The following is a 121896-nucleotide window of genomic DNA, read 5'->3' as shown; positions in this document are numbered from 1 at the left end:
GGCTGTAATTTTAGCTGATTTTTTTTTTAAAACATGAATTTTAAAAAATACTTATTTACTTTCTTATGTATGTGTTCATTTATTTTATTTTATTTTTTAATTTTAGTTTTTTATTTTTTATTATCATTTTTTAAATTTAATTTGATTTAATTTAATTTTATTATTTTATTACACAATAAAGATGCTGCATTTTTTTCAAACGAGGGGCCTTAGTCTTTAGGGAATTGGCTTCAACTGTTTTGCCACCTGTCCAAGTCCTGATCTGGACCAAGTTTGAAAGCTTGTAGAGATGCTTATCTACCCTCTGGACTTCCTTCAGCAAAGCACCAAACCACCAACGGCTCAGAGCGTCTGAGTGTGTGCAGCTTTCTCACTATGACGTCTTTCCATTAGTGCATGTCCACACTGAAACTGTTTCTGCATGTTTGTGTATTTCCAGCCTAGTGTAAAACTCAGCCTGTCAGAGATGAGTGAATAAACGATTTCTTCTTCTTCTTCTTTAATGCAGGAATCAACAGTTACTGTTTCTCTTTTACACTGAACCGTTAAAGGTTTGAAGACTTGAGCTTGAGAGTTTGGAGTGATACCTGTCAGAAACAAGTTTATCTCCTCAAAATGAAAAAAAGAGCATGAATGACTTGCACAGATTAGGGATTACCTATCAGAAAATTCAAATTCAAACAACCTCATTTGCTGTTTTTCCGTTAGCCAATAAAAACACCACCGTAAGATTTCTGGATGCCAACAGCCTCTGCACGAACAGGCCGTCACACTCCTCGATATTCAAAACCCATTAAATGTGCAAGTCTTATCCTGTTTCCAGCATCAGGAATGAAAGAAGATGGGAAAGGGTGGGAACTCTGCGACGACGCCTCACACACACACACGCCCTGAAATTATACAGCCCATTCAAGCAAGAGACAAAGAAGACGTTCGTGTTGGTGCAGCAGATGTCATGGATTCAGTGATAAATTAGTATTTAACGTTCTGTATGAGGTCAGGACGAGCTCAGCCTCAGTTTGATGTTTCTTGTGTGTTTTTGAAGCATGTTTTACTGTGAAACATGCTCACGCAGAGCTCAAGTTAAAGTTGAAGTTCAACGCTTTATCATTTTGTGACATCGGAGCTGTCAGAGCTGCAAACTGGGACACAAAGTGTAGCTTTCAAAACGAGACGAGCGGCGCTGGAATGCAGTTTTGGCCATAGGTGTGTTATCCTGAGTTTATGTGCAGGCAAAGGCGTGTTCGTGAATGTCAATCGCCACGGGGAATAACACCACGGCAAGGAGGGACTTTTTTTTCCCTGAGAAAAATCTTCAAGCTGTTTATTATCATTATGAATCACTCAGTGAAAGCTAAAAGATGAACTAAGATATTCAAATCATAGCCGAGGAGCTGCTGGGTCTCCTCTTCGTATCCCAAAATATGGATAAAAATTCTTCTGCACCCACTCATCCTCACCCAGTCAGCAATTACACTCTCACTAAATGGAAAACAGCTGTTGTGATGCTGTCATAAATCACACACAGAAAGCAAACACTGATTCAGACGCTCATCCTTCGAGTCCTCCGCGTCTTACGTGCTCGTACACATACATCATAACCTGACGAGTGAACGTTACATTCCTCAGGAGCTGCCGAGCTCTGTGCGGTGACGGAGAGGCCGAGAGTGACCTGACAGAGCCGGGTTAGAGTTTGCAGCGTGTTATTACTGTTAATTTATCAGCACTGTTATGGTATCAGCATCTGTGTGAATACGGGCGGTCTACCCTGAACCAAGCTGAGACAAATCTGCTTGTAAAGCAAAGACAAGATCAGTCTTGACTCAAACACAGACATTTCAATGTTTCTCCTAACTTTTATTGCCTCTCATATTTACTCCTGGCTCTTCTTGGTGAGACGATCAAAGTTAAAAAAGAAAAAAGAAAACACAACACAACAGGAGTCTTTGGTTACATAAGCAGCTCTGCAAAGCAGAACAGCAACACAGCGAGCTAAATGCTAACATTAGCCTGGAATCATCTATACTTTCAAACACAGAAATGCTGATTCCAAACTGTAAAAGACTTTGTTTTAATCCCCAAAACTTCAAGGCTTCTTGCCTGAAAAACCTGCCTCTCAAAAGGCCCATACTCTGAAAACTTTTACTACATGGCCTCTGTTCAAAGTAGTGATGTTGAATGCATGGGAAATGTTAAAGAGGGAGTGTTGGGCTTTTTTAAGTTTTTATTCTGTCCCTCAACAATAACAAAAAAAAAAACAATATTTCTTTTCCTGGTGTTTAAAAAAACCCTCATTTCAGCCTCTGTCTGAAAAATTCATTGTAGTTTCTGTCTCTTTAAAGCTCCCAGTTCCACTAACCCCTCTCCTCTGATTGGCCAGACCTTGATGATTAAGGCCCGCCTCTTGTGTGATGACCTCATCATTTCAGCAAGTCTTGTAAAGATCTTGAGAAGACTTCTCTTGATGATTTTGCCATCTCTCGTGTTGGTATCTCCTGACAAAATCTCGATCCCTTGGCCACATCTCAAGACGATAGCGGTATCAATCTGGAGAGACAATCACAATCTTTATCTTGTAACAATATCTTGATCTTGTGACAATATTTCATGAAGATCTCCCAAAGTTCTTGAGAAGATCTCTTGTGAAGTAATTTCGTGACTATCTAATGATGTTAGCTCAATCTTGTGATCATGTCTAAATCTTGTGGCAGTATCATGTGTCGATAACTTGCAAAAATTTATATTAAAAATATATAAATCTAAGATATTAAATTCTATCTTCAAAAATATTGTCTATTGACATCTTGATATTGTGACAATATCTTGCAATTTAAATTCAAAACTCAAACAATGAGTGACAATATACTGATCTGATATCATGAAGAACTCCTGAAGTTCTCAAGGTCCTAACTTTGCGGCCGTGTCTCAAGACAACAGCTCGTGATGATGTCCATCTAGAGAGGTTATCAACATCTTGTGACCTTTATCTTGTAACAATATCTTGATCCTGTGACTATATGCCATGATGATATCCCATGAAGATCTCATGAAGATCTCTTGAGAAGTTCTCATGTGTAGTAATCTTGTGATGATATTTCAAAAAATCTTGATCTTGTCAGGATATCTTGAGACGATATCCCGTGATGGTATCTCATGATAGTATCTTGATCTTGTGACGATATCTTAATATTTTGATGATATCTTGTGACGATCCGGTGCTATTTTTAAAACAGAGTGTTTTGATCAGTTAACAAACTCCATGTTAGGGATGGGCAAGTACCGGTATTGGTATGGGGTATCAGGCTGATACCAGCATTTTTTTAAAGGTATCTGTACGAGCAAACCAGCAGCCAGTACTCAAGGCAAGAAATCGTACGTCAAGTAAGTCCTCCTCACCAGTAGTTGGTGCTATATTGCTGCAGTTTGACACCACGGCAAATGTGCATCAGGTCCTGTTCTGACCATAGACTGTAAAATCAATGGACGACATCTTGCTCATCTCAAAGTGAGGTCGTCACAAAAACTGCTCCCCCTGGTGGCTGGCTGCAGTATAGGTCAAAAAATTCGTCCCTCCAGTCATTCCAGATGGGCTGTGGTCAAACTTTTAAAAATTAATATACCTCATAGAAATGTTTCTCATGTCCGATTGTTGTGGTGATTTGAAGTTATCATTAGGCTGCCTTGTATTCAAGTCCTCTTTTTTTCTGAAATTTTCGTTTTCATCAGTTATAAGAGGTTAAAAACGAGGCTTTACATCATGTTTAACGATGATTGACAGCTGCTGTTCTTGTGTATTTTTTCAGGGATCGTAAAATATGTCAGGAGGTAGAGTCAGGAAGTGATTAGACTCTCGAAAGAAAAAATAAAATCATTATTTTTGTCACCAAGCTCCACTCAGATTCTCCCAGAATCCCTCACAGTCTCTACTGCGCGGACTCTGGCTACACCACTGCTTCAATGGCTGCACCAGTGACGGAGGAATTTTGGCTTCAAAACCGTACAATGGTAAATGGCGGAGCCACACTGTCCACTTTATTTTGCACCTCAGTTTATTTAAAAAAATCTTTCTTTTTAATTTCAGAGCGTTTTTTTTCTGGCCTCCTCTTACATGCGTTGAATAAAGTCTCAAAGCGACTTCTCTTTGTTGGCTTCAGACCTGTCACAGTGTGTCAGGATGATAACCACATGTAGAATAATGTTTGTCAGATCTTTATCCAGAAAAGTGACAGTGAACAGTTTGACATGCTACAAAGAACAACCCTGTTACTTCTGTGTAAACATAAACTAACTACAGAGCAGAGGAAAACATTATAGGTGCAAACAACACTGGGGTGTGTCTGCATCAAACACCCTTCAGTTATCAGTCAGTGCTGTTTTTATAAGTCCATTTTTCCTTTGATCCCGTCTGAAGTGTCTTCAAACTGTGATCGTCAAATTCAAAGATCCTGTCACTGAAGAAGTGAAGCAGACAAACCTGATTTTCCTGTGGGTCACACCTTTTAGCCAGAGGCGAGTGTTTAAGGAGCGTGTGTGTGTGTGTGTGTGTCTGTGTGTTATTTTCTCTAAGTAGAAGAGGCAGTGAATGGGAAGGGCAAGTTGGGTCAGTGTTAAAATTTAAAAAGATGCATCTCCGTTGTTTCTTCTGTTGTAATTCTTCCACTGGATGCGTCCACCTGAGCAGGTGATGCATCATGTATCACTATCAGCCGTTTGCCTCCCAGCTCTTTGGACGTTTAAGCCAACGCTTGTCAACACTGTTAGCTGATGCCGATTAAAAGAGTTACACAATAATCTGAATGTGTATCAGTAAAAATCTTGCAGATGCAAAAATGACTATTATGATTAGAAAACTCTTTGGAGAGTTTGTTCATTTTTATGTAATTTCAGTTTGATCTGTGCTAATCTGCTTTAATTTTTGAGCTTAAAAACAGCTTTAAACCCTCAAACAACACTTAAAAGAAGTAAATATGACACAAAATGTGCTCCTTTTAAAGTATTCAACTTTGAAAAACTTCTCTTTTTGAGTATTTTTTCAGTATTCTAACATTTTCTCATGCCTCTTTGACGTTTTAATTTAAAGAAATGCAACCCTGATGTCCTCAAACTGCACCCTGTCCTGACTTTTCTGAACTGTTGTCACTTTTAACCCAGTGGTATTAAACATCCTCATATTGCATGATGTCCTCAGTCACCTGCACTCATCTGCAAGTCAGATTGGGCCTCATAAAAGTAGAAAAAACAGCATGAACACACTCACAAACTGCCTCCAGCTGAGTTGGGAGGGCGTGTCACTGAGGGAAAAAACTTTTTGGCTCAGCAGGTTGAGGGAGAGTCAGAGAGGTGTGGTCTCCAGCCTCCAAAACCGATCCTCCCCTGCCGTTTGGTTGCAGTCTGCAGCGGAGGGTTGGAGGGTCCGGGGCGTCCAGGTGGAGACAGGAACGTGTTGCATGTCGCTGCGCCTCTCTGCCGCGCCGCTGAGTTTTCTCGGGTAGTTTCCCACGGTGTGGCTGTAGCTGCCGGGTCAGGATGAGCTATTACGGGTCGCAGAAGGCCCTCAACCAGGGCGGCTACAGATCCGGCTCCAGAGGCGACCTGAGCGGGGGGATGACCCAGCAGTACGCGCAGAGCGAGGTCGTACGCGGAAGCGGTAATGGATACGAGCCCTACATGGACGGATACAACTCCTACTCCTTCTCCAGGTCGTCCGGAGGGGCTTTGGCAAACAGAGGGATGAGCGAAAGAGTGGTGATGAGCAGCAGCGGTGGCGGAGGGATGGTGATGATGGGCGGCGGAGGCGGCGGACATGGAATGACGATGATGAGCGGCGGAGGCGGCGGAGGCGGCGGAATGACCATGATGAGCGGCGGGGGCGGCGGAGGCGGCGGCGGCGGAATGACCATGATGAGCGGCGGAGGCGGCGGAGGCGGAATGACCATGATGAGCGGCGGCGGAGGCGGCGGAGGCGGAATGGTGATGGGAGGCGGAATGAGGTAGGATTTCACCTATTTGACCTGTGACCTTTGCGCTACCACCTGTTACCTGTCGCTGCAGAGAGTCCTGAGATCTTCCTGCCATTAAATATTAATCCTGTCAGCTGATCATATCCCTGTATTCATTTCACCCATGCACACCTTCAGCACACAAAGTTTGAGCCACAGAGATCTGCTGCCAAAACAAATGCATCAATCTCCTCCTGCAGACTCTAAAGCAGGGGTCTGCAACCTTTATTTTTCAAAGAGCCGTTTTGCCTCAGCTCACCTGGATGAAAGTCATTCAGGAGCCACAAAATCTACTTTATCTTCACATTGAGACAAAAAAAAATATTTATCTAAATGAGAAGTTTTTGTGTGTGTTTTGTGATTTCTTAGTTTTTTCTTTTTAATAAATCTGCAAATTTGAGAAGTTTCAATAAGTTGAAAATAATTTTAAAACAAAATTCAAAAATTTGTTAAATAAAAAAGGAATTAAAGAATGGGAAAAATTGTTTTGCTTTTGCTGAAATGTTGTAATTTCGCAAAAAAAACCCAACTAAATAATGAAATTTCAAAATTTTGCTTAACTTCCAAATATTGAAAAATTTTCTAAAAATTGCAAAAATAAATAAATAAATAAATAAAAAATAAAAATGGGGATTTAAATAAAGAATTCAAAAATTTGCTAAATCTTAAAAATATGGATATTTTTTCTTAATTTGAAAAAATATTACAAAATTTAAATTATAAAAAAAATCCAAAAAATTGCAACAAATTAAAAGCTTTATCTCAAGAGGTGTATCATAAATACCATCTGTAAGAAAAATCTAAAACACCCCTTGCTTTAACAATATTATTAAAGCTACAAGGAGCCACTGCAAAGGAGTCAAAGTGCCGCATGAGGCTCCAGAGCCACAGGTTGAAGACCCCTGCTCTAAAGCTTTGGAGTTCGACATAACCCTGACTCTCACATCTGTTTCTCACAGGATTGTTCCCTCCAGTCTCCATGCATTGTGTTAAAATATGCTCTGCAACAAAGAAAAGAGTGTATTTGTGCTGTTTGCCAAAAGAGTAACAACATTAATCGACTCTAATGTTGCATAATGGAGGATCTGCACTGTATTAAACTCAGTAAAGTTGAATTAAAGCTGCAGCCGTGCACATTTCTGGAATCATAACTCAGCTTCTGCACAGCAGCTGCCCTCCCCTGAGAGAAAAGCTGGGTGTGATTTATAGCTCACACTGAGCTGCTAAGTTCCCTCTGCTGCAACAGTTTAACACACACTCATCCCAGAAACATGTGACCACTTTTAGACCTTCCTCGTCGTCGCTTACAGATTTGGCATGTCAGTGCGATGGTTTCAGGACAGGGCAGAGAGGGCGTGTGCACGACTTGATCTGAAGATGTTTGACACATGAAAATTAGTCTCTGGGGCCAAATAAGTCCTAAAAAGTTGAAATCAGGGGGAGTTTTGTGTGGGCTTGCAGTTTGGAGCTTCTGCACTTTGATTCAAAACATCTGAAAAGTGGAAGTTGTTCAAGAAAATGTCACTATTAGATGTTCAAATCAGCTGATGCAAGCATATTTACTGCGTACAAACATATTATAGCTGATTAATGTGACCTCTCTCAGGTAAATCAGTTTGTTATGGAAGAAGCTTAGGGCCACTGAAAAAAAAAAGTCCACATTTTTCTTTATTTCTTTTTTTTCTGAGAAAAAAAATAAAGTAAAATTCTGACTTTAATCTCTGAAAAATTAATAATATTTTTTTAGCTTTAGACATTTATTTATTTTTGGTCAGTAGGCCTAATCCTCTACCGTAGGTTTTTTCTGCTTTGAGGTCTTTTTTAGGGTAAGAAAAGCTGTCATATTGAGTATGTCCAGCAGAGGGCGCTTCAAATAAGCAGTTTACAGTATTTTTAGCATCATCTTCTGCATTTGACGCTCAAAGACAAAAGTCTTGATTGACAAATTGTGTCAACTTTAATTTCTTGTCAGTAAAATTTTTGCTTTAGGTCTATTTTATCTGCATGCATTACCAGGAATTTGCAATCTTTCTATCCAATAGCTTTAATATCAATCGTAGAAGTCCCACGCCTGCAGAGCTCTATTTTTGGTGCACATATTTTTATCCGTCAACCTTGGATTGTGGCGTCTGTGGTCAGAAAGTTGGATGATAAACTTCTCCTAGAAGAGAAATGCGTTCATGTTTTCTCCCCCTGCATCCAGCACCTTGCTGCTCCATGCTGAGGCGTGTCTGCTAGGAGAAAGTTGTTGCTGCAGACATTCTGTACATACTGTATGTGATTAGTGACATCAGATTTGACACCTGTATTGTGCAGGCGTCAGGCAGAAACCATTTATCAGAAATGTGATGTGAGTTTAAAGAAATCATCATGATGAGCTGGCAGGTCGAGATTATCGCTGTGATCCTGGGACGTGTCTCCAAAAATCAGACGTTTCACAGCATGCTGGGTTAAAATGGGCTCTTTATGAACTGGGACAAAACAGATCTCTGACCTGCTGAACCTCAGAGTCCTGTTCTCACGTTCTGGGTGGTTCAAGATGAAAAAAACGGCTCTTCAATGCTCTCTTTGTTCGAGCTGTTTTAGGGCTTTCACTGTAACCGCTGCACATGATGATGAAGGCTTTTGTTGTTTGGGTATAAACTCTACTCACAGCCTCTATTTGACTAAAAAGAGATGCACAGGAATCAGTTTAACTCTCAAATTCAGATGGGAAAGAATCATATCACCAACTGAAGCATAAATTCTTTCCGGTTTCTGGAACAATTTTTTTCTATTACTCAAAAAAATATATAATGCATGATAGTTTTTTCAGTATCATTCATCAATTCCAATATTTTTAAAATTGATATACATATTGAAAAAATACAGGAAAAAAAAATGTAACAAAATCTTGCAAGAAAAAATTTATAAATGTATGTATGTATGAATAAATTTATATGTATATATATGACAGAATTAGAGAAATGCATGATTGATATATATATATATATATATATATATATATATATATATATATATATATATATAGATAGATAGATAGATGATTAGATTGAAAAAAAGATAAATCCAATCATGTGATTCTTTAATTCTTTTTTTAAATTGATTGATCTTTTAAATCCTAAATTAATCTTAAAAAAATTACATTCCATATTTACATATTATTATTATTATTATTATTTTTTTTTTTACCAATTTTGTGTTTTTAATTTTTTTTTATAAAAAATATATGTTTTTTTCAAATTATGTTTTTTCTTTTAATTTTTTGTGAAAGAAGGGGCAGACATAATAAGAGTTTTTCTTCTTTTCTGCTTCTTTTCATTTATTTGATTTTTTATATATATTGCACAAATATTTTATTTTTATTTCAAAAAGATAAATAAAATGTATAATAATAATAATAATAATAATAATAATAATAATAATAATAATAATAATAAAATCATTATTATACTTATTTTTATTAATGAACAAAAAACAACTAACTTCACTTAACTAATTTTACAAAAGATATCAAAGAAAAGACTAATTCAAGTATTTGGAAGTTAAGTTTCAAAGTGAAAAAAAAAACATTTTAAATGATAAATAAGTTCAATATTAAATCTTTTTTTTCTTTGTTTAGAAATAAAGTCAGCTTTTCCATCTTCATTTTTTGTTGGTTTTGCAGTCCCTCCCTTTTTGCATTCACACAGCCAAGAACATGTTTGATTCGCAAAACAAAATGTGTGACCCAGGATTAACAGAGAAAACCCTCATTTTAGTTTTGGTGAGACTTTGGCTGCAAACTATTTAAATTAATGATCCCTGATGATGACTTCCTGTTGAAACTGCAAATCAAGAATAAAGATTTGATACTTAAAAGAAATTTTGCATGTGCAAAAAGTTTGAAAATAGTTGACAAAGTTGACAAACATCACCATATCTGTCTTTTTCAGCCAGCTTTGCAGTAGAAAATGCTGCAGCTGAAGTTTATTGTTGAATCAAAGAGCTCAAAAGCTGATGACTTTGTTTGCTGCCCCCTGCAGTGCTTCCAACCTCGGTGGCATCCACCAGAGAGCCATGATCCTGCAGAGCCAGTGCCAGGAATACCTGAAGAGAGCCGAGTTCGCCATCCATGTGAGTACTCAGGATCTGTTTGGTTTCTCTGCTTACGAGCTCTTCTTCTTTCAGGAGTGTAAATAAAGGCTGATCTGCCTCTGGGCTCAGTGTGCAAAACAAGAACTCTGCAGAAAGAAAGACGCAGGGTGAATTAGAGGCACTGAGCAGCTGGATGCGTTTTTTTCTGTGGTTGTTGGAGAATTTAATTAAAACCAAACTCACATTGACAGTATTTCATTTATCCCTCTGTTTTTGGAGACATGTTGGTTTTACATTGTCGCCAGAGTCAGTTCTGCAGACATTTAGGTTTCAGCACATCTTCTCTGCTTCATGTTGAGCAACTTCGAGTCTCTTGTGCATTTTTCTCTAAAGTTCAACACGAGCTCAGGAGCTGTAATTCCACTGCTGGAGAGACGTTTGGGAGTTATTTATCACTTTGTTTACCAGTAACCCTCCGGTCTATTTGGCTCCAGCTGAATGAAAATTGCTAAATGCTAAATCAGTCCTGTCACTTCCTTTTCTCTGGGACTTGGACGTTTGCTGCGTGTCGACACAAATCTTCTCCAAACTCTGAGCTGCATTTGTGCAACCAGAGCAAAGCAGAAGTCTGTGTTTAGAAAAAAATATATACATGAGCATATTTTTATTTTTGCACGACAAAAAGTTTAGACTGATTCATGCATATGACAAAAAATGAGACAGGATGTAAGTTAGAAATCATATACTAGGATTGGTTTCAAAGCGGGTAAAACTTTTTATGGAGCTGTACCTTTTGTTCTGCACGTTCTGCCCGGTGTGTTTTGTGAACCTCTGTGAATGTTTGTGCTCAGCAGGGCGGTAACGCGGGGGATGCAGAGCGCAACATGGCGATGGCCAAAGAGACCATTGAGCAGCTGAAGGGCTGCGCCATGGACCTGAGACAGATGGGACAACCCAACGACAACGTGGTCAAGACGTAAGACACTCCTCAGGGTCACTTTGCATGACAGGAATTATCGTTGGTGAAAGGAAAACGGGTCAGTCAAGACAGGATTGTAAAGTGTCGTCCATCTCTCTCTGCACCTGTAGCGTGGAGATGTGCAAAGACCAGCTGAAGGGGGTCCACATGGCCATCTCAGGCACCATGACCAGGAGGAGGAGCAACAGAGGGAGCTCTGGAGGCTGGGAGGAGCCTCCAAGGAGCTTCCAGGACGCCATGGGCTGGATTGCACAACAGAAGGTTTGTGCACACACTCACAAATACACACACACACACACACACACACAACGCTGCATCCTAAAATCAGGAGGACACACCCACAGGCTGAGGGAGATGACGCCCTGCGCAGAACAGTGGGGACGGTGTAAAAATATGATGGTGCTGTTTTCTTAGTTCAAGAATCTTGTCCAAAGAAAATCTGTAAAGGTTTATAAAAGTCATCTATAAAAACTTTTTCTTCAGTTTGATTTAAATCCACATCTTTTACCTCAAACCGATCCTGTTTTTAAACTCTGCTGACTTGAAACTTTAGCTAAAAACAGAGAAAACACTTTGTCCCTGCACTTTTGGCCTTAAAATGACCTCAAACAGTATTAAAACGCTACACTGAAAGCGTTAGCACTCACGCTAACACCACAGATGCAAACACCAATTAAAACATCATTAAACTGGATTTATTTTTGTCTTTTTATGGAGGGCGTTGTCAGTTTCACTCCTTCAGATTTTTAACCTTTTTGATCAGTGTTTGCATCTTCATTTCACTCTTAAATATCGTCCAGAGCCTCCTGAAAATCTCCAAACATGACTTTTTAGATCAGATGAAACTTTATTCTGCAGACCTCCTGCAGAGAATTCAAGCACAGGTTTGATTACTGCAGCTCGATGTATGAAACCCCAATTAAAATCCCTTTGTCCGGGTCATTAAAGCCCTGAAGCTAAGTTATTAGCGGCCTATCATAGAAGGATTAAACAGGGTAAGTGAAGTGACTGACAGATCTCATTAAAGCAGAACACTTGGCCCTCGATCTTCGGTTCAGACATGAAAGCATTCCTCTGCCGTGAGCTGTCAGAGTCTGCATGAAGTGGCCGCAAACACGCTAATTATCTCTGACATTAACAACAATGAGCTCCGAGGAATTAAAAAGAGAACACACAAAGAGACACAGAGAAGTTTTAAGGGAAAGTTCTGCAGAGAAGTAAAAGAAGGTTTTGTGTTTGTGTCTGTGGTAGATTCCAGAGATGTTTTTGGGGAACAAAGTTGCAGGAAGTTTCCAACTTGTTGCTCTGACTCCCCCTGCTGGTGCAAAAAAAGGCAAATGTGGAGAAAGGAATAAAGCTCTGCTTCCTTTTTCATCATGGTGCATGTGATGCAAACTCACCTCCCTGTGTCTGTTTGATGTTTCAGCGTCTGATTGAAACCGCGTCCTGGGGGGACGATCCTGCAGCCATCGACCAGCAGATGATCAGCCACCAGAGGTTCCACAGCTCCCTCCAGAGGAGCCCGGAGGTGGAGCGGGCCAGAGACGAGCTGGTGGGCTTACGACACAATGTGTAGACATGTAGCTCTGATAGAAAAGCCAGATATCTATGGCAAGCCGTTTGAACATTCAAAAGCCAGACAGACAAAAATAACATTTCAGATACCCGCACATAAATTCTGCCCATACACAATTGTCATTTCAGATATCTACGTCATTTTGACTTGGTAAAACAATGTCACTTTTCGCCATTCATTCATTCATTTGCAGATATACAAAATGGGAATTACGGATATCTGCACACGAATTGAAGATATCTGTTATTCCAATTCAAGATATCTCTTAAAAACATTTCAACGCGATAGAATTAGAATTACAAATAACTTTAATTTACTTCAATTTAAGGTATCTACATTTAAAATCCAAAATTAAATTTAAACTCCACAAAATGAACCGTAGATATCTGTAAATAGAATTTTGATGTGTCAAAATGGAAATGTAGCAGTGGCGATTGCTCAAAGACTGCAAGTGAAGCTCAGCTTCCCCTAAAATGTCCCTAAATAGTGTTGATATGTTCTGCTGTGTGAACATTTCATTGATAAAATCTGGTCTAGAATTCCTTCATCTTTTGTTCAGAATCAGCTCCTATCACAGGTAACTGGCTCCACCTCCTTCTCATTCATCCCCGCAGCGTCTCAGCGCTCTAACACAGTTGGACGCTGAGCGTCTTCTGACTTCAGTGGGGAAGCGTAGAGTGGGTTGTTCCACTGTGGAAACTGGATGGTCATTGGATAAACACTGGGCTTTGTCCCGCCCATCGGACGCTCAGCGTCTCTGGGGGTCTATGAGGCAGTGGGCTGGCCTGGACGCTGGGCTTCTGCATGATGATTGGATGATCTGTCTGAGGCTGAATCCCTTTTTGATTGACAGTGAAATGAGCCAGTCAGCAATCTTGAAGTATAACCCTCCACCGGAGCATCTTCTCAGTTTTACATTTACTTGTTCTGGAGGTTTTATCGATCTGCAGCGAGTTTACTTTCTTAAACACGACGAGCGTTGTGTTTAAAGATTCTCTCTCTTTTCACCAATAAGCAGCTACAGCTACAGCTGTGGAGCTTCTCCCCCTGTCACTCACACTTACAGCCTGTCGTAGTCTCATGTAGCACCTCCAGCTGCTAACAAGCTGACACAGAGGGTAGAATTTACATTTAAATAAATAAACAAATTTATTATGTAGGCCGGAAAAAAATGAGCTTCCCCTCCTTGACTGACCAGCAGCCGCCACTGCTACTACGTCATTCTGTATATCAAAAATGTGAGTTAAGGTTTTCTGCAAACAAATTGTAGATATCTGTTATTCAAATACAAGGTATTTTTAAAAACATTTTGACTAGACGATTCCAATTAGAGAGAACTTAAATTCACTTCAATTGAAGATATCGAAAGTTTCTTTTTTTGGATATCCAAAATTAAATTTCAACTAGGTAAATGTCTATCTGTAAATAGAATTTTGACAAGTCAAAATGGAAATGTGGATATCTAACATAGGAATTAGGGATAGTCGTAATTCAAATGAAGATATCTAAAATCAATTTATAGATATTTGAAATACATTTTAATGACAGATATTTGAAATTTGAGATATCTGCAATTCAATTTCGCCTAGTTAAAATTGAATTACCAATATCTTGAATTACAATTCCGACAATCCAAAATGTAATTACGTCTAGTCAGAAATACGTTTTTGATTTCTAAAGTGTTATTTGGGATAGTCAAGCTTAGCTTTTAAACGGCTTGCCATAGATATCAGGCTCTCTGTTGTATCTGTTGCTTTACTTTGATTTAACTTTCTACTAGATCTGTCTGCAAGTTCCAGACATCACCATCAACTAAGAGCCCAAATTTCCAAATATATAAACAAAACTCAGGAATGAAGTCTGTATTTATGTGTATTTTGTTTCATTTTAGAAAAGAAACCTGGGCACTTTGCGAATTAAAGAAAAATTGTGAACAGCTTTACATCAACATATGTTACATAAGATGCATTTAAGGTTGTTTGCAGCTCATAAATTTCATAAATACGAAAAATTCATTTATTAAAAACAAGGATCTGTGTGATATTGACGGTAAAAAATTGTAATCTTTACTTTTTTGAGAGAGATTTTTGGGTTTAGTCCTCTTAAATTCAGGGACACCAGCTCAAGCAAACACTCAAGTAATGAATCAATGATCTTGATTCAGATTGCCTTCTTCTATTCTTGAATCTCTCATCACATCTGCTTTACTTTCTGTCCCACAGCTGAAGAAAGGAGACAAAGGCAATCTTCACGCTCTGGATCAAGAGTGGGACAGTTTACAGGTAAAAGGAAGAAGAGATAAACTCCACATCACCTCATCCCTGATGAACTTTTCACAAACTTAATTCACTTTTTCTTTCCTGTGCCAGAAACTGTCGTTTGGACGGACCCAGCAGCTGCAGGAGCTGCAGCAGATCATCCAGGAAATGTCCAAAGAGATCATGTGGGTGAACGACAGAGAGGAGGAGGAGCTGGTGTTTGACTGGGGAGACAAAAACATCGACCAGTACATCCCCAGGAAACAGGAGAGCTACTCGGTCAGTGGACAAGACGTTCAGAGACCTCCATGCTTTGGGGACCTGAGCTAATCACGGTGTTTTGGAGCTTGATTAACATTCTTGGCAAACCTGTGCGCCTAAATTACTGGAATACCTCTTTATGTAGTTACTCTTTATCTCATGAGGGAGTAATCTGTAGTAGACTAGATTTTGGCAGATGCAGTCAGTCATCCACTGATCGGAGCTGCAGTGCTGCCCCAGCTACATCCTGATGTTTTTTTGTTTGTGTGTGTCATCCCGTTGGACAGAAACTGATGAGCTCTCTGGAGGACAAAGAGAAAGACCTGAACAAGCTGAAGGGCAAAGTGGACACACTCCTGAAGAACAACCACCCAGCTGCAGACAAGATCGAGGTGTGGACCCATCCAGTCAAAGTGTCTTTATGCATTTTATGAGGGTGAAAGTGGGACCTTTGTGTTTAAATTTTGTGCGTTTGTGTCATTTTAGGCCTATAAGGACACTCTGCAGACTCAGTGGAGCTGGCTCCTTCAAATCACCAAATGCATCGACACTCACCTGAAGGAGAACTCAGCTTACAGCCAGGTAACAGGATGAAGGGTTGTACTTCAAAGCTCCTGTGAGGGAATTTTAGTTTGTGTAGATTGTGCCCCCTGTGGACAAATTCTGCAATCTTTTTCCAGTCAAAACATCACTGACTGGGAGACCAATCAACAGTCTGCAGTGTTGTAGCTCCAGCTTCCGCGAACGGTTTGGTTCAGTCTGGCACCCATACGAAAGGGTCCCAAAAAGTGGGATGGCTCGTCTCAGTTATTTGGGGATGTGTTCCAGGATCAGTCAGTGGAAAGGCCACAAAATGCGTGCTGTACGGACATGAGCTGAACGCAGCTTTTGTCAAAGTCCCACCAGCTTAAAAGAGACAAAGCAGCTTTTTCTTGGTACCATTTAGGAGGAAGAAGAAGAACTTCAACTGCATGCAACTTTAGAGACATGAGTTCATGTCAAGTCCCTTTCTGTTAGCAGATGAACCGTAACGCCAAATGTTTCTTGGGAGAATTGGTGAAAAAATCTCAAATTTTCATTTTTTTTAAAATGTAAATCCAGGGATTTTTTGCTTATTCATTCACATGTCCTTTACCTGTACAATATAAATGAAATGTCCAACTTCCTGTTGATTTGACAACACAGGTCTGAATTATATTCTTAAAGCTTTAAGCATGTTGTACAAGCCCATGAAGGCGCATCTGCCTAGGTGAAACAAGCTACACAGGCTGAAGTTTTTACACTTTTTGACAATTTGGGGCATAGATCAGTCAGCTGTAGGCCACGCCCCCGGACCAAACCTTCAAAATTTTTTTAACAGTTTTAAGGATAATCTATACTTTGGCGCCTCTAGTGGTAGTGTTAGAAAAGACAGTTTGGCAAGCTCCAAGTCAAGATTCATTGGTCATTAAATAACTGTGGGATAAGTCCTGATGTTATGTCGATGACCTCTTCTCAATCCACCAGTGAAATAACCAGTGTACAGACCTAATTTCACCGTTTTCTTTTTAGAAAAGCAAAGAACTATTTCAAGCTTATGCAACATTTTTTATATTTCCATCAATAGTTCTTCAAAGAGGCCAATGAGACTTACAGCGCCCTGCAGAAGGAGCATGAGAGGGTTCGTAAGGTGTTCACCTGTGACAAGAACACGTCTCTGGAGGACCTGCTGAGGCTCCTCAAAGAACTTGAGGTACATCAGCTTCCTACGAATAGTTGCCTTTAAAGAAAAGCTTTGTTTGTATTACTAATGTCATTGTTTGTTTGATTTAAAACCAGAAAGAGAAGGAGAAAATCATGGAACACAAGAGGCAGGTGCAGCACCTGGTCAACAGGTCAAAGAACATTGTGAGGCTGAAACCCAGAAACCCAGAGGACAAAAGCAGCAGCCAGGTCATCGTGAAGGCGCTGTGTGACTTCAAACAAGACCAGGTCGGGTTTCTAATGATGCATGTTCATACGACTGGCTCTTACAATAACTCAATCAATGCAAGGCCTGAATGGATGTGTTGATTTCTTATCCTCCTCTGCAAAATAGCTAATTGTCTAGTTCTCTTGACACTTTATAGAAAATCATCTGTAAGAATGATGAGGCGATCCTCAAGGACAACAGTCAGCGCAGTAAGTGGAACGTTACCGGCCCCGGAGGACTGGACATGACCATCCCCTCTGTGTGCCTCATCGTGCCCCCACCTAATCCAATCGGCATCAGTCTGGCCAACAAGTAAGATTTTTTTATTCAATTACATCTTTGCGACATGTCTGATGGTGCTTGGACACCCCCACAAAAATACTACCGGCTCCTGCCACAGGTGTCACTGTTATCAATACCTTTAAGATAATTTTTAACCTTTGATTTACAGGAATGAGCAGTACTATGAGGCCATCCTGTCCATCTGGAACCAGCTCTACATCAACGTGAAGAGTCTGGTCGCCTGGCAGTACTGTCTCCTTGATATCAAACGCATCAACTCCCTCACCATCTCCATGGTAGGTCATAAACAAACCCCCAAGTGATATCTTCAGATTTTTAAATTCACAGCTAAGGAACTGTTTAACACTTCCATAAAATCTGTGTATGTGTGTATGTTCAGCTGGCTAATATGCGCCCTGAGGAGTACCGCCAAATCATCAAGAGTCTGGAGACTCACTTTGAGGAGTTCAAGGTGAGCTGCGTGGGCTCGGAGATGTTTGGAGACGAGGACAAGAGGAGCATAGAGAACCAGTTCAACGAAGCCCAGGGCCACTATGAGACGCTGGTGGTGCAACTGCCGACATATGGTCAGTATTAGACATTCATCGATCCACCTTTACCCCTGATTCCCTGATTTTATACATCAGGGATGAACAACAATCATAGAAATCATAGTAAAAGGATATATCTCGTGTCCTCTCACAGTCGTTCAGGGGGAGACAGATATACAGCAGGAAGAGCTGAGGCGCCAACAGGAGCTACTTTTAATACAACAGCAACAAGCTGCTGCTGCTGAAGAGGAGGCCAGGAGGTTAGCAGAAGAGGAGGCCAGGAGGTTAGCAGAGGAAGAGGCCTGGAGGCGGGCAGAGGAGGCCAGGTTGGAAGAAGAAAGAAGGAGAGCGGCGGAGCTGAGACGGCAGGAGGAGAAGAAAGCAGAGGCAGCGAGGAAGGCGGCTGCAAAGAAGGAGGTGGCAAAGAACCAGGAAGTGGTGAAGGTATCTTCGTCGGTGACGTTGAGGTCTGAGGCAGCCCCTGCTAAGAAGAAGGTGGTGGTGTCAACATCCCGCAGCTTAACAGAGCTGCACGCGCTCAGACTGAGGCTGGATGGCGCTGAGGACACCCTGAGTCAGCATGTTCATATCTGTCTTGGAGACGATGGGGTGAACGACTGTGGCCTGAAGATCTCCCAGTTAGAGGTAGACACACGGAAACTCACGAAACACACAGAACTGTAAAATACTCCACCCCTTTATGAGGTGCAACAACTGTTTAAATGTGTTTTCTTGTAGTTGATGCAGAAAGACGTGGACATGATGCGTGAGGAGTACCTACGCTTGAAGGATCGTATCATGAAGGAGCTGGAGGGTATGAAGGATTCAGATAAAGCCCAGTTCCTCCGCAGCGAGATCGGAGTCATCAACCAAAGGCTGAACAGTCTGGAGGGCAGCTCATCGGCATATCTGCAACGGTCAGTCCAAAGTGAAACTCTTCGTCCGTCCCACAGAGACGGAGTTTAAGTATCTAAGATTAAAAATGTCTGTAAACTTTGATGCACCAAAGCAAAGGTGCAAGGACATCACTGGTCTGCTGTTGTTTTGCAGAAATTTGAGGGAATCGCTTGAGCTGCCGTCCTTATTATCAACAGAATAATGATTTCCTCTTCTTCTGAACCTCTTCTTCCTCTCTGTTAGGCTGCGGGCTCTAAGGGACATGCTGGAGAGTGTGGCTCGAGCTGAAGACATAGTGAAAGTTTATGAGGCGAGGCTGACGGAGAAAGAGACCACCTCTCTGACTCCCAGTGAAGTGGAGGAGTATATTCTGGTCCTGAAGGTATCTCATGACATTGTCCAGTGATATGTTTGTGATATTCTTAAGGTTTCATGTTTCAGTTTAACCCATCCTGACGTCCCGTCCTGGATGTCACATTTAAATAATTTTTCGTTGTATTTCTGATGCACAGAAAATGAAATCAGACCTGGATCTGAAGAAAGACGTTCTTTCCTCCATGGAAGCTGAGCTGGCCAAGGCGAGCCACTGGAATGGCCAGGTGGGGGCGCCCTTCCACAGGTGTGACATGATGCTGTCCAAATACACCGAGCAGGTGAACCTGCTGTCAGACCGCTGGAAACGAATCCTGGGACAGATCGACACCAGGTTGGTTTCTTTCTCTTCGACTGCTTGTGATTGACTTTTGTTAAAGATCGTTAGTTGCTCTCTCTGCTTTTGAATTCCGACAATTCTTTCTCACCTTTTCTTGATGAAAGCAAAGTCTGTGTACTCTCAGAAAATAGTGATTACGCATTTGAGAGCTTCTCTTTAAGTGTGGTGTGACATCGTTCATTAGGATCAGGATTGGGGTTGGGGTTAGGATTGGCTTGCTAGCTTGTTTTCTAATTTAAGGTTTATTAGAAAGAAAAAAAAACTTGTATTATCTTGTGTGTTTCCTGTTTTACACAAAGTGATAATACAAAACACTGCACTAATCACAGCTCTGTCTTTCTCATCGTCTCTGTGGTCAAACTAAAAAAATCATTACACTTTGATCTTTAGAAGGTTTCGAAACTTGCACATCATGTCAGTGCTGTGTCTCTGTTTCTCTGTATCCCATGTTGATCCAAAGTTTTCAGACCATCCCCCAAAAAGAGATGCTGAAGAAAGATGCTACATGATAGCATTATTTTGTCTCTTTTCTCAGAGTTCAAGATCTGGAGACGTACGAACCTCAGCTGCAGCAGTACAAGCAAACCAGCAGCTCGCTGAGTGACTGGATTGATGCAACAAGAAAGACCCAAAACACCCTCCAGACCACCAAGATAGAGAGCATCGAGGCCCTGCAGGACCACATTAACAGCCAGAAGGTCTCATCATGGCCCCTCAGTCCAACTCTCTGTGTGAGTCGAGTCAGCAGAAATCTGAACTCTTGTGTTTGTGTTTTTTAGGCCCTGAACGCAGAAATCAAAGCCAAGCGAGGGACACTGGACAGTGTGCTGAAGGACAATGATGTCTGTGTGGTTTCTGTAAAGGTAAAGAGGCTGACACTGATTTATCAGACTTGAACTGAAGAAAACAAGTGATTAATTGTCGGGATATTCTGATTTTATTGTGTAAAAGGATTACGAAACAGACCTGAACTCTTACACCTCTGGTCTGGAGACTTTGCTCAACATCCCGATCAAGAGGACAATGCTTAAGTCGCCATCAATGGATCTGAACCTGGAGGTTAAAAAAACTGATTTAAAAATGGATTGGTTAGAGAAATATCTATGAATCTGTGAAGTTAAGTAAAGTGATTTCTGCTGTTTTCCTCTCAGGCGACACAACTGCAGACTCGTTACATGGAGCTGCTCACTCAGTCCAGCGACTACTACAAATACCTGGGAGAGCTTCTCAAAAACATGGAGGAGCTCAAGGTAATCATGTTGTAGATTAGGTCCTCTGACCCGGTGCCCTTGCTGATGAATTTGTTCGTAAAGCTCTCTGATCTTTTCCTTCTCTTCTTCACAGATTCGTAACACCAGAATCGATATGTTAGAAGAACAACTCCGCCAACTGGGAGAAGACATCCAAGATCGAAACAGCAAGAACAAATCTCTGGAGGACGCCGTTGCTCGCATTCAGCTGGAGCTGTCCAGCTCCAAAGACCAGCTGGTGGTCATGGAAGAGGTGTCGCAAACCAAGGCAGCTGAGGTCAGCGCTGCCAGGGGCAACCTGGACAGCACCAAGGGCAAGCTGGCGGACCTCAACGAAGAAGTAGCCCGTCTCACGTACCTGCTAGAGGAAGAAAAGAGGAAGAAGAGGCTGGCAGAGGAGCGCTACACCCAGCAGCAAGAGGAGTACGAGTCAGTCCTGAGGAAGAGGCAGAAAGAGCTGGAGACGGTTAGCTGGTCCAAGTTGGAGTTAGAGAAGGATGTTGCAAATAAGCAGCAGGAGATTGAGCTGCTGCGGCGGCAGCTGGCTGATGAGGCCGCGAGGGTGAAGGACCTGCAGAGGGAGATTTCAAAGGTAAGGAGCCAATGCAGTACGGAGATCAATAACTTAAAACTCAACTTCGAATCCCAGATCCAAGTCAGCCGCACAGACGTGCAGAGGCTGTCAGCCCAGAAGAACGAGGACACTGCGGAGCTCCAGCTGCAGTACGACAGGATAGTGTCAGAGAGGAGGGATCTGGAGGATGAGCTCAGGAGGATCAGGTTGTCCTTAAAGCAGGCTGAGGACCAAAGGAAGAGGGTGGAGGAAGAAGCTCAAAGCCAGAGAGCTGTTATCACCGAGGAAGGGCGCAGGAGGAGAGAGCTGGAGAGTAAGGTGGAGGACCTGGCAAGGCAGAGGGACGACGAGGGCAGCCAGTTTGAGAACGAGCTGGCTGAAGCTATGAAACAGCTGCAAGAGAAGAGTGAGGAGCTAGTTTATGTCACACACAGTCTAGAGGAGGAGAAACGCAGGAGGAAGACTTTGGAGGAAGGGCAAAGTGTTCTGGAACAGTCCTTGTCCCAGATGCAGTCAAAGCTGAGCAGTGCATCAATGACGATGTCCCAGCTCCGTGAGAGCAAGGACGAGCTTGAGAAGCTGCGTCTGGAGTTAGAGAGGGAAAGCAAAGAGAGGAGCAGGGTGGAGCAGAACATGAGCAGGTTACAGGGGCGCATGAAGGACCTTCAGGCTGTGAGGGATGGGCTCGAGAGCCAAGTAGAGAACCTGAGGGAGGCAAAGCAAGATGAAGTAGCAAGACGACAGCAGTTAGAGACAGAGCTGGAGAAGAGCGCCACCGCATTGACAGACTACAACCGCACCATCACTTCGCTGCTTCATAGCCAGGAGAACGCAAGCTTGTCGGAGAAGAGAGGGGAAGATGAGCGTCTGAGGCTGCAGGGGGACCTGGAGGAAAGCTTGAGACGAAACAAGACCTCTGAAGAGCGCATGGCTCAGCTCAGTGCCGAGCTGAGGGCCCTGCAGCAACAACTCCTCCAGGAGCAGGCCAGAGTCAAAGAGGCCAACCTGAAGAATGAGAGTCTTTACAAGACTATAGAGGAGAGGAATAAGGCCCTGAACGAGAGTTCTGTTGAGCTCCTGAGGTTGAAGGAGATGACAGAGACCCAGACCAAAGAGCGGCTGAGGCTGGAGGAGGAGCTGAGGACAGCCCGACACGATAAAGAAGAAGCCTTGAGATCCCAACAGGGGCACAGTGAAGAGCTCTCCTCCCAGATCACAGCCCTCCAGCTGCAGCTTCAGACCAGTGAGCGCAGCAATGTAGATTACAGCAACCTGGTCTCAGAGCTCTCCTCGGAGAGGGAGAAACTCAAGCTGGAGGCTGAGAAAATACAAAAGCAGGCCACAGAGGTACAAGTTTGGCTCTTAGTCCTGGAATGATCTCGTCTTTCCAAATCAGAGTCCTAATGTGGATCAATCAAGTAGCTATCACTGTCTGTAGGCAAACACATGCTTGCATGCTGGACCACTTGGTAACTCTGATTTGAACACATACCTCTGTATGTGTTTGAATAGTCTTGCATGCAAATGCCTTTCTGCTTGCTTTCTGCTGTTGATTTGCTTTTTATGCTGTTTTCTAAAGTGATTAAAAATGTCACTGATGTCATCATCCTCTGCTCAAATACTGTTTGATTGTTGCCATATTCTAGTTCTCTCTCTTGTTTTATAGAAATTATTTTGCAAACTTGTTAAAACAGCATGAATGTACTCTTCAGAGGAACAAATGAATCTCATATGTGGAGCAGTAAAAGACCTGTCCATCAAGATTTGCCTTCGTCAATTGGCATGAAATATTTGTGCTGTTTAGCAAATTTGCAGAACGTCTCAAAAATCAATAGGTGCAATGATTGTGTATAATTTTGTAGTGGTAGCTCCTATAGATAATGTAACATCTGTACGTTTTGTCTCCAGGATTGGGAAGTTTGAGTTCAGATCTTTATGATTGGTTTTCACAAAATTTCTTGTACTCCGGATAGATTTTGTTACCCTGAGGCTAAAACCGACTGATCTTTGGAACAAAATGTGAAGTATCTATAACCTATTCACTTCCCAATCTTGTAAGACCTGTCCTAGAGGGAAAAGTAGTTTGTGTAGATTGTTAACTTATCAAAGCAAAGGGTATTTCAAAAGAATGACCAAAGACTTGCTATTTTCTATGTTTCAGTTACTGTTTTAAAAAAATAACTTGCGTCTAATCAAGTGTTGGACAGAAATTTGCCTCAAGAATGTTAGAGTCCACTCGCCAAGACGCAGTATTTAAGATAAGAATCCTGAGAGTAATTGTCTCAGGTCCAACTTCTTCCAGTTTGGTTATCCAGTAGTTTTATACTATGATGTGCAGAAATGTGTAGTTCTTATCCAGATATTTTGACTTTGTTTTTTGGTTTACTGACTTTTTTTCTCTGTGTTCTCTCTATTTTCCTCCCCGTTTTTCTGCAGATAACAGCCAACATGCAGTCAATCCAATCCAAGTACAACGACGTTGTGTCCGAGAGAGATGATCTGTTGCTGAAACTGAAAATGTCTGATAAGGACACAGATCGCCTCAAAAGGCTAGAGGATGAACTCAACCGTATTAAACTCTCCCTGGAGTCTGAGCTCCGCAATAAGCAGCGCCTACAGGAAGAGAGTGACAGGTTGAAGAGAGATGTAGCTCACTGGAAAGATCAGTATGAAAGTAAGCAGGACCTGATCAAGCAGTATGACTCAGATAAGGACCGTCTGGAGAGAGACAAGAATTCACTGAAAAGCGAGATAGACAGGCTGATGAGAGAGCTAAGGGAGCTTGAGGATTCATATAAGAATAAGATGTCAGCCATCCAGAAAGAGCTTAGAGACACAACTGTTCTCAGACAAAGCATGGAAGCTGAACTGAAAAAAACGAAAGAAACCCCAGCCCTAGATGCATCCAGTGTGATTTTTGATGGAGTCCGCAAGAAAGTCACAGCAGACAAGCTGCTTGACCTTGGTATTTTGGATGAACCAACATTTAACCAGCTTGCAAAGGGGCATAAAACTGTCCCTGAGGTGTCTGCTGACAAAAAGATAAACCTAAAAGGCACAGGCCCAATTGCTGGGGTAATGATTGAAGGTCAGAAAGGTCCAGGGAGTGGAGATGGACCCCTCCTCAAGATGACATTTACAGAAGCCAAGAAGGATGGTCTCCTTCCACCAGATAGCGTTGACCTGCTGCTGGATGCTCAGGCTGCCACTGGTCACATCATTGACCCCAGGACCAATCAGAAGTATACAGTTGATGAGGCATGTGATCTTGGTGTGGTTGATGACAAGGACAGAAGGAGGCTGTTAGCAGCAGAAGCAGCAGCGGTCGGATTTAGTTCACCAACATCAAACAAACCCCTGTCCATATTTGATGCCATGAAGAAAGGAAACGTTGACAAGAAAACAGCCCTGCGTTTGCTACAGGCTCAGGAGGCTACAGGAGGCATCTTAGATCCAGCTAACAGTGTGTTTCTTCCCAAAGACACAGCCATTGAGCGCAACCTGATTGATGATAGCACAAACCGTTCTCTAAATCAAAAACCTGAGCTATACATGGATCCAGAAACTGAGGAGGGCATAACTTACAGGGACTTGAAAAAGAAATGCAAGGTTGAGCTAAACACTGGCCTCCTGCTCCTTCCTGTCCCTAAGAGGTTGGATTCCTCCAAACTTGTCTTTGAGGGTGTTCGTAAACCTGTCACAGCTAAGGAGCTGCTTGACTGTGGTGTTTTGGACAAACAAACACTCAAAGATCTGGAGGATGGGAAGAAAACTGTTCCTCAGGTGTCTGCTGACAAAAAGAGTAACCTTAAAGGCACAGGCCCAATTGCTGGGGTAATGATCGAAGGTCAGAAGGGTCCAGGGACTGGACCCCTCCTCAAGATGACATTTACAGAAGCCAAGAAGGATGGTCTCCTTTCACCAGATATAGTTGACCTGCTGCTGGATGCTCAGGCTGCCACTGGTCACATCATTGACCCCAAGACCAATCAGAAGTTTACAGTTGATGAGGCATGTGATCGAGGTGTGGTTGATGACAAGGACAGAAGGAGGCTGTTAGTAGCAGAATCAGCAGTGGTCGGATTTGGTTCACCAACAACAGACAAACCCATCTCTGTATTTGATGCAATGAAGAAAGGGACCGTTGACAAGAAAACAGCCCTGCGTTTGCTACAGGCTCAGGAGGCAACAGGGGGCATCCTTGATCCATCTATTAGTGTGTTCCTTCCAGTAGACATGGCGATTGAGCGCAACCTGATTGATGATAGCACAAACCGAGCTATTAAAGAGACCTCTAAGCAGTACATAGACCCAGAAACTGAGGAGAGTGTATCTTACAGGGACTTGAAAAAGAAATGCAAGGTTGAGCTAAACACAGGCCTCCTGCTCCTTCCTGTCCCTAAGAGGGTGGATTCCTCCAAACTTGTCTTTGAGGGTGTTCGTAAACCTGTAACAGCTAAGGAGCTGCTTGACTGTGGTGTTTTGGACAAACAAACTCTCAAAGATCTAGAAGATGGGAAGAAAACTGTTCCTGAGGTGTCTGCTGACAAAAAGAGTAACCTTAAAGGCACAGGCCCAATTGCAGGGGTAATGATCGAAGGTCAGAAGGGTCCAGGGACTGGACCCCTCTTCAAGATGACATTGACAGAAGCCAAGAAGGATGGTCTCCTTTCACCAGATATAGTTGACCTGCTGCTGGATGCCCAGGCTGCCACTGGTCACATCATTGACCCCAAGACCAATCAGAAGTTTACAGTTGATGAGGCCTGTGATCGAGGTGTGGTCGATGAAAAGGATAGAAGGAGACTGCTGGTAGCAGAATCAGCAGTGGTCGGATTTGGTTCACCAACAACAGACAAGCGCATCTCTGTATTTGAGGCCATGAGGAAAGGAACCGTTGACAAGAAAACTGCCCTGCGTTTGCTACAGGCTCAGGAGGCAACAGGGGGCATCCTTGATCCATCTGTTAGTGTGTTCCTTCCAGTAGACATGGCCATTGAGCGCAACCTGATTGATGATAGCACAAACCGGGCTATTAAAGAGAACTCTAAGCAGTACATAGACCCAGAAACTGATGAGGAGGTCACTTACAGGGACTTGAAAAAGAAATGCAAGGTTGAGCTAAACACAGGCCTCCTGCTCCTTCCTGTCCCTAAGAGGGTGGATTCCTCCAAACTTGTCTTTGAGGGTGTTCGTAAACCTGTAACAGCTAAGGAGCTGCTTGACTGTGGTGTTTTAGACAAACAAACTCTCAAAGATCTAGAAGATGGGAAGAAAACTGTTCCTGAGGTGTCTGCTGACAAAAAGAGTAACCTTAAAGGCACAGGCCCAATTGCTGGGTTTGTGATAGAAGGTCAAAGGGATCCAGGGTCTGGAAACGAACTTCTTTTCAAGATGACATTTACAGAAGCCAAGAAGGATGGTCTCCTTTCACCAGATATAGTTGACCTGCTGCTGGATGCCCAGGCTGCCACTGGTCACATATTTGACCCCAAGACCAATCAGAAGTATACAGTTGATGAGGCCTGTGATCGAGGTGTGGTCGATGAAAAGGATAGAAGGAGACTGCTGGTAGCAGAATCAGCAGCGGTCGGATTTGGTTCACCAACAACAGACAAGCGCATCTCTATATTTGAGGCCATGAGGAAAGGAACCGTTGACAAGAAAACTGCCCTGCGTTTGCTACAGGCTCAGGAGGCTACAGGAGGCATCTTAGATCCATCTATTAGCGTGTTCCTTCCAGTAGACATGGCGATTGAGCGCAACCTGATTGATGATAGCACAAACCGAGCTATTAAAGAGAACTCTAAGCATTACATAGACCCAGAAACTGATGAGGAGGTCACTTACAGGGACTTGAAAAAGAAATGCAAGGTTGAGCTAAACACTGGCCTCCTGCTTCTTCCTGTCCCTAAGAGGTTGGATTCCTCCAAACTTGTCTTTGAGGGTGTTCGTAAACCTGTCACAGCTAAGGAGCTGCTTGACTGTGGTGTTTTGGACAAACTCACATTTAAAGATCTAGAAGATGGGAAGAAAACTGTCCCTGAGGTGTCTTTGGACAAGAAGGTCTTCCTCAAAGGCACAGGATCCATTGCTGGTGTGGCAGCTGGACCTTCAGGCAAAATGTCCTTTTCAGAGGCAAAGAGACAGAAAATCATACCTTCTGAAATAGCAGATTTGCTTCTCGATGCCCAAGCAGCCACAGGTCACATCATTGACCCAGTGACCAATCAAAAACTCACAGTAGATGAAGCATGTGCCAGAGGGATGGTGGACAGCAAGGATCGAGACAGACTCTTGACAGCAGAGGCTGCTGCTGTGGGCTACAAGGATTCACGCACAGCTAAGTCTCTGTCAGTGGCTGAGGCAATGAAGAAGGGATTGGTTGATAAGAAAACCGCGCTACGTCTGCTGCAGGCCCAGGAGTGCGCGGGTGGCATCCTAGATCCGAACCTTAGTGTGTTCCTCTCCAAAGACATGGCTATACAGCGCAACATCTTGGATAGCGACCTCTCCCATGCTCTAAACAAGCAGCCTGAGTATTACCTCGACCTGGACACCCAAGAACCAACTTCCTATGTATCTCTGAAGAAAAAATGCAAAGTGGATCCAAGAACAGGACTTTTGCTTCTTCCTGAGCCTGTCAAGCCTGTCACTGTCCAGGGGCTTCGAGACCAGGTGTCTGTCATGGATCTAGTGGATGCAAATTTGCTGAAACGTTCAGATGTGGATCAACTAAGGACGGGCAGATTGACCAGCCAGGACATTGAAAAGCTCCTGAGCCCCTACCTTAGAGGCTCTACCTGTATAGCAGGAATTTACGTTGAGTCAGAGGAAAAGGTGTTGCCCATCTATCAGGCCATGAAAGAAGATCTTCTACGACCTGGAACCACTCTGGAGCTGCTTGAAGCCCAAGCTGCCTCAGGCTTTATCGTAGATCCCGTTAACAACCTTTACCTGAGTGTAACTGATGCCTACAACAGGAATCTGGTTGGGCCAGAGCAAAAGGACATCTTGCTGTCAGCAGAAAGGGCTGTGACTGGTTATAAACTTCCTGGCACAGACAAGAAGATCTCCCTCTTCCAGGCCATAGAGAGAGGTCTCGTGGAGAGAGGTCATGGTATTCGTCTGCTTGAGGCCCAGGTCGCCAGTGGCGGTATCATCGACCCTGAGCACAGCCATCGTATTGACGTGGATGTAGCTTACAAGAAGGGTTACTTTGATGAGAAAACAAACAGGATTCTGTCAAGTCAGAATGCTGATACCAAGGGCTTCTTTGACCCTAACACAGAGGAAAACCTCACCTACAAGGAACTTAAGAAACGCTGTATCACGGACAAGAAAACTGGCCTCATCCTTCTGCCGGTTAAGTCTAAAGAGTCGATGCAAAACACCCTGAGAAAGAGGAGAGTGATAATCGTTGACCCAGAGACAAACAAAGAGATGTCAGTACGTGAAGCGTATGACAAAGGGTTAATTGATTATGACACCTTCATCGAGCTGTCAGAACAGGAGTGTGAGTGGGAGGAGATCACCATCACGGCTTCAGATGGATCCATGCGCTTTCAGATTGTTGACAGGAAGACAGGAAGAGAGTATGACCTCACAGAGATGATAGAAAAGGGCGTGATCACCCAGTCTGAGCTTGATAGCTACAAGTCTCGTGCGATAAACCTTACACAGTTTGCAGATATTTTAACAAGCAGGACCAAAAAAGGATCAGCAGCAGCCTCAGGTAAATCCTCAGTGACATCCACGTCCTCATCTTCCTCTAGAACTTCAGCTTCTCCGGGTTCATCTTCAGTGACATTTACATCATCTGCTTCTTCTAGAACTTCAGCTTCCCCGGGTTCTTCGTCATTGACAGCAACCTCATCAACTTTGAAAACATCAGGGACTTCAGCTCCATCAGCTAAGTCCTCATCATCAACAACAACATCATCATCATCATCATCGTCATCATCAGTCCAGTCCAGACCCATGTCACCAACACTTGCCAAGATGACCACAACAAGAACTACGACTGTCACAGAGCGGAGCTCTTACTCAGAGCGGAGCTCTTACACAGAACAAAGCTCCTCATCAAGCGGTGTTTCTCGAGACTCCCCTGACTCCTTTAGAAATATATCCAGTGTCTCCATCTCTCTGGCCTCCCCCCTTGCAACAGTAAGTGAACAGGAACCTATAGGTGCAGTTTTTGACACAGAAACTTTGGAAAAGATTTCCATCGTAGAGGCTCTAGATCGTGGTCTCGTGGATACCATCACTGCTCAAAGACTACTTGAGGCCCAGGCCTGCACTGGTGGTATCGTTAACCCTGTCAACGGTCGCAGGCTGGGCATCCAAGAAGCTACACGTCAGGGCATAATAGACGAGGACATGGCCTCTAAGCTCAAGCCTGCACAGAAAGCTTTCATGGGATTTGAGGATTTAAAAGTCAAGAAGAAGATGTCTGCTGCTGAGGCCATGAAGGAGAAGTGGCTGCCATATGAGGCAGGGCACAGGTTCTTGGAGTACCAGTTTATAACAGGAGGGTTTCAAGACCCAGAAAACAACTGCAGAAGAAGCATACAAGATGCTCTGAAATTAGGCTGGCTGAATGAAAGATCTGCCCAAAAGCTCCAAGACCTCAAAAGTCACACAAAGAACCTGACATGCCCCAAGACCAAATTGAAAATCTCATACAAAGAAGCTCTGGATAACTGCATGTGTGAGGAAAGCACCGGAGTCCGAATGCTTCCAGCATCGTCCATGTCTTCCAGTGGAATCAGCAGTCCCTACAACGTCTCCTCTGCACCTGGATCCACCAGCGGTTCAAGGAGCGGTTCTCGAAGAGGCTCTCGCAGGGGCAGTCTGGACTTAGGCTCTCCTGTCACAACAACTAGTCGCTACAGCTTCACCTCTGTAAGCTCCTCCACTTCCAAAAAATGAGTATTATCTTTTCTCAGATAAAGAAGATGAAAAGTATGTTGTAAACTAAGAAAAGTTCACATTTGACTTTCTGCAACAATAATCTTTTAAACTTTGCATAGTTGTAGTTTGATGCTTTGGTGTTGCTATGCTTTTAAAAATGTCATGCTGCAATGATTACAGGTAACACTGCCAAGAGTGTTTTGATGAAACTGGACCAATGTAACATCATCTTTTAAGTATTTGGATCAAAGATTAAGTGTTTTTTTTTTTTTTTTTTGTAAAAATCTTGGTTCCCCTAAGAGGCTTGGAAATGCCACGTTCTTGCATGCACTAGTAACATCCTACCTTTGAATGTAATTTCTGTTGAAGCTTTGCGTTAGTATTATAATAATTTCATTTGACATCTCAAATGTCTGTTTTTTGAAATGGGGAATGCAGGGTGGGGTTACAAATACTGTCATACTCATATTTTTTATGTAATCTGTCATAATCAACGGTTTCTACTGATAAATGCTTCAGGTTTTGTAACTCAGTATATTCAAATAAAAGAGTCTTTTACTCACACTGATTCATGTCTGTTCTTGTATTTGGTTTCATGAAGAATGAAGATACTTTGAGAGATAACCCAGGTGATGTAAGAGATCATGTGGAGCTTAACTTTTCCACTGTGTTAAACGGTAATAATTTATAACCACAAAGCCAGAATATTGACTGCTAAGAACACACGTCATCAGTTTGGTCCAGTTTATTCAAAAGAAAAAAAAACCGCTAAGAATAATAGGGGAATTGCAGGGTAGCACCACAATGCAGAAAGATGATTTTAAGAAGAAATATTACTGTATTTGATTTCCTGGCGAATAGAAAATGCTTCCACAAGGTAAAGTGTAAAATAAATGTCATCATTAGAAGTCATGAAGGGGGGATTTAGACAGTCCAACTGGATGGGGTATCTGTTCTTACTATATTATATTTAATTAAACATTGATTCCATATACATTATAAGTATACAAATATATTTTTAAAAAGTCTGCTTTTTGCTTCATATTCTATTTGGTTTGAAGTATATACCTGGAATGCACTAAATTCATTAATTGGCAAGCTTAAGCTCTGATGAATTCTTAAATTTTTAAGTAGTAAAAAAAATAAAATGGTACATTATTTTGTCAACTGTGTTACAGACAAAAATTGCGATTATTTTTTTTATCATAAATCCAGTCCACATTATACTAAATTTAGAGTTATTCAACATTTCTATATAAGACCACGCTCCCTAAAAGACGCCCCTCATCATTAACTTCAAAGTTTAGCCAAAATTTAAAAGAATTATGGCACTAAAATCATTAGTAATACAGCTGACATGACAATAAGAGATGAACCTGTCTCTACAACACTTCATTTTGTGGTGGTAACGCAGTTGGAATTTTCTGTATTTTTTGGTCCTTGTGCTAACTGCAGACCTTGAACATGCCACCACCTGACCTCCATCACCTCATATTTCTGCACATTTTCTTCACAGTTTGGTCTTTATATCATAAATAGTAAGTATACCAGAAAATGTCGGTAACAGAGTTGATGAACAACGAAAGCGCCCCATGTACAGACAATCATTCTGATAAAATATTGATGAGGAGGAGTTTAAATGTGGAACACTTTCTTCATTGTTCCCACCAAAAAGGAAGTAAGCTCAACTGACTTGGGTCATGTGACTTTGGAGCAAACTATCACTGGTTCATAGAGATTTTTTCAATGGCTACAACGGTTGGCACAGATTTCTTGGACACAGAAAAAAAAAATTATTTTATTCATATAAATCATTAAAATAGTTTTTAAAACACCTTTATCATGTTTAAATGATTATTTCAACAAATAATGCTGAAATTGATATTCACAAACATGTATTTCAGCTTTAATTCTGAAGGGCAAACTTGATATTTTAGAAATCAGACAGCACAAAAACTGCAAATCCCAATGAATGATTTGCATTTTTTCTGAATAAATGATGGAACCTTTTTACTTTCTGTATTGAATTAAATTGAAATATGGAAGAGGATTGGGCCACTAAAAACAACAACAAAAAGTCAAATTTTTTAAAACTACTGTTTTTCTGAGGGAAAAAAGGAGAATTCTGAGACTCTAACTTTAATCTCAAAATTCTGAGTCAGCATGCTGACATTAAAGTCAGAATTCTGACTTATCCTTTTTCATAGAAATATCACCCAAATAACCCACTGTAAAACTGGTTATTATTTAAAACTAATATTTAGTAAAACTGATAAGTTTGGACTGAACATGAAGTTCAGTGGGTGCAGGTTTTCAGGCTAAGCTAACTCTCAAATCAAACTGTTTTTACTAAGCGCTCTTTGATTGTGTTCACATGATAAAATACCAAATTAGACTCCACTACTTAATTCCACAAAGGTTGTGGTGATTATTTTTTCACATTCTAACTTTTTTTCACTCCTAAAACGGGGTATCTTAGATATCTACCGACAGAAATGTTCACCTTACCTTAGCATGCAAATTTAATAAACCGACAGCTAGCATACTGACTTTCTGTTTGGTAAATATTTTTGATTTGGGCGTTTCCCGCCAAAGATTCAGCTTGAGGAATCTTCTGTAAGGTATTTTAAGTGTAAAGAAAACAAAAAAAAACAATACCACTCTTAAACTCTGTTTCTCGATAAAAAACTTAAATTAATATTAACCAAATACTCATACCCCTGTGTGAAAAGCAAAAGCGCCACAGGCGGGCCTCCACAGTGACAGGACACCGGAAAATGTGCTTGCTCGGCTTTAAATGTAATTTCAAAATAAAAGCTCATGTCAGCCAACCGTCTTATGGTAGAATAAATTAGTTTTTTTTTTTTTTTAATTTCACACCCTGAGTCTCATACTGTAATTTTACTGGTATTTATGGATTCGTACATTTGGCTGCCTTTTATTGGTTTCATCGTTTGTGGTGCATTTGACCCGTTTCTACCACCCACTGTATAGCATTTTGCTACTTGTATTGAAAAGAGCTACATAAATGAAAATTTATTACTAAGATGAAATTCAAGATTGAAAGTATCTATATTAGTTGGTTTTATGCTCTAACTTAAAACAGGGGTATAACAAACCAGTTGTTGACGTAAATAACGCATTCTTCCGTTTGTGGCCAAGAATATATGACTGATGTGATCTACAAACAAAGAATAAACACAATGATACGAATATTTTTTTGTTTTTGATCCTTATGAAGCTCATTTTCCCGCATTTTAATCGTTTTTTCATCTTTTATTCTAAGAACTGGGTCTTTTATTTTGGCAACCCGGAAACCGTTACCGAACAGCAACAGCCGTTAGCATGTAGTGTGCTGGGATAGCAGGCAGTTTGGCTTAATAAATGTGTTTTTGCGAAACTGTTGTACATTTATATTACTAAAACTGACGCTAATACAAGAGTCAGACATGTTTTTTACATTAATTACTCTTTATTCAGGTTACGTCAATGCTATGGCTCATTTAGCTGACTAGCTTGTGGCTGTGGATGTCTACGTCCCTGGATGAGGTAAGAGTCTCAGGTTGTTTACTTCACATTTCTTGATATTCTCTGCCTCCTCACACTTACTGAAGTTCAACATATATCTAAACTCTGTAAACATGATACTGTCAAGTTATTGCTAGCATTAATTACGGGCTAAACGTTGTGTTCTTGCTTCGTGGATGCATGTCTGCACAGGGCTTCCCACCCAGGTCTTTGACAGGTTAAGTAGCTAGTTAAACGTCATACTAAAAGGTTTAGTTGGTTGTGTTTTTGTCCCAGCATGGCTGACGACCCACAGAGAAATTTCCGCTCTGCATACTATGAGAAAGTGGGCTTCAGGGGAGTGGAGGAGAAGAAATCTCTGGAGATACTGCTCAAAGATAATCCTCTGGGTAGGTGACAATTCATATTTACCTGAAACACACAGGTGGGCCATTTCTGTCTGAAAATGCTGAAAGAGTTGATTATAGTTTGTTAGAGACGTCTTCACTCTTCCAACAGACCTGGAGAAGCTGAGCACCTTCAGTCAGAGGTTTCCTCTCCCCTCCATGTACAGGATCCATGTGTGGAAGGTGTTGTTGGGTGAGCTGCAATTATATATAGTTTTGTGTCACTTCAAAAAATGAAGCCCACAATTATTTCCCAGACATTGAAATGAAATCTTTAACCCTTTTTGTTGTTTTTGTCATGAAATATGTTGTTATCAAAAAGTAGATGAATTCAATTTTGCAGCAAATCACACACTTACGTGCATTAGTATTTTTCTCCCTCCCCATATTTCACCCTAGCTTTACTCTCAAGGCTCATGGGTAAAAGAAAAATAAATGTATTTGTGATATGATTTAACAAATGAACTAAATAAAGAATCAAATAAATAGGCAGAAAAGATGAAAAATAAAACTGGCACATCACAATCATCAGCCAAACCACCTCTCTCCTTGTTCCCTGCAGGTATCCTACCTCCCCACAGTGATTCTCACGCTCTAGTTGGAGGTTACAGGAAGGAGCAGTACCAGGACATTCTGGAGGCTCTGGAGGTGATGCGATACATCAACTCCTCTACACCCTCCACCCACGTCTACCTGCGCATGTTCCAGCTGGAGAGCCAGGTGCTCCCACGGTGCTCGGAGACCTCTGCCCCGGTGAGATGCACAAGCATGTGTTGTGCAAAAGACTCGGAGAGCATCACAGCAACAGTCTGTGCAGTGTATCAACAAGAGTTTAGGATGTGTTTACAGACTTTATCTCACGAAAATCCACCAGTTCTTTATCAAATTGGCCTTTGTTGTGTAAAATAACATCAGGTCATTGTTTATTGCTTGTTTTCAGGCTTTGTTCTGTCCCTAATGAGAAACAAACACTGCCCACACCATCGTTTTCAGCTTTCCAATTCTTCAGTTTGACTTGTCCTCTGGTATTCTTCAGCGCTGATCACAGTCTTCTGTTTCAGGATGAAGAGAATGAGGACTTTCTCTCCATCAGTCGAGCCATGGAGGAGATCGTAGATGACCCTATTGATTGCTATTGGCTGATCAAATGTTTTGTCAATCAGTACCACACAAAGTTCGGAGACTCAGTGCCTCACCTGGTGAGTAAGACGTTTAGCCTCAAGGAAAAAAAACAAATGAGTATCGGATAAGTTGTTTATTTTTAAGAGTCTCAAATTTCTTGAAGTCAATCTTTCAAAATTTCAGTTAACTTGAGAGTTATTTTCTGAATTAAAGACCTCGTGTCTTGTCCTTCTATGGTGATGCAGCCAAAGAGTTTGGAGCATTACCTGAGTCAGGAGGAGCCTCGGCTGCTGAACCACCTGAAGAACAGCGGAGCGCTCGCTCAGCTGCCGTACAGCCTCTGGTTCAGACGCTGCTTCGCCGGCTGTCTGCCTGAGTCCAGCCTGCAGAGGTCGGTTTAACAGATAATAATCACACGCTCGTTGAGACAACACAAAACACAGACTCCTGCAACGATTTCTTTACATCAACCTGAGATTTATTATCATTCCTCATGAAGATAATCATGAAACATTTCTTAGACCTTTAAATCTCCAGGATCAGATGGTTACGATTGTGACTCCTAAACTTCTCTTTCTTAATTATCATTTATTTAATCTTTTTATTTGGTAGTTTGTGATCTAAGTGACCCACAGGTAAATAGTGGTATTTTTCTGGTAGTTTGGTAGAAGCTTGTAATATTGCAGAAGGATCTCTACAGAATTTTATCCAGAAATCCTAAGACATGTTTACATATTAGCTTTGATAAGTGCTCTGTTTATTTCTTTGATTGTGTCTGTAGCGACACCAAAAAGTGAAAATAGTATCTGTTAGGCTTCAGGGATGGGTATTTGTTGGCTTCTACTTTGATCCACTGCAAAGTACATTAGTGTTTTTGTCTTATTTTAAGTAAAAATGATCTCATTACACTTGCTCGAAAATTTGCTTGAAACTATAATAATTTCTCAATACGAGTAATTTTCCTCCTGTTCCATTGGCAGATTTTTAACTTTTTACAAGCAATTCAGACCTCATTTTTGTCTTGAAATAACTTGAAACAAGACATTTTTCTGGACTGGTCAGGCGAATGTGACTCATATTAAGTCTAAAAAGACATTTTCTACTGAAAATCAGACAAAAACACTTGATAAGATTTCAGTTTTTGTAGTGTCCATATTGGCAGGGACTAAATGTTCACAACGTAATGTAAAAAGTGGTGATTAAATATGAATAAGCACAGATGATGAGATGTAGTTCAGCTGATATTTTTCTAAAATCAACCAGACGTTGTTAACGTCTCACATGTTTCTGTTTGCTGACTTTCATTCTGCAAGTTCTCCACTAAAACTTTGCTCTGATTCTCATTTTTTTGTGCTGAATGCTGGATGATTCATGAAGCATTCAGGAGCCTGTACTATACATAAACCAAGCCCTGTGGTTTTTATTTTTTAGGGTGTGGGACAAGGTGATCAGCGGCTCCTGTAAGATCCTGGTGTTTGTGGCTTTGGAGATCCTGCTCAGCTACAAGATCATGTTGATGGGCATCAACCGACCTGAAGGCATCGTAAAGTTTCTGTGCAATGTGAGTGAAAATGATAAAACAAACACTGTCATTTTTGTTAGTGAGTGTGTTTGCATGCAGTCAGTAACCCTTTCATATTCGGAATACTAGCGAAAACCTGAAAATCCCCCCTGGATTCTTCCTTTTCTAAATTGAATAGATCAGGGGTGGCCAACCAGTCAGAGACCGAGAGCCACAAAATTACTGTGGTACTACAAAGAGCCACATAACACACGAGGTCTTACACACACACTTCCTCTCACACATAAACAAAATGACATAAAATAAAAAAACAATATATTTCGATCTATCTATCCATCTAGATAGCTAGGAGCACATGTAGAGAAGAGAAACCGAAACTTAAGTATCAATCTCATCAATCTCATCACCCAAGTAATGCTCAATACTGATCCCAAAGCTGACATCAATATATCAATATTCTAGACTGATCAGCACACCACTACTCATAACAATATATATATTAGGGCTGTCATTTGAACACGTTAATTAGATTAATTAATTACACCGCAAATTAACGCGCTATAAAAATTAACGCACATTAATCTGGATCCCAAACCCGCGGGGCGTTCAAAGACGCACTTATTTTCAAGTGTCTGGCATTTACAAACCGTGTGTCCCACTTGGAAAAAAAGTGGTGTTCTTGTCAGATTTTCAAATTTCTGACGGTCCCTGAATGTATCAAACATGACATCAGCAACATGCTTTTAACCGGGGGGAAGTGAGAGTGATTTTTGGGGGATTGCTGTCCACGTCTCTTTTATTCACACGTTCTTTTTGAAAATCTGCAGAAAATCAACCGTTTGCTCTAGCTCAATTCTGTAAAAAACAGGTAATTTTACACTCTTTACTGCTTTAAACAAGCCCTGAATGATCGATATTTGTCCTGTTTTTAAATCTAAAGAATTCTTTGAAAAGTTCCTTCCGTCTTCCTGGTGTCATGTTTCAGCTTGGGGCTGCTCTGCACCAATCAGCAACAGTTTGTGTGTTCAGAGCATGTAAAACTGAAAATACTTCACTTTTCTTTGATGCAAGACTTGAATTAAGTGTTTTGTACATAGTTCCTCACAGTTTTTAGCCTTTAGCCCTGGTTCTCCTGACCTCATAGAAGTATAGAAGTTCATATTGCAGTGAAAATTGAGTCCACATCGAGTAAAATGTGACAGAAGCAAAAACCGTCCTAAAAATCAAATCAACTTATCTTAGGTGCAGGACTGTGTAGATTTTGTAAAGATAGAACCATAAAACTTTTTTAATGTGTTCCTTATGCCTCAGGGTACCTACAAATGTGTTGTATATATTCCCACCTTATTTCTAAATGTTTTTTAATGTCTTTTAATGTAATTTAATGTCCTGGAATTCAAATTCTTTATTCTGGGACCTTAAGCAGATATGAGATTAAAATGCGATTAATTAGATTAATTAATTACAAATCCTGTAATTAATTAGATTAATTTTTTTAATCGCCTGACAGCACTAATATATATATAGAATCTATTCCACCCCTGGAATAGATGATATTTGAGTGCAGGAAGTCTGCCGTGCTGCTGCTGTTGTTGTTGTTTGTATTGCTATGGATACAGCCAGACAAAGTGGAGATGATGTGCATTGCATCATGATGTTCTCCGTACCTCGAGATGTTGCCCATGCGTCGCTGATTTGATCGTGTACCACGTATTAAGGAATTACTTCTGATCACGCATGGGGAGGATTATTCAGAGTGTTTCATAAACCAGAATATTGACCTGAACCTGAACATTGACTGTATGTAAATGTAGTGATTGATCACCAAACTAGAGAGTCTAACAGAATCTGTCTCTCCTCTCTCAGATACCGCAGGAAAACACAGACGCCATCGTAACCAAAGCCATCGACCTGTGGCACAAATACTGTGGCACCCCGATGCACGCTGTGTAGCAGCCCTGCAAAGATCTGAGCTGATTTCCCAGGATGCACCAGAACCTGCTCTTAACTCCATCAAGAGACTCACAAACTGGTCTGCAGGGATCTCTCTCTGCATGAACGGACAGAAAACTCATCACAGACTTCTTTTAATGAGCCGGAGGAGCTGGAAGTGGTTCCCAACTCTTCCCAAAAGGAGATAAACTGAACGTGGACGAACTGCGGATGCATGAATGAACTCCAAACACAAAGAAGCCGATGAATGCGAATGCTGCGAAAAAGACAGGATTGATAAACTTATTTTTTAATAAGTTTCTTTCATTAAGAAACGGCATACATCATAGAAGACTCACAATAAATTAATACTCACATGCAGTTTTTCTGCTTTACAAAAACATTTGAAAAGTCTCACTTTCTTTCTTTCTTTGTTATGTACAAGTTTTCATAAGTCTGAGAATCTCTTGAAACATTTTCAGCACACAAGAGACAGACGTGGTACTGACTCTTGTACACACACACACACACACACACACACACACAAACACACACACACACACACACACACACACACACACACACACACACACACACACACACACACACACAGTCATCACTCACCCAACCAGTCATATGGTCAAGACTTCCATTTCATGAGCCTAAAGTGGACTGTAAACAATAAAAAGATGAAAAGTAAAATGGCAGAGTTCTCAGGTTTGTATCAAGAAAGTTCAGAATAAAAAAATGAATCGTTAAAAAAAAAGTTTCTGAGTTCGGCAACATTTTACTGTGTCCACAGATTCAGATTCTGTGAAATGAGACGATGAATTTGGCAATTTGAAATCCCTGTAAACGATAATGTAGGCACAGCGACACAGTGGGTTACTGAACTCTGAGATGCATTCAAGACCACAACTTCCACAGCGAGTCGAGCTGCTTTGGTTTAAAACACCTGAAGTCTGAGAGCTCGTGAATGCAGCTCGTAAGCAGGTGAAGCAGGATGGAGAGATCTGAAGTTATTGCTGTTGGGTGGTGTGTTTGTGTCAGGAGAGCTAACCTTGTACCGTTTCTGGTTTGCAGAGAAAGTTTCGGGGAATTTGATTCAGATTTATGGAGATTTTGGCTTGAGAGAAAGAGTGAGCTGCCTACAACAAGAATAACCTGCTGTGAATGTTTGTGTCATCTGTGCCAACACAAGCAAACCCCTCAGAGAAAGATGGTGATAAAGGAGTGAGAACAAGGAGAAAGGCAACAAAATCATCCCTTTGTACAAAAAAAGGAAAGAAATGAAGTCCCATCTTCAGCATTTCATTCCTCCACATTGGCACAGATTCTGTTCGATGTCCCAAAAAAGTGCTGCAAAGTAAAATCACCGTCTGTTCGTCGTAAAAAAAATGAAAAGCTTTTGAATATCAAGGAGTCTGTGAGTTCTCCATCGTTCCTGTGACGGCTGCAGCAGCTCGCAGGTTGTCTTTAAATCCAGAAAGTCAACGCTGGAGAGAGGAGCCGTCAGCGCGAGGGCAGCGGGTAGCGGTCTGAACGCTCCAGGCTCAGTGTGGGAGGAGAGAGGCTCCAATGAGGTCTGATGGGACCGCTTTATGGCCGGTGGAATCTGTTGACAAGAAAGCACGATGGAAAAAAGAAGGTTAATGCCTTTTTTAGACTTGGGAACTGGAAAAAACAACTTCTTATCAAATGTTTTTGTCTTATTTTCAGTAGAAAATGTCTTATCTACACTTCTATTTATATTTATGTTAAAACTCTTTAAAGAAAAAATGAGGTCCTTAAATGCCAAGCAAACTTGGCATTTAAATGAGGAAATGCTGCTGCAGTAACTGCATGTCACCACAGGGGGAGCTACTGGAGGGACAACAGTTGTGTTTGTACTCATAATTTTATTTAATCTGTATAATTAAAATGGCTCAGTGCTTAGTAAGCAGACGTGGGTGTCTTTGTTCCTCACCTGGTCAGATGCCGACTCGACTCGTGCACCTCCATCTCTGTGCTTTTAAACTCGTTCAGCTCCTTCCTGATGGCAGCCTGAACAACACATGATCAACGTTTATTTACATACACGATAAACCTGCAGTTATCTTCTGTCAGTAAAGAAACCAGTGAGATCAGCTGACCTTATCAGCAGCCGTTAGCCTCGTCCACGGCTTGTCCGCTCGCCGGTCGTAGTCCTGAGCCTCGGCCACCTCCACGTAGTCGCTGAAGCGGATCAGGATCTTGGCCTCCCTCAGCTCCTCCACTGTGGGCCTCTGGCTCAGCTGCAGAAATCAGACGTACAGTAAATGTTAGAGGTTCATTTTTGAACACTCGTGAGTATGATCTCTGACCACTAACAAGACGTTTTACTTTGAACATTTTACAGAGCAGGCAGCAGACTAATTAAATTATAAGGCCTCCTACCTTTAATAAGTTTAAACAATAATTCATATGGGGACACTCTCAGGGCTTATATAAAAATATTCTAGGTGGAAATAAACCCTTGAAGTACACCTTTTGGTGTTATAAAAAAAATCAGAAAAATCTAGATAAAACAAAGGCTAACACCTAAGATTTTTGTCAGGCTGAATTAATAAAAAAATGGTACATTCCTATAGTTTCTAGGCAAATATTCCAAGGGTAAATAACACCTGAGGGTACACCTTTTGGAGATTTTCAAAATTTTGCAAATAAAAAAAAAAAAAAAGAAACAAAGGCTAACCCCTTTCAATTCTGTGAGATTTTTGAAAAATAAAGTGAAAAAACAGTGGGAACACTCCTAGGGCTTCTATGAAGATATCCTGGGGATGTTTGACCCCTGATGGTACACCTTTTGGAAAAAAAGGAAAAAAACAAAGGCTAACCTTTTGAATCAAAAAAAAAAAAAAAGATAAAAAAGCATAAGGGGGAAAATCTCTGGGCTTCTATAAAGATATCCTGGGGCTATTTAACCTGTGAGCGTTCACTTTTTGGAAAAAAAATGAAAAAACTACAGGCTTACCTCTTGAATTTAAAAAAAGAAAAAAGAAAGAGAGAAAGGAAAAGTTAGAAAAGCATGATGGGGAATCCTAGGTCTTCTATAAAGATATCCTTGAGGTAAAGAAACCCTCAGATTAAACCTTTCTGTGTTTTATTTACATAAAAAAAATCCTGTACCAAACAAAGGCTTACTACTTGGGTTTTTGAAAAAGAAAATTGTGGAAATAAGCAAAATGGGGATAATCCGAGGGCTTCTCCAAAACACTCCAGGGATAAATACCTTAAAGATCACCTTCAGGGGGTTTTAAAATTTGCAAAAAAAAAAAAGAAAAAAAAATGAGATAAACAAAAGCTAACCACCTTTGCATCCACCGCTGAATTTTTGAAAAAATAAAATTCTCCGAAAACACAATAGAGTTTTTTAAAATTTGTAAAAAAGATATAGGAAACAATGTAGAGTAACCCTTAGATTTTTGTGAAAAAAAAGTGTGAAAGAAATCTGGTGTGATCTTGTCCTGTACTTTCTGTCTCACTCACTTTAAACCACAAATCCACTGCTTAAAATTAAATTAAATTAAATAAATTAAAGTAACTCTTTCACCTTTATCATGCTGTCTAAGTGATTGTGAGACAAGAGGCAAATGTAAATTAACTATCACTGATTTTTTTTAAATCTTCATATTAAGTGACTGAAATAGTGGCTCAATGAACTTTGGGAAACAACAACTCTTCTTCCCTTTCCCTTTTTCTGCCAACTTTAGTCAACAAGTTGTTTAACATTAAAGATACTAATACACAATAAACACAATTTCCAATGTTCCTGTCTAAACCAGAGCAAAACAAGACAGCCAATATATTACATTACCCTTAAACATAGAATAAAAGTTTCTTTGTTTTCTTTCTTACTTTTTTTTTCTGAAAACACTTCTCAGCATCCAAAGATCTACCAACTTTTTAGGAATTTAAGTTAGTGGTTTTATCAATTTTTAAGTCATTTTTAGTCATGGAATTTGAGCATTTTTTATATTCATTTCCTTCGTATTGACGGTGAACTGAATATCAGTGAGTTGTGGTTAAATTTAGACAGTTGTGTAAATGATCTCAGATCACAAAAAAAATACTTTTCTCTACTAACAAAGCTAATTTTTCCAAACAATTACAAGACAACCAGAACAATGTTTTTGGAGGTTAGACATTTTTTTTACTCACTTCTCTAAAATCAAACTCTAACTCAAAAATCTGGATGTTGAGAAAAAAAGAATTAAGATATTAGAGTCCGAGCAAAAATAAAAACCTTTCAGATTTTTTTTTCTCGTCTTGGTTTTATTTTTAATTTTTTTTTCAGTGGCTCTCATCCTCTCCCATAGCTGAAGCTGAAGCTAAAGTGTCAAAAATGTTGAAGTAAACAGAGAATATAAACAAAAACTGCAGCTATATGAAATCAGTAACATTACATTGTTGCGTGATTTTTTACGTATATTGGTTTTATACATATTTTTCTCAGCTCACACCTACCCTAATTTATTTTTTATATCTTTATTGTAATGTTTGCAGTGCACACCTTGCTGCTGAAACTGTAAAAGTCACGGTTGTGTGATGAATAAAGGATATTTCTCTTATCTCAGCAGCAGTGATGGAGGTTTTCACTCACACCGAACAGAATAAGAGGATGACGTAACAGATGATCCTGTCAGCCTTTATGGAGGGAGGCAGTTTAATCATCACGGTAACCGTGCTACATGTGCAGCTCCTGAGGTTATGAAAAACCATCAAAGCTCCACCTGGGAGTCTCACCTTTTTGGATAAATGTCTCTTTATTTCTCTCTTCTCCTCCTGCTCCTCCAGATCGTTCCGAGCTGACGGAGAAACAGAGTCACACAGCGTTAACTCGTATTTCTTTCTCAATAATATTATGATTGTTTTTATCACGGTGCTTTGCTTACGTTTGAGTATGTTCCTCTGCTCCAGCTCCTCCGCTGTTGGCCGCTGACTCAACCGCCTGGAAAATAGTGACACCTCTATTTCAGGAAACGGTTTCTGGGATTTGTTTTTGTGTGTTTTCTTTCAGGGAATCAACACTTTGTTATATTCATGCAGAATCTCATGCAGACAAAAACTGAGGTGATGTAAATGTGTGGTGAAATCATGAGGCTGAGGATAAAAACAGACTCCATGTGAAGCCCTTCTCCCCTCACTGTAACGTCTTCTTTATATTAGGAGTTATTATAATAAAAACTGACCTTTCTGCACATGCTGCACCTTCTTCTCCTACACACTGTACTCAGCTCTCTATGCTCCCCACGTCCCCTCTCCTCCTCAGCTTTAATCCCTCTCCTCCTCACTCCATTATGACTCATCATCCATCATCTCCTCCTGCTAGCAGCCGGGTCAAATCAATCACAGCTAACACGGGAGCCCGAGCACGCTGCTGGTGACCCGTCTGCCCGTGAGGATGATTTGTGGCTCTGTGCTCTGTGTGAATCTCTGGTCGTGTGTTTTTGTTGCTCACCTGGTCAGTTTGGTGGCTGTTTGCTGCCGGGACTCGAGTCGCTCCTGGTCCGACTGCAGCTGCAGGATGTTTTTTTCCTCCAGCTCCCTCTTGGATGGACGGTTGCTCAGCTTGATGGCCAGAGAGTCTTTTCGTAAAACCTTCATGGCCAGTGTGCCTACGACGAGCAAAAGAAGCAACAATACAAACAGATTAAAACTAACTGCACCAAATTTAGCCAAAGAAACTGACTGCAGGGATTTTTTAGATGTGAAAACATCAACAGTGAGGGAGTCGTACGCTGTCTCTAAAAAAAACAACTGATATGTTTTTTGTTGTGTTGTCAGATATTGCGAGAGCTTGTAACTGAGTTTAATTCATTCATAAAATTCATTTTAAAAAAAAGGTCTTAAAACCTTTTTATTTCACATTGCCTTTCCTGACTGATTTTATTGTTGATTGTCTTTTACTGTTTTTACTGTTTTCTTTTTTTCACTTTGCTGTGCACTTTGAGATTTGAACACAAGTGTAAAGTGCGTTAAACATAAAATTAATTATTATTATTATTATCATTATTATTATTATTATTATTATTATACTGTTTTAGGTTTAAATGTTAAATGTTAAGATGGCATATTCAGGGAATGCTACATAAATTCTATTTTTTTTTCAAAGTAAATGGAATAATTAATAATAATAAATAATAAATTAAAGGTAATAAATTATTATTATTATCATAAAAATATAATAATAATAATAATAATAATAATAATAATAATAATAATAATAATAATAATAATAATAATAATAATAAATAAATAAATAAATAAACTAATTAATTAATAAATAACGAATAAAAGTCCACTTTGAAAAAATGAGCTTCCCTTCCTTGACTGACCAGTAGCCGTCACTGGCTTCCATAAATCTCTGATGAGACATTTGAGCATCTCTTTAATTCTCGCCTGGATGCAGGTAAGCATCTGTTTTGATGTTGGTGCAGCTGTGCCACAACTTATCGTCTCTCTGGGGAAACCAGTTGTGTCTCACTGTACCGTTTTACTCATCTCAGTATTTCCAAGTTGTAAATAAATTACAGAATGTTTCCACATGCCTCCTGCAACGTGTTCATGTACGCCTGGTTGGAAATCACTGCCTTGAAAGCTCAGTGAGAATTATCTGTTTGGTGTTGATTGCAGGTGACGCCTGTCAGTAAACAGGACTCCGTTTCCCATGAGCACCTGCACCCAAAATTGTAAAGATGTGACTCTTGCTGAGTTGTGCATTTGTTTTGGAGAGCAGCTCTTCTTTTTAACTCTACTTTTCTTTGTTCAAGACAACATTTCCCAGGATGCAAAGAAAAGAAGTCATGTATTTATCTGTAGTTACGTTGAGGTATTGTTTGAAAGGTGACAACAATCAACCTGTTTAACCCGTGTTTTAACCCATGCTCTATCGCCCTTTTGCTTTCTTCTGCTCTTTTACAGCCATAAAAAATTACAATTTAGTCTCTTTAGCTCTCTAACAGCTATCAAAGTCTGAATTTTAACCTTAAAGTTTCTTTGGTTTACTGTTGAGCGTTCTCTTCCGTGTCTGATGTCTTTAGGAGCCTGTTGGTTTATTTATTGTCCCTTTGCCTTCTCTCATACATAATGTATGGTGTTTACAGTAAACTGTATGCACAATAAATAAACTATAAACAAACTGTGGTTAATATTTCATGTCTGATAAACTGCTGCTTCAAGAGCGGCATCGCTATGGAAACGTATGTTACTGCATGTATGAGGACACACGTGTGCACATTACAAAGAGAAACACCCACTTGTAAAAAACGAATCATCATCTTCTTCTTCATCCTCCTCTTCCTCATCGTCATCTTCCTCCTCCTCCTCTTCGTCATCTTCCTCCTCCTCCTCCTCCTCCTCGTCTTTGTACATGCCGGGCAGGTCCTCGTAGTCCGCCTCGTTGGGGAGGTTTTCTTTGTTGTCGTCACACTCGATCATCACGGTGGGGACGGCGTGCATCATGGAGCTGCAGGACGGAGGGGACGGGTCAGAGTTTAGAGACGCGTGAGCTCAACGTCACATGAAAAAACAGCAGAAGAGAAGCTGTGAGGAAGATTAAAACCTGCAGACCAACAAAGCTCCAAACAGAGTGATCCAGAGAGAAAAGAACAATTAGACCAAAAACTGCACCGAGAGATCTGTTTAGAAGACAAACAGGTACACGTCCAAGAAGCACATCAGTGAGCAGAGGCAGGCTTTTAGAAAATCTCTGTGAGGACAGGAAACCAATCACACTGATGGATGTGGAGGAGCAGGGATGGAGTGTGTATGATGCAGTTAATAAAAGAGCAGAGCGATAAAAACACTTTTCCATTTGTTATGTTCCCGCAGAGACAGGATTCATCTCTTCATGCAGTCGATTCAGCTGAAATCTGAAGAGGTTTGATTCAGATTCACTAAAGAAATAAGAGAAGAAATGACTTTTTCAGTCCAATAACTTGATAAGTTTGTTTATCTGAGTGAATATCATGAATAAAAAAAACTTTGTTGTGTTCTTTGGTTGAGATTTCATGCTGTGAAGATTTTTGTGACTCCTTTGGATAAAATCAACAGTTTCCTACATTTCCCATGAGCACCGTCACCCACTGTGGTAAGGAAGTGTCCAACTTGTTGAGGAAGCAAACAAAGGATTACAGATCTTCATTTTAATCCTACTTTTTTTTGTCCAAGCCAACTTTAATCTGGAGACTTTTTAAAGGAACTATGTGCTTTTTCAACAGGTCTAAATTTAGTTCTGGGAATAAATTTACCCCTGGAAACTGGACTTTTGGAGGGCAGGGCCTGCCAGCTGAATGTTTCTGATTGATGTTTTTATTTCCCCCTCTTTCAGTCCACAATAGCATGACCCTTAGCTACGATGGACTTGGTTTGATAGTTGTTAAGTATAATACTTTTCGACCTTTTGTGCCGGTAGTTTAAGTTGAGAAAAAGCACAGAACTTACTACTCTTACTACTGACTTTCCCCAGGTGAAACCCTTGCTGGCACCCCAGAAAAAAAATCTCAGAAAAACAAAAGTTCCACTAAAAAACCATCACACAAAAGTCACTACAAAAGCTTAACGAAAAAAGGCCAAACAGGATTTAGAATTTCATGATGCAGGATGCAGAATCTCATGCAGACAAAAACTGAGATGATGTAAATGTGTGGTGAAATCATGAGGCTGAGGATAAAAACAGACTCCATGTGAAGCCCTTCTCCCCTCACTGTAACGTCTTCTTTATATTATATATATTATATATATTATTAGGATTTAGACTAAGTGGACGGCTGAGTATCTGAAATCTTATAAACCAGATTTCATGACTTACTTATGTAAATAAGTTCATGAGAATATGTGACTTGGTTGCTCTTTATTAGAGAAAAATATTGGCCATTTTGAGGAATATCAGCATTGGCCTTTCTTTTATAAATACAACGGCTTATAAGAATTAAATTTCAAACTATATTAGATATTTTTGGGCTCAGACACAGCCATGCTTCTCTGTTTATAGTCACTACTGTGTCCAGCATTAACAGTCACCCACCTTCTGATTGGATACACACAGAGCTATTTCTTGGAGAACTTTATTTTCTAATTCATTTTTTGTAAGTGTTCATTTAACTTTATAAGACAGCTGCTGAGCCTGGGAACTGTTAAACAAGGCGAAGTGTTGGAGTTTGTATTATTCAAAATTGTCACACCATTATTTTCTCTTTTACTGTTAATAAATATCGAATCTAAATAACGGTTATCTGCCTCTCTGACTGATAATAACAAACATATCAGCCTTGAAAAAAACATATTGGCCCATCTCTACTTTTTTAATGATTGCATCTTTGCATTATCTAAAGGTTAGTTCTCACAGTGCTTATTTAAAAATTATTGGAGTTAAAGTCACTCTAAAAGAAGGTGAGCACTGCAAAAAAATTCAAACTTTATCAAGTGTTTCAGTCTTATTTACAGGAGAAAATTTCATTTTAGACTTAAAATCAGCCACATTCACCTGACCAGTCCAGAAAAATGTCTTGTTTCAAGTTGTTTAAAGACAAAAATGAGGTCTAAATTGCTTGAAACAAACAACCCAAAAGGAACAAGCATCACTACAAGTAACTTTTCTCTTGTTCTTGTTGTTGCCATTTTTCTGGATGAGCCAGGTGAATTTGGCTTATTTTAAGGCTAAAATGACTTTTTCTACTGAAAATAAGACAAAAACACTTAACAAGATTTACGTTTTTTCCAGTGTGATGTTACGTGAGGCACTGGATGTAAAGTTGGAGCTTCTCCTGTTTCCTCCTCACCTCTCAAACCTCTGCATGGTGAGCGCCAGCGTCTTGTTGAGCTCCTCTATGATCCGGCTGGGAGGGTGCATGGAGACGGGCATGGTCCCGTACTGCAGGGAGTGGCCGCCCATCGGAGCGTGGCCGGAGGGGGCGGGGCACTTCTGGAAGGCGAGCGGAGACGGCTCCAAGCTCCCTGCGGGTACGGCGATCAGGATCTTCTTTGGAGGTAGAGGAGGAGACAACTTCACCGACATGCACGGCAGCTTCACCGGGGCGCCGTCTGCAGGGATGAGAGAGTGTGTGTGAGGATTAGACACACACACACACACACACAGAGTCACAGGAATGAGCGTGTGGGGAAACACACCTGTGATGTGGTTAGGTAGCCTGTTGAAGGGTTTGGGTGGCAGCGCTGGAGGTTGTTTGTGTAGCGTGGGAGGTCTGTGCGGTGACTCAGCGCCGTCAGGGGGGTAAACTGTTGACTTCTTCGTGGGCGGAGCCTGGATGGGTTTCTGGGAATGGTCCGGCTGACCCTCACTGGACATCTGAAACTCCAGAGAGCCTGAGGAGAAGGAGGAGACACATTAAACACTCAGAAGACAGGAGATGACGGGACATTAAAGCTGAGGATCTGCTGCTCACTTCCAGCTGCAGCCGCTCCCTCCATCAGCTCCGTGCTCTCACACTCTGACAGGCTGGAGCCCAGCACTGGGGAGCGCCCGTTCTCCATCTTCACCTCCTCTCGAACAGACGAGCAGGAGCCGTCTGCAGATAGAAAACAAGATGAGAGAAAAGAAGAAGCCATTGTCACCAATCCAGGTATTTTAACATCCCCTCTGTAATAAAGCAACAAAAGTGTTAAATTCATTTACATCTTCACTTTACATTTCCTCACAACATCTTAAAAAGACAATGGGGAAGAAAGGTGATTTAAGTGACTTTGAATGTGGCAACTGGAAACTGCTGATCTACTGGGATTTTAACCAACAACCATCTCTAGGTTTTACAGAGAATGGTCCCAAAAAGAGAAAATATCCAGTGAGCAGCAGTTCTGTGGGACAAAATGTCTTGTTGATGCCAGAGGTCAGAGGAGAATGGACAGACTGGTTGGAGCTGATAGAAAGGCAACAGTAACTCAAATAACCACTGGTTACAACCGAGGTCTCCAGAAGAGCATCTCTGAACACACAACACGTCCAACCTTGAGGCAGATGGGCTACAGCAGCAGAAGACCACACCGGGTGACCCTCCTGTCAGCTAAGAACAGGAAACTGAGGCTACAATTCACACAGCAACACCAAAACTGGACAATAGAAGATTGGAGAAACGTTGCCTGGTCTGATGAGTCTGGATTTCTGCTCCACATTCAGATGGTAGGGTCAGAATTTGGCCTCAACAACATGAAAGCATGGATCCATCCTGCCTTGTATCAACGGTTCAGGCTGCTGCTGCTGGTGTAATGGTGTGGGGGATATTTTCTTGGCTCACTTTGGGCCCCTTAGTACCAACTGAGCATGGTTTAAAGTCCACAGGAAAAGAATGAAAAAAAAAAAAAAGAAAAAAAAGAGAAAAAAATAAAAACACGGGGGGACAAAAGAAAAAAAGACAGAAAAAAAGAGGAAAAAAGAAAAAAAAGGGAAAAAGAAGAAAAAAGGGAAAAAAAGAGAGACAGAAACAAGAAAAAAGAAAGGAAAAAGAAAAAAAAGAGAAAAAAAGGGAAAAGAAAAAAGGAAAAAGAAAAAAAGAAAAAAGAAGGAAAAAAATGAGAAAAAGAGAAAAAAGAAAAAGGATAAAAAAAGAGTAGTCAGCCTACTGTGTATTGATGCTGACTTTGTCCATCCCTTTATGAGCACAGTGTACCCATCTTCTGATGGCTACTTCCAGCAGGATAACGCTCCATGTCATAAAGCTGGAATCATCTCAGACTGCTTTCTTCAACATGACAATGAGTTCCCTGTACTCAAATGTCCTCCACAGTCCCCAGATCTCAATCCAATAGAGCACCTTTGGGATGTGGTGGAACGGGAGATTCTCATCATGGATGTTCAGACCACAAATCTGCAGCAACTGTGTGATGCTATCATGTCAATATGGACCAAACTCTCTGAGGAATGTTTCCAGGACCTTGTTGAATCTATGCCGCCAAGGATTAAGGCAGTTCTGAAGGAAAAAGGGGTCCAACTCGGTACTAACAAGGTCTACCTAATAAAGTGTCTGATGAGTGTATGTGAGTAATTTGATCTTTTATACATCCTGATGTAAGAGTATGTTAATTAGGTGTCATCACCAAACAAGCTACTATTTGCATATTTGAGCTAATTAGTAAGAAATTTCATTTTATTTGCATATATTTTGTGTGAATTGTGTGCCAGCTAACCTGTTAGCTTAGCAAGTCTAAAACTTAACCAATTTTCTGCAAAAAGTGAAATCTGTCATAACTGCCACACAGGTGATGAGCCCAAAACAGTAAACAGTGAGACACAGTTACTTTTTCTTGATAACTTCTTCAACCTAACCCTTAAAGGTCCCATATTATGCAAAAATCACTTTCTTAAGTATTTTAGTGAATTTTGTGGGTCTTTGTCTTTCCTCCCAGCCCACAAAATGTGATATTTAATGACAAACCTGTACTTAGTAGAGCTTGTGTTTGTAAAATCCTGACCTGAAACAAGCTGTTTGGAATTTGGGGATTTGCCGACATCAGCGACACCCTTTTTGACCAACCAAAGTCACCAAACCTGATTGGTCCACTGGAGCAGATACCCCCGAACCCCGTCCCCGCCCACTCCACAGGAGGAGAATGCCAAAGTTGAAGAGCCATCACTGCTCTGTTGTTGGCTGTAAACAGCCACATAGATCCACAAGCTTCCCATCTCAGAAGAAGACAGACTAAGTGTCTAGAGTTCATTTATGAGGAAATGTTCCAGCTACACTCAGTAAAACTGTGCATGTGTGTGCTAGTCACTTCACGGCCGACTGCTTTTCCAACTTTGGACAGTCCAACAGAGGGCTAGCCAATAGACTGGTCCTGAATCCAGGTGCATTACCAACCATCCTCCAACAAACCTGGAACCCTGGAAATGTGAGTATTTTAAATGCTGTGTGCCTCAGTGTCCCCCCTGTCTCTGTGTTAGCTTCAGGATGCTAACTTTAGCTGCAGTTAGCCTGTTGTTTTAGCCTATAACGTTACGGTAAATGAGCTTCTCTGTTTTCTAAACATTGTGCACTCGGAGCTCGTGGCGCCGCTCTCAGTGACGCTGAAGAGCGGGGTGGTATCAGCGGTGGCTCATTTACATATGAAGGTCACGCCCACTAAATCAGAGCGTTCTGAACAGAGGGGCTATGAGAGCCTGGAAACAATGCTGCTGTGCTTGATTTATTGGCTTTTTGGACCAAAACATGTTACTACCATTTCATGAAGACATCAATGATCCAGATTAAACTGCAGAAAAGGAGCAGGATATGGGACCTTTAAAAATTTGTTTTTTGTAAAAAACATTTTTCTTCTTGGAAACTTTCCCTGCGGACAGAAAACTCCCTTAATTGAACAATCACCCAAAAACACTCTTAGTTGAAGCATCTTCTGAGTCACAAGCTGCTGATTTTCTCTGTTTTACGTCGGTTTAGGTTTAGTTTTTTGAAGAGATGAAGCCCATAACCAACAACACTGAGGTCTAACTCAGTGATATGACACAGAATGAAATCAGCAGTGACTCATCTGCTGTTGAAGCTGAAAAAAGAAAACTCTTCAGATCACCTTTGTTTCCTCCAGCCTCACCTTTCTCGTACACCTCCTTCAGGACCCCCTTCTTGATCAGCTCCTCTCGGCTCTGACGAGTCGACATCTTCCTCTCCAGCACTGAGGGAGCAGAGACGACGTGACGTCAAACGAACAACAGAAGAAACTCAGAGAAATGGTTATCAGGGGAGGATGAGGGTCAGATGGTTCAGACTGAACTTAAGAGCTCCAAGGGGAATCTAATACCGGCCAGCAGAGATTTGTTATTTAATAACAGAAGAAATATTAGAAAATGTGGTGATAAATAACCTTTTATCTGCTTTTTCCATCTCCTCCTCTCTACATCTGCTGTATCTTATATTCTAAGGGTGGAAACTTGAGCGCAGGCAAGTACACTGCAGGTTTGGGAGCTAAATACAGACGTCACCTACATTACATGACTGCAGATCATTCAGATTTGACCACAATGTCCTGACACTTTATGTGGTATGACAAAGTATCTTAATAAATATGACATCATATACTGATTTCTATACTTCCTGGATCAGATTTGCTCCAAAAATCTGCATTTTATAACCATTGTTTCTCATTCCTCTTTTACTTTCTTTATTTCACAGTTTGAATTAAAGTTTAATTTTTCGTTTAAAACCATGCCTGATACAATAACGGTGTGTAAGGCAGCTATGATTGCCTGCTTGGATATATTCTTCACATATTAGTCCACAATTTCCCGTTTTTAAACCAAATACTTCAATTTTCAAAACCTAATTTTCTGTGATTTGATTCCCTGACTTTAGGTGTTTCATTAGGGGTTGCCCTGTTGTGGCTTTCATCTCTTTTTCATCATTTTTGCATTTGGAGTGGATCACAATTTTGTATGGTTCATTTGTTGGTCATGGACACCAAACTGGTTTTGTCTTCAGTGATATTTTTACTACTTTTGCTCCTGTGTTTGTCTGGAGATCCTACATGTAACCATGGCTGCATTGTTTACATGTGAAATCAGCTGTTAGCAGCCTGTAGCATGTCAATGCTAACTGGTGCTAGGCCTGATGTTTCCCAACAAGGTGAAGAGAAGGAGGTGAGGATGACATGCTGGTTCTCAGGTGTGAGCTAAGAAGTGACGACATGGACCTGTCCTTCCATCCATTGTTATTGGGAACGTAAGATCTATCTCCAACAAGATAGACGAGCTAGCCATGCTAACCCAGCAACAGAGGGAATACCAGAAGGTAGAGTAGCATCATGCTATTTATAGACATGGCTAACAGAGCTAACACCAGACACCAACGCCACATTGGAGGAGCTTCATAACTTCAGAAGAACTTTGGCATTTCAGATATCAGCAAAAAAATACAATATTTCTAATCACCTTTACAAAACATTTGATGGCAGTAGGGTGGGTGAAAATCAAAAATACAGAGGAAGAAGTCATCACTAAAGAGCTCTGCTAATGTAGCAGGTGAGAGAACAATATGAGGCATCATGGGAAAAAAACTCTAAGTTCCTGTTACTGTGAATCAACAATGAGGGGAAGAAATGAAGCAGTTCAGCACAAAAACAATGGAATAAACTGAACTTCCACAAGAGACCAGAAGTGTAAACCCTGCTGCAGAGGGAGCTCTAAATCCTGAATGAAATCAAGAATATTCTGAATGAGCAGAGATAATCTCACGGTATCAGACCTCGATGGGTTTAATCCACGCGTACAGGCGGATGGCAGGAGTCCAGCAGTAACACATGGTGCTCCCAGCGTGTCTCTACCTGAGAGCAGGAGCGTACTGTACACTGTATTCTGTGTTTTATTAGCATACAGGGGAGAGGAAGCAGGTTTCAGTGACCCGCTGTGACAGCTTGAGGAACAGCTTGGCTGTAGGAAGCCTCCTGACGCCCCTCTGCTGCGTCTCTCACTGAGAACAGGATGTCAGAGCCAGCTGAGCAACAACCACGAAGGCTCACGGATCAGACGCTTCCCTCCATCTCTCGGCTTTCAGCACGGAGCAGATTGGAGCTGAGAGACGGACATATGTGGTTAAATCAGAGGTTCCTCTGATACAGAGGCTAATGTCGCTCTGGAGGAAGACGCTAATGCTAATTTGTTGCTACAGTTCACCTTTAGTATCACCTTTAACTCAGCTGCTGTGTTTACATCTCTGATTGACGCTGTGGATAACAGCTTTTAAGCTTTGAATGTGTGGACCAAGAGCAATAATGTAAATGTTATGTTTTCCCCACACACTCTGCATCTCTGCTTCGATAAATTAAATTTCTTAAGCTTATTTTTTATCTTATTATTTTGTACTTCTTAAAATTTTCCAACATTAGATTTTCCAACACTCTTTAATGTAACAGACCTAAAGCTGAATCAGGGGTTATTTTAAATACACAACAGGAGAAAATGGCGTCAATACTCGAAGGTGAAACCAAGTTAATAGAATCAAACATAATATTAGAATTCGGCTAGTAGGGATGTGTACCTTTCACTTTTGAAACAATACGGTAACAATGCCTGGTACCTGGGAATCGGTATCGGTACTCAACAGTACCAATTTTCAGTACTTTTGTGTGTGTTGATGCGGTGATAAATATGATTTTCTCAATTTAACATATGTATTTCTCAATAAATAAACTTGCAATGTTGTGTTCATGTCCAGCATGGAAAATCGCCTACTCTTCCACTCCCTCACAGTCACACGGGTGTGTTTAGGTACCTCAACACAGTATCCTATATTTTTACCTGAACTGGTACTTCTACAGGTGGAATTTGGTCGGTACCTATAAAAGAAACAAATTTGGTACCCAACCTTATCGACTAGCCAGATTTACAAAGTCTTGGATATTATCTGATATTATATGGATATTAAAATGTTCGTCTCATTTAGAAACACAAATCATACACTGACACCTCTGACATATCTCGAACAGGAAGCTAAGAATTTGCCTTTCTAAATAACATTTCGCCACATTTTTGGCCCTTTTTCAAAAACTATCTCCTCCACCACCATAAATGGTATCGGCTTGAAATTCGCTCAGATGGCAGAGTGGGCCCTGTTTTCCAAAAACTCTGAGGGAATTTGTTGTTTCTCAATTGTTTTTTTAATGATGAGTCCTCAAAGTCAGTGAAGGTCAGTGAATGAATGGGAGATGAGTCTCCAGCTCCACAAAAGCTGCGGCATTCGAGACAAAAAAGGAAAAGTTGTAAAACTTTAATAATGACATGGATGGATTTCTGACAAAATTTACTACAAAAATATCACATTTTTACAGAGATTTGGTTAAAATTGTGGCATCTATGAGGAGTTGTTTCTAAAACTTCAGTCAATTCCACTCCTTACTCTGAAGCAGTTGGTGATGATGTCACACTGTACGAGAGTTCCGTGCAGCTGGTCATGTGACTCACTGAAGGCGGGAAAATGCTTTACAAAGGGATGAAACCTTTAGAGTGGAGGTGAAACCAGCATAAAAGGTGGCTGACTCTGAAAAATTAAACTTTTGAGAGAAAAAATATACCGGTGCATCAGCGTGAATCTGTGTATCAGTGCCCCTTAAAGCTGGATCAGTACAGTATCAGTGGGAAGGGGCTGATTCATGGTGCCGATCCAGACAGATTGAAATGTCACCTCTGATGCACTTTCTTTGTTTTCTGCTGCATTATCAGTCTACAGGGTATCAGGGATGGGTACTGAATTAGGTACTTTTATAGGTACCGAAGAAATTCTGTCAAAAGTACCAGGTACCAATTCATGTAAAATCAAAAGATACCACGTTTAGGTACCTAAATGCATCCTTGTGACTGTGAGGGAGTGGAAGAGTAGGAGATTTTCCATACTGGCCATGAACACAGCATTACAAGGTTATATATTGAAGTTTTACCACATCAACACACAAAAGTACCGAAAATTGGTACTGTGATTACCGATACTGATTGCCAGGTACCTGGAATCCGTACCGTATCATTTCAAATGTGAAAGGTACCCATCCCTACAGGGTATAAAAGTTTAAAAACAAATGGACCTTGTGGACATTTTGGATTTTTTTTTGTTGGTAAACATTTTAATATTTTAGAGTTTTTATAAATTTCAACTTAAGTTATTCCATCTATTCATTTTTTGCCTTTTACCCAAAACATTACCATCAGATCAGTATCAGTTGATACCAAAAGCCGTATTGGTATCAGAACCAGAAAAGTTGGATTGGTACATCCCTAATTTAAACACGTTCGGTTGTATTAACCCCTGCTACACCTGAGCTCCTCACACTCCGCTCCTGCTGGTTAAACTTTGCCTCCTTCTATTAAGTCTGTATGTATTCACCCATGGGAGGAGCTGTAATGCACTCCCTGGGGAGCCAAAGCAGGCTGCTCGGCTAACCAGGGATGCACTCTGAAAAGCAGAGTCTATGTCATCAGCTATCTGTTTCATCTTTCAAATCTGCTCCAGATGCAGAAAATGAGTTGATTCTATCATAGGATGCAAGAATTAAAGTAATGATGTAAGAGACTGACTACCAAAAAAGATTTTCAGGGTTTTTTTTTCACGCAACTTTTGCAAGGTACTCATGTCAGACAAACATCTCCCACTACTCCTGATCTGAGCCACTGTTGCCCTGCATCCACCTGCAGGCTTCAGCCAGGGATTGCAGATATAATCTCATTACTCCTTCAGTTTGTGCATGTAAAATAAACCCACCTCTTTCCCTGCTACAGCATCTAAGTTTTCACCAATACAGCATCGCTAACAGACTGAGATAAATCACAATATCAGAGTTGGTATCTGAGGTATATTTCAACATTTTTTCCTGCAACAGTTTGTTTTGTATGTTTTTGAAAATGAGTGTTAAATGTCACTCATAAACTCTTGTTGAATGTCAAGTTTATTTACACTAATCATGTTTTTTTTGCAGCTGAAGGACTGGGTTGAAGGAAACTATCGAAAAATAAATGATGAGTTGCTACAGTTTCATCCTCAGACATTAGCATTTTCCATTTATCTGTTTCAAACTGACTCTTTCTTCCTACAGTGGCTGGCTCAGACTAATTTTAAGCTGATAAAGTAACCAAACGGTGCAGTAAGGAGCAGACCCAGCAGTTTTCAGCCCTGTTGATGGAGCTGCAGCAGGAGCAGCTGACCCTCAGCCTCCTGATGCTTCAGCCGCCTTTCATAATCATAATCACACGCTGTAGATCTGCTCTGCAGTCGTACATCAAGCTCCTGCTCTGCAGCTCCGAGCCGCCGTTCATCAACACTCCTGCTGCTGCTGCCTGATTCAACACAGAGAGACGTTTATCTCTCGTCTGTCAGCGAGGTGAGTGGAGCAGATTACTGCACAGGGCCAGAGGAGGAGGAGGAGGATAATGGATGTGTTTTTTTCTCTGTTCTTACCAGCTGAGGTCTGTTTGAACTTCTCACTCTTCTTCTTCCTCCACTTCCAGGGTTTAAACAGACGTCCCAGGGTGGCGAATTTGCTCCGCCGCCGTATGGGAGGCGTGTGTGTGCCTGGGACCAGCGAATCAGAGCGCATCGCTGCCAACCTCTCCACTTCCTCAGCTGGAAAACAGAAGAGGAACAACAAGATCATTAACAGGCAGATAAACAAGTCTGACGCACACGATGCATTTCTTCTTTTACCTCCAACAGGACAGAAAAGTACACTTTCTAAAGGAGGCATTTTTTACTTTACACTGCATCACACTACATTTTATTGTACCATGACTTTCCTGCAACTGCCACTCCTAAAATCAGCTAAACACCTTTGGCTTTTTAATGGCAGTTGGACAAAAGACATCTCACTTTAAGCAGCTTCTTTTTATTGTCTTAATTGGGGGGAGGACACTATTGTTTGCCACTAAAACCTTTTTTTCACCCCCTAAACGTGCTAAAAAACTCAACAAAATTAGCACACACCTCATGTTGGGTAAAAAAAAATGATATAACACCAAATTTGACCCCCAATATCCCATAATTTGCTCTCTAGCGCCACCTAGGCACACTAAAACAGCTCTAATGGGCAGCAGAAATGTTGCACAGATATTAAACTAAGGTAAAAATGTTTATCTCACTGAGACACACAAATCATACACTGACACCTCTGACCTAGCTCGAACAGGAAGCTGGCAATTTGCCTTTCAAATTACAATTGGCAACATTTTTGCCCCTTTTTCAAAAAGTATCTTCTCCCACACCATAAATGGTATCGGCTTGAAATTTACTCAGATGACAGAGTGGACCCTGCTTTACAAAAGCTCTGTAGGAATTTGTTGTTTCTCAATCGGCTTTTTAATGACGAGCCCTCAAAGTCGGTGAACCCCAAAGAAGCCCTCTCAGCTCTCACCATTGGAATGAATGGGAGAGGGGCCTCCTGCTCCGCATAAGTTGCCGCATTTTGGTGTCTGGGCAACAAAGAAAAAGTTGTACAGCTTAATGCCGCGGCCACACCAAACGCGAACACGCGAATTTACTCGCGCGAATGGCCTGTCACGCGCCGCATGAACGCCCGAGTCTCGCCGCTGGACTTTTTTGACAAGCTGAGGCGCGAACACGCGAACACGCGAATGTGCGGTACTGCGCATGCGGAGTAGAGAGCTCGTTCATTTAAAGACCGAAAGTCCAAAAGAGCATCTGAAAAACAATGAGCTGTGGTTTCCAAAGCATGACAGGAGAGTGTGTGAAAGCTTTGAAGATCACAATCAATGCCTCTGCCTCTCCCTGGTAATCCACCAGCCCTGCTTGGCTGTTCCCTGCGATCTCATCCCCGATCCCCCGAACCTCCGACCCCCCGTACCCCCGACCACCCGAACCCCCGACCCATGTTTCCGGAGGTCTCCCTGGGGATAATGAAGGGGTGGAGGAAAGAGAGGAGCACAGAGAACTTCCATCTTTTCCCTGGCTCTGCCCCTGCCCCACTCTTTCCTCCTCTCTATCAGGCTTAAAACTCCGCTGAGGAAAACACAGTCGGACTCAGTGATAGCCCGTGCAGGCAGATCCAGCTGGGAACGAATGTTTTCAGAACTTACATTCAAAACCTGTCTCCTCAGAGACTTTCAACCAAGCCTGCTCCTGTTTTTCCGGTCTCTGTAGAGTACACACGGTGTATCGTATAACTCTGGATGATGACACACCACACAGATTGTTTTCTCCTCCATCCTCCGGCGGAGTTGGAGCCGGAGCAGGCAGCAGTTGCCCCCCGACGTCGTCAAAACAATGACGTCGTGGGGGAATATTTTGAACTCGAGCGAATTCGCGTCTACCGCCCAAACGCGTGAACGCTCCAAACTCGCCGCGCCAAACGCGCGAATCGCGCCGCCCGAGGCGAATCGGCGGCTAAACGCGTCTTTGCATAGACTTTGTATGTAATCGCGCCGCAAATTCGCGTTTGGTGTGGCCGCACTATTAAAGGTGCTGTAGGCAGGATTTAGCCAGTCAATGCTAATTTTTTTGTGTTTTCTTTGGATCAAATGTTAGAGTATCCATTGATAACCCTTTATGAGTGTAGTATAATTGCACTACCGCGCAGTGGCAGCATTTCCATCTGTCTCTGTTATGAGCTGACAAAGATTCTCGACCGCTCCAGGTATCTTTGACCAATCAGAAGAGCCCCTGAGGCTCTATCATGATTGGTCGAGGGGTGGCGCTTCGTCCTTCATCGTGATTGGTTGTAAAGTTCTTTGTCCTCGTGAACCATAGACTGTATAAAACATGGACGTAGTCTCCCCGACGTCACCCATCTGTTTCTGAAACAGAAAATGAAGCACATTGGCTATAGCGGCCATATTGGTGGTGGCAAGGGCTTCGCCTACAGCCATAGGGCACCGGCCGTCACGTAACCCTCAGCTGTGCCTCTTATTGTGGGAGCTTGTGATCTTAATATCTGAACGGCCGCATTATAAAAAAATTCACCCCTCGTACAGTGGGAGCTGGTAGTAAACTTAGCGACTCAGACAGGAGACGTTTTTTGAACCAGGCTGTAAATAGCTTAATTTCTGTTTTGAAAATGGCTTTTTTTGGCCTGGTGTGTATGCGACTTCCACTACTTCCGGAGCCAGCCTCAAGTGGACACTCGTGAAACAGCAGATTTTAGCACAGCATTGTCTCATATTCTCAAACCGGAGGTTGCCACTTGTCGTGAATGCGCATGAGGAAGTCTTGGCTCGCACATTTACCTGGCTTGTCAGACTTCCAACCCCCCAAACACCAAGGAGTTAAACGAGGACAGCATGAAGAAGAAGAGGGAGAAGAAGAAGAGCAAAAAGAAGAACCATAAACTGGTGTGTAAACTTCTTGTGGGAGGGGCTAAACTTGCGTATGGGCGTGATGTCAGAGAACACAGGACTGGAGGGGCTGTGCTGGTTTTCAAATCGCCATCTTACTTGGGTCAAATCGCCATCTTACCTGGGTAATCCTGCCTACAGCACCTTTAAGAACGACATGGATGGATTTCTGACAAAATTTACTACAAAAATATCACATTTTTACAGAGATTTGGTTAAAATTGTGGCATCTATGAGGAGTTGTTTCTATAACTCCAGTCAATTCCACTCCTCACTCTGCAGCAGTTGGTAATGATGTCACACTGCTTGAGAGTTCCGTGCAGCTGGTCATGTGACTCACTGAAGGCGGGAAAATGCTATTTTTCACACACACACACACACACATTACAAAGGAATGGAACCAACCAGCGTTAAGGACCCGCGACAGCGCGAGGATCCGGTGAACGCTGCTCGCAGCTTTAATGTTCTTTTTAATCACTTTGTTTTAATAGAAGCAGCTCGGACAGGTCAAGAGTTCAAGCTGCCCTCCTCCTGTATGACATCCTTCCTCCCTGACCTCACATTAATCACAGGAAATCAATCCAGCACACCTATAAATTCCACCTGTGACAGACCTGCTTAGAAAAATCAATCCTGACTTTCATTTTCAGGCCTTCATGTGAACTCTTTCTAAATATAGCCTCATGTTAAAGGTGAAACAACGACAAGCATGTTGAAAAAGGCTGAAACACATCTTTTTGGTGTCTTTGTGAGCTCATTTCTGAGTCTCTAATGCGTGTTTACTTCTCCATCCTACACTCTAGGAAAACAGATGATCACTGGTGTGTGACTCAAATGTCAGAGGACACAGTTTCCCAGGGGGCCGTGCATAATCAAGTCAGGTAGGCTTGTTTGGATCGCATTTAATCATGGTTACGCAAAACGAAAGGAAATTTAAAGAGAGAAGGAAAAACCTGAACACAGACCGAGGTTTACTTTTCTTTACTTTTCCGTCTGGAGGCTGTTTCTATACATGAGCTCTGGTTTTCCATTTGGATTTACACCTGTCCCATTACACACAACATCAACTCCTCACAACCGGGGCTGCATCCCGAGCCGGAGGGGATGAGTAAGAAACCGGAGGAGGCAGAACTTTCAGCAGGTAGGAGGAGGTGTAAACACAAAAACTCACAGAGAGACGACAAAGAAAGAGAGATGACTTCCTCTTTTATCTACTTCTAATACGTCCAAAAAAGAGCAGCCCTGAACCCTGACGCACACTAGAAAAGACTACTTTGGGTCACAGAACAAACTGTATTTAAAGACAAATACTTCCTCTGTAGTGGGTGTGTAGAGAGACAAAGTACAGACGAGGAACCACACAGTTTACAAGCTACCGGTTTGCTGAGAACTTAAATGTAGGTTGCACCAAATTTACAGATGCAGTGCTACAGGACTGTGATCTTAGAATCCAGTATGAGTTGTTTCATAACCAAGGAACGAGTATTACACACTATACAACACTTATACCTGACAGTTTAAAGAATAAATATTCAAAATAAAATGAGACAATCACCAGTGTTGATGTTTTCTGATGCAAACCACATCAAAAGCAGTCTATTGTTCACTCTCTTACATGTTTCTTTGTGGTGTCTTTATTTTTTTTTCTTCCCTTTGTTCCCGAAAAACAAACTGTTTTGCTAACAAGCAAAGTTTGGAAGTACTTTATAGTTGTTTTCGAGACGTGCTGCAGACCGACAGAACATAAAAAGATGACAATCAGGAAAGAGGATCTAAAACATGAAGCTCGCTACAGCACATCTGACAATAAAGTTTTGATTTCCAGGAACAGGAGGACCCTGTTTCAAAGCAGGAAGCAGTGCTGAGATGTCAGATTAGATGTAGACCAGCTCAGAGGCTCCCCTTTAACAACATCTAACCCCCTTCACCCAGCATGTCCAGAACCAGGCCTGAGGTCCATTTTCATACCAGCCCCCAGCGTTCTCCTTACAAATCAATCATGCTCTAAGTTATATGTATGTTTACATTTTCTTTTAAGTGCACATGAAAAACAAAGTCTATCTAATAAGGTCTCATTAAACTACATGTGGACTGTGCACGGGCTACTTGTATAAAACTTAAGCTCTGTTCATTCTGCAGAAACTCAACAACTCTCACAGCTGACGTTTTCAAATAAATGGATTTATCAGGATGTGAAAATGTGAGAGTTCAGGAAACACATCAGAGGACACACGACTAGATTAAAGTGATGAAATGGCTTGGAAATGCTGACTTAGACAATGTATTGAAAGCATGATGAAGACATGGACATTACAAGGGTGAACTGTTACGAGTTCATGGAATTTGTGTTTAATGTGAATGTTTGTAATTAATATTTCAATTACTCTTTTTAACCTCATTTCTTCTTTATTCAGTGATTTTGTTAATCTTTCATTTGAACACATGAAAAAATGCTTTAATTAATATTTTATTAATGATATACTTCACATTTTTATTACATCTATGTAAAACTGTTGTACCTGATGAAATAAATGTTAAATTTTAATAAAAATATTTTTATAAAAAAAGTTTCAAATAGCACAGAAAAAACAAAACCTGTGGCAGAAAAATGGTCCAGAATGCAGGATAAGAAATATTGTGGGATAAAAATGTTGTTTTTGGGTCAAAATTGTCTGAATACGAAACACTATGAAGCTATTATTGTAACAAAACTATTTGTGTGTGTAAGTGCATCCACAAATGTGTGAACTGATCCACAATGATTTGCAAATGTGTTCATAAATCCTGCAAGCCTGATCTCAGGGCAAACTAACGCTACTCTTATAGGTTAGTTTTCTTGCGTTTGCAGATCATTCTCACGGCAGGACTGTAGCAAAATTATGTGAACGCAGACAGCCAATCAGGGGGTCCGCCTCAGTTGTGACTGATGATTTCTGTGTATTTTCAGGTTGTGTAGAAAAAACTCTTAGACTTTGAGCCATGTAAGGCTGTATACATTTGCAAATCAGTCTACACATTTGTGGATTTGTGCGTGCAATTGTGAATTTGCACACACATTTGTGAAAATTCGCACTTATTTTGAAAACCTTTTTACACATCGTGGATCAGTTTACATATTTTTGGATGCATTTACACCAAGTGGAAACCTCTGGTCTGAGAATATGAGACAACTTGGAAGTGCTAAAATCTGCTGTTTCTCCAGTGTCCACTTGAGGCTGTCTCTGGAAGCGGAAGTCACAAACACACCAAGCCAAAAAAAAGCTGTTTTCAAAGCAGAAATTAACCTATTTACAGCCTGGTTCAAAAAACGTCTCCCGTCTGAATCACTAATTTTACTATCGGCACCCACTGTACGGGGGGGGGAATCTAGTTCCAATCAGTAGTTCAGAGGATATTAAGATCACAAGCTCGTCCAAACCAGAGGCACAGCCCAGGGTCACGTGACCGACAGGCGCCCTATAGCTGTACACGAAGCCCTTGCCACTACTAATATGGCTGCTATAGCCAATCTGCTTCGTTTTCTTTTTCAGAAACAGACGGGTGATGTCAGGGAGACTACGTCCATGTTTTATACAGCCTATGATTTACACACACACAAATAATTTTGCTACAATAATAGCTCCATTAAAACAATCCTCCCCTTATGGAGAACATTTTCCTTGAGAAGAAGCAAACAAGTGAGGTTTGACATGTATGTTCAACCACACAGAAATACTTATATTTAAGCTTAACTAACATACCCATAAGAGCTGCTGGCCCTTTATCATTTTCACAGAATTACATGTGGCTAACTGAAAAAGTTTGGACCCCCCTGACCTAAACCATCCTGCTCTGGTCCTCTGTGAACAGCTTCAGTCTGTGGTTTCTCTGAGTAACACCTCAGTGTGAGCGACCAGACACCATCCCTGGACAAATAAAGGAGGAGCTGCTCCCCAAACTTTCAAAAATCTTCATATGTTGCAGTCTTTTAGGTTTGCTACACTATCAACTCACTATACAGTTGGTTTTCTGGTTGTTTGGACTCATTAAGACATACGGGAACATCTTTCCTAACTTGAGTTTGAATGTTTTCCTCTGTTTGATGACTTGTCTTCTCTCCTGACTCGGCCTTGTCCTTGTAAACAGAATCCAGGTGTGCAGGGCCTGCAGAGTGAGTCAGAGGAATCAGACTCACACTGCTCAGAGACATTCTTTCAGTCAGACCCCGGGTGTGTTTACCTCCACTGACTCACTCAACAACAAGCTCTAAACAGCAGGAGATGAGAGGCTGCAAACATCTCACTCCATCAGCTGACCCACTCGCCTTCTCTGTGCTCTGTTTGGATTTGTTGTTTCTGTGGTTTTGGTTTCACAGGGAATGAGCTGTAAGTAACACTGACAGAGGTCTCTGCATCAGATTTATGTGTCTGTGGTTTGACCGGGTTGAGCATTAATCCTCTTTCTGCATGACCGTATTGATCTGTGGTTGGAAACTGTTTGACTGAGTTTTTAATGAGATCAATCAAACAAATGCTCTGCTTATAGATTAACACTCAACACGGCTCAACAGAAACCAAGACCAGGCCTCCAATCAGACACTACTTTCAGAGTATGAAAACACACACATCCCCTTTGGTTACAATCAGAGGCAACTTATGCTCACCCAACCACCCCTTCACTATACACTGTAAAAAAATAGAGATGCACAATATTAGATTTGATATTTATTTCTGATATTTTTGAATTTTTAAATACTCAATATATTATTTTGCCAGTTTTGAAATAAAATAATCAATATAAAATAAGAGAAATCAATTTTCCAATTTTTAATTTTCTAATGATTTATAGTTTATATATATATTTTTTATATTTTTATATTTTTAATAAATGTTTTAATCTATCGGTATCGTTAGCCTTTTTGCTTAACGATTCCCTTATCAATCCTTTACATTGTGCCAGAGCCGCCGGGCCTTACGTCGGCTAGTCTGCTGCAACTTTCTTAGCTTAGCAGTTAGATAAAATTTCCCAAGAAAACTCTGATTCAGGATTTTCAGCTTGAAGTTTTACTGAAGAACTGACTTTATAAAGAAATGTACATCACTCTCTCTCAGGAGATTCATATTCAGTACATTTGAAATGGCATATATCACCTTATTTACCAAAATAACAAAATAGCACAAGCTTGATGCTAACGTATATAGGAAACTGCATTGATATGCTAGCAGCTAGCATACATCAGTATAACTTCAGCTACAGAATAGAATTTCAACTTCCATCACATCACCTCTTTTTAAAAAAATACTGGGATTTCAAATGTCAAAAGCTAACAGGCTAATGAAAGGCTCGTGGCTGACTTCCCAACGTCAGAAAGCTTCCAAACAACTTAAAGCATTGCTTTAACCACTTTGAGACACTAGGTGGCCTACTTGAATCATTAATATATTACAATACAGTACATCAACGTCACATTGTGTGCAATTTTTACATGTTTCTGTTTAATTTTGCCCAGAAATATCCAGACTCAGGGACCAATTACATTTTATTAATGTAAACTAACTCGATTAAATGTTGTTGACACAGAAAACCTGTAAAGCTACTTTTTGTACCAAGAAAATTCACAACAGGAATCGATAAGGGCATCGGTATTGACAAAATCGTATCAATTCCCATCCCTAATGAAGACACAATTAAACTTCATCTGCCTATAAACCATGGTTGTTCTGAATCTTTAAAGGAGCAAAACTTCACTTTGCCGAGAAAAATGAGACCACAGAAGCAAAAAACAAAAAGAAACTGCTCGGGACAACACTTTAAAATACTCCCGTACAGCTCCCTTATGTTTAAGCTTGTGTGTATAATTGATGCATTACATAATCAGCACTCACCGCAAAATATTTGTTGATTATTTGAATAGTTTCCAGCCTACCCTTTAGACATAAAGACAGATGCCTTGACGAGTGTATAAATATTTTGTTGACATAAGTCTGCGTTACTAACCACGAGCACCTGTGCTTTCTAATGTTATTAGGGAAGTTTTTTGTTATTTAAATGCAAAAAAACAGCTTCATAAGATGCCCTGTAGACACCATCTGGTGGTTGTTTCACATCACAACCAGAGGCAACAGAAAACAATTGAACCAAAACATTTTAAAGATGAGATAATGGTCACAAGAACTCTAGGACAACACATAACCTAATCAGCATATCAGCGGAAATGCTCCTATCAGTTCATATGTATACAAAAATTTGCATTATGTAAAGTTAGACTTTACAGTCTGAGAAAAAATATCAAAACAGACCAAAAATAAAATAAAATAAACCACATTAGTGATGATAAATTTGGTCAGCCAGGCTGCTTGGATGTCCTGTTTTCCTGCTGCATTTATAAATTATTAGAGAAACAGGAACAGACTGAAAACTCAAAAACAGATGACTCAATCGTTGGCAGACGACTCCTCAAACTACAAGCTTAAATGGGTCATTAGTTATAATATTTCATTCCAATGTTTGTTTCTGAAACCTAGTGCCCATTTAATATTAATTATTTTTCCTAAACTTCTTTAACCAGCAACTAAAACTATTTTGACTGCTTAATGTTCAAATTACAAAGCAAAACACCAAAACTTGGTGGCTGTTTTCCCATGTGTTACACCACATTGATGTCCAACTGATAGCAAAAACAAAACTTGTTGTTTTAACATTATTTTACATGTTAAAACAGTAAAAAAAAAAATTTGTCTGATTCCTGAAAAAATTGGAAATCAGTGAAGAAATTGAGAGATTTCCAGCTCAAAAATGTAGCCATCTGCTTGACTGCAGATTTTCTCTGGTTCACTGTTTTTTAAAGCTGACAGGGAGTAAAATTCAAGCAGGGAAGCAGAACTAATCCATGCTTCCTGATAATGCCCTGAACCAGCAGGCTGCAGATGAACCATGTCAGTGTTTTAAAGGTGGTTAAATAAGACCACAGCTGATGCTGATGGGGACCGGTCTAAGGACTGATCTGGGCGCAGTGGAGCAGAGTCCCTCAGGCAGACATGCAGGGAGCGGTCACCGACACATGACAATAATCGTTTAAACCAGAGGAGTAAAACACCTCCTCCTCCTCCTCCTCCTCCTCCTCCTCCTCCCTGACCCTGCTGTAGTAAACCGAACCGGGTCTCCTCACCGTCCGGCTCCTCGGCTCCTCGGCAGTTGCTGCAGATGTGTTTGATCTCCTTCCCGATCGGGCAGTGGATCATGAACGGCATGTTGTTGTTGTTGGCGGCGGGCAGATGCTGCTGCTGTCCGCTGGAGCTGCTGCGGGTCTTGATCCTGGTCAGGCAGAAAGCCCTCCTCCTCTTCCTCGGTTTCTGCTCCTCGGACACGGGCACAGCTACAGATAGAGACCCGGTGGTTCCACAGGATCCGGATCCGCTCCATGAGTGCATCAGGTCGCCTCCACAGCCCGCCATATTTGAGCCTCTGGACCGCGGGTCTGGAGCCTCTGAACCTCTGAACCAGTGGAGGGATTTTAACTGGTTTACAGACCGCTTAGTCCACTACTGACAAGACGGACAAAGTGGCGTGTAACTTCCGGTCTGGTTCTACAAAATAAGAGTACTTTGCTCGCGCGACCACAACGAACTAGTTTCAAAAGTGGTCCCAACATTATTAGACAAATTAAAAATTTACCAAATGTAACAAAAAATAAAATAAAATAAAATAAAATAATAATAATAATAATAATAATAATAATAATAATAATAATAATAATAATAACATTACATACATTTAGTGGCCTCACCTATATGTATCAATGAGTTATTTTTTTCTTCCTTTTTTTTGTTATTTCCATGTATAAGAGCCTCAGTCCTGTTAACTTGGAAAAAGAAGTAAATATAAAATATTAAACTAATAAAATTACTGTTTGAAATGAAAAAATATGCACCTTGGTCAATCAAAATAACCCTTGTAAATTGCAACCATTTAATCCACTCTCCAAAAAAAAAGAAGAAGTTTATAATAGTGCTTTTAAAATGAATTTGTCAATAATAGCAGTGCGGATCAACATTTTCGAAAATAGACTAATATCTTTTAAATGCAGGTCTAAAAAAGTTGGGATTACAATATGTTTTGTTTTCAACAGATCAGGATAGATGAGCAGGAACTATCAGCATGAATCAATCATAATCGTGGTTGGATTAACAGCAAGGTACACACGAGGATCTTGTATGGTCTGTGCAGCTTTTGACAAAAAGGAAAAAAAAAAACATCATGCCACTCGTTTGAGAACTTATTCAAAAAGTTAAAGTTACTTCATCTCAAATCTGGATCAAGAAAAACTACTCCAAAACAAAAAACATACATGAAAAAACTGAATTATAACAGAACAAAAACTAGTTGGAGCTCAGTTTGTGAATTTTATTTTATAAGACCGTTTAAACTTCCGGTTTACGTCCCGCTCATCTGCCGGACTTGACGCAATTTAACGCCTTCGTGGATTCAACCAATCCTGGCCTACTATTGCCCATTGGGCTCGTGATAGGAGCCAATGAGGTTGCAGAACCGGGAGATTAAGAATTTAAATGTATTTTAATGAACAGAGTGCTGAATTCTTTTCAAGATTAATTAAGAAAAGACAACTTATACACGTTTTACATCTTAAATTGGCCATGTGGTTTCGATACGGTTTGTTCATGTCAATAAACTAATTAAAACTTACAGAAGGAATATTAAAGGCTGGTAATTAAAAACAGACTGAAATTCTGCTGTCGCTTTATGAGCCATAGAAGCAAAGACACCATCAATAACAGGATTTATTGTTTTGTTTTTTTTTACTATAAATTTTAATTCTTCTAACCTCTGCAGCAGTAGGTAGGAGACAAACAAAGCGAGCTAAAGCCACAGATGTTTAAAATACAGCTCACTGCAGAAACCACTTTTGTTAAATGATAAAGTGTGAAAACTTAGTAAAACATGATAAAACTGACTGTTGAAAGGAAGGAGGTTGACATTGTTTTGACACTAAAACATTACCCACAAACATGCATGATAATTATTTTAGTTTTGTCCACATGAGGGCGCCAAAATCAATATAAACCAAAAGTTCCTAACAGGAGCCTCAATTATTTTATATTTTAGAGTTTTTTTGAACATTTTTTTGAAGGGGTTTATTTATCACACATTTTATTTATTTATACATTTATTTATTTATTTATTTATTTATTTATTATTATTATTTTTATTATTATTATTATTATTATTATTATTATTATTATTATTATAGTTTTTTTTTTTTTTTTTTAGTTTTTTTTTTTATTTTTATTTTTTTAGTTTTTGAGTATTTTTGGTTTTCTTTTAATTTGTAAAATATTTTTTCATTAATAATGATAACCATAACAACAAAACATGGCCTGTTTATGCTTTATGGTGGGCTACGTTTGTGAATCATGTTTACAACATGCATATATCCCTTATTATTTTGTTGTAAATGCTAGGTGTCAGAGCATGTTATGGAATGTAGTTTGATGTCTTTTAGGCGTCGTTTTTCTTTTTCTCTCCTTTGTGTCAAGGGTATTAATAAAAAAGATAGTGATAAAAAATTGTCCTGTCTCATTGATTGAGAGGTGTTAAAGCATATATATCATGACAGATTTATCACCAGGAAAAGATGACACAAGTTAGAGGAAATTAACAATAAACCTTCATCATGCTTAAATGTGACCTTTCTTACTCGGGCTCTGTAAAAACCAGGTGCAAGGATGAAGCAAGTCATGACAGTAATCAGTAAATCAATGTAGGCTCAGGAGCCAACGCAGAAAACAGCAGACAAAGGTAACACTGTAAGCAGTCTGATATCTAACTGTCAAAATATGCTCCAGAAAAAACACGACTTACAGTCTAACATAAAAGATACTGAATGAAAGAAGCTTTTAAATCTCAGGAGACACAAACTAATGTGTTTTTCTTCTTCCCTCTTTTTTTAGTGCCTCATTTTGTCAGCTACACTCTGGAGCATCAGTGCTTGAATCCCATGCAGAGCAACATTTGAACGCTGCATCTCATCATCTGTGCTAAATTTAGACACGCTACAACAATGAAAGAAAAAAAAACAGGAACAGGCACAGATAACAAACGTCAGCATCCTGGAGGGATGAAAGTGAGTCAACATGCTTGTGAGGGTAACAGTAGGTTTTGATCTGAGGAGGCCAATGAAGGGTCACAGTGTGTAGTTTCACACCTCTGCCAGCAGGTGGAGCTCACTCACAACAAACAGGGATGAAATTAATTTGTCAGTGTGAAAAAAACAGTGACAGACTCTGAGCTACAGGGTGCAGACTGGTGAGGAGGAGTCGGCGTCTGCGTGGAATCAGAACCGACTCTTATCTCCCTCCTGAGCTGCAAAACAAACCCTCGGATGTGTGCTTAAGCCTTATTCTCTAATAAATACTGCTTCTCTTTATGTTCTCTTCTTTTATGCAACATTACGATCAAAAGAGCTCTCTACATTTTCCCTGAATGATACGACGACTTATGCAGGCTTTCATTTTTCAAAGGCCGTGCTTATGCGGCACAAGATGAAAGGGATGAGCAGACCTTATGTCAGGATTTAGCTCTTCTTTTGATGACACTACAGCAAATTACATCCAGTAAAGACCAAAGGACAGACCTCATGAGGCCAAGAAGCACCAAAATCTGCAGTTCCTTGATTGGCCACAGGAGGCTGCTGTGAGTCAATCCCCAGGATCCTTTATGGCTCCAAACGCAGAACAACCAAGATGATAAAAGTAAGAATTAAAGTAAGCAATAAACCAACAGGTGGCGTATTTGTAGCTTTGTACACTCATCACACCATCTATGGCTAAAAAATAATGAGACTTTCTTCTTGAAGCTAAACAAACAATCCTCGTTCTTATCTCGAGTACCTCACAGGTTTCCGTCCTCGCTGAGTCGACACGGTCTGATTCTGATGACTAACCTGATCCGTACTCTCAGACCGGTTCTGCTTTCTCTAACGAGGAGGACATGTGAGATTAAAGCACTGCTGGTGTGAGTTTAATCAATAAATCCATCGCCTCACTCCCTTACACTCACAGGCGCAGACTCACAGTTTGTCTTGTGTGACTGGAAGCCAGAGCTGGAGAGACTGCAGGTGTGGTTTATGTTACCTGCTGAAGGGACGAAGCACGAGGGCATTGATTGGTATCAAGATATGTAAGTGTGTGCTGATGATAATATTCATGTATACCAACCATCTAAAATAACAACCCTTCAAACTCACTGACACAAACAAGCCTGCTTGGGTTTGGCACAGTCTTTTTGACGGTCAGGCACGAGGCCAGCATCACTTGTCTCTCAACTGCTTTTGCACCTTGGTGTTATTTATAAAATCCTCTCCTTTGATTGACTCCTGACAACTTGGCAACGTGGAGCAAATCTGATCTTCTAATGAAAGGAGACTTATTTAAAATTTCAAAAAAAAGAAAAAACAGCACAAATTTTAAAAACCCAAATATTCCATGATGGTTTTCTGTATTCATGAACTAAAACACTAATTTTGCTGGTTTAAAGTCAGAGACTGAGGCCTCTTGGAGGGGAATTATGTAGAGTTTAAGAAAGAGTCTTGTAAACTTTGTACGAGTTGCACACGGTCAACTACTCTAACATCATTCCCATCAGCCTCAGCTTTGCTCTTTCTCCAGAATAAGAAACTGTTAGCATGTTAACATTCAAGGGAAAAGTACTTCACACACCTTCTAAGTGATCTTGAAAAAGTCTCCCTTCTAGATATCTGCCTGATCGTAATCCACACTTTAAAATGAGATAATCAGCACCAATATAACAGGTTACATATTATTTCATAATGCTACTTCTTAGCCTCCCGATCGAGTTGAGCAGGACTGTAATGATTTATGGCACGTCTCTGTCTCCATGACAACACCACGTCAGCTGACAAAGTTTGGCAGTGAGAAGAGAGGTCTGTGTTTTTCTCTGCTGAAAACAATTTCTGTGATTAATTTTGTAGTGATGGTGGACACTGGAGCCTAACTGTCAGACAGAAAAAGGACAGAAGAGCAGAAGAAAGATAAACAGATGAGAGATAGAGCACGAGCTAAAGGTTAAGAGGGCTAAACTGTTTGTGCTAATGTTGACTCCAACCCACAGTCAGCAGTTATTCTGCAGTGGTCTGTTCAAACTTGAGAGTCTATCAATAAAATGAAGAGTGAGGTTATGTTAGCTCTGATTGGTAGATGACTGGCAGGACATAACCAGGATTTACTAACGTTACACATTACAGACACGTCTTAGAGCACTGGGCTGCTAGCTGAGCTAAATATAGACAGCTACTAAACTACTTACAAACTGACAGTGTTTACCTCTTGTCATGTTAGCCTACAGAAATTGGAGCACCAGGCTGCCGATAACGCCACATGTAGCTGGCTACTACAACGTTTCCTTGATGTCAGGTTTTAAACCGTAGAGCTATATACCTGTTCTGATCAATACCTTTGTTTCGATTTGATCTCTATTTAATTCCAAAACAAACACACGCCTCATTATCAGTAATTTACGACAGTGTGCAGAGACTCCGGGCCACAAGGTGGCGAGGCAGTCCAATTAAAACAGATCCTCCTCATAGCATCTTTAAATATAATTGACCTGTTAAAAGACATTGTGCAATCAGGGCATTTTCTTGACAACAATTGCCTTTTGGGTTGCAGGACACCTGGACAGGAGGCCTGCCTATCACACCCACACCTACAGGTAATTCACATTGACCAATCCACCTGATGAGTATGTTTTGGACAATGGGAGGAATACGGACAAACAAGCAACCTTCTTTCTTTGAGGATACAGCAGTAACCACAGCACCCTTAACATTTTGCCCTTTGGATGAAAAGAAAAGAAGAAACAATCTCATTTTTTCAAACACAACAATCAGGATTCACTGTTCAGTTTTTCAGTCTGACTTTGACATTAAGATAAGAGGATGCTCAGGATCAAGCTAGGCTGAGTCAATGGTGGACTACTTCACAAACTAACTGTAGGAGCCAGATTGCACATACCAGTAATGACCATTGTAATTCTAGTGCACCAGTGGTCAAGGAGGGGAAGCTCTTTTTTTTCAGCCTACATCATAAATTTGTTGGTTTACTTGAACGTAAATTCTACCCTCCGTGTCAGCTTGTTAGCAGCTGGAGCTGCTACGTGAGACTACGACAGGCTGTAAGTGTGAGTGACAGGGGGAGAAGCTCCACAGCTGTAGCTGTAGCTGCTTACTGGTGAAAAGAGAGAGAATCTTTAAACACAACACTCGTCGTTTTTAAGAAAGGTACACTCGCTGGGGATCGATGAAGCCTCCGGATCAGTCCAGAACAACTGAATGTAAAACTCAGAAGATGCTCTGGTGGAGGGTTATACTTCAAGATCGCTGACTGGCTCATTTCACTGTCGATCAAAAAGGGATTCAGCCTCAGACAGATCATCCAATCATCATGCAGAAGCCCAGCGTTCAGGCCAGCCCACTGCCTCATAGACCCCCAGAGACGCTGAGCGTCCGATGGGCGGGACAAAGCCCAGCGTTTATCCAATGACCGTCCAGTTTCCACAGTGGAACAACCCACTCTACGCTTCCCCGCTGAAGTCAGAAGACGCTCAGCGTCCGACTGTGTTAAAGCGCTGAGACGCTGCGGGGATGAATGAGAAGGAGGTGGAGCCAGTTACCTGTGATAGGAGCTGATTCTGAACTAAAGATGAAGGAATTCTAAAATGTTATGTCCTCCATGTCTTAGGTTTAGGTACCAGGAGACAAACCATGCATGCACAGGGACATGCACACTCCATACAGACACACAGGGGTCAGGGATTCAAACCAGGAACCTCCTTCCTGTAGTACTCCACAAACTCAGGGGCCAGTGACTGCTACAAACCACACAATCATTGCAGTGCATTGCTTCAGCTGGCTGCGTGGGCAATAAGTAGATAAAACCTGCATTATTTCTTCTGACCAGCAGGAGGCGATTGCACAGGTTTCAAAACAAACAAAAAACATTTTTTTAAGACTTGTGCAGCGTTAACGATCTCATTTACTAGTTTTAAGTTCCTCTAAGATTAGATGAAGCTCAGGAGGATGCTAGGATCAAACTGTAACATGCCATCAGCCTGCTCACTGGACTCTGGAGCTACAGTCGTGCCTATTTCACCCCATAATGCTGTATCCACTTCTTAAAATCTGCATTGCATGCTGCAGTTTATCCTCAGATGCCTCCTGAAGTAATAAAACGTTATGTCCTTCATGTCTTTGGTTTGTACTGGCTGTGGATTTGTTTTTAAGTAGCACACAATATAACTCATTGAAATGCTGGAGCTGCACTCGGTGCAGTTCTCATTGAGGTCTGTTTGGAAATCAATACACCAGTTCTTCAAAACACAACCTCCTGCAGTACACCAGTAACAATACTCATACTTATTTATGCTCCACATTATAATTCTGCTCATTTCTTTTTGCCTTGTCCTCGTTTTTACCTTTCAGTCTATTTCTATCTTCATGTAAATTTTCCAGGAACTTTGTGGGAAAACATTCAGGTTTCTTGTTTGCGTGTACAAACTGCTGATTCAGATTATTCCCATAATACATGCTAATTAGAAGAAGAGTTTTTATTTAACTCTGCTGTATTTTTACCCTTTCAGAACCCAAGAACAACATATCATTTTACTCCATCCTCGACCCGGTAAATCTGGATTTAGATTCTCATAACGGCCTGAAAAGAAGCCCTGGATCCAGAGCAGCAGAGCAGCGACGTTGTGGGTTTGTGGGTGGATGTCATTTTGTTTCAGTCACAGAAAGCTCCCTGCTCCCTGCACAGATGAGAGGCTCAGTGGGAGCACAAAGGTTTTGGCAGGTTACATCTCAATGTGCTCCTGACAGTAATGGACCTGGTGCCTCCCTGTGTCTGACACGCCGGAGCAATCCCCTGAAACATACCAGCACACAGGAGTGTGAATAAAACACACACACCTGATATCCCGTGCAGCTTCCAGGAAGAGCACAGGTGTGCATGTCACATCAGGTATGACAGCATATCATGGGTGAGACAGCCTGTGGTGTGTTGAGCTGTCAGAGGATTGTTGATCTGTGACACTGAGCTCTTCACATCTGCCTCTCTGTAAACCTCTCTGTCCAGCAGCAGCAGCAGGTATCATTATGTGCAGGTATCTATCTCTCAGTCTACACCAGCACAAAGCAACACAACACAACCAGCTCAATTAGCACCATCACTACCTTCTAAACACTGTGATTAAGGCTGTATTCAGACCAGAAAAGTCCTTTGGTCCACTTGTTTGGTCCGGACCAAAAGCGGACTTTATTTTTTTTCGTTTGGTGCGGTTCGTATTCAGATTGTACTTTTTGCAAGTGGACTATATTCTGTAAACACATCCAGGTGTGTGACGATCGGTGCTCTCATTGGACAGCACTGACAAAGGCGACACACAGAGTACAGACCCAGAAATGGAGGTTAACGTGTGTTTGTGCTCTTATTAGAGCTGCTAAATCATTTTCAGTTTCAAGAGCAGCTCCTTCAAAGCAGCTTAACAACACCGTTTAAAATTTAGGAACAGGAAGACGAATGTGCAGCAAGGAGGCGCTATGCTCTGCGTGTCCTGACCCACAACATGCTAGCTACAGCGTGGCTAAACAGAAGACGGAGGATCAGGTATGAACCAAAGACGGTTAGGTTACGGTGGCTCTATAGGCCCAAAAGGTGTATGTATCCTGTAGTTAGTTCGGATGGACCTTGGTTTGTATTCAGACCTGCACCGGAGAACCACGAACCGCACCAGAGTTTGTTTGGAAGCGGACTGAGACCAACTCAAGAAGTGGGTCTCGGTCCGGTTGTTTGGTCCGCACCAGGGTTCGTTTGTGTCTATTCACACCTGCATGAAAAGTCCGCACCAGCGTGGGAAACCAACCCTGGTCCGTTTAAAGTGGACCAAACAGTCCAGGTCTGAATACGCCCTAAGACCCTCATCAGCCATGACTCGATCCACCCCACCTCCACCTGTCTGTGCTGTGATTCACCTCTGTGTGGAGGAGTCGAACGAGAGCAGCTCCAACCAGATTCAAACTTGGAAAAGACACATCTCACGACTGACACATGTTAAAGGAGACCATGATCACTGACACAATATAAAAAGACATAACAAAAATTGTACTTAGTAAATAATCAAATGTGTACCTTTAAGGTAGTAACCATACTGTGTGAAATGAAACTATGTAATAATACCACACTATACAATACCACAAATTATGATGTGTTATGAGAAAATATGATGTGATATAACACCAGAAAAATCCATAAGATAGCATACAGAGTTTGGGACCGACCACAGAGAAGGCCCTGTCCCCTGATGTTATTGTGTGACGGGCAATGGTGACACGAAATTTCCTCCTGGGATTAATAACATTTTTCTGATTGTGGTTCTGCTTATAGGACACTGTTTGGCAATGTCTTGTTGAAACTTCAGCAATATGCTTATACTGAAAACAAAGACTAATTTTGGTACAATTTATAGTATACTCTGTCAAATTAATAAATTAAAAAAAGTCCCAGAAACTGTTGCTATCATTCACTTCCACACACTTACAAAGCATCAGGAATTTAACTTAACTTCCAGCATTTAGGTTCAGTTTTCAGTCTGACTTGGACTGATGGGATTAAACTATAACGTCTTAGTGGTAGACAATTTGTTGATCTCTGGAGCCACAGTTGCAAAAATTTGTAACAATCACAAACAACAAATGAATGGCTCATAAGTTTTGAATTCTCATTGCTTCAGCAAGCTGCACAGACTGTTAGACTTACTTATAAATACCTATTTGGTTGAAAACATAAAGATGGAGAAAGCCATAATGCAGATCTGGAGGTTTCTCTTGTAAGTCTTTGAACCCGTGTGGGAAGTCAGGATGGCTACTACTATCAGTGATTCAAAGTGTGTGAAAACATTACAGAAAGGATTCCTCCACAGACAGATCTTAGTGATAAAAGTTTGCTGCTTCTTCTGAAGCTAAGAACAGACGTCAGACTCCATTAAGAAAGAATTTCACCTTCAGATAACAGGAGAAGCCGGCCTTATGATGCTTCTTGTGCTTTGTTGGTTTGTATTGTTTTGTGACTTGAAGGATCTTAACAGTAAAACCAGCAGGTCGAGGCAGAAAATAAACTGTTTCTGTCAATAGAGTGATGGGACTTTGGAGTAACCATGCTGGTGTTTATATATTTTTCTGAAAAGCATCTTTCTCTCAGACAGAAAGCTGGATCTCTGCAGGGAATCCTAATGTGGAGCTTGTAAGTGGAAAAACAGGCACTTTAAGTGGTCGGGCTGTATTTGGGTTCAGTTCCCCCAAAGGATTCCCTCACATCCTGCTCCTCAACTCCTGCCTGGCAGCTTTTCCAAAACCGTTCGGACCCACAAACCCATAAAAATGTCTCTTTTCTGCTCGTTTTGAACTTTTTGTCATCCTGTTGATCCATGCGCTTGTTTCTCTCAAAAAGAAGTTTGACACATCATTCCTGATGTGATGAAAATACTAAATACACATTCAGTCACACTGTGCATCGATCAGCTGACATTGGTCCTGTGTTCATGCCTCCCCTGCTCTGCATTAGCAGCTGAATGATCAATAACTGAGCCCAGAGAGACGCGTACCAACCGTTAAGAGGTCAAACGTGCTTTTAAACCTTTACCTGTGATCCAAATGCTGCTAAACTGGACCGCTGTTTTTAATGAGTCAGTCAGTATGTGCTCAGGATTTAGACTCTTTCACACTCGTATTTACTTCAATGGTTGCTTTTAAGTCCTGCCAAAGTAAACCGTTCATGCTGAGAATACTAAATAACATTCACCTCGGCTGTTTCATACAAGGTGCTGATTGTAAATTTTCAAGTCTTGTCCTGATGTCCTGATCCTAAAAATTTGGCTAAGACCAAATATTTATCTAAGATTTCTAAATCTTAAGCAAAGATTTCTAAATATGAAGTCAAGATTTCTAAATCTAGAGGTATAATTTCTAAATATCGGTATATATATGATGCAATTTCACACTCTTGCCTGCCGGAAGTACCAAAATAAAAGTTGGAGGAAGTGATCCAGACAAGCAGGTTTTCAGAAAATTGAACACAGTCGGCTAAATCAGTTGTTAGAAAAGAAACATACCAAGTGCTGTGACGGCGCTGTTAAAGATCCTGTGGCCGACACTGAAGAAGTAGAGCTTGACGTTCTTAAAATCCCACTTGGCTGGATCACTTTCTCCTACTTTTATATTGGTGCGTCTGGCGGGCAGGACAGTGAGTTTGCATATGAGCTAAATATTAAGAGGCCTTTGCTTAAGATGAGAAAATCTTGACTGGATATTTTGGAATCTCTGCTCAAGATTTAAAAACTTAGATAAATATTTAGTCTAAGCAAAATATTTAGACATGTTTGCCAAATACTTAAAAATCTTGACTAAATATTTAATTGACTAAATACTAATAAGGAATCTAAGCTAAATGCTTGCTTTAGATTTAAAAAAAAACTTAGAAGAATATTTAGACTATAATGAATATTTTTTTTTAGTGAAATCTTTACTTCAGATTAAAAAAAAAAAAGATAAATATTAGCCTTAGCTTTATATTAAGAAATATAAGCTAAATATTTAGAAATCTTTGCTAAGGATTTTTTTCATTAAAAAAAAGAAGATAAACAATAAGATTATATTAAATATTTATTTATTTCTAAATCTTTGCTTTAAGATTAAATAAGTTAGATAAATATTAACGTAATAATTTACATTTATTAATATTTAAATCTTTACATAAGAATTCAAAAACTTAGATTTATATTTAGTCTAAGCTATTTATTTAGAAACATAAGCAAAATATTTTAGAAAATCTTGACCAAATATTAAGGAATGTGAGCTAAATATTAAGAAGTCCTCGCTCAAGATTTACACAAAAAAACAAAACAATAAAGTATTTAGATTATATTAGATATTTGTCTTTAATCAATTCTTTGCTTAAGATTTCAGAAACTTAGATGAATATTAAGATTAAAATCATAATTATTTATATTTAAATTTCCACTTAAGATTTAAAAACTCAGATACATATTCAGGTTGTAATTAATATCTATATTTTCATCTTTGTTGAGTTTTCAAAACTGAGATAAATGTCAGTCTTAGCTATGTATATAGAAATAATAGCCTATTATTTAAAAATCTTGACTAAATATTTAGATGTCTGCGAAATTTTAAATAAAAAAATCTAATTATTATTTTTTTTAGAAAAACCTTTCAAATGACATATAGTATGTGACATATATATTTCACAGATATTTCTCTAAATCTGCATAAAACATGATGTTTTAGAGCTAAATGTAGAGAAATGTTGTAATTTGTAGTGTGTGCAACTTTACAAATGGGCACCCCATAGTTTTTAGTTATATGAAGTTATGTAAACTTCTTCATCAGAAACATCCTAAAAGGTGTAATTCAGGGTCTCATTGTGATTAATGTAAAGCTGGACAGCCCCCCTCCCCTCTTCTTTTCTATTTCTGATGACTCTCCATTACCCCACGTATCACCTCCCATCTGGGCCTCTCCATGCATCAGTCAAAAAATATTAATCATCCTCCGGCCTTTGATGCTGCTGCTGCTAATTTAGGCGCCCTGCGATCCTGACGGAGATTTAGTGTGCAAAATTAATGTGGCACTCTGGCGCCGAGACAGAGAGGTGGAGACCGGCTGTTAGGAGTCTAAAAGTGACTCTCACATATTTAATCTTCATCACTCTGCGTCCTTTTCTCACATTTTCCCACCTGGTCACCTGTCCAGCCATGAAACGTCTTACTCAGACAGCAGGAGCGTCAAACCTGAGCAAGGACGAAAGCTCTGGGTGCTCCTGGGTGACAGGAGGTGATTGTTTGGCCACAGGAGGATCCAGAGCGGAGAGAGAGGATGGAAGAGGACGAAGATGTGTTTGTGTGTGATGAGCTGCTCTGCGGGGATGCCGCTCAACTCCATCAGGAGACAAAGAGTCAGACAGGTGAGGACGAACCAAGCTTGTGTAGCAGTTTTGTTTGTATTCAACATGCTAATACTTTCCAGCTAGCCAACAAGAGGCTGCCAGTGTAAGAGCAGAAAGAGTCGAGTTTCCTGTGGAGTAGAAGAAGTATCCAGCCCAAACCAGACACATGCAACACTACAAATGACCCTCAGCTTAGGTCACATGCAAAACTGCTCTTATTTGTTGTCTGTTACAGCGTCCTGAAAAGAATCAGACTGAAGTCATAATCAATGTCTCTTGCATTTAACATGTTACTGAAATATTCACCACGAATAAAAGTTCAGATATTTTTGTTCATCCATTATCCTCTCTACTCCTCTAGGGTCTCAGGAGGCTGTAGACAAACCCTTCTGTTTCTAACTATGAGGTGGGTTTTGCCAGACAATCAGAGTGACTTTGTTGCCATAAGGGAACAGAACGAACCTCTGCACGGCCGTGCGGACCAAATTTAGATACTCAAAAACGATATTTAGCGAATTCAAGATGTGACATTTTTGACGCTGGTAATGTCTAATAACAACAGTTCTCTGGTGTTTTTGAGTGTAATAGATCAAAATAACAGGTTATATATCATATTCGTCCAACAAAAACAAGACCATTCAGAACATTTCCCTTCAAAATTATGTAGCTTTCCTATTTCTTTTTATAAATTAATTTTAACATTTTTCTTTATAAAACTTTTTACTCAAGAATGCAACTAATTTAACCCCTTGATGCCTGTCATCACGAATTTGAGCCATACCTTGTCAGGTCTCAAAGCAGCTGAGATGGCCTTTGTATTCCACTGATGCCTAATGATTCATATACTACCAAGAGGCAACCTCCGGTCTAAGAACATGAGACAGTGCTGAAATGCTAAAATCTGCTGTTACTGGAGTGTTTGCTTGAGGCTGGCTCCGTAAGTACTGGAAGTCACATACACACCAAGCCAAGAAAAGACGTTTTCAAAGCTGGTTCAAAAAACGACTCCTGTCTGAGTTGCTAATTTTACTACCGGCACCCACTGTACAGGGGGTGAATTTTTTTCTAACTCGGCTGTTCAGAGGATATTAAGATCATGAGCTTCCCCAATAAGAGGCACAGCTGAGGGTCACGTGACCAACAGGCGCCCTATGGCTGTACACAAAGCCTTTGCCACTACCAATATGGCCGCTATAGCCAGTGTGCTTCAATTTCCATTTCAGAAACAGATGGGTGACGTTGGCGAGACTACGTCCATGTTTTTTACAGTCTATGTACTACATATCCCAAAGATCATATAAAATGCACTACACTCCAATGTCTTGGTCAGAGGGTGGGCTTATTATATCTATAATATAACTTTTTTTTATATCTATTGTATGTGCTATTTTCAAATTTACAATCTCCAATCAAATAAGCACAAACACACACAAAAATAAATGTGTTATATGATTGTAAATTAAATCAGCCAGTAAGGGGTTAAGGAGCTGGTTCCCTGGTTCCTGGTTCCATATCTGGCCACAAAAGAATTTTCTCAGTGAGCGCCATATTGTGATTGTCACCAACACTTTAGTCCTACTTTAATGTTATACTCCCTTTCAGCAGACTGTCTGCTACAATTTGGTGTTAGTTGCAGGTTTGTACGATAATTTGTTTCCTGACAGTGTTGAAAATGATGATGACCCAGTACATATTTCATATTCAGGATCTTAGTATCCAGAATATTGCCAGGATCTGGATCCTACTTTTACATCCATCAGAAATGATGGTGACCTTGTCTTGTATTGTTTTGCAAAGAAATCCAACCATTAATTGTAGAGTTATATACATATATGGTGAAAACGGCCCTATCTCACAATGATAAAGAATCCTTTAAAAAAGTCCTGGATCCAGACAGTGATCTGAATCACCTCCAAAATTTAATCACTTCTTCCTTATCACTTTTTGAACATTTCCTGAAAATTTCATCAAGATCCTTCGGCTACTTTTTGAGTTATGTTGTTCACAGACAAACAAACAAACTCTCCTATAAACATAACCTCCTCAGAGGAGTAGGGGCGCTTAAGATAATGAATGAATGGATTTTTAATTATGTCTTTGCATCAAAATGTCATTCAGATGTGCACTGACTGCAGTGTATCTTTGAATAACAATAAAAGTCTACCAACCTGTCTAAATAACTTGTATGAGACACAATAAGTCTTCAAAAGATGTTGATCGTCTTGAACTTTTAGTTTAATCAAAACAACAAAAAAGTTTGGGGTTTGCTTTCATATACTTTTAATTTGAAAAGAATGAAGATATCTTTACCTGTTTGGGACTGTCATATAAGAGACTGATTTACTGAATTAAAATCCAAAAACAGACAGATATAATTTAATATCCTGAAAACAGAGTGGTAGGGGGATCCCTGCTCTCTACATTAAGGCTCTCAGCTTCCTGTTTGTCATGATTTGTACTGATCGACTGCTTTACGTCCAATGTAAACTTGTGGTTTAGGCTGTGGAAACAGAAGAGAGTGTAAGGTATCAGAGAAAACCAGCAGCAGCTCTGGTTCTTCAGTGTTTTCTTAAGTCAACATGAGCTTCTGTGTCTGGGCTCTTTGTCTTTCTCCATCTGTCGAGAAATGTGTTGGCATCATCGCCGCCGCGGCGAACACATGGGAACTGTGTCAGACGACGTGTGATGAGAGGAGGAAGGACAAAAGAAGTCTGTGAGTTCAAACGCAAAACTTCTTCCTTCAGCTTCTTCCTCTCTTCTGCTGCCATTCACTGTTCAAAAGCCCCAGCTCCTCTTCCTCCTCCTCCTCCCTCCCCCCACCTCTCTGACTGGACCTGCTGTGTGCTGAATTAATACAAAGTGACAGAACAGCAGAGCCTGTAGGAGCTTGTGTGTGTGTGTGTGTGTGTGTGTGTGTGTACATGCCTGTAAATGTGTGAATGTGAGACTTGGCATATCACAGAGATATGAGTCACCCTCTCTTCTGTAGCTCCTGAGCACAGCTCGTCATTCTGAAAGGTGGCCTTCACTGATTCAGACGGGAAATATTCAAAAGGACAAAAACCCGCAAACACAGGTAAAACCTCCAGCAGTGGTGCTACTGTAAGGAGCCGCAAGCAAGACACCCAGAGAAAAACCACCAGGGGGCACTTTTTAAACGACCACGGACAGCTGGGAGGGGGGGCAGATATCAGAGAGGATGCAAAACAAGGAGGAGAGAACAACACAGTCAGCAACCAACAAGGGATTAAGAAGCAGGAATGACATTACAGATTGCACGACACACCTGCACGACAACGGGGATAGAGCCTGACCTGATTCTGAGGACGGGAATTTATGAAAAGAGGGAGAAAGTGAATAAATCTCATATCCTGGCTGACGTGGTTTGTGCAGGGTTTGCAGTCAAATAAAAAAACATAAACATAATAAAAAATATCACAACGGGCTGTGTCGTCTTCTTTTCCAAGCTCTTTGGACAAAATTAGCCTCCTCAAACTCATCAAACTTTAACAGCTGTTCCAGTTTTTACTTGCCTGGCCAACACAATATGTCACGCTTTTGACAAGCAGCAAAACAGTGACTCTCTTTGGTTTTCATGGTTTGTGCAGTGCAAAAAATAGAGCTCAGTTTCTACTTCTTCTAAAATTGACCAACCTGAATGAGTGGAAGAAGAATACAGGATCTAAACTAAGCAAACCAGAGATCTTCAGCTACGAGACTGATGTCACCTCACGTCATTCAGAAGATAAATAATATTCCACTACTTGTGCAAACAGAGCTGTCACCCATCCCTTCACATCTCCAATGTCAAGGTTTCACCCCTTTATACTGTATGTGTTTGAAAACAGCATTTTCCCGCCTTCAGTGAGTCACATGACCAGCTGCACGGAACTCCTAATGAGTGTGTGACATCATCACCAACTGCTGCAGAGTGAGGAGTGAAATCAACAGAAGTTTTAGAAACAACTTCTCATAGATGCCACAATTTGGACCAAATAGCTGTGGAAGTATGATATTTTTGTAGGAAATTTAGTCAGGAATCCATTTATGTCATTTTTGAAACTGTAAGACTTTTACTTTTTTTGTCTAGAGACCCAAATGTGGCAGCTTGCGCACAGTTTGGATTCTGTTCTCTCATTCATTCTAATGGAAGGAGCTGAAAGGGCTTCTTTGGGGTTCACCAACTTTGAGGTCTCGTCATTCGAAAACCATTTCCTAAATAACAACTTCCATGAGCAGTTTTGTAAAGTAGGGTCCACTTTGTCATCTCTGCAAATTTCAAGCCCACACCATTTACGGCTTCATAGTAGGTAATTTTTGACGAAAGGGTAAAAATGTGGGAAAATCTTATTTTGAAAGGCAAATTGCTGGCTTCCTGTTTTAGATAGGTCTGGGATGGTATAATGCGTCTTAATGAGACAAACATTTTTGACGTTGGTTTTATCTTTTTACAACATTCTCTCTGCCTGTAAGGGACATTTTAGTGTTTTTTTGACAGGCTAGGTGGCGCTAGAGAGAAAGAGTTGTTGATTCGCCTGAAGGTAGAGGACCCTGATTAAGCAGCACAGACAAACTACGATAACAGATTCAGCAGGTAAACATTGTCAAACTGGTTAGCAAAATGTGGCTAACACTGGCAGAGCTAGCACCACCAGCTATTAGTCCTCCCAGCAGGTTAAAGCCCTCATGTCTTTGCTCAGTTATACAACAGTTTAACCAGACACAGCCTACAAACAACCTAATCTCTGTCTTTAATCACTGTGGTCAACTGTGTTAAAAGCTTTGGACAAATCCAGACAAACTAGGAAACGAAAAGCAAAATGAAAAGATGGAAAAAGTGAAAACTTGATTAACAGACGTGTCATTCTGTTGCCCACTGGGAAAGATGGAAATATTGGATCAATTCGACACATATCTTGAAGTATTCATTATTTAGGCTTGGAGATCATCATTCTTGGAGTTGAAGTTACAGCACAGGTTATTCCTGGAGACACGCAGCACATCCACCTCCTCAGAAACCAAGAGAAGCACTTTTTCTCACAGTCAGAGAAGTATTTTTGCTCCACAGAAGCACTTCTTATTTATTGTGTCTTCAGGCATTTTATTATAAACCTTATTTCAGACACATGGAGATCCATATCACAATAAAACAGGACAGCTGAATAAAATTATGAAAGAGAAAAAAATACCATCTGACTCTGTTCTGACTCAGATGTCCCTCTCATAAATTTAAACATCAGGTTGAGTAGAACAGCAGAGCAGGAAGGTACCCTGATACTGATGAAGATCTGACTTGCCCTGGAGCTACTTGAAGCTCTCAGCAGCCTCATGCCATCAGTATAAGCCACTGTCAGTTTTCTAAAGCTACTCTGCTTATACCAACACCATGTTTTGATAAGTTGACTTCAGGAACAAGCCACACATATTTCTGTTGCACAAGCCCAGCTGTCCAGCTCATTCTGTGTCTCTTCTGCAACCAAGAATTCAAAACTTAGGAAGCTCCTTTTATATATATTAAAAGAAAAAGTGTTAATGAAAGTTATTTAAATAACCAACACTGGTTTAGGCTCCTTAAATAACACAAATTATCAAAACCAAGGACTTCCAAATTTACCCAAGTTTGTCCCACGTCTGATGTAATTCTTGTCTTTGAGATGATAAATTTGAACTTTATTCATAAATAGGGATGGGTATTGAAAACAGGTTACTGTTGAGAATCGATAAGAAATGTTTCAAGAAATCAATATGATTAGCCTTCATGCTTATAAAATCCCTTATTGATTCTTTACATTAAGCTGGAGCTGCTGTACCTTACATCAAGCTATCATAGCTTAGCAGTTAGCTAACGTTTCCCAAGAAAACTCTGATTCAGGATTTTCTGCTTTTACTGAAGAACTGAAATCACAAAGAACTCTCTCACACCAGATTCCTCTTTAATACATTCAACATGGTATAAATCTCCTTATTTACCAAGAATGATATTAGTAAAACAGTACTACCTTGATGCTACTGTATATGGGAAATGCCATTAATATGCTAGAGGTTAGCGTACATCAAAATAACTTCGGTTTTACAACAAAGTTTCAGCTTTCATCATAGAAACATATCACAGTTACTCTTTGTAAAAATGCTGAAAACTCCAAATGTCAAAATACTCACAGGTAAATAAAAGAAAAATTATGTACTGGCTTCATAACTACGGCAAGGTTCCAAACAACTCATATCTTTGCTATAACCACTTCGAGACACTAGATGGCCTACTTCAGTGAATAACATATAATAAAACAGTACATTAATGTCACGTAACATGCAACTTTTACTTATTTTATTTTATCTATCTCCAGAGATATCCAGATTCAGTGACCTATTTTGTATCTACTTATAACTCAGTTAAATGTTGTTGATACAGAAAACCTGTAAAGCTACTTTTTGGTAAAGAATCGGCTCGATAAGCAGAATCAAATCAAAAATCTAAGCAATACCCATCTCCATTCATAACAAAACTTATAACCTGATGTCAGGGTAGTAGAGAGTTGAACTCTGCAAATTCAAATTTAAGAAGCATATAGTTAAGAGTTGTTTCAATCATTAAACATCAAAACCTAAAGAAAAATAAAACAGTAAGGGAACTCTGTCAGCTTTAGGGATTTATTTTTGAAACAAAATGTGAGTCCTGAGCTAGATTAAACTTCCCCCACACTTTTTAGTTTTTTTTAAGTCACCTCGTTATAAAAAGAGCTGTTTGAGGGTTCAGTGCTGACGTGACGTGACTGGTGTGTGTGTGTGCCAGACTGGCAGCTGCCCCTGCCTTCACACACTCAGCTGTGATGAATGTCACTCCCAGCACACGCTGACTTGTTAACCCGTCAGCCAAAAGTCTGTTTTTGGATTTGGTAACGGATCCAAAATGAGGAGAGTGAACTCATAACAGGGCTCATACTGTGTTTGATATCACACTAAGTCAGCTGTGTGTGTGTCAGGACGAGAACTACAAACCTCACCCTGGGGGAAATCAACATAATGAAGTGAAATACGTTCGTTAACCTCAGAAGCCGATAATGCAAAGCTCCCATAATGCACTGCAGAGGGAGTAACAGCTGTAAATACATCCCTGCTCTGTGCCACAGGTATCACTATCACTTCTGCCCTCCTGACACACAGCCCGATGAAAGCAACAAGTTCAGACACGGAGTCTCAGGCTGTCAAAAAACATTCAGAGGAGCAAACATCAGAGAGCGTGTCCCACTTCTTCACTTCACACGTCTTCCAGGAAGAGGATCAGGAGTGGACTACACTCCTAAGCCAATCAGATCCTCTGAAAGCTTTTCACAGATCTATTCAGCAGAAATTAGGCATTAACTATTAACGCTATGATGTAAGATAAATAAACCATTTAGCCAGAGAAGGCAGAGAGAGATTTTGAATGATTGAAAAAGTTGGAAGGCCCAATCCGGTCGATAAAAATATGAAATAACAAAAACAATATAGAGAAATTAAAATAGAAGTAACCTGTATGAAATAAATATAATTAAGTAGGTGAGAAAAAGAATGAAAAAGTCAAAATAATGAGAAAGTTAAGAATGTCAAAACTACAAAAAAGAAAAGAAGGAACCCCAAAACAAAATTTATTTATCAGCAAGTAATTCACCTTATTAATGACTTATTTTTCCATATTTTTCTTTTAAATAACACAATTAAAGCTTAACTGAATTAATTTCATGATAATGACTTTTTATCATTCAATTTTATCTTTTTGTTGCATATTATAATATAATGCAACTTGGATTTTTGTCTTCAGGTTTGACCTTCTGTAATATTATTATGACCTTTTACCAATAAAAATTGTCTTTCATTTTATAATTGAGTCTTTTCCCTTCCATGATACATTATTTTGTCCCACAATTCTCATGAATACTTCTCATAATTTGACTTTGTTTAACATTATTATGACTTTTAGTTTCATAAAATTGACTTAAAGCTCATTTTCTGACTTTTCAATTTTAGTTTTGCCTTTTAATGTCATGATTTCAACTCATACATTCTGATTTTTACTTTTTAATCTCATAATGATGATATTGTTCTCATAATTCTCATGAATATTTCTCATTATTTGACTTTTGAATCTCATAAAACTTACTTTAAGCTCATTTTCTGACTTATTGTTTTATAGTTAAAACCTTTCATCGTTAATTTTGCCCTTCAAATGTCATGATTTCAACTCATACATCCTGATTTTTACTTTTTAATCTCATAATGATGATTTTTTTCTCATAATTCTCACTAATATTTCTCTTCTTGACTTTTGGATCTCATAAAACTTACTTTAAGCTCATTTTCTGACTTTGTATTTTACAGTTAGAACCTTTAGTCCTTAATTTTGCCTTTTAATGTCATGATTTTGACTCATACATTTAGATTTTTCTATTTCAATCTTGTTATGATGTTTTTTTCTCATAATTATCATGAATGTTTCTCATTTTTTAACTTTTGAATCTCATAAAACTGACTTCAAGCTTATTGTTCCGACTTAATGAGATGAAAATTATATAATTTTTCATTATTTTCATCTTATAATTTGACTTTTGGTGTTGTAATTTTGATTTTTCAAAAGAATAGAATTGATTAGAATAGAATTCAATGTTCTTTTAAAATCTTGTAAAATAAATTCATGAATAATATGATAATTAACTTTAATGAAGATATAATGTATAATTTAACTTCATATCTTATTAATATGACTTTTCTCTAATAATTTTGAATTTTTAGCTCATATTTTTGAATTATATATTATAGCTAAATTAATGTTTTATACCTCATGATAGATGTTTTCATCAGATGATTTTAGGCAATTTCTGGGAATTTGTCTCAGTTTCTCATTATTTTGACTTTTTATCTCATAACATTAATTTAGTGAGCTTTTAATTTAACTTTCTGTTTCTTATAAGTGGCTTTCTTTCTTAAATTCAACCTTTGAACTAATTTTTCTGACATTTTGTTATAATTGTAACACTAACCTTATAATTTAGACTTTTTGTTCTGTTAATAAGGCTGTCAGATAATTTTGACTGATTGTTTTCATCAAGTTTAGTCTCTGTTTATCAATAGCACTTTTTTGGACTTCTCTCCTCTATTAACGTAATTTATCCATACATTGTATTAATTTAGTTTTTTTTGTGTTAATGTAAGCATGTGGTGATTTATTCTCCTGTAAAGCAGCGTACAGAGAGACAAAGAGGGGCACTCCCACCAGCTCAAAGTTGCAGTGAAATATGAAAAGAGGCGATAGATGCAGCAAACATAGAGGCTTGTTGTTTCTGTATGAGTAAGCCGATCCTTTCAGCGCATTCACAAGACGTCAAGGACACATGCAGTTCCTTATAGCGAGTGGCAATGACTGTAAACAAACCTTGTTTACAAGAACACTCAATTGATTATCCTCGGTCAGCACAAACAAAGCATCTATTCCTGCTGGAACAAAGCGGGAGGGAACATTGATTTATATAAACTGTAAATCCAGAGCCCTCATTTCAGGACACAGACTGCACGCCAGTTTGATAAAGGGAAGGTGATGGAAACTCGAAAGAAGAAATTCAGCTCTGCTTGATCAATAATCTCATTTTAGAAGTGAGACTATTTCAAGATGACTTATTAAGTCTTCACTGGGTCTTTCTGTCAGATAAGATGGGATTCTTAGGATTTGCTTCTGTACTGAAGTGGTAAAAATCTCATCTTACTCTTCTTCTGTCTTAAATTAAGTCTTAGTTTGAGATAAAGTTTTAAGAAGACGTTTCTGTAAGGTGTCCAAAGAATCTTTATATACAATGGGAAAAATAAGTATTGAACGCGTCAACTTTTTCTCATCACATTTATTTCCAAAGATGCAGTTCAAACAAAATTTCTCCCAGACATTGGTATTAACTCAAACAACACACTCATGAAAAGAAATCACAACGTTCAGGTCCATAAATAATGATTATGGTGAATTAAGTACGATAACACAGGAAAAAAGTGTTGAACACACTAACTGAGACTCATCTAATACTTAGTGGAGAAGCCTTTGTTTGCAATGACAGCTTCCAGAAGCTTCTTGTATGTTTGAACTAATGGCCCACACTGCTCAGGTGTGATTTTGGCCCATTCCTCTGCACAGATTGTCTTTAAATCTGGAATATTCTTTGGTGCCCTCTGGTGAACCCTTTTCTTTACTTCTTTCCACAAATGTTCAGTTGGATTGAAGTCAGGTGATTGACTAGGCCATTCTAACAGATTGATTTTCTTTTTTTGAAACCATTTGAGAGTCAACTTTGCCGTGTGCTTTGGATGGTTGTCCTGCTGGAAGGTCCAGCCACGTCTCATCTTCATCATCCTGGTGGATGGCAGCAGATTCAGATCAAGAATTTCCCCATACATGGCTCCATTCATTGCTCCGTCAATTATATGAAGTTTACCAACACCATGAGATGAGAAACAACCCCATGCCATGATGCTTCCACCTCCAAACTTCACTGTTGGTGTAGTGTTTTTTGGCTGATGTGCAGTGCCATTTCTCCTCCAAACATGGTCTGTAGTATGACAGCCCAAAAGTTCAGTTTTGGTCTCATCTGACCAGACAACATTCTCCCAGTATTCTACAGGCTTGTCAAGATGCTGTTTAGCAAACTTTAAACCAGCTTCAACATGCCTTTTCTTGAGGAATGGAGTCTTGTGGGCTGAGCATCCATAGAGGCCATGGCAGTGGAGTGCATTGCCTGTTGTTTTCTCTGTAACAATTGTACCTGCTGCCTCCAAGTCTTTCTGGAGCACTTTCAGGGTGGTCCTTGGCTCGTTGAGTACTCTTCTGACTATCTTTCTGACTCCCTGGTCAGAAATCTTCAAGGAGCTCCTGTGCGTGGCCTGTTGATGGTAAGGTGGTGCTTCTTCCACTTGTGAATAATGGCCCCAACGGTGCTGACTGGAATATTCAGGTGCTTTGATATAAGTCTGTAACCAGTTCCATTCTGATGCTGAGCAACAATCAGGTTGTGAATGTCTTCAGAGAGCTCTTTGCCTTTACCCATCATGAGGTGTGTGGTATTTAACTGCTTGGTGAAAAAACGAGCTTTTTATAGGACCATCAATTTGCTCTAGCCCAGCTGATGTTGGTTTGCACTAATTGGAAGTTCAAGTAATAATTACTGACAGATTTCAGGTGGTATGGTGCATTTCCTTGCCAAAGTATACAGCCTTTCCATGGTGTGTTCATAATCATTATTTATGGACCTGAACGTTGTGATTTCTTTTCATGTGTGGATTATTTGAGTTAATACCAATGTCTGGGAGAAATTTTGTTTGAATTGCAGCTTTGGAAATATATGTTGCAAAAGATGCAAAGATGCATCGAAGCTGGTTTTCCCATGATTCCCACATTTCGCTCCTGTCCTCTGACATCACAGCAGCTAAGAGACCTTCCCCCTCGTCTTCATTGTCAACCTCAGTCTGAGTCACTGGCCTCGTTCAGCAGCTCAGGTTTTCTCTCCCAGCACAAAGGTTAGCCTGTCTGAGCTGAATGGATGGATCCACGTGCCAGCAGAGGAAGAGTGAGGGGGTTTTGTAAGAGTGGTGGGAGACAGCGAGGCAGGAAACACTCCTCTGCATTCAGAGCTCTCACACTCCCTGGCTGTGCTGGTGTATTCTGCACAGGTAGCTCTGCCATCCTGCTGCTCAGGGCCGGCCGGGCTAATGTATGCAGATAGCAGCAGACAATGAGTGCTACACAGATAGTGGGTGGTGGTTTGTTTGTGCAACGTTCCCACCATATTCAATGGACTACTGCCAACTCGGTGTCTTTATGTCGCTACGATTTAAAAAGCCTCCATCATGCCACCCTATCCTCCTCCTCCTCCTCCTCCTCACACTCTTCCTGCTCCTCCACCTCCACTCGTTTAAGCTCCCTCTGTCTCAGCCTTTCATTCAGGTCTGTATTAGAGCTCCCTGTGTTTGAATGAGAGCATGGTAATGCCTGCGTCTTGGTCTTTGTGAGGACGGTTAAGCTCTAACCGGGCTGACCTGGATTTACATGGCTGGAGCAGAGCAGTGCAGCCTGGGACCAGGACTGACTCAAGGGCAGTAGAAACGCCAAAAAACAGACTCTGAAATGGATCTGCTTGAATAAACTGACATGAAAACTAGACTGTGCTCATAATTTTCCCTGAACCACGACAGATTTACTCACAGGTCCATTATTGTACCTGCTTTCTTCTGGGAAATCATGGCTCTGACTCACAGAACTTTATGATACTCCACCAAATGCCTCCATAAAACAGCGAATACAACCTAGTTTCCGAATTACCCAGGCTCTAAAGTGTGAATACAACATAATGTGGCGATTTGCACAACATCGAAACCAATTTTCCATTGAGAACAGCACAAAAAGGACTTCTCAAATGTCAGATCAGAGAAACGTTTCAAAAAAGGACTGAGAAGTTTATACACGTTGTTCTTTGTTGGTTTGTCCACGACAGCATCACAGATGATAACAGGTGGAAAAAGGTAATGCAATGACAGAGATGTACCAGTACAGTTTGATACAGGTCGGATCGGTAAAGCCTGATCCTGGGCCAACCATGCTCTCCTTGGTAGGTGGCGCGTAAGCGGGATGCTGATAGCCGTGTCAGCTACATATTAGCATGACAGCATAGCAGCACGACTTTAGCCCCGCTTCCACCTAGCAGTCCGCTTTAGATCAGTACAGTTTGGCATTTCTAAAGCAAACCGTGCCCCCTCCTGTTAGGCGGCGCGTAAGCTCGATGCCAACAGCCACATCAGTAACATAATAGCTTGATACCATAGCAGCGCAACACAGTGTGCCCCGCTGATGAATCCAACGAAAAAAAACATACGTACACAAAGAGCAAACTTTTTCGTCCTCTTTGTGATCGGCATGTGGCTTTTTGTTACAAAACACACTCAAGCGAAGGCTGTGTGCCACCAGGAGAAATGCAGCCGCTTCGCACAGGAAGTGATGATTCTTTTGGCCAATCAATGGTCTGCAGTGATGTAGCTCCACCTTCCGGGATCGGATTGGTTCAGTCTGGCCCCCATATGAAAGGGTGCCGTAAAGTGGGATGGCTCGTCTTGGTTATTTGGGGATCTGCCCCAGGATTAGTCAGTGGAAATACTGAACTGTGTGGTACCGAGACGAACACAACTGAACTGCTTGGTGGAAAGGGGCTAGAGTGTTCACAAATAGTAAATCCAACAAAGAAGAAAACATGTTACAGTCAACAAAGACCAATGACCATGGAACCATGAAACGTTGTTTGGCGACGCCATTTTCAAAACAAAAAGAAAGTTATCGTCAAAAAGTTGACCAGAGATTTAAACATGGCAGGGTTATGTGTTGGGTACCAGAATAGTGGGACGGTACAAGTTGGTAATTCGGGGATCTGTCCTGGTTTTAGTCAAACGAAACACCACAAAATGTGTGCCATACTGAGACAAACTGAACTAAACTGCTTGGTGGATACTGGGTTCAAAGGTGAAACCCTCTCTTCAATACTGTTAAAGAGTTTAAGGTTTAAAGCCTTTGCACATTGTGGCAACGCAAATAAGCAGCACAAAATTGCAAACAATTTGGAGGTGTCATATTCAATCTCTGCAGCTACTCTTCTCTAAACAATGTTTTTGGAATTGGTGTCTTTGTAGTTTTTATGTCTTTTGTCAGATAAAACCAGGTGCTGTGACATGAACAATATCAATGTTGAATATTTTGGTATTTGACTTGTCAACAACAAGCGTTCTGATTGTGGGATGTGTACTCGTTGCAAGACCTCAGTCCAAAAAAACAAATACCGCAATTTTGCTTAGTGGAATAACGTTGCTGGTGTTAATGCTTGCATTGAAAAACAGTAGGTTTGAAAAAACTAAACAATGTGCAAAAAATATGCGTCTGGTGTGCAAAGGGTTTTATGTGTTGGGTACCAGAAAGTGGGATGGTACGAGTTGGTAATTTTGGGGACCTGTTCTGGTTTTAGTCAAAGGAAACGCCACAAAATGTTTGCTGTACCAAGACCAAACTAAACTGCTTGGTGGAAACGGGGCTATAGTGTACAACGCAAGTTAATTCAACAAAGAAGAAAGCACGTCACAGTCAACAAAGAGCAACGACCATGGAACCATGAAACTCTGTTTGGTGACGCCATTTTCCAAACAAAAAGAAAGTTATCTTCATAAATTAAAATCAAGAGCCAAAAATGGTAGGGTTATGTGTTAAAGTGACGCTTCTTTCCACAAATCAAGGGGTCGCCGTGTTTCTAACTCCACCTTCTGGGGTCAGGTTGGTAAGTCTGGCACCCCAACAGAAGGGTACCAAAAAGTGGGATGGTACGGGTCTGTAATTTGGGGGCCTGTTCTGGTTTTAGTCAAAGGAAATGCCACAAAATGCGTGCCATACCAAGACAAACCAAACTGAACAGCTTGGTGGAAACAGGGTTTAAAGGTGAAACCCTGTCTTCAATACTGTTTAAAGAGTTTAAGGTTTAGAGTTTAAACTCTCTGAAGAAAATAACGATCATAACTGGAACTGTAAGGAGGAAAATCTGACCTGCAGAAAGATCAACTTTTCTTTATCAGAGTTTGTGCTCAGCACTGTTTACTCTGTTTCTAAATCTAGCTCCAGGTCAAAGTCACCTCTCTGCCCCGCTGTACTATTCCATCTCTTCAGCTTCCACATTTACTGCGTGGTCGACTGCATTTCTTTCACTGGTCAGAAGCAGTTGTTAGCTTTCTGTTGAAAACTCACAAAGGACTAAAGAGTTAAACATCAAAAATGAAAATCTAAAGACAGACCTGAAATTCATAACTTCATGGGGTAAACCCTGTTAGAGACTGATGGCTGGTGACAAAATGAATGAGTTCATTTCATTTGTTGTACGATTAATTGATTTATTGACTATCATCCCAGGCCTATTTGCGATTGCCTTTTCTGTTTGAGGAAATACGTTGGAGAGTCTTTTGTTTTTGTTTAGCTATCATCACTCTCTCTCAGTTTTGTGTATTTCCATGTGTTTGTATTGTTATCTACCTTGTTGCTAGGCGCCACCCTGTTGGTTGTGGCTGCCTGTTGCAGCAGCTCTCTCTTCTTTGTCTGTTTCTTGTCATTCTTTTGTCTCTTTTTCATCATCTTTGCATTTGGAGTGGATCATTACTTTGTATGGCTCATTTGTTGGTCATTGACACCAAACTGGTTTTGTCTTCAGTGATATTTTTACTACTTTTTCTCCTGTGTTTTGTCTGGAGATCCTACATGTAACCATAGCTGTATTGTTTACATGTGAAATTAGCTATTAGCAGCCTGTAGCATGTCAATGCTAGCTGGTGCAAGGCCGGATGTTTCCCCAAAAGGTGAGGAGAAGAAGGTGAGGACATCGTGCAACATGGGCCTGTCCTTCCATCCATCGTTATCGGGAACGTAAGATCTATCTCCAATAAGATGGATGAGCTAGCCGTGCTAACCCAGCAACAGAGGGAATACCAGAAGGCAGAGTAGCATCATGCTATTCACAGACATGGCTAACAGAGCTAACACCAGACACCAACGCCATATTGGAAGAACTTAATAATAAATAAAGTATTTTTCTATTCTATTTCTATTCTTTTCTTGTGTGTAAATTTGAATTTACACTTGGCGGAAGTCATAAAAAGAGAAACACAACTTTGTGGATCGGCAACAGTTGAGGAGGTTTCTAGAATGCTGGGTTCTAAGATGTTGTTGGGCCCTTAAGGAGGCAGTAGCTGAAAAGATACACTTACTACATACTTGCACAGATTTCTTCTTCTTTTGCTAATTTTTTCCTTCTGAGCATTCATTTTACAGATTTATTTGTGACCTTTAAAAATAATTGCAGCAAATATAACAGAAAATCAATCTCAGTGATTAGTTTTCCTCGATTTTAGACAAAATTCGAAGACAACATTGGATTTGAAAAGGTTAAAGAATTCAGTTTCACGCTGTTTATTTGAATATTAGACCGAGAAAATTTTTAATATCTATTTTTTTTTACTTTTCTTTCCTTCAAACTTTCCCCAAACACAAGAATCCTGTCAATGACAAGATAGAGTAAAAAAAATCATGCAGCAGAGTGATGAGTCTGCAGAAATGGAGGAAAAATCTGCAGAGGATCATCGCGTCTGGGTTCAGCACTGAATGTGGCTGAAGAGGGTCAGACTCAAGGGAGCAAGGAGCAACGCTGAGCCGTCTGGCAGAAACCACGGTGCTACACTCTTGTTTACTAAATCTATTACTCACACGCACACACACACACACACACACACACACAGCCTCCCTCCCACATATGCACACACACACACATGCACAGCAGGCATGCATGTAACACAAGCAGAGTGAAGATGGCGAGGATATTGGTCACACGTGAATGGTGACACACATCAAAGAAAGAAAGGAGTGGGCTGGATTTATGCAAAACAACAGCAGCTAAACACACACACACACACAGCAGTGAAGGGGGATCAGGGGAGTGGGTGGATTCACAGTGGGGGAACAAAATATGAGATTAGAGCAAAGAAATCTGGTTTGGGGATGAAACCGGAGAGGTGTGAAGAGTGATTTCCCTTTCCTAATGTGGCTGGCAGTGCCCTCGCTGGATTCTCCATGATGCCACACCAGCCGCCTCACGCAGCTGCAGCCTCACGCCCGCTCTGTTCCCAGCATCTGGCCAGAGGCAGCACTGTCAGCGAGACACAGCACCACCCTCCTCCATCCTCCTCCTCCTCCTCCTCCTTCAGCATCAAGCCTTGCCTGATGAGGAGCTCCAAGAATGAAAGAATAGTGCTTTAAAGAGGCTTGGTGAACGCCGCTGAGAGGTGACAGCAAACAAAATGGAGAGGAGGATTGTTGAGCAGGGCCGCAGAGAGGGCAGCTGACAGAGATTATGAGGAGGTGGGTCTGAAAACCATGAGTCATAAAGGTCCAAGAGGGCTAAAAGGGAGCAGGGGGTGAGAGGAGGGGGGTAAGCATGTGAGTAATTCCTGATCTCATTAAGATTTATGTAACAGTGTCTTTTCACATGCGTTCAGCCCCTTCAGCTCCAGGCGCTAAATAAAGTCACGTATGTTTTAAGCGGGGGAGCTTTGGCTTGGTTTAATGATTGGATTATTTGATCCAATTGGAAGCAAGAGTCAGATTATTTCACTCCCATCATTCAGCACCACTTCTGGCTCTTATAATGAAGCCAGATGAAGCTCTGTTTTATGACTTATGAGTGCTGCTGTTTGTGCACTTTTGATAAACGGTTTGATTTTTCTGTAAGACAATATTTCTCTGATGTTTGGGAGAAGATCTTTAATGAAAGACTGAACATTACTGAACTGTTTGTGTTACTTATAACCTCTCTCATCTGTTGGAAACAAAACAAATGGATGACTCTTTTTATACTGGCGCTCTTGGCTACTTGATTCAAAATGTCAGCTCTGATGCACTTTTCTGTTTTTGCTGCATTACCATTCTAGAGGGTGTAAAAGTTTACAAATGAGTATTAATTTGTGCCAATTTTTGCCTTTTACCCAAAACATCAACAGTCTTATCCCACAGTAGGGAATGCAGGCTATTAGTTAACACTGGTATCTGATTGGTCAATACCCAAAGCCCAGGTATAGGTATCTGGAAAGTTGGATTAGTGCATCCCTAGTAGTATCAGGTCACAATGATGATTAAAACGTGTTCAGCAAGTTTTTTTATGATGAAAAACTGGCTCAGTATTTACAAAGACTACTGGATTTTTTAATTTAGGTGAACCTTGAATAGGTCTGTATGGGAAATGATATATAATATAATATAATATAATATAATATAATATAATATAATATAATATAATATAATATAATATAATATAATATGATATAATATAATATAATATGACCAAATAAAATAAAATAAAATATTATATCAAATAATATAATTTAATTTAATTAAGTATGACCAAATATAATATAATATAATAAAATATATAATATAATATAATATAATATAATATAATATAATATAATATAATATAATATAATATAATATAATATGACCTAATAAAATAAAATATAATATAATACAGTAGAATAGAATAAGATAAAATAAAATAGCTCTCTGTTGTTATTGTTGTAAACAACGTAAGGCAGTTTTCATCTCTTTATCTCTTTATAATATGTCAGCTGGTAAAAAAGAACAATAACAAAATAAAAATACAATAAACAAAGTAAGAAATGTTCTGATTGTGTGTTTATTTAACATTTTGTGAGAGAGGAGGAAGATAAAATAAGCCTTTTTGCTACTTTCTACTCCTTTTCATTTGTTTCAGATTTTTTATTTTCATATTATACTTTATTAAAACTACAAGTTTTATGTCAACATGAATGAAATAAAGACAAACTAAACTGAACTTAAATGGGCAAGAAAAATAAAAGTAGCAAATGCATTGGGAAAATATTGCACTTATCAAAATAATAAAAAAATAAGTTTATTTCAAATCAAATGATCAAACACAACTAAATGTGTGGTTCTATTAAATCCTTTTATATTTCTGCAAGCATTAAAACATGTAAGAATTCTTCTTTCCTTTAGAAATTCATATGTGTGCAGTATATTTAAAAAAAATAACAACACAAGAGTAAATGCTTTGGCTAAAATAAATAAATAAATAGAATTAAAAATAAAAAATCTGGAACAAGACGTCTGCTGCACTTGTTGTATGCATGTTTTTATTCCTGAATCCTATCAATGCATTTATGGGATTTTTCTATACTACCAGGACCACCCTTTATTTATGGGCACTATATCCTTAAAATAAAAAGAAACTGTCTACCGTACTTAAGCTAGCTCCTTGTTTCCTTTAAAGAGCTGATTGTCATACAATACATCACCAATGTTCCTCTGTGCATTGATCCTTGTGTCTAAATTGTATTCAACAGCGTGAATCCTTGTATGAATATAATAATTGATCAGCGAATGCTTAAATAAGCAGTGTTGGGTACAAAAAAAGGAAGAGAGACAGCAGAACAAAAGCCAGGCAGGAGAATCTTCTAGAGTTGGCAGCTGTCTGACATGAAAATATAGGCTCAGTCTAACCATGATCACCATACTGCTGTACACCATGTGACTGTCACATAGGCTAAATCTGGGGGAGGGTCCATACAGTCTACATGCGGTAGCTTATAGCAGGGGGGGAGAGGGGGAAAGCCCCTCTCATACATACATGTAATGTGAATGATAAGAACAGAGAAATCCGTCCACATCCTCCAGGCTGTGCTGTGCTCGGTGGCATTTTCAGCACCACGGGGCAGTGGACAGCTCCGCGCTGATGAGAGATCCACGCAGACTCCCTCAGGGAAACGTTTCTGTGCAGGAATCTGCTTATTCTTAAATAAAGAAAGGGAACAAGCAAACATGCTCCTATAAATCTACATCAAGATGAGCCAGGCTCCCTGACAGCGTACCGTCGTGACCATGGCAACAAAGGAAACACTAACTTATCTAACCCGTTTTCACGCATACAAACCAGGTTTTGGAGAGGGGCTGGCACGCTACACCATCCTCACCCTGCTCTGCCTCCAAATGCATTAATAACACCTGCATTTTAAATGAGAAGCCAAGTTAGCACACAGCGTCTCACTGCAGCCGACAATCAAGGCGGAGTCTGGATGGAGCAGCAATCAATCGTCCTATAGGGGTGACTGGGTTCCCCATACCAAACCGTGCCCATATCACACACACACACACACACACACACACACACACACACACACACACACACGCGCACGCAGATGAGAATCCAGACCACGGGGGTTAATTCTTCTCCCTGTGCATGACTCACTGTGTGGTTCCCCTCCACCCAGGTGCAGCTGAGCACCACAATGAAAGCCCAAAGTCATGCTGCTGCGTGGGAACTGTCACTACACCGTGAAGGAGCTCCTCTCACGGCGAGAAACGATCCACTCCCTCCGTGGAGGCTGCTCATACACCCAGACACGCAGTGTGGAGCAGCGGTGTCAGTTTCACAGTCTGCCTACCTGTCTCCAGGTGCAAAGAGATCCTCGCCTCGTTGATGTAAGGCGTGTCACTCTTGGACCGGACCCTCCGGATCGGTCTGCGGTCTACCTCCTCCTCCGGGGCCGCCGCCATGTTCGGCCAGCCGGGCAGCGTCCACTGGCGACCGGCGGGACTGCGAGAGATTCGGCGCCGCAGCAGCAGCCTCTCGTGCACCCGCCCGGGCAGACGGTGTAGGAGGGGGGCGGGCTGTTGTAATGGTGATGGAGGGAAAGGAGGAAGGGAGGCAGGGAGAGGGGGAGAGGAGGGGGTTTGATGAGCTTCTTGGTCGCTTTCTTTTCCTGGAAGTTGGCTCCACCTGAACACTGGCCAATGAGAAACACTGGAGCACACCATGTTAACTCTCCAGCGGATCAACCAAGACATGGAACAATTGGCCAATTAATAAACCACAATGTGGGTGATAGATTACAGCAGGGGTCTGCAACCTCTACTTTCAAAAGAAAAAATGAACTTAAAAAATGTGCAAAATTTCAAAGAAATAGATGAAATGTCATAAATTTGCAAAAAAAAAAAAAAAACCTAAATAATGCAATTTCAAATTTTTTTTTATTTCCAAAAACTGTAAAAAAAAAAAAAACTTTCTAAAATTGCAAAAAAGAGTGGTTTTTATAAAGAATTCAAAAATTTGCAAAATCTTTTAAAAAAAATTGAATTATTTTTCTTAATTTGCAAAAATGTCAAAAATTGAAATGAAAAAAATAAAAAAAAAATCACAAAAAATTAAAGCTTTGTTTCAAGAGGTGATGCATTTTTAGTCCAAATTTTACATTTTGATTTCACTTAGTGTCTGTGTGTTGTTATCAAAATATTAAAATATTAAAAGCCCTTTATTTTAATAATATTCTAAAGCTACAAGAAGCCATTGCAAAGGAGTCAAAGAGCTGCATGAGGCTCCAGAGCGACAGGTTGAAGACCCCTGGATATTATCTCAAAGCAAAATGTCAACAATGTCACTGATTGCAGCTTAAAAAGTCAGAATATAGCGCAATGTGAAGATTTCACAATCAGATTGCATTTTTAATTATTAGTTGAATTTAAACTGAATGGGAAAACAGCAATGTATTAACAGGAATAAATCTCACACTTTCTGTTGCTGGTTATTTTAAATCTCTACTGTGCGAGATCCAAACACACCAGCATAGCTTCAACTACTATTGTAGGCCTTGATGCAAAGCTCACAAGCATGTCCACAAAAAAGCTCCAAAACATGTAAAGAAAAAAACTGTTTCCTTCCCTTTAGCCAACATGTCACCAGCTCTATTCATGAAATACCAAGAGGGTTGTCTCCAAGGTTTTTTAACATCAGTATTATTCAGAGTGTGAACAAAGATGAAGGAAATGACAGAATAGACTCTGATCAGACAAAGAACAAAGAAGCTTCAAGAGGTTTCACATCTAAATGAAGCTCACAAGGGAAACTACTACTACTACCAATGAAGCTGAATGAGCTACTCTCACAACAGCAATGTAAAAAATATTCAGACTAATAGATTGATTCATATCCTGAATAAAGCAACAGCAATTTCATTAGAAGTATCAAACATTTGTATTTTGTTTTGATCTGAAGATGAACAAAATAACCCACATTATTCCTTCAAACAAAGAAATATTTATTTTGGGAAGATTTTGTAATACCAAAGTCACACAAAATCTTTATATTTTATTTATTATTTGTTTGAGTGACCTGTCTTAAAACACTAGGTTTTAACCATAGAGGTTTTAACTCTTGGGTTCACATTGTTCCTTCCTGTCTGTTCTTTTGATCTAATACTGGCCTCTAGTGGTAAAAGCAGGGTGTGCAATTGATTGTGAATATTTGTACTTTTTTCCCCCAAAGAACAAAGCACCCAAAGAAAAAGACTAGTTATAATTTATTTATTTATTTGTGCCATGGATTAAGATGAAATCACACAGATCATGTAAAATATGAATTAGGCACTACTGTAGTTGGTATAAAACTAAAACCTTAGCCCAAAGATACGGTGTTTGGAAATTGTGTGAGTGTATTTACATCATAGAATATAATATTTAAACCATATATCTGATTGCTTGCATGTGTTTCCAAATATTAAATATTTTTCATCCTAGCACTAGATTTAATGTGCAAAAAAAAAAAAAAAAAAAAAAAAAAAAATTATTTACATTAGCCAGGAAAATTTAGTGAAATAAATTGAGATAACATCAGAAATATTAAGATTTAGCTCCATCTATATCATCACTGTTACTTATTGCCAGTATGCTAAGATGCCAATAATTTATTCATGTGTTTAAATACATTAACACATGTGTGAGTCTATGTTGAATATTGTGTACCTTGTATTATATTTTTAAAAAACAATATTTATGTCAGTAATCCCTTTCATTTTGCTTTTTCTCTGTACTTTGTCTAAAAATGCTAATAATAGAAAATTAAATACTGGTGCTCAAATAACTGCTGTAATACAAATGCTCCCCCTGCTGGTTGTGTGTGTTCCGGATGGGTTGTTTTTTACCTCGCTGAGCCTCCTGATTGGCTCTTTCCTTGACAGCTAACTCATTCCACCAATCACTGCTCATCCAACGAAAGCGAAACAAGCGACGGACTTCCTGCTTCCTCCAGCTGATGGTCGGTCTGACAGGTAGCTTGTTAGCTTAGCGAATTTAAGACATTTAAACTGGACTCAAGCTTTCTATTTAATAACTCCCAATGGTGCCTTTACAACGCAATGCTAAGCCGTAGTATCTATGGAAACCAGCGCTCGCTCGTTAGCGTGCTAACTTGATGCTAACTGGCTGTTAGCTTACAGCGAGCTATGACACTTGCTGCTTTCCAGCATGGGGCAGGGTCTAATCTGAGTCTGGCAGTTCATGCTTGGCAGATATGTGCAGGAAAGGTCACGGCCATCGTATTTCTGCAGTGTTAATGGTATACATTCAACAATGTCAGCATTAGCCTGTGAAGACAGCTGGTTAGCATTATACGCTTTGTTGACTCAAACGACCTTTTAGCTTTAAAAAGACACAATGACCTTCCTGAAAATATAGTCTCCACTTTTAAACTGTGCCCCTCCCCAAGCTCTGGCTATTATCGGTTTTAGACTCTTGAGGTTTCTGATTTTGGTGAGACAAACACTCATTCATGTGGTCATTTTGAGGATTTTTACCTCGTATTTGACAGCATTTCTTAGCCTTTGAGGTCACGACACCAGCTGCAGCTGAAGGAGTATTTCACCTTCATTTCCTAAATTAGCCTTCTCTTTGTTTGCCACATAAATATGCCAACCGGAAATGACGAGTGACTTTCATTAAGCTGTTATGTCCCTCGGTCCAGTTTGAAGAGTATAATGGGGGTTGAATTTATTGGTAATGGGAAATTCTTTCAAGTTTTTAACAGGTATACTCAGACAAGCCATGACATTATGACCAGCCTCAGGTGAAGGATTTTTTTCCCAAGCATTTTGTCCTTAAAGTTGACTACCAGGAAGCAGGATTTAGTGAATATTAAGACATGAGCAGCTTTAAGAAGGATCAGACTGCTGGAAAGGTTAATACTGGTCCGTATACAAAAAAAAAATGGCTGCACAAACGTTGCGTATTGGTTTGTTGGACACTTGAGTATCAGAACTGGAGGAGTGCAACAAGAAATGTTGGCCTCCAAATTTTCCAGATCCCAGTCCCGTCCTGCATCTTTGGGATGTGCTGGCTGATCCATTACAATTACACTTTCAGAGGACTTTTTAAATCATTTTTATTGTTTTTCGGAGAAGAAAGTCAGAATTCTGACTTTGATAAAAAAAAAAAAAAAAAGTATAGTTATTGAACCTTTTTTAACAGTGGCCCTAATCCTCTTCAGCTGACCTGATTGGTGTAAGCAAGTACAAACTATTCCAGCTTATTGAATCTTGATTATCAGTGCTCCAGTTGTAGGGATGGGTACCTTTCACATTTGAAGTGATATGGTACCGATACCTGGTACCTGGCAATTGGTATCAGTACTCAATGGTACTGATTTTTGGTACTTTTCTGTGTTTATGTGGTAATTATTATTAATTTAATCAAGAATAAAATTTGTCTATTTAACATATTTATTTGCAATATTTAACCTTGCGGTGCTGTGTTCATGTCCAGTATGGAAAATCACCTACTCTTCCACTCCCTCACTGTCACAAGGATGTGTTTAGGTACCTAAACATGGTACCATTTGATTTTATGTGAACTGGCATCTTGTACAACAGACAGAATTTGGTCGGTACCTTGTTCGGTACCCATCCCTATTCAGTAGGGCTTTCACAGAAAATACAAAATACGATAAAAAGATAAAAAAAAAAAAAAAAAGGAAATTTATTGTTTTATTGAGAAACCAAGAAAAAAGGCAAACTCAAACAGTATAAAAATCCCAAACATTCTTTTATTTCTTTTGAATAGACATCATATGTCCACAACATATTGATGAAGCTGAAAAGATACAAAAATCTGGCCCAAAATCAGTTGCCATATTGAATATTGAGACCTGTAAAAAGTAGGGATGGACCGATTATCGTCCGGGGCCGATTAGAATCTGTTTTTGCCCAAAAGGCTAATATATGTTCAAAATCAGCTGTGATATGATAGTAAATACTCACAGTTTTTTTGTTTTTTTATCCTTCAGTCATCACCCGATGATTCTCCGCCAGTTCATCTCAAGAGGTATCTCATATTCTCACCTATATGCTCGCCTGACGAGACCCTCAGGCTGCCAGACGATGGCCCGACCCAGTTCAGGTAATCTTTATGCTTCTGTCTCTACAAATCGGAGACCTCCTTTGTTCGTCTTTCCTTATGTTTTTGTGTTTACGTTCAGACCTGGCAGCATTCAGGGAGATTTTCTCCAAGGCCCAGAACATCGTCATCCTCACTGGAGCAGGGGTGAGTGCAGAGAGTGGCGTCCCGACCTTCAGAGGAGCGGGGGGCTACTGGAGGAAATATGAGGCACAGGTATGTGACCATACTCCACTTGTGAGTTTGAAGCCATGAGCCTGGACTCGTTTCAACAAGAACTGGATGTTTACTGCTGGACTTTTGTGTCACACAATGAGTTTCAGCAACATGTACCCAATATGCTGGTACTTTATTGATTGAATGTATGTATAGATGCTCACTCATTCTTTTTTTAATGGAAAACTGCACAATAAAAACTTACTTTTGCATTCCTGAAAGCTGCAAAACAGCGATAACATTTCATGAAAGAAAACATTTTAATGAGAGTTTAGCTCCAGCCCCTCTTTAAGCTGAGGCGTCTCTTTTCATCAAGCATTCCTGGGGAGTGCTCTAAAAATTTAACTCTGACTAAAAATAGTCCTGACTCAGAGAAGAAACTGACATACCTGATTCCTTTGAAACTTCATTTTTATTCTGGAGCTGAGCCGAGTCTGTGCTGTTTGTCTGACCTACATTTCAAACAGCTTTAGCGATAACAGCTTTTGAAGGGGCTCGCTTTTTTTGTCAATTAAAAATCACCCTTTCTTGTTTCTCTAGAGACTCGCCACCCCAGAGGCCTTTTCCAGAAATCCCTCCCGTGTTTGGGAGTTTTACCACTACCGCCGCGAGGTCATGCTCACCAAAAATCCAAACCCCGCCCACCTGTCCATCGCAGAGTGCGAGGAGCGACTGAGCAAACAGGGACGCAGCGTGACGGTCGTCACTCAAAACATCGATGAGCTACATCGCAGAGCCGGATCCAAAAACATCCTGGAACTTCATGGCAAGTAGAAAACAAAACAAAACACTGAGTTATCTGTGAAAAAGGGGGTTTTAGAGCCAAAACACTGAATATTCTCTGAGTATTTTTTATTAAAAACATGTCCTTACACTGAGAAACTACAGTGGGGAAAATAAGCATTGAACACGTCAACTTTTTTCTCATCACATTTATTTCCAAAGCTGTAATTCAAACAAAATTTCTACCAGACATTGGTATTAACACAAATAATCCACACATGAAAAGAAATCATGACATTCATGATAACACAGAAAAAAAGTATTGAAAACACTGACTGAGACTCATCTAATACTTAGTGGAGAAGCTTTTGAGGGTCAACTTTGCCGTGTGCTTTGGATCGTTGTCCTGCTGGAAGGTCCAGCCACGTCTCATCTTCATCATCCTGGTGGATGGCAGCAGATTCAGATCAAGAATTTCCCCATACATGGCTCCATTCATTGCTCCGTCAGTTATATGAAGTTTGCCAACACCATGAGATGAGAAACAACCCCATGCCATGATGCTTCCACCTCCAAACTTCACTGTTGGTGTAGTGTTTTTTGGCTGATGTGCAGTGCCATTTCTCCCCCAAACATGGTCTGTAGTATGACAGCCCAAAAGTTCAGTTTTGGTCTCATCTGACCAGACAACATTCTCCCAGTATTCTACAGGCTTGTCAAGATGCTGTTTAGCAAACTTTAAACCAGCTTCAACATGCCTTTTCTTGAGGAATGGAGTCTTGCGGGCTGAGCGTCCATAGAGGCCATGGCTGTGGAGTGCATTGCCTGTTGTTTTCTCTGTAACAATTGTACCTGCTGCCTCCAAGTCTTTCTGGAGCACTTTCAGGGTGGTCCTTGGCTGGTTGAGTACTCTTCTGACTATCTTTCTGACTCCCTGGTCAGAAATCTTCAAGGAGCTCCTGTGCGTGGCCTGTTGATGGTAAGGTGGTGCTTCTTCCACTTGTGAATAATGGTCCCAACGGTGCTGACTGGAATATTCAGGTGCTTTGATATAAGTCTGTAACCAGTTCCATTCTGATGCTGAGCAACAATCAGGTTGTGAATGTCTTCAGAGAGCTCTTTGCCTTTACCCATCATGAGGTGTGTGGTATTTAACTGCTTGGTGAAAAAAACACCTTTTTTATAGGACCATCAATTTGCTCTAGCCCAGCTGATGTTGGTTTGCACTAATTGGAAGTTCAAGTAATAATTACTGACAGATTTCAGGTGGTATGGTGCATTTCCTTCCCAAAGTATACAGCCTTTCCATGGTGTGTTCAATACTTTTTTCCTGTGTTATCGTACTTAATTCCACACAATCATTATTTATGGACCTGAACGTTGTGATTTCTTTTCATGTGTGGATTATTTGAGTCAATACCAATGTCTGGTAGAAATTTTGTTTGAATGCAGCTTTAGAAATAAATGTAATGAGACAAAAGTTGACGTGTTTGTTGCTTATTTTCCCCACTGTATGTTGTTTCAGCTCTAACCTGTCACCTCTCTTGAATCACTCAGGCAGTTTGTTTCGAACCCGCTGTATGAGCTGCAGCCATGAATCAACCAATTACAAGAGCCCCATCTGCGCCGCTCTGGAGGGCAAAGGGTAAGAGCTTCATCTGCTGTCATTTGCTGAATTGGACGCGTTTTCCTCAGCAGCATGAAAACGTGTCCTAACAGATATCAATCTGTTTCCATTGAGAACAAAAATGCCAGCGTCAACGCAAACCTGCTTCGGGGTGTCAGATGTCAGGAGCTTAATAACACCTGACGACGCAGCCGAGCAAAAAACCTGTGACAGAAATGAAATGTCACTTTAAAAAGCTGCTTATCTGACATTTAGAAGAGATGCTTTTAATAGCTGAATTGCCCCGCTAATTAATTACATCTCTGCCGTCAACGAAGTGACGTACGAATGGGGCTACAATGCAAAACAAAGATCAGAGCCGATTATGTAATGTTAAACCTGATTTGTATCGGCTCTGTTAACAGTAACTGGGATTAAACTCTGATCCTGACATGAGCCAACGACTGTTCCCCAGAAAATGGAGCTGACGCAAATGTCTGGCTGTGATGAAATTCAATTAAAAGTCTCAAAGAAAAACACTTCACATGGAGGAAAGCATCAGGCGGTTTGAGTTTTGTTTTTTGTTGGAGAATAAAGTTGAAAAGTTCAATACTTAAATCATATGATGCAAGACAATTAGAAGTAGCACATCTAAGAAAAAAAAGTCGGAGAATAATTTAAGCTCTGACATATAGCTTTTATTTACCTCTACAAAAGAAATCCTACACTCATTTCTTTCCTGTGTATGGCTCTTAAAGAGTTCATCAAGTATATGCAAAAGAGTAATCTGAAGAATTAAATCAACTTTACTAACTGTAACTCAAAGCATAATTTTAGATTTGAGTTTTAAGTTTGGTCTGAAAAGATTTGATGTATTTCATTATGATTTAACTGTTTGTTTAACCTGTAAATAATAGGGATGGGTACCTTTCACAATTGAAATGATACAGCACCGATGCCTTTCTGCAATACTTGAACTTCCAATTAGTGCAAACCAACATCAGCTGGGCTAGAGCAAATTGATGGTCCTATAAAAAAGGACATTTTTTCACCAAGCAGTTAAATAGCACACACCTCATGATGGGTTAAGGCAAAGAGCTCTCTGAAGACATTCACAACCTGATTGTTGCTCAGCATCAGAATGGAACTGGTTACAGACTTATATCAAAGCACCTGAATATTCCAGTCAGCACCGTTGGGGCCATTATTCACAAGTGGAAGAAGCACCACCTTACCATCAACAGGCCACGCACAGGAGCTCCTTGAAGATTTCTGACCAGGGAGTCAGAAAGATAGTCAGAAGAGGACTCAACAAGCCAAGGACCACCCTGAAAGTGCTCCAGAAAGACTTGGAGGCAGCAGGTACAATTGTTACAGAGAAAACAATAGGCAATGCACTCCACCGCCATGGCCTCTATGGACGCTCAGCCCGCAAGACTCCATTCCTCAAGAAAAGACATATTGAAGCTGGTTTAAAGTTTGCTAAACAACATCTTAACAATGGGTAACATGGTGTTGGCAAACTTCATATAACTGACGGAGCAATGAATGGAGCCATGTATGGGGAAATTCTTGATCTGAATCTGCTGCCATCCACCAGGATGATGAAGATGAGACGTGGCTGGACCTTCCAGCAGGACAACCATCCAAAGCACACGGCAAAGTTGACTCTCAAATGGTTTAAAAAAAAGAAAATCAATCTGTTAGAACGGCCTAGTCAATCACCTGACTTCAATCCAACTGAACATTTGTGGAAAGAAGTAAAGAAAAGGGTTCACCAGAGGGCACCAAAGAATATTCCAGATTTAAAGACAATCTGTGCAGAGGAATGGGCCAAAATCACACCTGAGCAGTGTGGGCCATTAGTTCAAACATACAAGAAGCTTCTGGAAGCTGTCACTGCAAACAAAGGCTTCTCCACTAAGTATTAGATGAGTCTCAGCGTGTTCAATACTTTTTTCCTGTGTTATCGTACTTAATTCACCATAATCATTATTTATGGACCTGAACGTTGTGATTTTTTTTCATGTGTGGAATATTTGAGTTAATACCAATGTCTGGTAGAAATTTTGTTTTTGTTTTGAGGAAGTACAGATATCAAAAAGGAATCAGTTTCAGTATGAAATAAGATTTATCTCTAATCATTCTTTGTTTTGTGAATAAAGTGCATTAAGGTTAAATCCTCTTAAAGTGAAGTCAAATCTGTTTTTCTGTTTTTTTTGTCTTTAGAGCTCCAGATCCAGAGACTGATGACGCTGACATCCCTGTCCAGAACCTGCCCAGGTAACACAGTGTTTTTTTCTTGTGATATTTCTTGTTTTTGTGTTTTATTCTCACAAAGCCTTCTGTTTTTAGCTGCTCTACTCATCATTTCCTCTTTAGTGTTTCGCTCTTTTGGATGATGTGTGTGTCTTATGATGTGTTTCAGGTGTGAGCAGAGAGGCTGTAACGGCCTCCTGAGACCAGCTGTGGTTTGGTTTGGAGAGACTCTGGACTCAGACATCCTCACACGAGCAGAAAAAGTGTTGGACAGCTGTGACCTCTGTCTCGTGGTACGAGTGTTTGTGTGTACAAGTGTGTGTGTGTGCCTTATAAAACACACCTTCACCAAGGTCATTAAAGCCTCTTTCACACACACACTGAACTCCTGAACCTGTACATCGCCCAGAAGGGCTGCACGTGAGAACATACATGTCTGTTTTTATTGACCCAGACATTAGACGGACTTTTATCCCGTCAGGCTTCGAGGACAAGGTCTGTGTGTCTGAGAGTGTGTGTGTGTGTGTGATACAGCTACTTCATATTTCTCTTTGTCTGCATGTTTGTTGATCCTGCTTCTTTAAATGTTTATGATAAGAATATACTCACATGAAGACGTATTTACCTGAATCTCTCTGCAGGTTGGCACGTCATCCGTCGTCTATCCAGCCGCCATGTTTGCTCCTCAGGTGGCAGGCAGAGGTGTCCCCGTGGCCGAATTCAACATGGAAGACACGCCGGCCACCATGCGCTTCAAGTACGCTCTCCTGCTTGTCTAAAAACACCTCACGCTGCATCGTTTTCACATGTTGAGGTCACAGCCAAAAGCATTTACAGCTTTTTTTTCCTTGTTTTCACGTCAGGTTCCACTTCCACGGCCCCTGTGGCACCACGCTGCCCCCTGCGCTGGCACGCCACGAGTCGGAGAAGAACTGAAAACATCAGCTGCAAACAGACCAGACTGTCTAACACTGGAGGAGTTTATTGGTACAAAAACACAAAATAATCAGTGAAATATAACAATTACAAACTACGAACAATCAGGTGAAGGGATCTCAAAGACGATGAATGAAGACTTTATCCACGATGATATCCACAGGTACACACATGGCACTTTAAACGTTTGAATACACGGTGTTCACTGTTTAGTAAAATATTTCCTTTGAATTTACAACATTGTAGCAAAAATGATGCAAAAGAAAATCTAATTTCAAGGCTTTGAGCGTTTTTATTTTTGATTATGATAAATTCCACACATCTGCTGTCATGACAACTTTTGATGTTGTTAATAATTTGCATAAAATGCAGCGTTGAAACACAGCAGGTAGACTCCAGCTGCATTGAATGAATAGCTAGGACCTGACACTAGGGGGCAGTATTTGTCTGCTGTGGCTTCACCTCAAGTCTGAAGGAAAAAGTAACTCCTGCCAAAAGGATCAGGGAGATGTATAGTGTGTGTGTGCATGTGTGTGTGTAGACTGTAATGAACCCTCTGTGTGATGGCGTCCAGTGACTCTGCGTCCCTTCAGCCTGTCAGGAACTCATGCACGATCTGTTACATGTACGGAAAGGTTTGGACGTAAGTGAAGCAGTGGATTCACGTTGGAATAAAAGTACTGAACGTTCATACAAACTGCAGCACGTCTCTTCTGAGAAGGAGTGTGTTCATGTGTGTGTGCATGCTGCAGATGAGTGTATTGGAGCACTGCATGATGCTGAGGTAGCAGAGTGTAAACTATATGCTCTCTGCTCGATACGTCCTCTGTTCCACTTCGGCCAAAGATGTGATTGTGTGTGACATCTCTGTGCTGGACCACAACCAACCCCCACCCCCACCCCCCTCCTGTACTCCTCTTATCTCAGTGTAAACACACACCGCACAGGCTGGAGCACACAGGCTGGAGCACACAGGCTGGAGCAGCTCTGTGTTTGTCTTTTACTGCTGTTACTGCAAACCTGGGGTTAACAGGGGCATTGAAGAAACACTGGCTCAGCTCATTTTTTAAGTCTTACATTGTTTTAGTTGATATGAATAACCTAGAAATTGTGCTGAAGAGAGTGAACAAACTAATTGTGCATCATTGATACAAGTGGAACTAAACTACCTGCAGAGAGGGCCTAACATTTTCACTGATTGATCAATCTTCATTTAAAGCTGGGTTGACCTTCGAGGTTACTTTTAGAAATTGTAGGTACAATGAGCAGACCTGCATGCTGAGAGCTCTGTGACCCAGACGACACAGCTCCTTAAAGAGCTTTATAAGTCAATGTTTTTGTCTCATTTTCAGCAGAAAATGTCTTTTCAGACTTAAACTGAGCCACATTCCCCTGATGAAGTCCAGAAAATGTCTTGCTTCAAGTTTTTCAAAGACAAAAATTCAGACCTCATTTTTGTCTTTGAATAGCTTAAAACAAGACATTTTTCTAGACTGACCAGTTAAATGTGGTTCATATCAAGCATAACAAGACAGTTTTCACTTAAAATTAGACAGCCGGACAAAAGGGACTTGCAGTGGTCCAACCTTACTATTTTGTGACAAATGTAGGAGCTTATCCTCAAAACAGGGTAATATAATAAAAATCATAACAACAACCTCAATAATAATAATAATAATAATAATAATAATAATAATAATAATAATAATAATAATAATAATAATAATAATAATAATAAAAATAATAATAATTTGTTTTATGTGTAAGCACCTTTCTAGTCACCAGAGGTCACTTTATACATGGATAGAAAATAGTTTAAATATAATTATTAATACAATGCAATCAAAATAAAATAAAAACAATAAATAAAATAGAAAGATTACTACGTTTGCCTTGGACAAGGGTCTACAACCTGTGGCTCTGGTGCATCATACGGCTTTTTAATTCCTCTGCAGTGGCTCCTAGTAACTTAAAAAAAATCTTATTAAATAAAAGTTTTTTTTTTCTGAGGTAATTAATGATTAAATATAGTGACGCTAAATAAAATCATGTATTAACACTTTGTTTAGATAAGTATGCATCACCTCTTGCAATAAAGCGTTTATGTTTTAAAAAAGCAAATATTTTCATATTTGGCTATTTTTTCTGAATTTTAATTTTTTTAAACATTTTTTTTTATTTCTAATTCCTTTTTTTAAAAAAAGATTTATTTTTAAATTAAACAATTATAAGAAAACCTTGCAAAATTTTGAAATTACATTTTTTTTTGCAAATTTTTGGAATTCCTTACACATTTCTTGTTATTATTGCATTTTTTTAATTGCAACTTATTGAAATTTGATACATTCTGCAAATTAATTAAATTTATGACTTTAAAATGTATTTAATTATTAAATTGTTATTGTATTAAAACAACAACAAAAAATCCCTAAAAGATCACATGTACAATTTCGTAAATGCAAAAAATGTCTTGTTTAAATATTTATTCACTACATTTTTACTATGTGTAGAATTTTATGCACTTTTTTGTCTTTATTGTGAAGATAAAGTGGAATTTGTGGATCCTGAATGACTTAAATCCAGGTGAGCTGAAGCAAAAATGGCTCCATTAAAAGTAGAGGTTGCACACCCCTGTCCTAAGAGAAACTAGAGAAGGCTTGTTCAGAAAGATGAGTGCTTAGTTTTAAAGCAGTAAGAGTCGGACACAGATGCAGTTTCTGCGGTCAGGCATTCATTCAAACATTTTCTGCTCCTCTGGGATGAAATTGTGTTTTTTCTCACTCTGCCACATTTCCTAAACATTGCTTGGCTCCTTTTTCTGATCTATTCACACATTTCCTGTTTTATCTGAGACCTGGAGCTTGCAGCGCGTCAGTGTGTGAGAGCACGTCAGACCAAAAGCCCTGCTCCACTCGATGTTCTGCTTGGGCTGAAGATGATATTGTTCCTGACATTTCCTTCGTGGCCAGCGTCAGCCCAGCCCCCAGAATCCATCAGCTCATGAACACACACAGTGTGCAGGCCAAGTCCGGCCCTGTTAACACTCATTTGCAGCAGAGGCAGATGTCAGCGGAGGTTATTAATATTTGGCTAATCTAATGGTGATATTCACATTAGCCACATGAAATCTCATCACAGCCTCTCATCCCTTCTTCTTCTCTCCTCCTCCTCCTCTGCTTCCTCTCATCTGTTTCTCTGACCGTGTGCGGCGCCTGAGACACCAGGCTTTCCCCCCTCCCCAGCTACGCCTCCATCACCTGCTCATTAGGGAGAGGATGATGGTCCGACGGTCCCCCGTGACTCTGCTCCAAAAATAACAGAGCCAATTTCCCGCCTGTTAGGCGGCGATTTCACACCAATCTGAGTTGTACTGCCAGCTCGGCCTGTCAGCGGCTTTGAGAGGGAGGAATAAGGTGGGAAAGAAAAGCAATGCAATAAAACGAGAAATGTAGGTCAGAGTGTAATATGTCAGGAAATACAGGTTTCTCCCACAAACACACTGCCCCCATCAGCCAGAGAGGTGGAAAGATCATCACCCCAACGAGGACAGAGCCAAGCTGTGTTTGGGATTTTAGATTTGAAGGGAAACCCCTCCACATGTTTAAAGACGAACTACAAAAAAGTCATTTTTACACCTTTATTTTGAACAATTGTAGAGAAATGAAGCAAAGAAAAGTTGTGATTTAACTTTAAGGTTTCTGAAAGGTTTTGTTTTTTTTCTTTGAATGGATTCAAATGAGCTGTTTCTCCATTCTTTTAGCAGTTGTGCTAAGCTAAACTATGTTGACAGTAGGGTCTGCAGGAATGCACCTGACTTGGCATGTTAGCACAAGCTAATCCTGGGTATTTGACACATATCTGGTTAGCAGGAAGCTAACTCCTGTCGCTCAATGTCCCGTGCTGCTCTAAAAGTTAAGCCAAACTTCACCCCTTTTAGGAAAAAGCGTGATCTTTTTGGTGTTTCATTTCACTTTGGTTGCTACGTCTGCTATCATAGTCACTTAGGTTAGCTTCTTCCACTAGCAATCATCAACACACAGAGTCACTTATGCTCTGGGTGCTCTATGATTGGCTGATGTAACCACACTTATATCATCAAGAAAAGTCATAACACAACCAAAACATCAACATACAGACAGAGGAGAGAGTTCGAGGCAGACACAGACACTGACACACATGTATAGAGGCCCAGAGGTGACAATTGAGCAGGATTACTCTTGTAAAAGATTACTTTCATTTTTATTTTTATTTTTTTAATGAAAATCCTGCAGTCTCTACAGTTAACTAACTGTTACAGCCTCATATCTAATGTTCAAACACAGGAATGGTATCAGTTTGTTTATTTTCAGTTTGTTTATGTAGATCCTACATAAATATTAGCTTTCAAGTCCAAAGCTACTTTTTAAATATTGTCCGCCCCAGGCAGAAGTTCTGTTTCGTCTCTTACAGTGAACCCGTTTTCATAGAGTAATGATAAACTGATGTCAGAATAGAGCAACACATTCACAGCTAACAGACACCACTTCCAGATACTGCATTACATGAGTGATGAGACAGCTAAGCTATGAAAAGCTAAAGTTAAGCTAACGTTACAGCATTCAGAAGCTGTATCATGTAGCTTCTGAATACTATAACATTAGCTTATCGTAGCTTATAAGCAGGGGCGCAGCTACCTACTTTCTGGGGGGTATGCAGACACATTACAGCCCCCCCCCCCCCCCAAAAAAAAAATAAATAAATAAATAAATAAATAAATAAATAAATAAATAAATAAAATGAAATAAAATGAAAATTATAATAAATAAAAAACCACCTATATATATATATATATATATATATATATATATATATATATATATATATATATATATATATATATATATATATATATATATATATATATAGACTTTATTAGCGGGGCACAGTGTCGTGCTGCTTTGGTGTCTTGCTATTATCTAAGTGATGCAGCTATCTGCATCCGGCTGACATGCCTCCTACCACAAGGGGGCATGGTTGGCTGTGGAAACAGATCATCTGGGATCCAGAGACACCTGAGGAACAGGTGAGCTTTGGTTTCATCAGTGTGGGATGATGGTTGGGGTTTTGATCCTCCTTCCTCTGCAGCATGAGCAGCCTCCTCCTCCTCCTCCTCCTCCTCCTCCTCCTCCTGGCTCGGCCCAGGTTTTAGTGAGTTTACAGTAAATGTCTCCATCAATGTCACCGTGTCAGCGGCTACAATGTCAGCCCAGTTACAACCCTGACACTCTCTGCAGCCGCTCTCCCACCAGCTTTATGAGCTGCGTGCCCACATGTGACCCTGACGGACAGAAGCTCGTGTTTGTCCGTGCGTCTGCTTGACTTGGAGGATTGAAGCAGTGTAGCTGATTTCCCAGAAGTCTGTCAGCTTTATTTTGTGCAAACATTTGAAAATATATCAAGCGTATTTGCTGAGAATTATCACCTCGGGCCGCATGTTTGAGTTTCTGTATTTCTGTAGCTGTTAGGCTCGTTAAACGGAGGGAAAATAAGATGCAGAGTAACAGTGTACGATGAAAAAAGCTGTGGAAATCTGTATAAACAGAGAAATATTTAAAAAGCAAATGACTGCACAGAGCATTTTTGTCCTCTTTCGATCAATGTAGATGTTCTTACTCCCACATCATGAGGGACGAGCTAATGCCAACACCTCAGGCTGCCTAATGGACCAACTTGATTAAATGTGCAATGTGTGTGTGAGTGTGTGTGTGTGTGTGTGTGAATAATTTGTCTTCCCACAACTCTCCTCTTTCAGTCGACAGAGATTCCAATTAGAGACTCTTCCCCTCCTTCTTCACAAACTGGAGCATCATATTTTATTCATTCCTTTGGCAAACGGTGAAAGTGAATTAACTTTGAGCCATGATTCCACAGATGCCCACCCCTTCATCCACACACACACACGCACACACACACACACACACACCTGCAACTCTCAGCGCTCTGAGCAGATTTTAATCCATCCTCAAGAAAACGTATACTTTATTTATTCTGGAGAGACAAAAAATTAAAGTAGAGGATCTGACGTTTGAGTGAGCAGAACATGTTCTTTTAATTTTTCTTTCTGAAGGCGTTTGGTGCCATGCTTCAAAAGAAAGTTATTAAGATGAAAAGTTGCATGTTTTTTCAACAAGTCAGCCACAAGACTGTCTCCACGCAAACGTTTGTGTCCATAAAAGCTCCTTGTTTACATGTGAAATCAGCTGTTACAACCTGTAGCATGTTAATGCTAACTGGTGCAAGGCCAGATGTTTCCTCACAAGGTGAGAAGGTGAGGACTAAGAAGTGACGACATGGACCTGTTCTTTCATCCATCGTTATTGGGAACGTAAGATCTGTCTCCAATAAGATGGACGAGCTAGCCATGCTAACCAAGCAACAGAGGGAATACCAGAAGGCAGAGTATCATCATGCTATTCACAGACATGGCTAACAGAGCTAACACCAGACACCAACGCCTCATTGGAAGAGCTTCACCTGCTGTGAGCAGACAGGATCCAGGAGACAGAGACTGAACAGACTGCTGAAGAAGCTCAGTCCTGGACCCTGTGGAGGTGGAGGCTGGCTGACTGGACAATGATGGACAAGCTGTCAGCATCTATTTTCTTATGGAGCTTTTTGCACTTTCTATACACTTTCTTACTTTTGTTTTCTTTGTTGCTGCTGTGACTCCTCCTGAATTTCCCCTCAGGGATAAATAAAGTATTTTCTGAATCATGAATCCAAACCCTCTCCAGGTGTTAGAAATAAAGAAAAGAGTCATAACAATGAAGCAACAACCTCCAGTTTTAGTAGTTCTGTATTAAAGGGTAACTCCGGTTTTTGACACCTGGACCTTATTTATATATACATGCTCATATACTCATGCAGCTCAGAGTCCTTCAGAAGTTATTTAGATCCAACCGATTTTAGCCGCACTTAGCGGGGGCCACGGCAAGGGAGCTTCAGCGCGGGACATAATCTCTGCAAAATCGCTCATTTGGGCTATATTTTTTCATCCATCGCCAGTGTTATCATAAAGTCAGCTCGTCTACCGTCTTCAGGTGGGTCAGCTGACCCAGGGCTGACCTGGTAAATAAGCGTTTGATGGTTGTCCTTACCGGTTTGAGCCTGAGTACATGGACGAGGAGCTCCATGAAAGAAGGATGCAGAGGGAGAGAGATGAAGAGCTGGCTCGAGAACAACAAACAGGAGCACGTCCACGACTCAATGCAAACTGGTGGTGTGCTTGTGGACAGTGTTCGCCTATGGCAACAGAAGAGGAGTGTGTTTGTGATAACGATGGATAGCGATGGATGAAAAAATATAGCTGAAATGAGCGATTTTGCAGAGATGATGTCCCACGCTGAAGCTCCCTTGCCGTGGCCCCCGCTAAGTGCAGCTAAAATCGGTTGGATCTAAATAACTTCTGAAGGACTCCGAGCTGCACGATGTTTGTCTGAGTGAGTATATGCGCATGCACACACCTATAAATAAGGTCCAGGTGTCAAAAAAATGGAGTTGCCCTTAAAGCTGATACAGAAGGGTGAAAAACTGCAGTTCCTCAGGTGTCCACTTAAGGCTTAATGCAAAGTCCAAGGGGTATGACTCAAGAGCCATCCACCTGACTTGGCATGTTAGCACAAGCTGATCAGTTATTTGACACATACCTGGTTAGCAGAAAGCTAATTGGCATTGCTTTTCATCCTGTGCTGCTCTCCAAGTTCCTGAAAGTGAAAGAAAGTCGAGCCAAGCTTCACCCTCATTTAGTAAAAAGCTTCATTTGTTGGGTGTTTTTCTTGCTTCATGCTGCGTCCACTATCGTAGCTGCTCTGGTTAGCTTCTTCCTCTTGCTGATCAACATGCAAAGTCACTTGAACACTGGGCGCGCTGTGATTGGCTGATGTAACGACGTCCACTCTCACCGGAAAAAAAATCAAATCTTATCAAGTGTTTTTGTCTTTTTTTTTAAAGTAGAAAATGCCCTTTTAGACTTAATTTGAGCCACATTCACCTGACCAGTCCAGAAAAATGTCTTATTTCAGGTTATTTAAAGACAAAAAAGAGGTCTTAATTGCTGTAACAAGTTATATAAATCTGCCAGTGGAACAAGAGAAAGTTACTAGTTTTAAGGCAGTCTTCTAGTTTTGCGCAAATCTTCGAGCAAAGTTTTCTTGTTCTATTGGCAGACCATTTTTTTTTTATCTCATTCTAACAACTCAGAGCTCATTTTTGTTTTTAAATAACTTGAAATAAGACATTTTTCTGGACGGATCAGTTGAATGTGGCTCATATCAAGTATAGCAAGACAATTTTTACTTGAAACAAGACAAAAATCTTGATGATATTCCAATTTTTTTTGCAGTGTTTCACTCAGAAACATCCTGGCACAACCAAAAAGTCAACATACAGGCTGAGGAGAGGGTTTGAGGCAGACACAGACACTGACACACGTGTATAAAGGCCCAGAAGTGTGATTGAGCAGGATTACTCCAATAAAAGTTGACTTTTTTTTAAGGAAAATTCTGCAGATTACCTTTAAAATAATCAGGGCCAGGAGAGCGCTGATATCCCGTAAAAGAAACTTGAGTCGTAAACATGGCTGCTTATTGGGTGGTTTTGATGTTTGCTGCCCCCTTGTGGCTGCAAATCCCCTCACCCAGCTTTAAAAATACAGTATTTAATGACTGTCAGCTCTTTCAGCTGCTGGGCTGTTTCCATTGTTTTGTTTTGTGCGACAGGAGTTATTCTTAGCACCTCGCTCTGTGTATGTGTGTGTGTCAGTGTGTGTGTGTCGGCTGCAGAACAGTGTTGTTTAACAAGCTTAGCAGGATCAGGTGCTGAGTAATCTGCCGGTAATGAGGCTCACGGTGGTGTGTGTGTGTGCGTGTGTGTGAGCATGCATGGCAGCTTTCGAGTGTGTATCTTTCAATTATGAGCAGCCAGAGCGTACAGCTCCTCACCTGCACAGCTCCGTCAGCGTGCAGCGCGTCCTTCCTTTCTGGTCTTCTGTTTCATCCTCCTGCTTTCCACCAGCTGAGCATGTGTGTGTGTGTAAACGTATAATTCTGTGACATTGTTGCGTGCAAACATGTGTGCATGATGACTGTGTGTGTTGGGCAGGGTTTAACTGAATTAAGATGACTGAGGCTGGTGCTTTTCCCAATCGCCCCAGATTGGGCTTTGGAGTGAAAATCCTCCAGGGAAGCACTAATCCCTGACTGTCGGGAGCAATTTTTATTCCGTAAGCAAAGCTTTCTCACTCCATCTCCTCTTGCTTGCTTCCTCTCTTGGTCTATCGCTCTATTTATAGCCCTCTTAAGCTGCTCTGTGTGCCACTGTTTACATTTAGAGACCCCGATCTTTAGATTTAGAGCCCACCTTCCTCACACCCTCGTCCTCCCTTGGCCCCTCGGACAGATGAATTAAAAAGCAGCTCGTCTGTATTGACTGAAGATGGACAGATAGAGAGATTATGAGGATGAGGGTGAGGAAGAGGGAAGAGGAGAGAGATGTAAAGTGACAAGCAGATCCGAATGTGTATTCCAGGCGGTCAGGCAAGCTGTCTGTGTTTGGAGAGGACAGATTGCGAGAGAGACGAGGAAGAGGAAGAGAGGAGGAGGAGGATTTGTGCTATGTGAGGAATGAAGACTCAGATGAAGCTGAATCTTTAAATATCAAACCGTGTCTGATGTCACTGAAGGTTTTAAATAACAGTCAGACATCTGTGCAGAAAAACAAAGCGGAAAAGAACAGCAAGTTTGTCCTTGTGCTGGTATCAGGGGCGCCAGTCTTAGAAGTCTTCACTCGTGTCCTTCATGACAGTTTATCTGTGAGGCGCTCTGGTCCTTCCAATGTGTCAGAATATCCTCAGACAGAATTATCCGTCCTGTTTGTGTCTGAGTTTGTGAAGGACGCGCTGCGGCATCAGTAAAGCTTATTTATGTTGAGAAGGTCGGCGCATGAAGAGGCCAGATTTCACTGAAGCAGTTAAAGGCTCTGTGAGGACGTTTGTGTTGACTGCAGTGACACCTGTGGACAGAATGGGTAGTGTTTTTCCATTTCTCTGAGCAGCACCACTCAGGGTTGTAAAGACGTGATTCTTACCAAGGCATGCTTCCTTTCAACTCTACCTTTTTTTGTTCAAGACAACTTCCTAGGATGCAATATGACTACAAATGGGTACCAAATGAGTTACTTTTACATGCAGTGACCAAATTCCATCCGTAGTACCAAGTACCAATTGACGTTAATTGAAATGGTACCATGTTTTGGTAACTAATTGCATCCTTGCAACTGTGAGACAGGCATCAGTACCGTATCATTTCAAATGTGAAATCTTGGTAGGTTGAAAACCCGTTTACAATGAGTCGCGGGCTTTTATCTAGGAGAAAGAAATTACAAATCCTGAGTAAAATTCCTGTGTTTTTATTTTGAAGGAGGTTTGTTGTGAAATGCTGTTTATTCTTACTCCAGATCAGTAGGTGGCAGTAATACCATGCATGTCCGAAGTAACTTATTTCACTGTATAGACAACAGTTAAGTTTATTTGTTACAGGAAATCTTTAAATATCAATTTAATACATTGATAACAAGGCAGAACAAAAACATTTGTGTTTTGTGCAGTGAGGTGTTAGCAAGTGAAAGTATGGAGAAGTCAAAACGAAAGCTTAAGGAAATAAAACAGTCTTCTCTCAAAGACTTGACAACATCGCAGAAGTGTCACTT

The 121896-nt window shown here is 40.5% G+C and overlaps 4 protein-coding genes across 9 annotated transcripts; 3 read left to right on the top strand and 1 right to left on the bottom strand.

Moving 5' to 3' along the window:
- Positions 1-5399: 5399 nt before the first annotated feature.
- LOC141788579 (desmoplakin-B-like) lies at positions 5400-30767 on the top strand. 4 transcript variants are annotated; one of them, XM_074667469.1, is made up of 25 exons: positions 5400-5702; positions 5862-5990; positions 10025-10115; positions 10931-11052; positions 11166-11316; positions 12482-12607; positions 14854-14913; positions 15001-15168; positions 15438-15542; positions 15637-15732; positions 16757-16882; positions 16969-17121; positions 17259-17413; positions 17553-17679; positions 17784-17970; positions 18089-18579; positions 18673-18851; positions 19075-19213; positions 19344-19537; positions 20079-20241; positions 20323-20406; positions 20495-20602; positions 20695-20793; positions 20888-22714; positions 23804-30767. In XM_074667469.1, exons 1-25 carry the CDS (start codon positions 5527-5529, stop codon positions 30296-30298), a joined length of 11751 nt encoding a protein of 3916 aa, XP_074523570.1. In that variant the 5' UTR covers positions 5400-5526; the 3' UTR covers positions 30299-30767. The 4 variants fall into 4 exon arrangements, with proteins under 4 accessions (XP_074523570.1, XP_074523567.1, XP_074523569.1 ...); XM_074667466.1 differs by lacking the exon at positions 5400-5702 and having other exon boundaries at positions 5923-5990; XM_074667468.1 differs by lacking the exon at positions 5400-5702 and having other exon boundaries at positions 5923-5990; positions 10928-11052; positions 20888-21385.
- Positions 30768-33601: 2834 nt separating this feature from the next.
- Positions 33602-38985, top strand: tbc1d7 (TBC1 domain family, member 7). The gene is made up of 8 exons (XM_074667767.1): positions 33602-33829; positions 34085-34197; positions 34307-34387; positions 34757-34947; positions 35256-35393; positions 35562-35707; positions 36748-36877; positions 38705-38985. The coding sequence occupies exons 1-8, from the start codon at positions 33825-33827 to the stop codon at positions 38789-38791; spliced, it is 891 nt and encodes a 296-aa protein (XP_074523868.1). The 5' UTR covers positions 33602-33824; the 3' UTR covers positions 38792-38985.
- A 74-nt stretch (positions 38986-39059) lies between these two features.
- On the bottom strand, positions 39060-103851 carry phactr1 (phosphatase and actin regulator 1). 3 transcript variants are annotated; one of them, XM_074667762.1, is made up of 14 exons: positions 103820-103851; positions 100637-100995; positions 57673-57837; positions 52331-52411; positions 49195-49317; positions 48920-49114; positions 48571-48832; positions 46048-46256; positions 44250-44406; positions 43684-43739; positions 43535-43596; positions 40903-41043; positions 40737-40813; positions 39060-40385 (listed from the first exon to the last, which is right to left on the bottom strand). In XM_074667762.1, the coding sequence occupies exons 1-14, from the start codon at positions 103834-103836 to the stop codon at positions 40370-40372; spliced, it is 1920 nt and encodes a 639-aa protein (XP_074523863.1). In that variant the 5' UTR covers positions 103837-103851; the 3' UTR covers positions 39060-40369. The 3 variants fall into 3 exon arrangements, with proteins under 3 accessions (XP_074523863.1, XP_074523865.1, XP_074523864.1); XM_074667764.1 differs by lacking the exons at positions 100637-100995; positions 103820-103851 and adding an exon at positions 67705-68072; XM_074667763.1 differs by lacking the exons at positions 100637-100995; positions 103820-103851 and adding an exon at positions 67705-68075 and having other exon boundaries at positions 48571-49114.
- On the top strand, positions 103210-112076 carry LOC141788734 (NAD-dependent protein deacylase sirtuin-5, mitochondrial-like). Its single transcript, XM_074667766.1, has 9 exons — positions 103210-103294; positions 105304-105416; positions 105496-105629; positions 106170-106399; positions 107914-107997; positions 110188-110241; positions 110387-110510; positions 110859-110974; positions 111081-112076. Exons 2-9 carry the CDS (start codon positions 105314-105316, stop codon positions 111151-111153), a joined length of 918 nt encoding a protein of 305 aa, XP_074523867.1. The 5' UTR covers positions 103210-103294; positions 105304-105313; the 3' UTR covers positions 111154-112076.
- Positions 112077-121896: the final 9820 nt, after the last annotated feature.

This window comes from Halichoeres trimaculatus, unplaced genomic scaffold, assembly GCF_033239565.1.
Source record: "Halichoeres trimaculatus isolate MK-OKI-2021-1 unplaced genomic scaffold, fHalTri1.1 fHalTri1_scaffold_4, whole genome shotgun sequence".
NCBI lineage: Eukaryota > Metazoa > Chordata > Actinopteri > Labriformes > Labridae > Halichoeres > Halichoeres trimaculatus.
The sequence above is the reverse complement of the archived record's forward strand: the minus strand, read 5'-3'. Positions and strand labels throughout refer to the sequence as shown.

What these genes read in the sequence shown, in the direction of transcription:
- LOC141788579 (XM_074667469.1), top strand. Translation starts at nt 5,527, where the DNA reads ATGAGCTATTACGGGTCGCAGAAGGCCCTCAACCAGGGCGGCTACAGA. An exon ending in AACGACAACGTGGTCAAGAC is followed by an intron (nt 11,053 to 11,165) that starts GTAAGACACTCC and finishes CTGCACCTGTAG; the next exon opens with CGTGGAGATGTGCAAAGACC. An exon ending in AAAACATGGAGGAGCTCAAG is followed by an intron (nt 20,794 to 20,887) that starts GTAATCATGTTG and finishes TCTTCTTCACAG; the next exon opens with ATTCGTAACACCAGAATCGA.
- tbc1d7 (XM_074667767.1), top strand. An exon ending in GCTCAAAGATAATCCTCTGG is followed by an intron (nt 34,198 to 34,306) that starts GTAGGTGACAAT and finishes CTCTTCCAACAG; the next exon opens with ACCTGGAGAAGCTGAGCACC. An exon ending in GAGACTCAGTGCCTCACCTG is followed by an intron (nt 35,394 to 35,561) that starts GTGAGTAAGACG and finishes ATGGTGATGCAG; the next exon opens with CCAAAGAGTTTGGAGCATTA.
- phactr1 (XM_074667762.1), bottom strand. An exon ending in CTCTTTGCACCTGGAGACAG is followed by an intron (nt 57,838 to 100,636) that starts GTAGGCAGACTG and finishes TCTGTTTTCCAG; the next exon opens with CTGAGGAAGTGGAGAGGTTG. An exon ending in GGGAGCGGCTGCAGCTGGAA is followed by an intron (nt 49,115 to 49,194) that starts GTGAGCAGCAGA and finishes CCTTCTCCTCAG; the next exon opens with GCTCTCTGGAGTTTCAGATG.
- LOC141788734 (XM_074667766.1), top strand. Translation starts at nt 105,314, where the DNA reads ATGATTCTCCGCCAGTTCATCTCAAGAGGTATCTCATATTCTCACCTA. An exon ending in GATGGCCCGACCCAGTTCAG is followed by an intron (nt 105,417 to 105,495) that starts GTAATCTTTATG and finishes GTTTACGTTCAG; the next exon opens with ACCTGGCAGCATTCAGGGAG. An exon ending in CCGGCCACCATGCGCTTCAA is followed by an intron (nt 110,975 to 111,080) that starts GTACGCTCTCCT and finishes TTTTCACGTCAG; the next exon opens with GTTCCACTTCCACGGCCCCT.